This window comes from Vanellus vanellus (genome assembly GCF_965231255.1).
Source record: "Vanellus vanellus genome assembly, chromosome: 15".
Classification (NCBI taxonomy): Eukaryota; Metazoa; Chordata; class Aves; order Charadriiformes; family Charadriidae; genus Vanellus; species Vanellus vanellus.
In genome coordinates, this window is record NC_138920.1 from 12,529,886 (window position 1) to 12,668,458 (window position 138,573).

Below are 138,573 nucleotides of genomic sequence, written 5' to 3' on the forward strand. Positions count from 1 at the left end.
TGTTTTATCCAATCTCATTGTACTAAGCTCCCGGTTTTAACTTTTTGATCAGATAATTAATACAGTCCCTTTATGACCACATTCTAATTCTCAGCAATAAATAAAAATTATTCCTATAACTGTATTCTTTTGTAATGAGTTGTACATTCCATGGAAATACAAGAAATCACAAGATTGAGGAAAGTTCTTTTTCCTTCATTTAAAAAGTTTCTTACCTAAAAAACTAGAACATTTCCTCCATCGTTCATTTAATGTCTGTATTTTGTGACACCTGTGACTCTGCGAACGGGGAGGAAAAAAGCCTACAAAGGCTGGAAAGAGTAACATTTGGGGATCACGACAACAATATTTCTGTAGCCTGCGGGCATAGGCCTGTCACAGAGCAGACAACACATCTGCATATTCAAATCTGTAACTTAATTCCTACGTAACGCGACAGAGTCCCGAGCAGCTCGAAGCACAGGGAGAGTCTTGCATTAATACGGAAGTGCAGCGACACACGGTAACCAACACGTTCTGCCCACCAGCGCGAGGACACTGGAGGCCCAGAACACGTTTGTCTTCCACCCTTCCCGACGCGAGGCCTTCCCAGGCAGCCCCCGCTCCCACCTCCGTCCCGCCGTCTGCCTACGGGCGCCTCTTTTGTGGGTTCCCCATCCCAACGCCGTCAGGTACCCGCTCTCACCCGAAACGTGTTTTTAAGTAGCCTCAAGGATTCTCCATTACCACAGGCAACGCAGCCTCTCCCGGGACTGCCCCGAAAGCCGGTGACTGACGGGGCGCAGTAACCAGCCGGCCACGTTTCGGGAGTAGGCTGCGAGGCAGTAACGGTGTACAAACGGCTCTGCCAAGCCAGAAGATCTAGATTTGTCGTCCGACTTACAAAAACGTTTAAAGCAGGACTACTGAGGCCAAAATTCTGAACCACGGGGCTGTCGGGAGTTCAACGCGGACGTCTTTTGTCTGACAAGCGATAATATTTCATAGAATCAGAGTAGTTTGGGTTAGGAGTGACTTTAAAAGGTCATCTAGTCCATTTCAGACGCACCCAGACATGATCACAAATTCTTACTGGAAAAAATACACAAGAAACCATAACAAAACAATTTGGATCCCTTTTTTTGAAAATAAATTTAAGCTGCAGGTAGTTAATTTGCCTTTTTGGTTGCAGGCAATTTTGAGATTAATGTGGAAACAAAACAGAAAACAGCAACAGACAAAAAAAAAAAAAAACCCAAAAAAAAAAACCAACCATAACATAGAAGTGTAGAGCTGAGGAAAATGAGGGCTCTCCCATTACTCCCCAGTCACAGTCCATTGAGAGTTCAGAGAGTTCGTCGCGCGACCTCCTCTCGGGACAAATCGGCAGGGCGAGTTTCTAGACCAGTTGTGACACAGGACGAGGGAGGAGGGAGCGCGAGGGAGCTTCAGGAGCGGAGAAGAGGGTGTCTGTAATTAGCGCGGGCAGGGCTCGCACCAGCGGCACGGCTCTGCACCTTCCCCCGGGGCCCAGCGCAAGGTGCCGTGCCAAAGAGCTACGGAGAATCACGTGCCTGTGGTGCGAACGCCAAACTATACGCAAAAATGATCAAAAGCAGAGGCAACCTTAAACACTGCTCTGTGCTTCACAGAAATCCCTGATGCACGGCTGGCTGCGTAACGCTGCCCTCTCAGCGGGATGTGCTGCTGCTTACGTATGACGTGTATGTTATAGGTGATCACGTCAGGAACGGAGGATGAGAATGCCACAACTCTATGCTTCCAATAAAGAATGAATTGTATGCAGTTATGTGAAAGGTCTTCAGGCAGACCTGCCTTAAAAAAAAAAAAAAAAAAAAAAAAAAAAAAAAAAAAAAAAAGAGAAAGAAAGAAAGAAAAAAAAAGAGCGGCTTATACTATACAAAGTCATAATGTTACTGAGCAGCAGAAACACTAATATATTATAACTCTACTTAAATCACTCCATGTCCCGTACATCCATGTTTTACGATATGTATATTTGTCTAACTGCCCTCTGTACATACAGTCTCCAAAAACTTAAACTGACACAAACCAAACCATCCAAAATTAAGTTTCTTCTGTCTACTTAAGACTGTATTTCCTTCATTAGATCAAATTTGGGATGTTTGCCTCTCTTAGTAGTTAAGACACCAAGATAGTGTTTATCATCTTTCCTCAGCCACTCACCAGTTTTAAATAAGCATAATTAGAGTCAAGATTGTGCAATTAAAGCAGTCATAAGTAGATGCTTACGTAGGACACTACTACAAAAACAGTAACTAGCAACTACAGGTCACACCCAGCTCGTATAAACTCTAGTTTATGTAGTGAAGTCAAGAGTCCCAAGCCTTTCGTTACTCACGCTGGTGGAAGAGGATTCAGGATGTTCTTGCACACTTTTGCATCCATAACCTGAGCTACGCGCAAGTGTGGAAAAGAAGAAAGAAACCTTATGGCGGGTAAGTTAAAAATAGCCTGATCGCTCCAGACATCCCTCTTCCAATACAGAACAGTGACATTTGCTGAGGAAAGAGGATAAATTACATTTAGTTGTTGTCTTGGCAATTTAGCCCTTTTTAGGTTAAATGCATTTTTGGGTTATTCTACTAAAACTAATTTTAATTTTCCTTTTAATATCATGGGTCTTGAACATATTCTTTTGTCCTGTAACATAGAACAATAGAGTAAGAAAAGACTTTTCTATCCTATCCATTAACTACTCCACGCAGTGCTCTTGTGGCCACACTGCTGGCTGGTGACTCGGGCATCGAACTGCCGCATAGAAGTCCCGGGGTCTAATGTCAAATGTATGTTTGGCCTCAGACAGGTCACTTTGTGGCCTCTGGACTCCCACGTTCACCTCCCTACGAAATGGCTACGTTATCCCGCATGCTGCCTTGGTGAAGTGCAATCCCGGTATCTATGCATTATATTGCGCTTGCTCTCACTCTCATGCTGACTGGAAAGCTCTCTCGTTAGGAAGACGGGTCATATAACACACACACACATCCCCACGCACAGTCTATCTACAATTTAGCCTAAGGAATTTTTTCTGTTGTAGCTTCAGCTTTCTGTCAGAGGCGACAGCAAGAACCCTGCGCTATATAACAATCAGCATTTTTAGCAGCGACCATCGATCCTGCAGACTTGCTTATGAGCATGCTGCCAATGTCTACCCGTGACAGGACAAGCACACAAACGGCTTTTTAGAAGTCTGTCCAATTGCACACTGGAAGGATTATTGAAAATGTTTTTTTCCCCCAACAGAGAGATACTGAAAGCAGAAAAAGGAATTATAAGATCTAAATTGAAACTGTGAAGATCAAAAAGAGAAATTTGAAGTACACACGGACAAAAGACTGGTATTGGGCTTTGTGTTCTTGCCACACATATAAACTATTTTTTGCTGATCTCCAGCACACATTCACTAGTAACGCTCACGTAACCGAGGACTTTGCAAGGCAAACCAAGCTATTAATGCAGCAAATTCTTAGAGCTAACCAAAGCTAACCACTGCCTTCTTATCTTCCTACTTCTCCAGGTGTCCCCTCTTGCTCTGTTGTACATCTCGTCTTTGCCTGCGACATTCCACTCCGAAAGTCTCAGCAGCACTGTTTAAGTCCTTAAAGTCAGAGTCCCCCTACTATCGAATCCATGGCTCAGCTGCTATTAAATCCTATACGCGCTACATTTTCATTTGCAGACATGCAAAACGCTCTTAGTTATCTGCAGCATTGCGCAACTGCCGCTGCGCTGCCCGCCCCGCCGAGCCCGAGCGCTTCACTTGCCCGGTTCAGGATACGCAGCGGTGGGACATACACGGGCAGGGAGTTGCAAGGCTAACTTCTTTCCAGACTCTGAGCCCAACTGCCCTTCACAAATATGTTCTAATTCACTCTTAAATTAGAGGACTGGATGTTAAGAATGCTGTTTTCTGTAGGCCCTTTTCAGTTAAACGTGTTTAAGCCGGGAAAACAAAGCGATGATGCAAGCCAGAAACTTTCTAGACATTTTACACCGCCTGACTCAAACATCACACCCCTCTCAAGGGAATTTTTTTTCCTCCAGGTGACATATCTGAAACATGACCCTTCAATTAACTGAAAATAAACTTGTTTATGCCCACAGACTACAGGAAAGCAACTCGCTCCAGGCCCTTACTGCAGCCTCAGAACTGCACGTGCACATTCATGTTTCTTCCAAAAAGCTGAAAAATTAGTATAATTATGACCACACCAAGACTTCACAGAACAGAATTCTGTGCTGCAAACAGCAGAAAACTCAAATCACACCGTCTCTATTTCTAGAGTAGAACCCTATGGATTCCCTCAGGTACGAATCTCATTCCAAGTGATCCAAGGTGCTGCCAAAACCAAGTCCTGGAGCTTCGTTCAGTGAAAGGGTGGAAGTGTTGCTTACAGCACCATTAGTCTGCAAAGGGTTAACACGCTCTAGTCATGCCAGGAAATGTTCTTCAAGTGAAAGTCCTCTGGAACATCTGACTGGGGAAGGGCACTTCTCAAACACGTGTTCATAGAGGGATCTGTATTTTTTTCTACTTTGTTTTTGTTTGTTCTTTGGGGTTTTTTTAATTGGTCAGGGAACAAGAAGATTTGAAAGCTTTTGTAATCTGTGCTTCAGTGTCCCATTTTAAGCAGAGGGCAACCTACCGTGATACAACAGAGCCACCCGTAGCACTGCCTCAAGACACACCACTCCTAATCCTACCATCTGTCCTCTGCTGGTTATCTTTTTCCAACAGAGTGTGAACTAACATTCACCTTCAAGCAACAAGACTGTAAATTAACTGAGATACAAGTTACACAACAAGATAACGCGCAAGAGCGACAATGAAGACACTAGCCTTCTAGTCATCATCTGTCATACAGGGTTTCCAGGGTCAGGCGTGCACTTGCCCACGAGAGTTTTAATATTTCTTTCTGTACATCTGGAAAGCATTCTGGGAACTAGAGATCCCCACAGAAAAAGAGCAGAAACATGGTGGAACAGAACAGCCTCTTCAAACTTTAACAAAGCCTTATCTGAATACAATAGGGGCCTAAATACAACAGGGTTTTTATTTTAAAATCAAAGATGAATTCTCTGAATGTTTTTTTTTCAGTCTCTGAAAGATGCCTGCAGAAAAGATATTTTAGCTGTTCCTCTAAGTTGTTTACTTTGCAATTTTTAATAATGACAGTGCATTTTTCTGTTTTCCTAGAGCATACAATTCCAGCTATATACAAACATAATAAAATTAGTACATTAAACAAGCTGAAAAGATGTGCAAGGTTGAAGGAAAAATGTTTTCAATTAACTTGCCTTGTATCTTTCTAGCCCTGAAAATAGCAAACATCAACTGGCAATCCAAACGAAATAAAGCTGCACACCACACCTCTGATTACAGCAGCACAGAAATAATCTTGAGGAGAGGACAGGCCTTCAGCATCACTCTGAACCTCCAAACAGCAGCGCAACCTGAGGACAACTTGACCTTTATTGCAAGCACAGGTAATTGCCCCATGGTGCTCACCTCACATCCAAGTCACTCCAGCTCCAAAACGTTAGTGCCTTGCAGCTCTGCGTGGTCACAGAACGGTCAGGGCTGGAGATCATCTAGTCCAACCCCCTGCCAGAGCAGGGTCAACTACAGCAGTTGCACAGGACGGCGTCCAGGTGGGTTTTGAGTGTCTCCAGAGTCAGAGAGCCCACAGCCTCTCCGAGCAGCCTGTGCCAGTGCTCCGCCACCCTCACAGGAAAGAAGTCCCTCCTCATGTTCAGATGGAGCTTCCAATATTCAAGTTTTTGCCCATTACCACTTGTCCTTTCCCAAATCGTTAAGCTTTGTCCTCTGTCACTCAGGATTCGTTGTCCTTTTAGGCTTAGGAGCTCCCATTTTAAAGTTCAATCTGTACCTTAAGGCAATAGACAGTTAAGGTAATAATTAATAGAAAGATAGGTGCCATCCTAATTCTAAACACAAGCCTGTATCTCTGTTCCTAAGGACCTATCTTCAATACTGCAGGTCGTCTTCATTCTGTGGTCCCTGAACATTTTGCAGCTCTACCTCCCACAGACCACCATCCCCCATTCATCTCTTCTCCTGACTCTCTATTTCACCTGTTTAAACTCCCCGTGATTAACTTCATGTGTTCCCTATTACTAGGGCACTCCACAGGACCCCATTCATAAGGGTCCTATCTGCATCTTCCCAAAAGCCTTCTCCAAAAATTTCTCCAGGCAGCTGCTAACTCTTAAAGAAATATGTATCAAAATGCGTGGCTCGTCCTGCCTATGTATTTCTGAACTGTCGGGTTTTCAGGGCAACGGGCTTGTCTTCTCACTGGTCTAGAATGCTAATGCTAATGAGTGTACTCGCTTTTACTGGGTCGGGCACATAACACAGAGGGCTGCATGGTACGACCCCATGGGTTGGGGCACAGCTAGTTTACGCTGAATAAGCATTTGATCTGACAAGCCACAATCTTTCCATGTAGTCATTAAAAAAAAAAAAGAAAAAGGAATTGAGATCATCACTGACCCCAAGTTTGTCACCCACAGCTGTCACTCAGCATTGCTGTCCCTGTTTCCTCCGGCAGGACCATCTCCAGCAGAATCGCAGCAGACCAAGGCCATATTTAGCCTTTCTGAGGAGAGCGCCAGTGGCTGGAGCGCAGCCCAGGAGCCCAGCGAGCCCGGCTGCAGGGCCCTCACCATACTCAGCCCGGCCAACGCTGTCATTGGACGCTACAAACTCAGACTCCAGATGGGTTCTGGCAACAAGGTCTCTTCGACACTCCTCGGCCAGTTTGTGCTACTCTTCAATCCCTGGTGTCCAGGTATGTTTTGATGTATCCCGTCTTTCAAATAACTCGTTGTCTCAGTCAGGAGATCTGGGTGTCACGGCAAACGGTGTACCTGACAGTCACAGCTACAGGAAAATATTCGGGTTTTGCACACATCAAGGATCACGTTTTTGCCCCTTCTTCAGTGCTGTGGTGCATCAGAGATCCAGCCTCCTGCTTGTAGAATAAGAAATCAGAGATAGAAAATATTCCAACTATTTATTCTATATCTTTTTTCCCTCTGATACTTGTGTTCAGCTGTAAACCAAGCAATATCTACCAGTATGACACATACTGAGATTAGTGAAGGGACAGGAGCACAGTCAGTTCGCCTGAAAGGAACTTCATGCTTATTTTATTCATTCTTTAAATGAACACAGAGGAATAGAAGGGAGTTCTAAGCCTGAACGCACGGGCAGCCTGACCCGTCCCCTAGGACTCCCCTTGAAGTGAGATTTTTAGTTCCAGTGAAACAACATGTCTCATTCTGCTTCTAGATGATGACGTCTACATGGCTAATGAAAAGGAGCGACGGGAGTATGTCCTGAATGACAGTGGAATCATATTTCAGGGACTGGAAAAATATATTCAAGAAGAAGCTTGGAACTATGGACAGGTAAAGAGCATCACCTCTTCCAGAACTTTGAAAATAAGGACAGTGGGTAAATAGGCTCTTGAGGAGAGAGAATCATTATCTCATAGTATGAGTTCGGTATTCCTCTCTCACTTATTATTTTCTTGCAGATATGTGTCTCACTTATCAATACATTACAGCAGCAGCAGGAAAACAGGTGGGGAGTTTATCCTTGGGTTTATTTATGAAATTAGCCTTTAATATATTGCTTGTTTTGATTTCAGTTTGAAGAGGATATCCTTGATATCTCTCTGGCTATACTGGATCGAAGCCTGAACCACCGCGAAGATCCAGCTGTTGATGTCTCCAACCGAAACGATCCTATCTATGTGAGCAGGGTTATCAGCGCTATGGTAAAGTGATCAATTTGTTACAGCCGTACAATGCACCTACTAACAACCCCCCGATACTTTATTGTGAATGCCTCAATGTTTTACAGGAGTAGCTAACTTTTCTTCAAAAAATAGCTACAGAAGAGGTAAAGTGGAGATTTGTTCTGCAGGAAAAATATCCCCAAAGTTTAATTTACCTTCTTCCCAAAAGTTTGCTGATAACTGAAGGAAAGTTTCCAAGAATTTTGGGGGAACATTGAATCTCAGCCATAATTTCCTAGCAGATTTTCAGTCCACTAGATTGTTTCACTAATTTGAAAAGCCTGTGCCCATTCTGAAATCATTTGCCAAGTTTTTCAAACACCAAGAGAAGCGTGAAGTATTTTGGAAAACCGGTGTTGGTATGGCTGCATTTACTGTGTGTGTTTTGGAGTCTTCACTTAAGGGGGATTCGTTCAGTGAGGGCTGTATGCATTTCCTTCAACAGACAGTTACATCTTCTCAACACCCCCCCATCCTCACAAACATCAATGCACAACCAGGCAACTGAAGTTTTCCATTTTATAGATAGTCCACATTCCTTACCTGAGATTCCTCCCTTATAGCTGTGATCCTTTTCACCCTTTTAGACAGCACTCACTTTAGGCAATTTCAACTTCAATACGAAGTAAATAACTTTACTTAGATGTACAAAATTACTAAAAGTACGAATACTTAAGAAAAAAAAAATCATTAAAAAAGAGCTTACTGTTTTCTGTACAACCATACACAACACTTAAATAGGCCTCTAAATTGGATGTGCACAAATCCCCGCGAGCACTTCTAACACGTTCGAGCAAGCTGTATGTACTCTATGCACATTTGCGACAAAGGCACATTCAGAGAAAACACCTACTTCCTGTGGCTTCCATATAAATCGCTTGAGAACGCGAACCAGTACTGAATACACAGCGTAATAGGATAATGACATACAAGGAGGTGAAATTAATCCATGAAACAGAAAATTCAAATAGGCTGGCAGTCAGTACGTTAGGGAACATTAGTACTGAACAGCGAGGCAGTTTTGAATCATCTGACTCTGTAATCTGAGATGGGTTTGATCCATTTGTTGCGCTTGAGCAGACAAAATTCTATCTAAAATTCAAATACTCCGTCCCACCACTCAGCCAGTGGGAACAGTGCTACAAACGGGGTCATTTCTGCCTATTGCCCTCTCTCCCTTTTTCTGTAAATATTTTAATTGTCTCATGAGAAGGACTCTTTCAGGTTAACAGCAACGATGAAAAAGGAGTAGTGGAAGGGAAGTGGACGGGAAAGTACGGCTCGGGAACCAACCCCCTGCGGTGGAGTGGAAGTGTGACCATCCTTCGAAAGTGGTACAGGAGGAGATACAAACCCGTGCGGTACGGCCAGTGCTGGGTCTTTGCAGGAGTAATGTGCACAGGTACACACGAGGGGATGAAGAATGCTATCAGAAAGGACGCTTACTACAGTTTCTGTAGTTTTAACTTTGTGACATTATTGTTGAAGTTGTCGCAGCTTTGACAGAGAGAGTGAAGGACCTACATTCTCCGTGCACAAAGGGTTATTGTTATTTTCTTCTATTTTAAACAGCCTTAGTTGTAACACCGCACCCCGGTTTTGTGAGTCACCAAACAAAATGCAAAGCGGTTTGCCAGGCTGGGCTGGTGAAAAGAGCAAGGTTTCTTCTTTCAAAGTTAGGATTCAAAGAAAATCAGTGCTCTTTTAAGTCTGTCTCCTCACAATGCCAGTTTTCTCCTGTTGTGTCTTACCTACTGGTGACGCAAAACCAAATCACAGTTCTGAGGACCTGTAAAGGGAGCTGCAAGTGGGGAAAAGCATTTCACCCCAGCAGTTTCCATTCAGAGCTGCTCTGAGAGACAAGAGTCGCTTTGGGGAAAATACAAAGGAAAAAGAATGCAATCAAGAGGGATGTCTCAGGGAGGAAGGGGAAAAAGCAGCAGGTAACAGAGAAACAAACACAGGGAGAAAATGGGAGAGAGAACAGGATGAAGAATGAAAGACTAAGATAAACGGGTGAATCTAACTCTTCTTAAAAAGACCATGGCAGCTAAGAATGTCATGTGAGTGCAACTGTCTTCTAAGCAACTGTGCACAATGACTGTGCACATCATATCTGAGAGGGAAGTCTCTCAGGGTTTGTTTCCCCGCTGAAAACATATAGACTAGCCTGCTTTGCCAAGAAAAACAGAAAAATACTTTCTAAATGTCTGTAAAATAGGTTTACAGCACTTTTATGGTATCCTATATTGCAGTTCTGAGATGCTTGGGAATACCAACTCGTGTTATTACAAACTTCAATTCTGCCCATGACAAGAATATAAATCTGAGTATCGATAAGTACATTGACACTTCTGGGAAGACCCTGGACTTGACTGAAGACAGTGTATGGTAAATATAATTTTTTTCTTAATATTTCTTCTATTATATTCTCATCTAATTAAAAGCTCTAGAATCATGCTCCTGAACCCCCTCCAACCTCATGCTCTCAGTGATAAAAAACCCATCCCAAAGAATCAACCGAGCAGAGTGTTCAGAAATGCAGTATGCAGCTAGCTTCATCTTTCTGAAGAATTAACAGAGGAGGTACCTTGTACCATTGCTACTCAGCATATAATTTGAAAACATAATTGCTATTTTTGTCTCTACTGTATGAAAGTTCAAATTTAAAAAAAAAAAAGTTGAAGAGTGACTAACCTCTTACCCAAAAATGATATCAGCTTGTCCCTTGATTCCTAGAGCAGAGCGCTGTCAGAAGCCCCTAAGTTTTAGACCCAGCTCCTGTGCTACACGGGATTGATTGTCTCAGTCTTTCATGACTACCATTGTACATCTCTTGTGCAATACTGAGAGGTTACTAAAATAATAGTAATAGGTTTAATGCATCTGAGAAAAAAATCCATCCCATCCCTTAGGAAGAACATGCTGTTTCTTTCACCTCAGAGAAGCTGCTAAAAATGATGGTTTTGTACGGCATGCATCAGTGTTCCAGGCACCAAGCACCCTATGCCATGTGGACTGAATGGGACAAGGGTGACACAAAGTAGAAAGTAACAGTGAATTAAATACCAACAGATAGCAACGTGCGCAGGAGGCCTTTGGCTGTACAGCGTGTTGTTCTGGAATGTCCAGAATTGAATAATTGACTCTGCAAGGAATTATTTCCTTCTAACATTTTTTGTTTCATAACATCCCAACATTTCTTCTGATCTCAACACAAAGAGCTGGCAAAGAAGGGGAAAGAGGTACTCAGGAAGGGAGACAGTCGCTCTACAGAGGAGTTTTCATTCACTCAACTAGGGTTATTTCTTGCATTGCATGAGAAAAGTATAGCATCTTTCAATATAAAATGAATTGTATGAATCAGGGATTGCCTATTCTACCTCACTTACAGGAATTTCCATGTCTGGAATGAAAGCTGGTTCATTAGAAGAGATCTTGGTTCTTTTTATGATGGATGGCAGGTTCTGGATGCAACACCCCAGGAAAAAAGCAAAGGTAACACTGTTGTAAATATAAAAACCTGTAGATATTGTTACTCCTAAAGATTGCTACTGAAATTTCAGGACAGGCCTCTTCTATCCACTCGCTGTAGATGTAGCATTAATTTGGGTGCACAAGAAAAGCAATACCCACATCAGTCTCCAGTAGGTTGCTTTTCTGTCAGCCTCTGGATTGCCTAACAGCATGCAAACTCTTACCTTTTTTGATGCTCTGCCTCCACAAATGCCAGCACTTCTTAAGTTCACTTATCTCACCCTCGCTTGTCTTAGCTCCTAACGTTACACAGATTCCTAAAGTGACATAGAATAGCCAAGGCTGGGAGGGACCTTTAGAGTCTGTTTACTCCAACCCCCTGCTCAGCACAGGGTCAGTTAGAACAGGTTCCTCAGGACCGTGTCCAGTTGGGTGTGGAATATTTCATAGGATGGAGACTCCACAAGCTCTCTGGGCAAACTCCTGCAGAGTTTGACCACCCTCATAGAAGAAGGTTTTTTCTTATATTTAAATGGGATTTTCTGTGTTTCAATTTGTGCCCACTGTCACTTGTCCTTTCACTGGACATCACTGAGGAGAGTCTGATTCTGTCCTCTTTGCACCCTCTCATCAGGTATTTATCCACATCGATAAGATTCCCCTGAGCCTTCCCTTCTCCAGGTTGAACAGTTCCAGTTCTCACCCCTTAATCATTTTTGTGGCCATTTGCAGGACTTGCTCCCACACGTCCATATCTTGTAGAAGGAGCCCAGAACTGGACATAGCACTCCAGACATGGTCTCACCAGTGCTGAGTAGAAGGAAAAGATCATGTCCTTTGACCTGCTGGCAACGGTCTTCCTGATGCAGCCCTGGGTGTTGTTGGCCTTCCTGGCTGCAAGGGCACGTTGCTGGCATTGGACACATTTGCTGGCTTGCATTGGGCAGATTTAGCAGCAAAACAAATTAAAATCCCTTTCAGTAGGTTGCTAAGTAAAGATTTTAGAGCTTACAGTCACAGGGATGAACCAAAAAGTTTACAACAGAAAATAAAATACGCCGCATGACTCTGCCCATATTTTACAGGACACATGGGAACGGAATATAGGAATTAGGTGTCCCTGTGGCGTGCAACAACGTGGCATATATGTACAAAGCTCCATAAAAGAAGCCCCAAACTGTTCTCTGGTTCTGAAATCAAGTGACGTAGAATGGCTTTTGTTCACAGCACTGAACTCTCCCTCCCAGACCAAAATAACAGCACAGCCTGCTGGGAACAAACCCTGGTCTGTCCCATTGCCTGAATTCTTTGCAGTCACTGTCTGGAAGATTGCTTATTGACAAGGGGGAAAAAACCCTGCACTGAGTAGCTTGGCAGCAAGCAAACAGTGTGGATGACCAATGGCCAGCACTTGGGTTCACACTTTGGCTCTGGTTTTATTTACGAACACAGATGCAACTTCATTGATCTAGTTTGATGACCTCCATCAAAAGATTCGTTTATTTGGCCATTTAAATCCCATCAAATTCCAGATAAACTGCTTCTCATTCCCCACTATTAAGTTTACCAACTTTAGCTTCCTGGTTCCTCTCGATGCACACAGAGCATTGATGACTCACCTCTCGTAAGTCTGATGGTACTGCTGACTCGGCTCCCAGCCTCTCCTTCCTTTCACTGGACAGCTCAGCATACAGCCCGGCAAGCTTTGGCGGGTTGGACCATTTCACATAGCACACATCAGGAGAAGTATTAGCTCTCCCTACACCTTGTTACCCTCACAGCCTCCTCTGTGCTCCTACCTTTTGATAGAAAAGGCACATGGAATCTCTGGCCACGCTGTTACCATAATATACAGACATAGAAGCAATGCACTTTATCCAAAACTTGTCTTTGGAGCGACTACCTCTCCCTCTTGCTGTCAGCATGAGGATTTGTGTTCTTTCACAGTAGGCAGTCATTTGGGATGAGGCTGGACGGGGCTTGGAGCAACCTGGGCTGGTGGGAGGTGTCCCTGCCCATGGCAGGGGGGGTTGGAACGAGATGATCTTCAAGGTCCCTTCCAACCCAAACCATTCTATGATTTAACTTCTCCCTCTCTCTAATACAGGCATATACCAGTGTGGTCCTGCCTCCACGAAAGCCATTAAGGAAGGGGATGTGAACCTGGATTATGACAGCTCATTTGTGTTTGCAGCAGTGAACGCTGACTGCGTTACTTGGATTCACCACAGCAACAAAAGAAAAGAGAGAGTTTATTCTGATACTCGGAAGATTGGAAAATTTATCAGCACCAAAGCAGTGGGCACCAACTCCCGTGTGGATGTCACTGCTAATTACAAATATCCAGAAGGTAAATTCTTTATTACGGTTGTCTTGCCACTGACGGTCAGAAGTGAAAAGAATTTAGGCCTTGTTCGATCGAGCACTGACCTAATTTCTGTAATTCTTCTGGAGTGAAGTAATTGTGAATTTTCGAAGTCTTAGGGCTCACTGCCAGCTGATAGTGATTCGATATGGCCTTTGTGGCCGTTGATGAAATACTAATGTATAAAACACAAAGCCAAAGCTACTTCTGTAAAACATTCTGTCCCAGCTGTTCTGATCAGCTGGTGAGAATATTTCTGTTATGACATGCAGCAATAGCCATTCTGGAGAGTTGTTTGAGGAGAGGTTCTGCAAAAGGATTTTTTTTCTCCCGTCTTAATTTCAGAGGAGATGGCAATTGTCCCATCTTATGCACAACTGAGCTCTCCCAGGAGTGATCTTTCTACTGCTCAGTGCTTCTAAGAGGTGGCCACGATCAGCCAGCTAAAGCCGACAGGCATTCGTTTGCTTCTGTGTCAAAATTAGCAGTTAGATTAGACCTCACCTTCTCCTCCTGTGTATCTTTGCCTTCCTCAGCTTTCCTGAACTGTATTTGCTGAGAGCAATTATGGCTCCGTTGTACTATATCCAGAGTGCATGAGATCTCTGACCACGTTATCTTTCGAAGCAGGATCCTTGAAAGAAAGGCGGGTGTATAAAAAAGCACTGAAGCTGCTCGGTGTGAGAAGCACTGGAAGAAGAACCAAAATTACAAAACCTAGAAGACACTCTTCAGTAGCACGGAGACAGCCTGCACAAAAACCCAGTATCTCAGCGAAGCTCATCCTCGATGCGTCTCCTGTAATTGGCCAGGATATCCTCCTTACTTTGGCGCTCAGGAACTTGATGGAAGATTTCAAGACCATAAAGGTTAAACTGAGGGCTTCAGCCATTCTCTACACCAGAAAACCAAAAGCGGAGATTTTGCAGTTGTCTAGGTCTGTTAAACTTGGATCTGAAGAAGGTAATTTTAATTTTATTACAGCTTAGGACAAGATATAGCTTTGTTTTGTGGCCAAATCACATGGGAATAATGGATGGCTCAAGAAGTGCATGACCTGCAAACAGCTGGAGGTTAAGGCTATTCAGGGGAAGAGAAACATATGTATTTTCCGTGTCTTAAGCATTTGCTTTTGGGCACCGTCAGAAAGGATACTGAGCTGAGTGACCTTTTGTCTGACCCAGCACAGCCACTATCAGTTCTACATTATGACCTTTTTTGCTAAGAGAGAACAACTGAGACACACACCCGAGAGTAGTCAGCTCCCAGCTCCCAAAAGCAAAGTATGAAGACAGATCAAAGGGGGAAACATAAGCCTACGACTTTTGCAGCAGTAGGACAGCAGCTGCAGGCTGCAGTAAGAGTAATGCTGCCTGCAGATCATGGCCTTTGTCCCTTTTACAGGGACAGTGCTGAAAAACGAGATGTGGAGCTCAGATGAATATAACTACTCTCTCAAACTAATACACAACGCATTATAACCCCTTCCACCATCCCAGCAGTAGATGAAGATGTTTTCTCAAGGCACTGAGATCCATTACCTTCCTCGTGGGCATAGAGACTCCCACGGTGCACCCTCTTTGAGGCAGAGGCTGAAGAGCTGCATTACCAAGGGCGTTTCAACCAACCCATCTTTGCACTTCTGCCTTCTTTGCAAGGGAAGGAGCACCAAAAGCTCCTCAGATAAATGAAAAAGCCACCAGCAGGGGTTGCCACGTATATCCATCCTCAGAACGCTCCAGCTACCAAATTGTACCTGATCCTTTGGTGTTTGATGTGAACGTACGTAGAAGTTGCTTCTGAGCAACTGTCTATTGAGCATTCCTGTCTATGGCTGCCAACACCCACAGCCAGCCTGCCCCAGGGTGATGGCATCCTTGCTCCTTAAAACACAGATACGTTACGCATAGCTGGTACTTAGACACAAAAGAAGAAGAGGGGAAAATTCTGTTTCTATTTCCATTCCAGCAAAAGAGATTTCATTCAAGATCTCCTATTCCCAGTATAAAAACTCGCTGATGGACGACAGGAAGATCCTAGTGACTGCCATGTGTAAAAGCAAACGGGGAGCCTCGCTTCTGGTGGAGAAGGATATTGTACTTCAGGATCCTTTTCTCACCATCAAGGTAAAAGATGTGTCCCTAGAGAGACGTGTTGAGAAGCAGCAACTAGAATCCTTACTCCATCTGCTCCTCGTGGGAAGGAGTGTGGGAAGGGAAATCATGCCTGAGGGTGATTTGATCTTGCTGCTCTAGTAATATGCCGTACGACACAAGTGTAATGAAACACACCAAGGAAAAGCAACCCTTTCCAAGGCATAGCTGTGCTGTGGTATTCTTGGCAGTGCTTGTTGACATGCCATTGATAAAGTTCTCAGTGTTACGAGGTTACAAGGTAAGATTATCTCTAGAGAGAGACAGAGAGAGACAGAGAGATCTTGTCCCTATCTAGGCCTCCGCTTTTGTCAGGGAAGTCTGATCATTCTCTTCCAGTTTATTTAGAAAGCCTGATTTTCAGCAAAGACGTCTTCACGGACTAGCTGATAATGCCTGGGGCTGTGAGGCTGATTACTAACACTCAAGGAAGTTCTTTCACCTTATCAGGAAAAGTGGCACTTTTCACCTTCTGGAACATCTTCCCAAATGTTTAATAATTAGAACCGGAGGCTTTCTTTTCCACTTAAGAGTGACTTCTGACAAATGTTGTACAATGGGTAAACAGCAATTCTTAGCCTACAGGAGAGACCAGGCGCTGTGTCTGCCCCGGGACAGTCCTGGCTTTGCCTGGCCCATCACATCCACACAAACTCGCTTAACTCGTTTTGCGCAGGTCAGCACATCCACATGCTGTATCAGACCTGGGCTCAAGTGCTATCTGCCTGCTGTACTGTAAACAACACAGAGGGAGGATGATAATTCACGGAGTCTTTCAGAGCCTCCAGACTAGCTTAGCCATCCCAAACCACTCTGCCAGCAGCACACAGGAAAAGCAAAGTTACACACAGGAATAAAAAGTTTGGATTTTTGTAGGTCTGGCGGTTTCTGAATACCAAGTTCTAGAGAGACTTTGTAAAAAGCCTTCTGTGCTGTATCACGTAAATAACAGAGTCAGTTTATAGGGGGCAGGCACCCGGATTACATTACTTCAATTCAGTGACTGTTTCAAGAAAGGTTTATGTTTCTGTTGATTGAAACTTCTTTATAAACATACAGTCAATAACAGAGAAATGCACTTGGGGTGCTGGACTTCTCCATTATGTTAATTAATACTACATAATCTACTTTATCTACAAAGATAATCAGATATGCTAATTCCACTTTATCTCAGTCAAATAAGTATTGAATATGTTTATCTGCTACTTGGCTTTTTTTTTTTTTTTTGCCTGAGACGCCACTCAGGCATCCCTTCCCTCTGCCTCACACCTCCAGTGTTTTCTAATCCTAAACCTTTCATTTAGCCTAACTAAAGCTAATTCGACTTAAGCTGCCTACGGTAGTTAGCCATATACGCCAATAGTGGTATTCTCATTCTGTTCTCACTCTGATTAGTACCATATACTGTGTTACACATAACGCCATACACTGACCTAGTTAAAAAGTTAGGACTAAATGGTAGAGTCTACAGTAGTTTGTTCTTTCTCAGCAACACTGGATGGCTGATTCAAGCCTGAACTCTGATGCCCAAAAATATGTACATATGTTAATTCCTGGCTCCTTCCTGTCCAGGAGATCCTAAGAGGGTAAGTGGTTTGGAATGGGAATGAAAAGAGAAAACCATGAAGTGAGATTAATGCCGTGGCTGAGCAGAATGTTCTCTCTCTGTAGGTCCTTGGTCCAACAGTGGTACACAGGCCTGTTAACGTGGAGGTCACCTTTACCAACCCACTGTCCGAAGTGGTGACAGACTGCGTGCTGAGAGCAGAAGGTAGTGGGCTGCTCAAAGAGCAACTCAGAATCAGGTACGTACATGCTATCCGGCTAATAACTCATTCACTTTGGTGGGAAATCTGCAATAAAAGCAGAGTTTTTAAAAAGATTCTGTCAGCCTCATGACTTCTGTTTGTCAGTACCCTCCATATACTAGCTGGATTTTTTTGCACTGCCTTTGCCAAGCTTTGAATTACAGAATGCTCAGGGAGTGGAGTGTTGTCCTGCTTTCAACAGCGTGCAACTCAGGGTGCCATAATTAGTGACTGATATAAAGGGCAAAAATTTTAAAACTTTCTTCTTTTTGTGGTTTGCAAAAGGAAAACCAAACGAGCCTTGTGGGGGCTGTGAACACGGAAGGTTATGTCCACCTGTGCTAGGAGCATACAAGCACAGCAGCCACTTACTCTGGCTCTTCCTTCCCATACTGTCTTAGATTTGCGGACTCTGGAGAACACATAGCAAAAATTTTTTGGCTGCGTGAACTTACAAATGTATTCTCTCTTTTAGTGTGGCGAGAATGGCCCCCATGGAGAGCTCTACAGTCCAATTTGAAATCATCCCCTACAAGAGTGGCACCAGGCAGCTTCAGGTGGACTTGGTGTGCATCCATTTTTCAGACATTAAGGGATTTGTGATGCTCGATGTGGCTCCTGCTCAGTGATATGACCCGTACATCGGTTCAGTTTTGTCCCTGTTTATGAGACTGGTGCAGCGTTCATACATTATTATGACTGGGAGCAGAGAAATGCAGACTACTCAGCCAAAGTAAAGTGATGTAATATGAACGGAAATTAATAAAAAGGTACCATACACTATACTGTAAAGACAGTGTCATCTTTAATTTCATAACCTGTTTTATGGGCCTTCATTAATAGAATTACTACTGGAAATCATATAATTTAACTTGAAGGAGAGGATCAAGTGTGATGGTTTTCAGCATTACATCCTGTAGCAACGATAGCAGCTAGATTTCCAAGGAACACAATTTAAAATCACTGGTTTGAAAACTTCATTGAATATAATTTAATTATATTCACTAAATATAAGGTTTATTCAGTAATAGCCAAAGTACTATCCAAGTACCTGACATAATTCAATTCTAGAATTAAATGTATCATTTCATCTAATTACTAGAAGGAAAGAACAGCAGTAAGATATGGCAGTGTTACAACAGAACTCTCTTCTTATGACTGGAAAGATGAGAAGCTATTCGATAAGCAATACTCGTTCACAGTTTCCGTACTCAGATCATAATTTAATCATGTGATAAATTATAAATAATGAAATATTCAGCAAAGAAATGACTGGGAGTAACAGTACAAAAGCAGATAAAAGAAACACCCCCTTGACTAAGGAGTGGCAAACACTAGAGCATCTGATATAATAACAGGCTGGAATAGCTGTTCCTGGAAGCAGGAATGAAGCAGAACGTCATTAGACAGTAAAGAGGTGATTTGTCACCTGGACTAAGACACACTTATTTACACACGTGGCCCCTCACACATGCACCGCTGTCTCTAAATGCCCAGACTTCGTTCTGGGTGAAGTAAATGAATGAATGAAACTTCTCCAAAGATAAAAGCATAAAACATTACCACAGCCAACCTGACCGAGACCAAAACACATGACGTTTCTATCACTGATACACTACAGTTAAGCACTATCCAAGTTTTCATGCGTACACAACTCACAAATTCACCTCCTCATACAGCCTCAATTATCACTTTAGTTGGCTCTACCAGGAAAAAAAGAAAAGCATTTGGCTCCTGAAAGGGGGTGGGAGGGTATTTAACAAGGAAAATATACTAAGAGCCCCTGTACTATGGTTTCAACCCCAAATCTTGTTCAACTGACTACATCTGTACAATCACCCTCTCCCAAAGAAGCTTCTGGATAATAAATTTGGCATTTTAATGTAAAATTGTATTTGAATCAACTAACATTTTAACAGCAGCTTCCATGAAATTTCTTGTTGGATAACACAGCAGTCAGATATGACAAAACCACAGAGGCAGAAATACATGGAAATTTTCATGCAAGTCACAAAACATTTTGCGGAAATAGAGATGTCACAGCACGTGTACTCAGAGGCAGTGCAGATGCACAAATAAAATCTCCTCTCTTCCAGAAGCAGAACGTTTTATCCAAGGCTTAAACCTCCATTTGCTAAAGCCTCCTTCTTCTATCAATCACATATGCAAAAGTATCATCCCTGGTTTTATCTAAGACAATGTAATCTTTAGAGATACATTATTTATGCAGTTGCACAGATATACACAGAATTCTTAGAAAAGATGCAGTAAGAAAAAGTCTTTGCCTCAGTTTACTCTTTTTAATGAGCAATAAAAGGAAAAGATAAGTAACTCTTCTTTTTACAAAGGTGGTTAGGCCTTTAGGACACGAGAAATGTTAAGAATTCATAGGAAAAGAAAACATTGAACTCAAGAAATCATTCTGTTTTCATCTAAACAAAATGCATTCAGTTTCCAGAGAATATAACTGCAACTGGCGCTAGGCAGTGGTGGAGCCACAAATGCCGGAATAGCTACCGACACCTCAGAAAAAAAAAAAAAGAAAAAAAAAAAAAGAAGGGAAAAAAAGGCAATTTTAAAAAGAGTTTCCCCTTCTGTAGGAGGGGAAAAACTGATTCCTATTCCCATTAGGCAGCTGATGTAATGAATAGGTAAATTTCTCAATACTCTGCCTACTTAGGTTCTCGGTTTGCAAAGTAGCTCCAGAAACAGTTTCGCACAAAGCCAAAACTGATACCTATACTGTTTTGTGTGCAGAAATTACCTAAATACTTTCTAACTTAAGAACAGCTAAAAGCTTTCCGGACTTGTATCTAACTCTGAGGCTGACTGCCACGTTTCGTTGCATTTTAAATACAAGTGACGGACAGAACCAAAGTGCCCCTTTGGAAGATTTCTTGCAGGAAAAACTGACTGCACTATCATACTGGCCCAGAGCAAAGGATCCCAAACTGTATCCTCTTCGTAAGGAACTGCGGCAATTGCCTTGGAGTATTTACAAAGGCTTTGCTAAGCATAAACACGAGCAGTTTCCCCAGGAGAAAATGAACGTGTGTGGGGACCCACTGTCAATGCTCTCTGGCTTTGTAATCTCATCCCCTACTAGTCTGAATCTGCTCTAGGACTAGCAGGCAGTAGCAGCGATCAGACGCCGTAGCCAACACAGGCAATCAGTCAACGCGTCGGTCCTAATTATTTTGGCATTGTGCATTTTGATAAAACTGGAGTGGGGGCTGGGGGAAACGTTGGGTGTTTTTACTTTGCTCCAGGTCAGAAACTTCTCAAGGTTCTACCGGGACAACTGGCCAAACTTGCCTACGGGACCACTCGAGAAGAAGCAGCCTGCGATGTGTATTTTTGTTTTGTACCGGCACAACCTTCAAGGTTGTTACTTGCCCACGCCTGCTGCCACACACTGCACCCAGCCCTTTATCTCTATCTTACAAAACCACGGTATCTACCCTCCCAGTTTATGTCAGAGGAAGTTCCACCTGTTTCCTCTCATGCAGGTATCGTAAAGCAGACGGGAAAAAAAGACCGATTTTTCAGGTTGCAAAGGCAGATACTTTGCAATACTGCCAGAAGCGCTCAGAAAGCACAGGGTGGGAAGAAAAGGCTCGGGGCAATATAAATCAGAAGGATCTATGAAAATTCGTGATCAACAGTCACACATCCACACTCCACAAAGCTGCTTAAAGTAGATCATCATCCTCCATGAGGAAAGCTTTATGCCACCGATGTCTAAATCCAAGCACTGCGTCCATTTATTCCTTGCAGAGTTAAGAAGCCAAATTAGCAAAGATCTGAATGTTCCTAAGAGATAATCTGCCCTTTTCCTCCTGACAACACCTACTACTGTCCAGCAATGCAGTCCCAACTTCCCCCCGAAAGGATGTTCCATGGACACAAACTGACTCTGTGACACAGATTAAACTGAGGTCTCATTTAAATGTCTTTGATTTAAAGCCAACAAAACCTTCAAAACATGGAAACTCCTATTTTATTACATCAATTACTATATTTTGCCACCCACACATATAGCTCCAAGGGATGCGGAAGCTTGTCAAAACTAGTCAGCCCAGAGAGACTGGAATGAAGATTGAAAAGGGGACACACCACACACACACACACACACACACAGAGGAATTCAGATTTCTCCAGGACACGGCGAGGGGAATGGGTAGCTCTGCACCTAGCAATTAAGTCTTGCAGGATCTTGGAAAGTCAGGGTATGCAATCCTCCACCAGCCTCAGAAAAGGCCTTGAGGTAGCGACGGTATTTCACAAAATCTCATTAAACCTCGCAAGAATGCAGACTGTCATTACATCTCACACACAGCGCAACCAAGCCGTCCAAATCCCTTCGGTATTTCTTCTTAAATACAATGCAGGAAATTTCAGACAGTGTTTGTGGCACGAGCTTGGAATGACCTCATCCTAATTAACTCTTTGTAAAGGGAGCCTGCTGCTCAAAGGAAAATCAGCCCTAGCGCTTGCGCCAAGCTCCAGGCTGTGCGACACTCGGGGCTGGTGGCTTTTCAGGCTGTCAGCATTATTCACCGCCCCCAGCATCCCCACCCCGTTCACTTCCAGCCTTAAAATGCAGCTCTGGCCAGCGCCGTGTGCGAGAAATGCACATTCTTCCCGCGTTAGACATAAGACAACTGTTCAATTAAACTAATGGTTATTACACAGAAAAATGTGTAAGTGCCCAAGGAAGGATTTAAATAGCTTTTGTCAAACCCATAATCTTTACACAGCCCTTAGTCAGAAGTCAATGGGAGTTGTTGGAGTAAAATATGGCTAATTATCAGTATTTTTCTTTATAAATACGCAGTTTAAATCTGCGCATGCCCAAAGGCTGATCCGGCCCTCACTGCATTCTGAACACTCAAAAAAATCAAGCGAGCACTTGCTGACGCTACACATTCATAATCTGAATCGGCCTTGAAAGACATTAAAATCAGTCTCCCCACCATTCTGTTCTCCTCATCTGAGTTTCCAGAGCCTTGATTCAGGCAGCCAATTAAATTACTACCCTTTTACAGGTTCAAAACAAAACAAAACAAACAGAAATAGCCATAGTTGGTAGTTTCAAATCAGTTGATTATTTCGGCGGCCACCAGAGCTCCATGGCTTTACCACTCGGTATCTATCCTTCTTGTGCACCACACGTGGAGGGTACTGTTCACTATACAAGACGAAACAAAAGGCACAGTGTAAGCATTTCTTCTTGCTCTAAAGAAACAAGAAATTCCACCAAAAAGGAAAATTCACATCTGATTCATGGATGTGCCATGTAAGAGCTGGAAATGTAGACACAATAAAAGGGAAACTTAGATGTATGTAATTTTTGATCACTACATTCAGAAAGAGACCCTGTTATTATAGATGCTCACATAATATTTTATGCTTTTATTTTTATAGGTAAAAAAGATTATAAAGATTTTTACAGATTTATGTTTGGACCTGTAAAACAACGAGACTCCCCAAGCACAGTAAAGACAGTAACACAGTAATATCCAGGCAGGATGGATACTTTCAAGGATGCTGTGGGTCACCTTTCCTTTCGATTTCTATGAGCATGTCAGGGATGTAGTGGATACAGAACAGTGACAACACTTGCCGAGACCTGGATGAAGTTTTTCAGAAGAAGCAATGCAAGAAGTGAGTGCAAAAAGGATACTAAATCTGTTCAGGACATAAAGCAATTCAAATGATTGAGGACTAAAAAACTATGAAGAACTTCAGAGGGTCCAAAACAAGGCAAAATAGATGACAACATAACAGTCGGTGAAATTCAGCTTGGTAAATGCACAGTAGGAAAACAATTTTAGTCAGCCATCATGCAGAGTGTTACATCAGCCATATCAAGTGCAGAAGGAGACCTCAGCATAAACAGGCAGCTCAGCTGAGATTGCAGCACCTTGTGTTTCTATGATTCCCACTAATGACACGTTAGACTGCAAAGTAGACAGGTGGCGGCAACTACAAAGAATATTTATCATTAACAAGAACTCTCAGAGGGATATTAAATCTTGCATATTATGACATACTCAGTCTTGAAAATCATCAGCTAGGAGATGATGCCTCACTTGCTGAGGTGAAGTTCACACACAGCCTTCCGAGGCATCTGGTGTTGGGTACTGTCAGAGACCAGATTAAATGGGATGAACCTCCATCCTGATCCAGTCTAGCCAGTTGTACATGCTTATGCTTTTGTTGCATTTTAGAGACAAGTATAGGTTTGGACGTGGTTAACTGTGAGTGATTCTTACCGAATCCTTACAATGAAGAAGGGAATTCCCTTGGCTGGTTTCATGGATCTCGTGCACATGAGGTTACACATGCCAACACTGATGTTAACAGTATCGCAGCCTCAAGTTCAGAGGTTGAAATCAGCATAAGCAGAACGCTGTTCTATTACAACTGTAGTTTTACAAACAATGGTAGGCATCAGCAGCATGATTAACTTGTGTTAAATGAATGAGCAAATTATGTTCTCAGCTAGCAACTGTACAGGACAATGGAGAGGAATACATGTTATAATAAAGGACAGCCTGAGCTCACACACTGCGACTGCTTGAATAAAAGGAAGCCTGAAAAATAAACCAGGTATCAAGTTGATTTTGTGACTGGAGAGCTCAGTGAGAAGGACATAGAGGAGAGGTGGATTTTGCAGGGGAAAAACAAACCCAGTCTTTTCAAAAGAATGTCATAATGAATGCTGACACTGGAGCTCCAGCAAAGATAACTTGTTGGTGTTGAAAAGACTTTGTGTTCTTGGAGCCAGAAACGTGTAAGTAACAGCTTGTCCTGGTTTGAGCAACACAGGACTAATTTCTCTTCTAATGCTTGGGAAACTGCACTTCTAAGAGACTCTGGTGTCTGAATTTGTGAAAATATTTGCTTTACAGCCAGCTGTGGGATGGGGGTTTCAAGGTCTCAGTGTTTTGGAGCTCGCCAGGTGCGGGGATGAGGAGGAGCGAGACGCGGGCGCTTGACCCAAGCTGGGCCACAGGGTTATTTCATACCATGAACATCACATTCAATACAAATTAGAAAGTTTGCTGCAAAGTTCTCTCTTCCTTGATGGCTGTGATCCTGAGAACTTCTTGCCGGGAGCCGGACCCCTGAGGCCTCCTGTTCGTCCTGAAGCCGGAGCGCTCCTGGTGTCTGACATTTGCTGTCCCCTGCTGGGAGTGCACAGCTTCCTACTGGTGTGATTGCCTGAGTATAGTCCCTGTATATTTCATATTGGTGTTGGGATCAATACTCGTTCTCTAGTATTATTAATGTTCATTGTTTAGTCTTACATTCTATTAAATCTGTTTATATTTCAACCCTCGGGTTGCCTTGTTTTCTCCTGATTCCCCTTCCCAGGTAGGGAGGGGTCATCAGGTGATAGAATAATTGTCTAAACAACAATAAATTGTTGTGGGTTCTTCAAATCATAACACAGCTATATAGAAAGCATATGAAAGAATCACCCTTAAAACAAATCTGCAACACAAAGTAAGTCAACAGTTACTGAATTTGCCCTTTACAATTCGGACAGAAAAAATACTATTTTTTGGAAGTGTCTGATCTTCTTTGCTGGAGGATCTTAGGACAACACCTTTGGAGGATCCATATGGAAGAGCTACCTGTCCTTGTATCTGAAGGACTGTCCATTTGCCCACCTCCTGACGCAGAAGGTATCACTACCAACAGTGTTGTGCTGGTCAGGCAGCCAGTAAGAGAGGAGGACCTTTGTGCACAACTCCAAATACAGTTATGCCGAGTGCTGGAGGAAGTATGACTCCAAAGTGCTAGTGTAACCACCTTTTAACCACCAAAGCATAAGGAACACAAATACAGGTATGTACACTTTAGAAACACCTATTAACATGTCTAAAAGTTGAGCGTCCCTGCATAGAGACGAGCAGATAGCTGTCTGCGTACAGCAAAATAGCTGAACTAAGCCAAACAACTTTTTGACGGTGTAGCTACAATTGCAATATGCAGAAATGGCTGCACCATTTCAGTACCATCAGTAATGCAGCCGGAGGTTTGGGTTTGCCTTTGACAAACAATGGTATTTTATTTAGGATTGCAAATTCGCAGCAGATGGAACGGCAGTACAAGCACTTGAGCCCCGCATGTGGCAGTCTCAGTTGTGTGTTAACCTCTTCAATGGGCCTTTTTAGCCCATTTCAGAGTAATGAAAGATACAAAGGGACAATAAGTAGTTCTCTGTGCACAAAGTGCTCATCAGTGCATCCTACGTAGCAAATATTACTTGCAGTTCCCAATTTGACCAAGAGATGGTACTATCCGTATACACAGCCATCCCAGGGCAGTGGTGATGGGATAAACACCTGCTTGTCTCTAAACCACTCTCTGATTTAGATGTTCCTAAACACGTATACTGCAAAGATGCATTTAAAAACACTGATCATGCAAAGAAAGTCAGAGGTTTGAGCACAACCAATGGGCTTACAATTTGGATACACCTAAAGAGCACGAAAGAGCAGTCATTATATACTGCATTTAGCTCTATATAAAAACAGGTTCAAGACACATACTAAAATCACACATAATTGAGATTGAAAAATGTATGTTGAGAATAAACTCACAGATTTTTCTGGAAGACTTCTCCAATGTGCTTATATTTAGTGATTCCCAATTTATATAAATCCAGTGACCTCCATGCCTCCTAATAAAAGTCAAAGCAGTCAAAGCTCACACGAGGCAGCAATGTGCCCCTGCCGAAAAGAAGGGCAATGACATCCTGGGGTGCATCAGGGAAAGTATTGCCGGCAGGTCGAGGGAGCTGATCCTTCCCCTTTACTCAGCACTGCAGAGGCCACACCTGGAGTACCGTGTCCAGCACTGTCCATCAGTAGAGGAGACATGGACATACTGGAGAGAGTCCAGCAAAGGGCCGCAAAGATTGCAAAGGCACTGGAGCACCACCTGTACGAAAAAAGGCTGACAGAGCTGGGACTGTTCAGCCTGGAGAAGAGAAAGCTCAAGGGGGAACTTGTCCATGTATATAAATCCCTGAAGGGAGGGTGAAAAGAGGACAAAGCCAGGCTCTTTTCAGTGGTGCCCGGTGAAAGGACCAGAGGCCATAGGCACAGCCTGAAACACTGGAGGTTCCCTCTGAACACCAGGAAACACTTTTTCACTGTGAGGGTGACTGCGCATTGGCACAGGTTCCCCAGGGAGGCTGCAGAGTCTCCATCCTTGGAGATATTCAAAAGCCATCTGGACATGGTCCTGGGCAACCAGCTCTAGGTGGCCCTGCTTGTGCAGGGGGTTGGACAAGATGACCTCCAGAGGTCCCTTCCAACCTCAGCCATTCTGCAGTTCTGTGAAAGTGAATCTATACAATTAAGGCTATGCTGTAAACAACTAAAACTAAGAGAGTTTGTATTTAGCTTCAATGATGCATATAAGCAAGCAATTTTTAAAGTTTAATATGCAAATACTAGGAAAAACACCAAGCTCACTGGACCATATTGTGCAGCAGCTATCTAGTATAAATCCAAATCTCATTCTGAAATGGCTACAACTACCTCTGAATGCATCACTGCTTAGGTAAGATATGGGTCCCCTTTTGCTATTGTATACGCGCCTACGCTGATCTCTACTTGCTATTTTATGGCCTAGGCATTCAATATCTTCAGATTCCTTGACAACTTTTCCAAAGCTGCCTCCCTCATCTTTACAACTCAGAATAACTGAGCAAGCTTTGCCACCTCTTGTCTTTTCATCAGCTTCTCAAATTATTTATGTATCTGTGGAAGATCATAGATGTCTACAGAACTACCAGTGACTCACTCCACAGTGAACGCTGTTTATTTCTGCTGTCTTATTTCTTGTCTTTTGACCAATTATTTATCAATGCAGTGACCTTCCTTTTAAATTACGGCACCTTTAAGAATGCATTTAGTCCAAGTCTCCAGTGTGATATTTTTTAATAGTCTGCATTATGCTACAGAAATTCTACTTTTTTTTTAGTTGTTGCTTTTAACAAGTTTCCTCATTTTGAAGTGGTTTCACTTTTTTGAATTAGGCACAAGGGCAATGGATGTATTGACCTTTTCTTTTTTTTCACTTCTTGAAGGGTTTAGGATCTAAGTAGCTTAGGGTCAATGCTGGAGAGCAGCTCTTCAACACTTACATTTGAAGTGCATTCTGTGCATTGTTTAGAGCCAAGTGAAGATTTGCATTTCCTACTCTGCGGTCCCCTATGCACAGCTCTCTGAAGAAACTGCCACTGTCTGTCTTTAAAGGCTTCACATCCTGCTGTGGAACTTAACCTCATCTGTAGGTAGGAAAATACACCCCTTTCTGCTCTTCTGTGTGGTCTGAGAGATAAGAGAGTCCTCAACTTCAGCACATCAGGCCAGCAAGATAAGCTGAAGGAGAGGTGGCAACATCACGTCCCACCCTGCATAGAGAAATTGAACAAACAACTTTGCAAGTGGATAATTTTTAAAGAAGGCTGAAGGAAGGAGCCATTGCCTACCAGAGCAAGCAGGGGCTGAAGACTTTCACGGTACAGGGAACTAGACATGGGCCAAGGTAAGCAAAACTCACTTTGGTTAGTCCCAAGCATTTGCCAGTTGTCTGTCAGGAAAAACAGCTGTCCCTGCTCCAAGACGGTGTTCATGAGGCTCGCAGAAGAGGTGAGCTTACAGAGTGCTCTAAAGGCTCAGGGAGTTCAGTTTGCATGGAGGACTGCCCCAAAAGGGACAGCAAACAAAATCTGGCATCAATGCCTATCCGGAGTTTGAGAGAAGCAGTAAGAGGCAGCTAAGGCAGACGTGAGAGTTTGGAAGCAAAGGCAAGAGAGTTATCCTTAACGTAGGGGGGGAGGGGCAGGGGATGGAGGTAAGACAGACGACAAAACTCAAGCAGAGATGACCAAGTGTTTTAGCCACTTGAGCAAGGATTAGCCACTTGTCCGGGTTCCAAGCAATATCGAAGAAAGTGACAACAAGATCCATGAAATGTCACATGAAAGAGGGGGAGCTAGACTGCCTATGACTCACAGTCTACAAGATAGACAGAACAGACATCTTCATCACAGAGAAGAAAATATACCAGGTCAGAGCTGGCTCTGTAAAGCTTAAACTGCTGCAGGGCTATGAACTGGGACAGCCGTAAAGGGATCTGAAAACCAGACCAGAATCATTCACTGAAAACAATGCATGACAAAATTCATGTGGGAAATAAGAAACAAAGCACACAATCCAGTGGGACTCCCACAACAAACACAGAAGGGACAACAGCAATGGGAGACATTATCAATGCAGACGACAAGGCCAGTTAAACGTAAGCAGAGAGCAGACCAATGAAAACTGCAAAGAACAGTAGTTGTGGCTTTAGCACATGAGCAATGGCTTTAAATAGCAGGGAAATGCTCTGTGGATTTTTTTTTTTCTTCCAGATGGAACAAAGGGAGAAGCCTGGGTCAGCACGGGGAGGTAGGTGACAGGATGGGTCACATAAGGGGCAGCAGTTACAACACACAGGTTCAAGGATCTTAGCGATGAGTTGGGAGCTGAAGAGATAAGTGAGGTCAGGATGATCCCAAAACTGGGAAAAAACAAGATGTTATCTTCCTCTCAGCAAGAGGTCTGGCAAGATTAAGAACACCACCAAAACCAGAAGAAAAGCGCAAGTATATGATCTCACTACAGCCATTGAGCAAGCAATTGTGTGCTTGAAATTTGACCATTTTTTTCTCTCTTCTGGTGCTGAACAGAAGCATGTTCAGCAGAAGCTTCTGTTCAGCGTGTATGATGTGTAAAATGCACGTGCAGGAGACAGGAGGAAGAGGAGCTCTGCTGTCTCCTGCAACTCTGGGTGTGAGATTGTCAGCTCACGCGGTGCACAGAAGGAAGAACTGGTGCGATCCAGCATAGTTCCAGGACTACACAGCCACGTTGCATTCGAACCAGCAGTGAAGTTTGCACCAGTTTCTGGTCTTCAGTGCACATCAGACATATGTAGTGCAGTAACTGTTGGAAGAGCTTGCACCCACACTGCAAGCGGGGTGTAATAGCTTGTCTCCTGTGCACCATTTCAGCGATGTATCCACATGGAGAGATGCTGCTTCAAGTGCCATCGGTGCCCTTGAGTAAGCAGAGTGAGACTCCAAATGTAGTCCCAGCGCATACTCAGTGCTAAACACGACATCTGTATCACCTGAATGCTCAGGTCTGTTCCATGTCCCTTCCTGGGCAGGAAGGAGCTTTTGCATAATCACTTGGTTCACTTAATGATGCTATGGTATAAGCAAAGGCAGCTCATTAGCCACTTGACACAAGCTCAGAGTGAAGACCCTTACAGTTACCGGGCAGAACGTCTCAGAGGCAGGGGGGCACTGTCTGAGTGGAGAAACACCGGTCAGCAGTTTGTGTCTCGGGATGTGTGTGTCCCCAGGCCCGACTGCGGGCAGCTCACAGCCCCAAACCCATTCTATATGCTCTCTCACTACAGGTCTGAGCATCAAAAAATGTGATTTCAAGATCACAATGAACAACAGTAACCACCACACAGAAGAAATCAGCACTGAAAGGCTTATGGTGAGGCGGGGGCAGCCATTCACTATCACCCTGAGCTTCTCAGCTCCAATACACAACTACCTGCAGCAGCTGAAGAGGACCTTCCTCATAGTGCAGACAGGTACCATCACTACCATACCTATCAGAGCTCTGGTCCTCCACCCACCTGAAGAACAGAGCTGGTGGCAAAAGCCATCTCCCAGAGCTGGACAGAGGTGCCCACATTTAGAAGTAAGGCCAGTGAGGCATTCATCTAAGGCAGAGTAGAGTCTCCTGCTGCTGGGACTGCAGGGTCAAAACTAGATCTCTTTCCAGAAGAGACACTGCAGCACAATAACCCATGCAGGTTCACTACTCTGTTGGTTTAGGAATGTTCAAACTTAGCTAGGTTTACAGGTGTTTTCTGTTACAGAGTGCTTTCCAGTGAGACCCCTGGGAAGGGCAGCAGCATTCAGCCCCAGCTTGCTTTACCATAATCTCAGCATTTGGCTGTAACTTTCATTGCAAGACACTGAATCCCAGGAGCAGCAGGTCTGCACCGTTCTGGCTGCTCCTGATTTCTACAAATCTATGAAGTACACATCCCACTTTCAAGCATGGAGGCTTGAGTGCAGTACTAACCTTAGGAAGATCCACTAGGCATTAAGCTGCTAAGGGGTTAAGACTCTCTCAGAAGAAAGGAGAGCTGTGGTTCCAGATACAGACAAGGTCCCTGCAATCTGCATGGGGTGAGGATGCATGTCTGGAATAGACACAACCAGATCTCTTTGGCTGCAGGATCACATCCTTCCAAAGCAGATGGAACCCAGACTGAATTTCCCATCTCCAGCCTGGGAGACCAGAAGCAGTGGAGCGCAGCGCTGGAAGAACAGGACCCATGCTTCTGGACCATCTCTGTGAACACACCTGCCAATGCTCCCATCGGCCAGTACGCTCTGCTTCTACGTGCCTCCAAGTCTAACCGTCTCCTGGGCAACTTCACCCTTCTCTTTAATCCCTGGTGCCGAGGTATGTGGTCAGAAATGGAAAGGCAGGCTGGGATCAGTCACTTCACAAAACCAGCTCTGGAGCTCCTCCAGAGAGGTTGAGGATGACTCTCCTTGTGCTCCCCACCACTCCTGCCCTGCTCCTCACAGCACCGTAGGAAGGAGGTGGGGGCTACTAAAAGCTCAAAGCTGCCTGCACCAGCACTTCTGCCTCGTTCCTGGAGTACTTCACTGCCAGAGCCCTGTCCTCCTCCTAAGGGAAAAACGCTTGATAAAGTGTTTCCTATAATAAAGATTTTTAAAGATTATAATCAGTCTGATTAAGGCCACTGTATCTTTCTTAGGAACAGAGAAGTCAACAGCCAGGAGAGTAAAAGGGATAGCTAGTGCAATAGTCTAGGTCTGGAGGAACTTTTTGATTCAGAATCTGTGGTATTTTTCCAGGGCAGGATGTCAGGGACTGCTGAAGTCCCTGGAGTGCAGTGCAGTCTGCCGAAGTGAGAGAGATGCGAGTGCATCTGGGACCAGCAATGCGTTCTTCCTGATGCTTTTCTCCTCTAATCTAGATGATGAGGTGTTCTTGGCTAATGAGGCACAGCGGCAGGAATACATTTTAAACCAAGAGGGTGTCATCTACTGGGGAACTGAAAACGCAGTCCTAGCACAACCCTGGGACTTCAGTCAGGTAAGCAAGAGGTCCGATATGTCTGTGCTGTCTTACAGCCCCCAGCAGAGGAAGCATGCACATCTCCTGTGTGTACAGGACACTGTCGGTTTCCATATTGTGGCTTTGATGAAGAACTTGCTCTCTGCACTCACTGTCTTTGTCTAAGACTGTGCAGGAGAACAGGGACCCGTGTGTGAAGTCCCATAACCCAGTGTATGTAATTTTAGCCACCTACTCAAGCTGTCCTCTATGAAGAAATGCATTGATCTCTATCTGGGCTTTGTGTGCCTTCCTTTCATCAACAGATATAAAAGCATTTAACAGAGCTTAGAAATACTGTCTCTATTTGACAGGTAAAGTGAGCACAAGTAGATTTTCCAACTTGCCCAAGGCCATCTGATACAGCCAGTGATTAGAACAGGATTTTATTCCACTTTAGTGCCACTGGATCACAAAAGTACCACCGTGCCAACCCTGGCAGGGATGCCAGAGAACAAATATTCAGGCCAAATTTCCTGAAATGATTTGTTCTTGTTTCAGTTTGAGAAGGATATTGTTGACATTTGCTTCGCGCTGCTGGATGTCGGTGAACGCCACCAACGAGACAAGGATCACACCCAACGCAAGAACCCCGTTTACATCTGCCGCACAGTTGCTGCCATGGTAAGGAGAGCAGAGAGCAGCCCTGACCCGAGCAGGGAAGACCCAAACGCAGAGTGAAGGCTAGCGTCTTCTCAATCCCCGCTTATGGCAACCCACTGACCAAAGAGCAAGCCTGCCCAGGGCTGATCCAAAGAAACACCTCCTGCCCATCTCCAGCCCCTCCTGATATCCCTGCAGCAGACAAGGAGTGCTGCAGGAGTTTCTTAGCTGTGACAGTACGCGGCTGAAGAAATCTCAGAGGAGACCGTTGCACCAGTTCTGCTCAGCCAGGACCTTCAAGCTTTGCACAAAAAATCCTTTTGGTTTCATGTGCCTTGGGAGTAGCTTCATCAAACAGGATGAGGCGTACCTACCAAAGAGAGGCAATTCCTTAATCCATCTTTCCTCCTTCCCTGCAGCTGAACTGCGATGAGTTTAGAGGAATCCTGACAGAATGCGAGACCGGGCAATACTATAATGGGACACCGCCTTCCAAGTGGCTGGGAAGCAGCCCCATCCTCCAGCAGTGGGTTGCATCGCAGTGCAAGCCTGTCCGCTACGGGCAGTGCTGGGTGTTTGCTGCAGTCATGTGCTCAGGTACAGCGGTGGTCAAAGACTTCTGTGTTGAGCAAAGCTTTATTTGGTCTGCAGAACCTCTAGCATATGCCTAAATTCCTGGATTAACACAGATCCCAGTAATTTAACCTTTAATCTTTAGGTGAGAGGCAGATCCTCAGAGTTTCCTCAGCAATGTTCAGCATCACTAGCTTTGAGATAAAAGAGTGTCAGTACACACTCTTCACGCAACAGACCTATGACAGCTTATTTCCTGGGGGGGCAATCATAGAATGGTTTGGGTTGGAAAGGACCTTGAAGATCATTGAGTTCCAACCCCCTGTCATAGGTAGGGACACCTCCCACTAGACCAGGTTACCCAAGGCCACGTCCAGCCTGGCCTCGGACACCTCCAGGGATGGGGCCTCAACAACCTCTCTGGGCAACCTGTGCCAGTGTATTACCACCCTCAAAGTGAAAAACTTCTTCCTAATGTTTAATCTGAACCTGCCCTCTTCCAGTTTAAAGCCATTCCCCCTCGTTCTATCACTACATGCCCCAGTAAAAAGTCCTTCCCCCTGCAAAGTCCAAACAGCAGGCCTGGTGCTGTTCCGGATAGGCCTAGCACCAAAAAAGGCTCTCCGTCAATCAGCAGAGGCACCCTTAGGGCAGGACGCACAACTGATTCACAGCTCTTTCTTCTGCACAGTTCTGAGGTGCCTGGGAATTCCCACCAGGGTGGTCACAGGCTTTACGTGGGCTCACAACACTAACAGCAGCCTGAGTGTGGATGAGTATTACGATGAAGATGGGACGCTGCTTACACAAGACAAGAGCGCCCGTGTCTGGTAAGAAAACATGGCAGCACCCAAGCAAGAATTTGAGACAATAGCTGGATTTGGAAGTGATAGAGGGGAAGAAAGAGGTAAACAGCTGCAGGGAGGTGGATAGGAGACAGCTCAGCTGAGATCCTGTCTACATGACCTGTTCTTGAGAAATCACCACAATTGAAACTGAAGCATGCCCTATTACTAGAGCCCGCAAAGGAAGAATGATTCTCCAGTTCAGCTGGAGAAACATCAAAAAACATGGTCTCTGCTTTCCTCAACATGCACTGAGCACTTTCAACAGAGCATTAATTGGCTGTGGTTTGGCTAAAACTGTACTGTACCTCAGGGCTCAGTACCTTGGTATAAGCACCTGATGTTGTCTCTTGTAGGACCTTCCACGTTTGGAACGAATGCTGGATGGCTCGAGCGGACTTGCTACCAGAGTACAGCGGGTGGCAGGCACTGGATGCCACCTGCCAGGAAAAAAGCAAAGGTAAGATATCAAAGATGAGCTTGGTGGGGTGTGGGAAGGAGTGGAGCAGGGAGTAAATAAAGTAGTTTGATATTCCTCCCTTCCCCAACTTCTCAATGGAAGGATGCAAAAGGACAGGGACTCACCATGTTGACTTTAGGCACTAAATCATCATTCATCTGTTTGGTTTGTGCAGCTTGTGTAGCTCTAAGAGCTCTATCACCGTACTGCTCCCTAATGTCCTCCTAAACTACATGCTTCACCACTCCAAGCATAGATCTAAACTAGGCATGGGTCTAGTTGGTAAAGCATCTGACTCTTAACTGGGCCACATTTTCTCTCCAGGTCCATCCTTCTGTGGACCAGCCCCTGTTAGAGCCATCAAGGAAGGGGACACAGACATTGATTATGACGTCTGCAACTTCTTTGCTGCCATCAATGCCAAGTGCCAGGTCTGGATACAAAATGCAGATGACACCCTCAAGCCAACTCTCGGTAGCACAAAGTACACCGGCAACAACATCAGCACCAAGAGCGTGGGCAGTGAACGCTGTGAGGATATCACACACAACTACAAGTATCCTGAAGGTACGGGGCAGACAAGTGGCTGAGCACGCTCCCTGCCAGTGTTACATGTGAAGAGTAAAGGACTAGAGAGCAGACAGCACCAGAGCATCAGGGTCATCCACTTCTCCCTGCTTCCCTTCCTGAACGGCACAAGACCACCTTACTCTTGATGCGTACAGAAACAAAGCACAGGTCATACCCCAGATTTCATCCTGCTTAACCACATCAACCAGCTCTCTAGAAGGGCAGGCCTTTCTTCATACTCTCTGGAAAACCACCTTTCCTGATTTCTGTTACCTGTACACTGTACATTCACCTCCCATTACCCCTGTAATATATTTCAGACTCCATCTTTCTGAAAAGGACTGTCGTGCTCCCAGACATTGTCTAAATCCCTCCCTCAAAAAGCAGCTCCCCCTTCAGAATCTATTACTGAGTGCTGTTTCCCTGACCCAACTCTGCCATCTCAGCGTAGCCTATGGCATGTCATCTCCTCGGCTGCAGTCCATCACAGAACGTCGCACTGTGCCGTAGCTGCTACTATAATTAAAGAGGCAACTGCAGCTCTTACTCTGACAGATGTTAGCACCAAGATGCTTTAAAAACTATGACAAATCTTTCCAAGTAGAATCTTTCAGGTACAATGAATGTCCTGTCAGGTGGAATTCTTGAAGTGCTGCAAACAGAAGCACAACAGGAGCTCTCTCTATGCTCTGAGAAACAGTTATCTGCAGTACTGCCAGGACAATTCAGCGCCATCCTTCTGCCTTTACTGCTTCATGTGAGTAAACAGGAAAGAATACTAAAGTATGTGCTCCTTTTTTGTGACAGGTTCTCTTCAGGAAAAAGAAGTACTTGACAAAGCCTACAGAAAGATAAAGAAACTTAACACAACCAGCAGCAGCAGCGACACAGAGTTTAGCTCCATTCCTGCTGCCCTTGAAGAGCCAGTTAACCTTTTCATACACCTCCAGTCACAGAGTTCTCTGACACTGGGACAAGATGTTCCTCTTTCCATTGAAGTGTTTAACCACAGCGGTGGAGAAAAGGCGACTCACCTGGTAGTTGGGGCCCAGTCTCTACATTATAATGGTGTGCCCGTTACCCAACTTTGGAAGGAAGAGTTTCATTTTACCCTCAAAAGCAATGAAGGTAAGCACGCTACTGGGTGCATGGCTGCAAAAGTATATCTAGTCCTCTCACTTCAGGAAAAATGCACTTAGCCACAAGTTTACAAAAGATTGGCTGAATAGTTGATTGTAGGTGATTGAAATAAAGTATTTCGGCAACCTCACCTTAGAGATTTTGAATCTGCAAATCCATTTGGGATCGCTTAAACTTTTAAATGCTGCAGCTTTTAGTACAATGTTGGACACTAAACACTCCCAGCTGCCATACAGGCTAAGACCAGACTGTACTTATCACTCGCATTGTCATCTCTATTTCACCGCTCTGTATTGCAGCTAACAACCTGCAGGTCTTCGTGCCTTACTCACAGTACGGAAAAGAGTTGGGAGAGAACCACCTGCTTAGGCTGACCGCCATGCTGAGAGACGAGGACTCCTTCTACATATACTTCGCACAGGAAGAGATCAGCATTTGTGATCCCCCTCTCGCTATTGAGGTCAGATCGGTCTATCGTTCTGTTACTGCAGTAGTGAGAAAACAGCAGTAGTGAGAAAACAGCTTGCTTAGTCAAGGGCAGCAAAAAAATCCTGCAGGGTTGAGTGGCTCTCCTCATGCTATCTTCTTTCAAAGCACTGAGACATCAGTTTGGGAAAGGAGAGTTGTGCCACACTGTTGTATACAGTACTCCCATGTCGTTGTCTCTATGCGAGCATAAGGAAACCCCGATGACTCCTAACTCACACCAGTCTGGAAATCAGAGGCTGCAGAAGGGAACTGCAGCAGCATACTGTAGTTGAGAAGAAAGTAAGCTGCACTTTGTCTCTTCTGGCAGCTCAGGCAGAGACCTCTGGCACAAAATGAACATTTATCTCTCTTTAATTATAGAAGAATCTTTTTCCTTCTCAGTTTCAGCTCATTTCCTTCTTTCAACAGTTTCCAGGAAACATGGTACAGTATCAGCCAAGCACAGCAAAGATCAGCCTCCTGAACCCTCTCACTGAACCCTTGGAGAAATGTGTGATAGTGGTGGCAGGGCGAGGGCTCATTTACAGACAAAGGAAGTACAGGTAAGTGCAAACTGATTGATCTAAGAACGGCAAATGGAAAAAGGGACACAACACAAGCTAGAGAAACCCTTGCACAGGAAAGGCTCTCCCCAAAAATAAACAGCAAAACACAGCAGGAAGAAACTGCTACAGCATGAAAGCCCCAGGCACACCGTCCTTTATTTACAGATAATACACGAGATTTTCACACTGGAAAGGAGAAAACCCAGATAACGGAACTTTCAACAGATGTGCAATACATAAGTTGAAGCCAGCATGGCATTTGTGAAAGCTTCAACCCCAAAGGCCTAGACAGCAGAAGGAAAGCCCCCCGCCCACAAAAAGGGTAACAAGAGAAGTACCACAAGACTTACGCAGAAATACACATTAACTAAGACAACAGTCATAGGTTACTGAAATGAGCTATGAAACTTAGAAATTATTTGCTATTGAGAAATCAATTGCTTTTTAGCTGGCCACTTGGACATCCATAAGCGGGGTAAAACTATACTGTCTGTGACATAGCTTTCCACCCATTACCCACTGTCAGCAATAGACAGTCCCTGGGTACAATTTTAAGTATTGAAGAACCAGGCAAACCTGACTTAGCCGAGAGTCATCCAGAAAGGCATGCTTTCCTTCACGTGAAAAAAAAAAAACCAAAACACATTTCTCTCAAGAAGCTGCATTAGGACAAAACGACCTTAGATGCCTCCATGGGGAGTTCAACCCTCCAGTCGTATCTCCCTCCCAAACTGTCAGATCACAGTCCTGTTGTGGTAATTTAAGTAACTGCTAGCCTTCTCTATTTTTTTTTCTTTCCCTTTTTTGGCACTATACTCCTGTCTAGCAAATGCATCTCCTGGGCCCTGGAAACTAGAAACACAAAGAGGTGCGCTGCCTGTTTAATCCCTTCTTGCCTTTCAGGCTGGGCCCCGTGCAACCTAAAAGCAGTCAAGAGCTGCAAATCCCATTCACCCCCATCCAAGCGGGGCCCAGAAGACTCACTGCATGTCTTACCTGCCTTCAACTCCAGAACCTGAAGAGCTACAAAACTATAGACATTGCAGCTGCCTGATGTCCGACTTAGAACCGGTCCTGCTGTCCTGTTTAGAAAAGAGTGGTCACGATCTGTGCCCTGATCTTAGGCAAGCATAGATGTTAACAGTTTAATTAAAGTTATATTTAAAACCATGTCTGACTTTCGTTATTTGTACAAACTCAACACTCTCCCATCTGCCACTATGCCAACTCTCCAGTTTTATAAGTTGAACCTTTCTGTGACAAAGATGGGCTAAATGCTTGAAGAGATGCTGCATTTCTCACTGTGAGTATGCGCTGAACCCACCACTGCTTAGTCGTTTTTCCCTACCCGTGGCAAAAAAAGGATATCCTAGAACTTTTAAAGTTATGATAGGTGTAGCATTTCTCTAGAGGTGTACTCTTAACCCCCTACAGATCCTTGTCATTGGTAAAGCAGTAAATAGTATTTTCTACTCCCTTCTGAGGAAATAGAAAAGAGGAAGATAGTTCACTCTTCTCTAAGGTTAGACAGGAAATAGCAGCAGTGCTGCGTATTTTTTAATGGTTCATCAGTCTGCTTGCAAAAGAAGCAAGACCCTTTCCTTCTGTATATATCCTCTGCCACCTGAAAACAGATGAAGCCACTCATGCAAATCTAGCAATATTTTATTGTTCTTTGAACCCCATAGTAGTTGTAATGTCTGAAGAACGGGACACATTCACAGCATTAAGATGCAGCACTGCACCATCCCAGGAATCCAAGCAAAATGACACCTTCTGCAATGGCAAAGAGCAACTTCCTGGTAAAGTTTTACCAAGTAGCAGTAAAGTTCTCTCCTAAAAACATTGTTCTCATCATTCTCTCAGTAGCTGGAGAACAGCGAGATTCACTGGAAAAGCATATGCCAGAGCCAGTGGCAGCGATACACGTAGACATGGAAGAGCTAAAGTTGACCCTGTGTGAAGTTCTTGATTTTGTTCATGTTGTGATCTACTGCATCAGTTAGAAACTGCACCCAGCCTTCCTCTGATGATGGACATACATGGCTTGTCCTGCAAAAGTGGAGGAAATTCATTAGGAAAGCCTCCTGGGTGACTTACACCTATGCATCCAGACAACACGTGGGTATTGTGAACTGCTGAATTACCACAGCATTAAAACAGACCTATAGCCCCGGAGTGCATCGAGCAAGGAAGAACCCACATCCATGCCTCTAGTCCCAAAACTTAACGCGTGTGTGTCTTCAGTGGGAATCACTTTCATCCCTACCATCCTTTTCTTACTCTCATCCCTTTGTGACTAGATAACATCATAATTATTCCAAAATGCTGGCATTTACTGTCTAGAAACGAGTCATCTTTCACAGGAGACAGAAAGATATTAACCTTCATAGCAGGGAACACTTATAAAACTGTAACTCATACTCACTTTGTAATCTCCAAGACTTTCTTTAATACTGAGGCCAACTTAGCAGCCTAGAAAGAAACAAAAGGGAAATAAAGTGAGTCAATAATGGAAAGAAGGGGGCTCAGCAGTACTGGAAAAGAAAGGGGGGTGCAGGGATGCCCAACACAGCCAAGAATGAGTAAAACTGCCACAGATCCTGATGCAAAAGCTCTCTATCACTGACACACTCGGAGTGTTTCCCAGCCTACTGCTAGCTGGGACAAGCAAAAATAAAGACAGGCTATTTTTAAAGCATATGTTAAAATGCTTTTTTTCTTTAAAAAGATAAGCCTATTAGAAATTGGTAACTGATTTAAGGCATGAAGTTACAAGTGACTGACTGTAATGCAAATTGATATTAAGCAATACTTCTTTTTTTATTTTTTTTTTTTACCCCAAAAACTCAAGCCACTGGCAAGGCATGAAACCAGAATCAAGTATAAAAAAATCTCAGATATGAGAAGATACATACTTAATTTATGATTGAAGGGGCCCCTGGAACTCATCTCGTACAACCCCCTGCTCAACGCAAGGCCCACCTCAAAGTTCAGCCAGGTTGCTCAGAGCCTCGTTCAGTCAAATTTTGAGTACTGCCAAAGATGGAGATTCCACTGCTTCTCTAAGCAGCTTGTTTCAGCGCTTAACCACGCTCACCGTGAGAATTTTTAATTTGTATTTTTAATTTAGATAACTCTATTTGAGCAAGTCTACATTACCCAAGGAAGAAAGCAGACATGCAGTACATCCACAGCCTTAGACCTCACTTTCTTGAGGTCTCTATAGATTACAGTTCAGAGCCAAAGCTCAAGTGGTCATGCTCTTCCCTCAGGAAGTGAAGATGAGGAACACATTTCCATCTGAAGGAACCTACATGTGCAAGAACCAAAGGGGACTCTTCATCCCTAAGAACTTGTTACTGAGACAGTCACTAACACCTACCTCCCCCTGACAGTAACATAATCGCTCTAATTCGATTTTTTCCCCTTCTCTACAGCCAAGTGAGTAGACCTGCAAGCAGGCTGCAGATACTTACATTGAGTCGCACAGCCAACTCATTCACAGGCGGATACATGCTCAGTGCCAGCTCATCAACACTGGAATAGAAGAGAGGGGAGCAATGGAAGAAAAGTCCTGATAGCACAACTCATGGATCCTGGTCCAAGCCTACAACCACCCTGAATGTAAGTCAGGAACTGCAGAGCATGACACAGAGACAACGTCAGTCATACCCATGGGATGCTTCTCACTGCCTTCTCTAATATCTGTGTGCCACTCTCACCTTAGAGTGAGACATGGCCACAGCTCCACCCCAAGCTGCAACATATTTTCCTCTCCTAACTTGCACAACTCTCAACAGCCTATGTCATAATAGCTTTCCCACCACACCTGCTTCCACCACCTGCCAACAGTTTCAATATCATAAAGGTTTTCCTAATCCATTCTCTAAACCTCAAGAAAGACAGGGACTGCTCTGGAGCAAAAAGTGGCATGGGGAGAGACCTGCTTACCTCGGACTGATCTCATTAGCGATGTCTGCAAGATCATCCAGCTGAGCGATCTGCTCTGGAGAATCAGCTTTGCCATAAGCCTTCACTACACCCAAGACCTTCTTCAGGCAAGCTTTAGAAGCCTTCATTAACCCCATGCAGGAGCTAAGCAGCTTTCGGTCAGCTTCTGACCAATATGTATCTCTGTTGCCCCGAAAGCCCAGCTCCTCATCTTCCATGATGTCACTGTAGGGGTCTTGCCCTTCCACCAGAGCCTGAGAACACAGATGCACTGAAAACTCAGAGCCCAACATCAATTCCATCAATTTCCCAGGAAAGGGGAAACATAATCTAGAAATCATACAAATAATTTATGGAGGAATCTCTCTCCAACCAGCATGTCAGTTGCCAGGTTCTGTTAACCCTAGCTGGATTAAAAAAAACTAATCCTCCACTCCAATTCAATGCAGCAAACAGCAAGAGCCTGGCAAATAGTGCCATTCTTACATCAACCTAAACCGCCCCACCATCCCCCCAGACACCCCACCCCACCCCCAATTCAGGACATGGCTTTATGTAAACCTTATATAAAGTAAACCAGGCTTGAGTTTAAAAACTCATTAAGATCCAGGAATAATACAATAATCTAGCTCATACCAGCACACATTTAAATCAAAGCCTGTATATAAAAAAATCCCTGTGTTCCATCTCTGAACCATCACTGCAATCCACCACTGCAGGTTCCTCAAAGGCTTAGGGGCTTCCTTACATGTTCCATCTCCTCCAGAGCATCCTTGACCACACCTAGACATGCAGTCAGAGCCGATGCAACTGCTGCCTGGTTATCTGCAAAAGTAAAAGGATGAAAACTGTGGCGCTGCACTAATCCAAATTAGCTTGCAACAATGTTCACCTACGTTTGCGATTATTAGATCTTGAGATTATAGGATCAAACTTTTTGCAGAGCTCAGAGCTGCACTGTTGCAATGCAAAGAATCTGGCCTGGCTTCCAAGCTTATACATTTCAGAAACAGTCAGGTTTGGCACAATGAGTGAGCCTTCACTGTACTAGCTAGAACACCCCTTGCAAGGGCTACTGATGTTCCAAGACAACACATCCTAGTTTTGTTGTTCTGCATATACAATACTCACCTCGTGGCAGGCTGGACACTTGCTCACATGCCTCCCACACACCACCAGTTGATATAAGCTGTTCCTGAGACAAGCTGAAACAAAACAAAGTCCCCAGAGTTAGACTCAGTAACACCATTCTCCTGGACTGTGTTTTTATTTTCTGCACCAAAGATGATGCACACTATTAGAACCTCTGTTGGAAAGATGTCACCAACCAGCTTGTCACTAGTATCTCATGCCTGTGTAAAGCAAGAAGTGTTGGCTCCTACTGAGTTTAATTATCTGTTGGAACAAGAAGCAGGAGCCTCTTACAAAGGCCTCTCAAGGTGCTTAGGCATATTATTTAACTTTCAGAATCCATGCAAATCAAAAGTCTGTATTAGAGATTGATGACCTCTGCCTAAGGGCAGTGGCATGTAATCTGTAAAGAGAGAAAGTGGTCCACAGTGGTCCAATAATTAGCTTTATAAAGTTGTGCAATCATTGTATCTGACAGTTGAATCCAAGGGAAAAAAATGCCAAACAGTGCAAATGCTATCCAGCACCTTCATGGGAATCCTGCATCTTTCCTTGCCACAGACAGGACGAAAATCTATTCTCCACATAGGCAAATGTACCCGACTCAGTCACTGGGACAAGAGGGTATTGTCAGGGCCTTGAGCGTATTCCACCCTCCTAGGTGTTTAGTTGGCTCAGTTGAAGAGTTTAGTTGACTAAGTACAGGGCCAGCTCCTTTGCCGACCGGAGGCTTTGCAAAGAAAGCTAGAAGTGAGGGCCAGCCCCTCCATACCCTAAGAGGTGCTTTTACCCTGAGGCTCTTTCACTGGGCCCTGTTTGTTCTACATCATGGGCATGTGGCAGTTATGTCTGCACCCAGACTCCTACCCCCTTGACTCTGACATGGATCCTGAGCCACTGACTTGACCTTCTTGCCTTGACCTCAGACCCAACTCATCATAATGGATGTGCTGGGCAATCAGATGGTATCTGATGCTGGTTATTCTCTCTGGACCTGACACAGATCCTGACTTGCTGGCCTGACTTTCCAGCTTGACCTCATTGCTATGGGCTTGTCTGATGATCTGGACTCTCAACTGAACCTCACTATCCTCACCATCACTGCTCTGCTCACTTATATACTGGGGGACAGTGTCTTTGCTGATGAGGCCACTGCCTCTTCCTGCCTCATAACAATGCTCCGTTTCTGCCTCCCGCTTTGCCTTAGGAAGCAGTCTGCACTTGTTCCTAACAAGTACGCTTGTAATTTTTTTTTTCTTTTTTTTCTGGAAAATTACTACCTCTCCAATGGAGCACTGAGAATTGTTTCTGTGAGTTGGATCATTCCTTCTACTACTTCAGTGGTAGCGTCTCGTACCATCTTCCGAAGAGTAGTACCTGGTTGAGATCAGGAAAGAGCAAGGAAGTTGGCACAAAGTCAGCACCGACAGAAAGCAACTGCTGAAGATGAACACACAGACTGCTCTGTTTGCACAGATACACTGTGTAAATGAAGTTATAGGTATTTCGAAAGAAGCAACATGTTTTCCACTTCCAAAATTACTTTGGACAAGAATCTCCACACTTTATAAATGTGAATGCTCAATAAACTATAAAACTTCCTACATTATCACTCTTTCACAGATGGAAATCTGCAGGAGTAGAAAGAGGAGTGGTTCACACATAAACACGTTACAAATCTACAAAACAGCTGATAATAGGACTACCTGCTCATGATAACTTGCTTTCCTACAGATGCCAGATCTCATATATCTGAAATACTGAGTTTCTTTGTATAGAGCTGAAGTAACCACCACCCTATATAGTGGTGACTGTCCTGCTGTCACTATCTCACCTTGGCCCTTGGGGAGCCAGTAGTACACCGTGGCAACTGCAAGAATGGCATTTTGGACATCTTCACTCAGCTTCCGGCAATCCTGAAAATGGACAGGCAAAAGGATTCACCATGAGAGGTGCATGGCTACACTGCATTTAGAAAGTCTCACAAGCAATCACTTACATTCAGATTACTTTGAGCGAAGGGAACCACAGTAATGACGATCTTGCTTGAGAAACAAATACAGCACAACAAGAAGATGCAGTAAGGAAGCTGTATACATCATACATGACCGCATGATTTGGTAACAAAACACGCCCTGGTGCGGTGGTCATGCATCAGAGCAGAAGCTCCTGAAACCATTATACTGAACTGGAGGTCTTTTCTTCTCCTCCAAACACAGGTGTGATAATCTTCTCTCAATTAATAGCAAAAACTATTGCATATTCTTTGTTAGATCTAAGGTTTGTGTTGTCTAATATGCTGTCTCTTATCAGCAACCAGCCGCAGATGTTGAAGAGAAGAATGTAAGAATACTTCTATTTGGTATGCCTCCCTAACTTACAGAAATTGGTTCTCTGGGCAATTCTTGAATTGGATTAATACACTCTACAATGCATAGCCCATACCGACATCCCTTGTTTGTGCTGAATCAAATTACTTTGGTTTAGGCAAATGAATTAAGAGACAGCTCAAACTTGTCACACACACTGCAATGTCATAGTCTGAGGGGGCTTTTGCTCACCTCTGCAGAAGTCAGCGGAGGCCCTGAGAATGCCAGACTCAGCTTTGTAGCTTCCTGTGACGTTACTTTGAATGTCTGACCTAGAAAGGATTCAACAGGAGCAAAAGGATAGGAAGGAGCTTGGGTAAAAGACAAGAGAACAGAGCAGCTAAATAATCAACATCTCTGATGCTACCTTGCCCTACTGCTTGATTACTATTTCTTCCTTCCAAGCAATACGAAAACGTAAATTAAATCTCACTAGAAGAAGAAAAAATCCATGGTATATTTGTGCCATGTGTGTGTCCTATGTCTGCTTTTTTTCTAATTAGTAGTGATATCCACAAACACATTATGTGTCCTGCTCCGTGACATCTTCACCAGGATGTTCTGTGAGGCTTTAACAGAGACCGAAGGCTTTAAAAAATCGAGTAATGACAACTGTTCGATCCTGGCCGCTGCTCTGCCAACGCCACCACCCCGGAGCGGAGGGCGAGCGGCTGGAGACCCGCCGGGGATCTCGCTTGCAAGCCAGAGCCCTGCCGGGCACCGGCACAGCGGACATCCGCCACCGCCACCGCCCGGTCCGCCCCGCCCCAGCCCGGCACCGGCCCGCTCCCCCCCGCCCCGTACCTAGCGCGTCCCAGAAGCGCGGCAGCTCGAACGGCTCGCGGCCCTCGCCCGGTTCGCCCTCTGTAACGGCAGAGAGAGACCTCAGCCAGAGGAGAGTCGGCTGGGCCCGGCCCGGTCCCCGCCCGGCCCCGGCCCCCACCTCGGAGCCGCGCCAGCACCGCTCGCAGCGCGCCGCCCAGCTCCCGCAGCGGCTCCCGCGACTCCATGGCGGCGCCACCGGCGCCTACCGCTCCCTCACGGCTGCCCAGCCACCCGCCGCGCGTCACATCCGCTTCCGGGTAGCGCCGGAAACGAGGCTGCCCCGCCCCCTCCGCCCAGCCCGGCCCCCTCCGCCCAGCCCGGCCCCCTCCGCCCAGCCCGGCCCCCTCCGCCCAGCCCGGCCCCCTCCGCCCAGCCCGGCCCCCTCCGCCCAGCCCGGCCCCGCTCCCACAGACACGACTCCCGAAGGGTGCAGCCATTCACTTTATTAGCTACAGGGGTAAGAAAGGGGGCGGGCGGCCCGCTACAGCAGCCGGCGGAGCTCCTCGAAGTTGAGGAGGTTGTTGGCGGTGTCGGACCAGGCTGGGTGGGTGGCACCGTCCATCTCCGGGGCCAGGCGGTTGGTGCTGTCCAGCGCGTGGTTGGTGCCCCCAATCACCTCATGGCACTCGGGGCACTTACTCCTCTCCATCGCCCCCCCGCACTCTCCGATCACGTAGATATGCCCGTTTTGGCACTTGAACCAGTGGCCACGGGGACAGCCCACAGCACTGACAATCTGCACCCGCTCCGCTTCGGAGATGCCCAGCCCTGACACAGGCAAGGCCTTGCAGAGCCTCTCCCATTTAGCCTTCACTGCAGCCTCATCCTCCTCTGTGAATTTCTTTGTCCCTTCCAGGATCTGTCGCACACTGTCAATCTCTGCAGCAAGCGCTGGGGTGATTATCCCCCTGGCATCCTTGCACCGTGCCAAGAGGTTCAGCAAATAGGTCAGTCGCTGAAGCTCAGCCTGCAGATCAGAGAGCTCCTGTCCTGTAAAACTGAGCCTTGGCTTATCCAGCCACTCCTGGACTTCATCCAGACGCTTTCTCAGCCCTTTCCTCTCATTTGCATTGATTTTGCTCATAGAGTTAGTTAGGTCTGCTACACGTTCATATAAGTTCAGCTGGTTCTCAATTAATCCAATACTCTTTGTGGAGAGATCAGAAGCTTTTAGTTTATCTTCTAGCATGAGGTACTTAAGGGGTAGATTCCTCTGCAGAACAGCACTCCCCGTCAGTGCAGTCTGCAGTCTTTGTCTGCTAGACTCAATTTCCTGGGCTGGGCCTTGGATTTTCTCTTTCACCTTTTCTATCTCATCCAGCCGCCTTTTCACAATGGTGCCATACCTCAAATTCTTCCTGATAGGTGTCTGACACATAGGGCACACCTTCAGCTTGATGACACTATCATCTTCATCCATATAATGGTCAAGGCCTTGGGACTCAAAGAAATGTCCACAGTCTTCGAGCTGCACAAATCGAGCATCTGGGTCTTCCTCAAAACCAAAAAAGATCTGGGTGACTTCCTCATGGTCACAAACAAGGCACTTCTTTGGGCAGGGCTCTCCGCACAATCCAATACAAGGATGACCACAGCGCAGTAGCTTAGTACATGGTACATTGCAGCGAGGCCTATTGCATGGTTCAGAGCAAAGATTGGTACACTGGTAGTGCTGGCACCGCCACTCACATGGCTCAGCACATGGAAAACATCTCTCTCCACATTTCTTTTTACACCTACTATGGATACAGTGGTTCTGACATTCCAGCTGACAGGGAGGGCATTCTGTAGTACAAGGCTGCTGGCACTTGTGGGAGCAGACCAAGAAGCGCTTGCATGGGCTGTTACATGGCTTATGAAATCTTCCTTCAAAGCAGGTATGACAGGAACCTGAGCATACATGACCACATTGCAGCGTGGCAGAACACTTCATCTTACATTCCACAGGCTTCTCATGTTTCATCTCCTCAGTGATCCAGCATTTAACCTGCTGGTCATGGCCACATTTCAGCGTGACTGTAACCAGTTCAGGACACCACTTAGTGCATTCCTGCCCACAGAATTTGTTGCATGTGTGCCCACAGTTCAACTTTTTCTGACAAGGTTCTTGGCAAAGAAACTCGCTGTCTGGAGTTGAGCATGGCACCATCTGCAGGTGGCCACACTTAGAAATAGTTTTCTCTACTTTCACCATGCATGGTCCACAGGGCTCATAACATGACCGTGGACAGCGGTGCCCATCTGCACAAAGCACCTTTTGACAAGGCTTCAGACACTGATACTCTTTGTGCTCAGTGTCATATGGGTGACATGCCCTTGTGCAAACATGTCCACAACTCAACCTAAATTCACAGGGGCGACTACAGCCTCCTTCTGGTACTTTGCTGAAGTCTGCTGCTGTAGATACGAGTGTCTTAGTTTCAGGGTGGTTTTGACAGCAAAGCATCAGTGAGCGGCCAATGTGATCTTTCTCCCGAAGGGTGTGAATGATCTTGCTCCAGAGAGGAACCTTGCCAAGCATGCGCATATTTCCAATACAATACAGCCCTTTCTTAGCTCTGGATAATGCAACACATATGCGATTAGGGATCTGTAAGAACCCAGTTCTCTCCTCTTTGTTGCTCCGCACGAGTGACAGCAGAATAATATCATTCTCCTCCCCTTGGTACTTATCAACTACATGAACCTTCACACCTGCAAAAGTCTTGGCTGGCATGAGCTTACGCAGACAGAAGAGCTGTCCAGTGTAAGTAGTGAGAATGGTGATCTGAGAAGGTAGATAATCCTGACACAAGAAGTATTTGCACAGTTCCACTACAAACTGGGCCTCGTGTGGGTTCTGGTGGCTTTTCCCTTCCTGGATCTCTTGCTCAGGAAAGTCATGTTCCACAAAGAAGAGGTTAGATAAGACCCCCTGAAACAAGGGAAAGGAATGTTAGAAACTGAATTCTATCTTCCTTCATTGCAGCCTGTTTCCATGGCCCCAGTTACCCACTGACAGGAGGACTCTTAAGGAGAGGACTACAGCGTGCAGTTACTGCATACTTAGGCAATTTCCTCTTAGATTTCCATAGCGTATTCATCAGATAGGAATTGAAGCTTATTAATCACATTTCAGCTTATTAGTGACATTTCAGTATCCTTATATGAAGTCAGTTCTGTGCATGATTTTATTCCCTGTCTTTTCAGGGTTGTTTCTACTGTACCTTTTCAGATTATAGAAAAGATAAGATGCTAAGAACATTTCTCAAAGCATCGTACTTCCATTTCACGTTCATGGTGTGAACAATGTCTTGTTTTGGCCATATGGGAAAAAGATAGTAAGTTACCAGTGCACAGAGCTTAGCAGTTGCCTAAAACTATCTAGCAAAAAAACATGCCCTCTCTGTTACTACAGTAAAAACAAAGAAATGAGGACTGCTTTTCCACCAGGAAAACTAGGAACACTAGGGACTCCAGTAGTCATGCAACAGCTCAAGGGGTGTAGAGCCATCTGCTTACCTGTTCAAAAATTCCATTTGCCTGGAGTTATCAGGGACCTTTATATTTTGCCTCTTAACTGGAATTCTTCTACCCATAAGAAATTCTTGAGCTACGTGCCAAAACCCAGATTTTTTTTTTTTTTTAAATCAGCAAAAACAGATTTTGTAGATCAAACACAGACGTCTGGTTTCCCAAGGTGTCCATAGTGGCATAGTGTCCACTGCTGTACAATTTAATTCAGTGATCATCTATGTTGATTACTGTACTAGATGGGAAGATGCAGTTTAGGTGCCTTTTGGTATCTCAAGTTTGCTTTAAGGCCAGATGGAACCATAAGATTCTCCAGACTAGCTTCTCATAGAAGAAATGGGGTAAAATTTTGTGGTCTAAGTAGTTGTGTGTTTTGAGTGGGATTTTGTTTGGCTGGGTTTTCTTTGGATTTTTTTTTGTTTGCTTTTTCATTTATTTAACTAAACCATCTCCTACAAAATACTTGATCTGGATTTCAAAAAGAGGGCCTGCCACTTTCCCAGATAGCTTATTCTAGCAATAAAATCATCTTGAGTATTAATTTTGTCTTGTTTGGCTTCAGCATTCTGCTATAGTTTTCAGTATGCTTTCCTCATCCAGTTAAAGAGCTTTTAACTAATTAGTACTGTCTTTTTACGAAGAGAGATTTACATAGGCTAAGCTACTGTAATCCTCTTTCCGTAACTACCTCCAATTCTTTCTCCCAGGGTATTCAGCCTAGCTCTGATACGGCGCAGCAGCGTAACCTTGGCTCGGACTTCTGGGGAAACAGTTAAGCTGTGACAGAGAGCTGTGAGCAAGTCTGCAGAACAGGGCTATGCAAGGTACGAAAGATAAAATTAGACAGAGATAGGATTGTTAATAGTTCAAAGATGCAAGAAAAGCACCAACGTGGAGAGATATGAAATCCTACTTAGGGTGGCGAAATACAAATCAGGAAACGGGGAGTTAGTGTTAAGATAGAAACTCGGGAACATTAAGGAAGAAGCAAAGGCTGACACTTATTCTGACTAATACCTGCCTGACAACAGCAGAGACTCTTCAGTTGTCTCACGGTGTGGCAAGCATACTAATGCTTATAACTTATTAAATTCTAGCTGATTATTGTGTGTGTTAGCCAACAAGTGATTGCTTTATGTTTTTAAGCTGGATAGATCTTGTTTGCAGATGTCGTGTGTTGGTAAAATGCCCGAACTAAGAACCCAAGGAAGGAGGGTTCCAGTAATCAAGTCATCTATCTTACATGGGAGTTTCACATATTATGCTTTAAGCCTCTCATATAAGTTTTCTTCCTAGCTTTCAGGCTCCTACAGTTCTTTTGGTCCCTCTTCCATTTTCTGCTGTTCTTTTCAAGTCAATAGTACCGGATCTGCTTCCAGTGTCCACCATCGCTAATTACTTGCCTAATTCTATATCACACATTTCTGTGATTCACATACAAATTTCAATAACTGAACTTGATCTTGATTCTTGGTGAAGAATTTGAAATCCTTGAACATTACATTTTACAGAAACTCATTTTAGCCAGTAGCAGGGGACAAAAGCAATTGCTTAGATTGCTGAAAACTCACTTTTATGTTCTCATACTTCAGGACAGAGGGATGGTTCTCCAGCTCCTGGTATACATGAGGACTGAGAAGCCGGGCAATTTCAGGACGCATGCGGTGCTGAAACACAAAGCAGCTGTATCAGTCTTGAGGAAGGAGCCCCCTATTTCCCTGTCATTACTCTGCTGTTCCACTGTACAGACTGTGGCTGCATATAAGACAAGGATGACTTTCCAGTAAGAGTCAAAAAGGGAGCAGCTTCTAATCCCCATCCTCCCCGACCCCATCACTGCCACCACCAGCAATTACAGGGGGAGTAATAGCAGATTCAAGAAAATTTTTTGGAAAGGTGGTTGTAATAGGAATGCCGGTTTCAGTGCAAATCTAAGAACACTATTCTAGACAACAAAAGCCAACACCTCACCCTAACCACTACATGAGCTCTTCTAGGTAGTTTGAATACAGGACTGCTGGAAGTAAAATTAACTTCTCCCGGCACCAAAATAGATGATTAGAGCAATTTCACAGAAAACAGCCTGAGAAGACTTGTGCTGTCAATCTCCAGAGTTCTGGAAGCTTCAGATGCCACAACAAGCCATGTTCATTGCATTAAAACGTGGAAACCACAGTGCTGTGGACAACATCCCTGAATAATTGGAAATATACTGGTACACTGTTTGTGGCAGTTTGACAGCTCTTACCATTCCTCTTGGGAATTTATCATCATGTTCTTTTCGTTTAGGCTGCTCAGAGTAGAAATATAAACTTAAGTGTACTACAAACTTAAAACAACCTAAATGCAAATGCAATGGAGATTTTTTCTTTTTTTTATAGCTCTTCCTCACTTGATATTTCAGACGGACAAAGGGGAAGTCAACTTTCACCAGCCGTTCAAAGAGGGAGACTTCCAGATTGAAGTTCTTGGCCAGGTCATATACGTTTGCACTAGGCCGCAGCTGAAAGAAAAGGGAAAGGAGGTTTACATTATAGCACTTTTCCTATGTATTAGTATGATTTTTCACTCATCTCTTTTTCTGTCACTAGTCCCTGCATAGAAAGGCCAGAGACTGTATTCTTCCAGAAGTGCTAAATATCAAAGTTACATACAGTCAAAAAAGTGGATAAAAGTACACGTAAATTCGAATCAATTAAACTAAAAGCCAAGTCCCACAGGAGCTCTACTCCAAAACTACAGGAGACAGGACCTGTGCTATCTGTGGAAGCCGGGGAGCAGTAAGTCTTGGCAGCCTTTCACATATGGTGTTTGGTTAAAAGGTTCTAATTCATTTACACAACAGTTAGCGGCATTAGTCGTGGACATTACCTGCTGGTGATCTCCAATGAGGATGAGATGCTGACACGCTTTACTGAGAGTAGTAATGGTGTGAGCCTCAAGCACCTCTGCCGCCTCTTCTACAATGACAATTCGCGGCTCTACTTTTTGCAAGATCTGACGGTATTTGGCAGCACCTGAGCAAGGAGAGAAGATAAACCTTAGCAGAATATAATTACATGCAGGCAGTACGAGAGTTTTCAGGGAGGGGAGTAGGCTGTGTCCCAGAAGAGACTGGGGTTCTTCCCAAGATTCCTCATTTCAAGACTCAGCTTTTTGAACTTCAGAACAGCACCATACCAAGGGTGGCTTCTGTATGAAGAGTTATTAGGGAAGGCAGGTGGGGATTAGAATCTTATGCCGGCCTTGGCCCTTTCCCGACCCTTACTTCAGACATAAGACATCTACTCAATACATTGATCAACACACATAAATAAACCTAGAATTGTCTCTCCGAAGGGTCATATTACAATGACCTTTACACTACCATCACCAGAAGGTGATGTAGGGATAGCAGTGCAGATATTACCTGTGCTTCACTCAGGCGCAAGTGAAGCATTTCTAATAGAAGAATGCTGCTCAAGATGGAGGGAGTGCACAAGTGCACAGAAACTGCTCATGCAGTTACTTAACAACTCGCACAATAGCCACATTTGCAAAGGGAGTCAGAAATTAAGAAGGCTGTAGACCAACGCAGAGCCCGATCCAGACTGTCAAGCAGCACGATACTAATCTTTTGGCAACAAGGTTCTTTAACCATTACTGGATGCAGTGCAATACTGATTTGCTTCCCAACTGCTGTGCACCTGTAGTTGTCATCCCCACAACTTGAGCCTCCTTGAGAATGCAGAGATCTTCCTGCAGCCTCAGTTCTGTCAGCCTTTCTGCTGCTGCCCGATACTGCTGTTCATGCTGCAAAATCCTCTGCCGAATAAGCCCCTGATAGGTCTGCAGCCAAAGCCTGAGAAGAAAGTGCCATTATCACACACAGCAAGTTGAACAGGATAGTGATCTAGAAGTTCTGAGTGGATTCAGTTCAAAACTTCCTCTGTGTCTTTTGGGCAAGAGATTATTAGCACCTGTACTTAGTCCTGAACACAGTGGAAATGACAACACTGCCTGTGCAATACAGGGAAGGTAAGAATAAGCGTGTTCAAATAAGGAGCTGAACAGATATGGACACTGTGGCTTGAAAGAAAGAGTTTGCAAACTGGAATAGACCTAGAAAACATTTGCCTGAGAGACCCTGCAAAATTGCTTTGTCACCTGTAAAGCCTCCAGCGGGAGCTCAGGTCAAGTTGCCACAGATCCTGAATAGCCTTGGCCTCTGACTCTGTCATTGCACTCAGTTTACAGAGCTCAGCCTTCATCTTTTGTTTCATTTTCTTCCTCTGGGCAGCAGTTACCTGCAGAAAAAAAGTTCCCCAATAAGCGGTTACAGCACAAAGATTCTTCTTTATTAGCATCCCCATGTTACTCTTTACACAGCCAAGCAGAGCCAGAACATGCTAGTGCATGCGGTTACCTCCCACTGCATAGTCTTCTGTTGTGGTTGGGCTGTTCCTTGCTCCTGGTCCTCCAGCTTCATAGCCAACAGCATGCTGGCTAGTTCATCAACAGCTCTGTGCTCTTCCTCCTTCCTTCCCTGAGGCTTTGCTGCCTCTTCGTCCTCAATCACTCTGTCAGCTTGAATCAAGTCAGCCTCTTCTGGGATCTCCAAAAGCTCCTCTTCTGCTTCACCTTCCCACTCCTCCTCTCTCTCCTGCTGGCCACCTGTGAGAGTCACCAGTCACACGCAGTAAGCCACAGCCACTCCAGCAGAATCACAGTGCAGCAGTCAGATCATTATGTGGAAATTAAGGTTAATCTTATTTCCACTACCTTACAGTACCATGCATCTTTCAGTGTCTGTTAAGAAGCAGTGTCTCTTTTCTGGCACACATGCACTGCTTAGGCAAACACACTTGTAGAGGATGGGGGGGGAGAGTTGTGTTTGGGTTTTTTACCTGGATTCTCAGCCCCAATATTCTCTGCAGCATTCTGGGTGAAGACAGTTACACCAAGGCCCAGCCACTCCAGAATCATTGAGTGTTGTGAAGCACTGTAGTAAAACTCCTCATTATCCTAATACAAGGAAAGTGAAATCAGCCAGGCCTATTGCACTTCAGAGCCTTAGGATGACGCCAAAGCAGCACCTTGCAGCAGCAGACAACTACGACAAGCCCCCTGAGAGACCTCCAGAGCTAAAAAGCCTGAGCAGCCTCAGACCTTCAGAAAGAGCATCCCTCCTCCCCTTCAGTTTTTAAAAGGCTTTCATTTGGGCAGTTGTACTTTTATGCTGATAAAGATCACTTAAAATCTCTGCAGTTTAAAGAACCAAAATTTAAAGCCCTTGCCTGCCCTGCCCAGTCTAGACTACTGTCGCTTGCACAGCTTGCTGTTGGCTCCCACACTTTCCTGGTAGGCAAGTGATGCTAAAAAGAGGTGTGCTTGGGGAACCTCAGACTCATCACCAGAAAGGGCAGTAAGCATACCTTGGGACTGCTTGACTGAGAAGAAAGGGACCTCTCTTACCAGACCATTCATCAGACTGTCCCAGTGCTGGGGTGCAATGAATGCTTCCAAGTGGCGCTCATGCAGAACTCCATATGTTGTGCATTCTAAGAGCTTCGCTCCTTCGTGGAGCTCCTGCTCAGCCTGTTTCATCTCACTGGTTATCTACTCATAACAAAGAAAAGGGAGGCATCATCATACTCAGAGAAGCAGACTTCAGAAACAGCAGGACAAGAAACTGATAAAGTGAACAAGGACAGAAGAATTAAGAGGCTGATTTCAGTGTAAGAAGAGGTGAAAGAACAAGTGTGGAGGAAGTTTTGTTAGCTCCTCCAATGCACAGGCAACCCACTCCCACCATCTCCAGTGAACTCTGCACATACATTCACATAGGCTCTGCGTAGATGCATGGGCAAATTGTATCGGAATTCACACTTCTTCCTCAGCTCCCTCAAGGTGAATTGCTTCAGGACCTCACTGCTACTTCTGCCCCCAACACGCACCATCCCATGTTTCTGGAATGTGTATATTCCTGGGAATGAAAGAGAAATATTAGTACTAAAGAGGCCAGCTCTGTTTTCTGCAGGACAAGGGCAACTGCTACACTGGACTGGTCGGAGTGAAGTTTTCTTACTGTGTATCAACAGGGCTACAGTCACTAGAAAAAGCCAAAATGGCAGGTCATCACGCCACAAGATGGGCAGAGTAAGAGCTATGCTGTAATTTCTACCTGACCCTCCATCATACTTGCCAGGTACTCTTACCTTCTAAGAACTGATCCAGTGCATGGTTAGTGTAGCAGACTATAAGGATGGGAGACTTCTGGACAGTGCTTTGCCACGCATGCTTATTGGTCAAGAGAGCCTGAACAATCTTCAAACCCACATAAGTCTTCCCTGCAAAACAAGTTCAGAATTAGAAAAGGGTAATCCACCCTCTACAGAGTGCCTTGAAACACAGGAATCGTCAAAACCAGATACAAGACTTCCTTCTAGGCTGCAAATCTGGTCTGTGCCAAGAGAGGTGACCCCAGAGGCAACTAGTTTACAAAATGTAAATGAAGTGGCATGACACTGTCTTTCTGGCCTGTAGTCGAGCAAGGCCACACTGCAAGAATGTTGTCTTTTGGTTAATACCCTGGACCTGGACCCAGGGTTTCCTCTGCCACTGCACCCGCCAGTGCACTCTGATGCTGGCTTCAAACATGACATTTGGCTGCACACAAAACATAAGCATACTAGCAGAATTCAAGCAGTGGTGCTTGTTGAGTTCAGGTACCTTTTAAAACAATTACAGTTAATCTTGTAATGCTTTATTCACACAGAGGATCATGGCTGAACACTCAAAACATTCTAACATGCTACGAAGACAAACAGGACTGTTGCACAGCAAGAGGTACCATGTTATCAAGGATAGTTGAAACTTTTTTCACCTCAATACACAGCAGAGCCAAGAGTGCAGTTGGTGTCTACTTGCAACTAGGTCAGCAATGCGTAAGATCAGATATGTGTATCTGAGCATATTTTCACTTTCTCCACAACTCATGCTAACTGGTCTACTCAAGCATCAATCAGGCATGGGACTAAAGGTTTGGAAACCATACAGCTGGCTTTCTCTGAAGTTAATCTCCCTAAACAGGGGACTCAAAGAGAACTCAACGACATGAACTCAATGAACTTAAATGACAGAGACTTAAAGCAAATGGTTCTCACCAGTCCCGGGAGGTCCTTGGATAATAGCCAGCTCCTTGGTGAGTGCAAGATTCAAAGCCTGCATCTGAGACTCATCTAATTTCAAGGCTTCCATTGAAGGCCACTGCCTGGGATCTAGAACATGAACATTTTGCCTTCTCAAACCATCAGGGTTCACCTCTTCATCTGACAGGGGATCTTCCATCAAGGGTGCAAAGTTGTAGACAGTGTCTGTTTTCAGGTATGTTGGCTTCTCCACCTCTGTATCACATTCCACGATGTACTTCTGGAATGGGATATCTTCTTCCTGGACTTCCTGTAACCCTTCTAACACATGCCGATAGGCCTCAAAGTAGGCAGTTGTCTCTACCATGAGGAAGGAGTCTGAGGGCTGAACCTCTGCCAGCAGTGCCTGGCTCTGTGCATTAAAACATAACTGCACAATCCCGTGGGCAAGATCTGCATTATCACGATTAGAAACAGTGGCAAAAAGGCATGTTTCAAAGTGATCTTTGGACATGCAGATCAGGGATCCATATAGCAGCCGTTTGGAATTCTGCCATCGTACAAACTTCAATGGTTTTATGTCAAACCGGACCTTGTGAACAATACCAGTTGGGGAACAGAGAGGGGCAATAATCCGCGTGTCAAAGTAGATCCTGATATCATCAAATTTTTTTTTTCTCAAGCCTTTGTCCTCAAAGCTCTGCAAAAGCTCCAAGATACCTTCCCTTAAAGGCCTTACAAAGTCTTCTCTCAAAAGCCGGAAATGGGTGTCAAGATAAATGCTGGTGCTCTCATATCTTCCAGAAACAATATTGGGACGTAGAAAGGGTTTCTCATCACAATGTACCTCATTATATGTCGGATAAATGGTCATTGTACGATAGGTTTCTTCTTGACCGTCAGTCCGAGGCTGCATAAGAGTATAGTTATCAGCCCTTAGTGTGCCTTCACGTCTCTTTTCCTGCAGATGCTGCACGAGCATCTGGACTTTATTTAGATTTTTCTCTGTTTCTTCTGGGATATCCACACCAGAAGCTCTCAGGGCATTTATGGATGCTGGCAAGACTGTCAAGAGAATGGAGATTTTCTGCACGGAGCTGGCTGGGAAAATACTGATCAGGTCCTGAAGAAGTGAAATGATGTTGCTAATATGCACAGGGTACTGATGACATACAGCAGGAACTGCTTCTGTCATCATGTCAGACACATACTGTGGCAGACAGATCTTGAGAAAGTTGGACTCCTTCACCACTCCAAGAAGTTGTTGGACACTCTGCCTATCTATTCGGGAGCTGCATGCTTTTCGAAGCACCTGGCAAATGAGCTGAAGGAAATTGGGTTTCATAGCCGTTTGGGAAAGAAGTTCCTTCAAACCCAAACTGGAAGCAAGTGTGATGACAACTTCTGAAGGGTCTTTCTGAAGGAGACTTTCTAGGAATTTATAGCCAATCCTTTTGACTTGCTGAGGCTGCTCACTAAGCTGGGCACCACCTGGGGTAGGGTTCTGGTACAAATGAGGATTCTCCCGAGGTTGCATCCTCCTTCCCTTACCTTCATTTTCTTGCCCATTCCTCAGCCCTCTAGTTCCTTCCTGGGATTGTCCACCTTGATACCTCCTTCCCCTATCCTCATTTCCTTGCTCATTCCAGGGTCCTCTGGCCCTCTCGTGTGCTTGTCCACCTTGATACCTCCTTCCCCTACCCTCATCTTCTTGCTTGTTCCAGGGTCCTCTAGTCCTCTCGTGTGCTTGTCCACCTTGATACCTCCTTCCCCTACCCTCATCTTCTTGCTCGTTCCAGGGTCCTCTGGCCCTCTCATGTACTTGTCCGCCTTGATACTTCCTTCCTCTGCTTTCATTTTCTTGCTCATTCCAGGGTCCTCTGGCCCTCTCATGTGCTTGTCCACCTTGATGCCTCATTCTCCTTCCCTCATTCTCCTGTTCAGGCCAGTGTCCTGTGGCTCCACTGTTGGCCTGTCCACCTTGGTTTCTTGGTTTATTCTTGCTTGATTGAGGAACCCTCCAAGTCCAGCCACCAAATCTCTCCTCTCTTTGCCCAGGTAGAAGAGTGTAATTACTGGCTTGGGGGCTTTCCCCCAACTGAGCTGTCTGGCCTGGCACATTATTTATTCTGTTTCTGCCTCTTCGTATAAAGCCAGTATCCCAGTGATCTGCAGGACCTTAAAAAAAAAAAAAAAAGACACTACTTAATTATAAATCAACCACATTAACCTGCCTCTCAATACAAACACATGAGCATTTTAGCCCAATAGTCAGCATATTTCGGACATTTGGCATCAAGTAAGAAAACCACCATTATATTTGCACACAGACTTTCAAGTTGGGCTTTCCTTTGTACCCCTTTTTCTAATTGCTAAAAAGCATGGCATGCCTAGAGTTCACTTAGGCTGTTAAGACAGGAAGATGCTAAAAAAAAAAAAACCCTGAAACCCTTTTCCACAGAGCAGAAAGCAGAATTAAGAAAGGCTAAAGGTGAAGTTTCCTGCACGGGACAGGATTTCGTCAAGAGTTAGCCATCACGGAAATAGTGACAAAGACAGCAGCAGCTGACTTTGACTGTACGTAGCACAGTTCAAACACAGACCTTCTAGACCAAGTCAGAGCAGCAGGAAGCATAGACCGTATAGCCTTTGTCACACTCTCAACAGAATACTTAGTGAAGCACTGAATTCTGGCAGAAACAGTCAGCAAAGAGATAGCCGCAGCGCATCATCACCTCATGGCCTGGGCGGCAGATAAGGAAATGCTGGAATTGAGGCTTGAGAGAGAATTTCACTATTTGCAGACAGAGAGGGTGTGGATCCCCCCGCATCAGCGCCACCCCCCAGACCTTCCACAGCCTTCTGCCCTGCGTTCCGCGGGCGACCCTCACCTCTGCCTCCTCCGGCTCGGGGCTGCCGGCAGCACGGCTCCTGCCCGGCGCCCTCCATAGCTCGGCCCGGTGACTCGTCAGCGGGGTGTCACGGCTCTCCGGGGCGAGCTGCACCACTCCTGCACCCCGACACAGCCGCCGTCGTGCTCAGCTTCCCGCACGGCCCGGGACAGCCCCGCCACCGCCCACGAAAGTTTCGCTTTCCAGTTCCCCGCACGGCCCGCCCCTCTGCCCCGATCCCGGTACAGCCCTCCGCCGGTACCGGCCCACTCCCGGCGCCCCCCACCCGCCCCGGCTCCCGCCCCCGCCGCCCCCGCCCTCCCCCCAGTAGCGGCCCGCTCCCAGCCCCGCCGCCCCCCGCCTTCGCCCCGGTACCGGCCCGATCCCGGCTCCGCCGCCCCCCGCCTTCGCCCCGGTACCGGCCCGATCCCGGCTCCGCCGCCCCCCGCCCTCCCCGGCTCCCGGCCCCGCCGCCCCCGCCCTTCCCCGGTACCGGCCACTCTCTGTCCCGCCGCCCCCCCACTCTCGCCCCAGTACGGACCCCCTCCGTGCCCCATCCCCCCACCACCACCTTAGCCCAGTACCGGCCCCTCCCTGCCCCACCGCCCCCCACCCGCGCCTCGGTACCGACCCCCTCCCGCCCCCACCCCCCCTTCACCCAGTACCGGCCCGTTCCCGCCTCCGCTGCCCCTCGCCCTCGCCCTCGCCCTCGCCCTCGCCCCCGCCCCCGCCCCGGTACCGGTACCGGCCCACTCTCGGCTCCACCACCCTCAACCCGGTACCGGCCACCTCCCAGACCCAGCGGGTAGCGTCCCCCACCCTTCGACCCAGTACCCGCCCACTCCCGGCCCCGGCCCCAGCAGGGAGCACACCCCACTTTCCCCCAGTACCGCTCATCCCCGACGGGCAGCGACCCTGATACAGACCCTATACCCCGGTACCACCGCCCCCGCCCAGTGCCACTGCTTTCGGTTTCCTTTCCGCCCGACGGGGCGGGGCCAACCGTGGCCCCACCCATCTGCGCCGGCCTGGACCGGCTCCGCGCATGCGCAGTCGGCGGCCGAGGCGGTTCCGGGAGGGAGCAGCGGCCATGCTGCAGAGCCTGGGTCTGGTGGGCACCATCGCGGAGGGGGATGCCGGGCCTGAGGAACCTGAGTCTGGAGGCTCTGAGGATGAGGAGGTGAGGCCGGGCGGGATCTATTCTCTGGGTCGGACCGGACCGGACCGGACCGGACCGGGCCGACCGTCCCGCGGTCGTTGCTCATCGCTGTTACCACAGGAGCCGCGCCGGGCACTGGGCCCCCGACGGCGGGGCTCCACCGGGGGGGACTTCAGCTCCGCCTTCATCTTCGGTGAGGCGGAGGCCGGCGAGGAAGGAGCCTGGGCGGCGGCGCTGCGCCAGCTCCGCGGCAAGGTGAGGCCTGGGGCCGGGCCTGGGGCTGCAGGGCCTGGGGCCGCGGTGCCCCGCGCTCCGCCGGGCTCCTCACCGCTCCTCTTTCCTCATTCCCGCCCAGAGAGCAGCCACGACCCTGGATGAGAAGATTGAGACAGTGAGACAGAAAAGGAAGCTCCAGGTCAGAGCCTTTCTCTCTCGTTACTGGAAAGACTGGTGTGGGGTTGGCCTTCTGCTGCGCTCCCTCCAGAGGCACAGCTCCGAAAGCGTCCTGAGCCGCGGTGCTCAGGCCTCCAGCGGGCGTGCAGCCACACCTGCTGCCTTGCTGGACTGACGAGGGTGCAGAATTGTTAAGGCTATGCAAAAGCATGTATCTGTGAATGGGCTCGTTATAACAACAAACAGAAGCTCACAAAGGATTGAAACTTCTTCTTTTCATTTATTTTTAAAACTTTCTTTTTTTTTTTCCAAAACTTTTCCTAGGAAAGAGAAGCTAAGCAAGAAAAAGTGAGAGATGAAGATGCAGAAACTAAGGATAATCAAACTAAAAAGAGGGAGTGTGAGGATTTAAGTAGAGACGAAGAAGATGTGGAGTCTCAGTATTCGTTGGATGATGAAACTATCTTCACAAAAGCAGGTATTAACAGTACACAGAGAAATGGTGTCCTGGTGTCAGGTGGGATAGAGTTAATTGTCTTCCTGGTAGCTGCTATGTTTTGGATTTAGTATGAGAATAAAGTTGATAATATATCTTGTTTTAGTTGTTACTAAGTAATGCTTATAATAAGTCAAGGACTTTTTCAGTTTCCTGTTGAAGCTGAGAGGGAGCACAGACAGGACAAGCTGGCCAAAGAAATATTCCCTAGCATAGATGTCACGATCAGTATAGAAATGGAGGTTGGCCGGGGGATAGGAATCTGTGATCGCTGCTTAGGACAGGCTGGGCAATCAGTCACTGGGTGGTGAGCAATTGTATTGCATCACTCCTTTTGTACATTCTTTTACCATTATTATTATTATTATCTATTCTGTTACTGTTTTATTAAACTGTCTTTATCTCAAACCATGAGTTTTTTTTTTCCTTTTTCTCCCGATTCTACTTGGGGTGGGGGATTGAGTAAATGGCTGCATGGTCCTAGTTGCCAGCTAGCGTTAAACCACAACAGAAAGTCAGGAGCAAGAATCTGACAGACTGTTGGCTCACTGGAGAAAAGCCTGTAGTGAAGCCTTGCTGGGAGCGGGCGAGAACATCTTATTTTTTATTGTTTTCCTTCTGTGACATTCCTTCTGATTTTGCTCAAGCTTATTTTGAATGGTGGCCATAGTACTTTAATTGAACTTGTCCCAGAGAAAGGATATTTCCTTGGTATTTTATTCCATTGCATGCCTGTACTTTTTTCTGAGGCTTCTCCTTCAATAACTCGTTCAGAGCAAAAAGTATAAGATGAAGATAGTCATGATATCTTTTTATGTGTTTAGCTGTACTTGTTAATTCCTGTCACACTCCTCTTTCTCTGCAGATACAGTCAAAGTGAAGGAACGGAAGAGATCAAAAAAGGGAGAAGTGGTAAGTGACACTACATCGTTCTCCAGCATTTCTTCTGGAGGAGTTTGACTTTGGTTAACAAACTGTAGCTGAAAAAACAGCCCAGAGCCCTTTGATAACATGTTATGTTGCTGCCTGTGTTGTTCCAGTTTTGTTGTTGTTGCTGTTTCTAGGAAGCAGAGAGCTTTTTTGAAGATGCCTCTCAATATGATGATAACTTGTCATTCCAGGACATGAATCTTTCACGACCTTTGCTAAAGGTATTGACCTAGTTTAGTTATTAAGTATGATACTTTGAAGAATGTTGTACAGTGTCCCCTCCACCAATCAGAACTGGTAAATTCCTCTTTTCTTCGCAGCCTCTCTGAAAAGGAAATTATGTGGGAGCTAGTGTGGTAGTCCTTTAGGAGCTGTTATCCCAAATAATGAAAACCATTCACAGTATGTCAACAATATCTTGAGTAAGACTTGTCACAGAATCACAGAATGGCTGAGGTTGGAAGGGACCTCTGGAGGTCATCTTGTCCAACTCCCTGCACAAGCGGGGCCACCTAGAGCTGGTTGCCCAGGACCATGTCCAGATGGCTTTTGAGTATCTCCAAGGATGGAAACTCCGCAACCTCCCTGGGGAACCTGTGCCAATGCGCAGTCACCCTCACAGTGAAAAAGTGTTTCCTTGTGTTCAGAGGGAACCTCCAGTGTTTCAGGCTGTGCCTATTGCCTCTGGTCCTTTCACTGGGCACCACTGAAAAGAGCCTGGCTTTGTCCTCTTTTCACCCTCCCTTCAGGGATTTATATACATGGATAAGATCCTCTCCAAGTCTCCTCCAGGCTGAACAGTTCCAGTTCTGTCAGCCTTTTTTCATACAGGAGGTGCTCCAGTGCCTTCACAATCTTTGTGGCCCTTTGCTGGACTCTCTCCAGTATGTCCATGTCTCTCTTGTACCTGGGAGCCCAGAGCTGGACACAGTACTCCAGTTGTGGCCACACCAAAGACAGAGTTTAATTGCTCTATCTCCTTTGTAGGCAATCACAGCTCTTGGCTTCAAGCAACCAACTCCAATTCAGAAGGCTTGTATCCCGGTGGGTCTTCTGGGGAAGGATATTTGTGCCTGTGCTGCCACTGGGACAGGTAGGGATTGAGCAGGACACAGGAAACATGGAGAATTTGCTATTCACAATAATTGGTAATTCTTCTTGATTTTCTTCTTTAGGTAAAACAGCTGCCTTCATCTTGCCTGTCCTTGAGCGCCTAATTTACAAACCTCGTCAGGCTCCAATAACACGGGTATTGGTTCTAGTGCCAACACGAGAACTGGGTATTCAGGTGCACTCTGTCACAAAACAGCTGGCACAATTCAGCAGCGTCACAACGTGCATTGCTGTAGGTGAGTATTCAGTTTCTTACATGAACTGTACAGATTGCTGTGAACTGGTATACAGAACTGGGAATTCTGTGTTATAAAACTGGAGGCTGTATGGTTATCACAGGCATGCTTCTAGTAGGTGTGCTATGGCTTAAAATCTCACTTGCTAGTACCATGACGTACTTCTTGCTTGTTGTTTCTGAGAAAGAAAAGGTGGGTTCAGTTCTAATTGTGAATGTGGTATTAATCCGAGTTGTTTCCCATCCTCAGGCAATTTGGATCTGTGTACTGTGCTGCAGCCTGCTCAGGGGGTCAGCAGTCCACATTTGCTCTCTTTCAGGTGGCCTGGATGTGAAGACTCAGGAGGCAGCTCTGCGCTCTGGGCCAGACATTCTTATCGCCACTCCTGGCCGACTGATTGATCATCTCCACAACTGTCCTTCTTTCCACCTGAGCAGTGTCGAGGTGCTGATTTTGGATGAAGCTGACAGGTAGGCTAAACAGGACAGTGGTGAAAAATGAGATGGAAGTTTCCTGCTTCCTTTTTCCCAGGCTATAAGGTTGTCTTTGTTGATAAGGTAGTCTTTGTTGTCCTGCCTTAAGTAATGTTTCTTATCTAGAACCAGATTACGCTACCTTACCTTGCTGTTTTTCTGCTGTGTAGGATGCTGGATGAATACTTTGAGGAACAGATGAAAGAAATAATCAGGTTGTGCTCCCACCACCGTCAGACAATGCTTTTCTCTGCCACAATGACAGAAGAGGTAAGACAGGCTGCTGAGAAGCATATTGAGGCAGAAGGCTGAATAGAAGTTTGTCTAGTCTTTGACCAGAGATCATGTGGACTTTTTTTTTCTCAACCTGTTTTGATAGGTGAAAGACTTGGCTTCTGTTTCCCTGAAAAACCCCGTCCGAATTTTTGTGAACAGCAACACAGATGTGGCCCCTTTCCTGCGGCAGGAATTTATCCGGATCAGACCCAACCGAGAGGGGGACCGTGAGGCCATTGTATCAGGTTATTGCTGAGCAAAGAAAAGCTGGAATCGGTAGGTGACTATGAAGCAGGCTCCTGAGAGGGCTTTTTTTCCTTTCAGCTCTACTGACGCGAACCTTCCCTGATCATGTGATGCTTTTCACCCAGACCAAGAAGCAAGCTCACCGTATGCACATCCTACTGGGGCTAATGGGTCTGCGGGTTGGGGAGCTTCATGGCAACCTCTCTCAGGCACAGCGGCTGGAAGCACTCAGGTATTAGCAAGCTTAGTTAGCAATCATAGGCAAAAAAGAAGTTAGGAGCTGGAAATTTCAGAGCAGAAGTGGATTGCTGTGTTCATTGCTCATGCATTTGTTATCTCTGTTCAGGCGCTTTAAGGATGAGCAGATTGATATTCTGGTAGCTACAGATGTGGCTGCACGTGGACTTGATATTGAAGGTGTTAAAACAGTGAGTATTTGCAGTGCTGAGCTTTTTAATGAGTCCTTTAATATTGTTTCCCTACTAATGCTGTTTCTGATACAGGTAATCAATTTTACCATGCCCAACACCACCAAACACTATGTTCATCGGGTGGGTCGGACAGCAAGAGCAGGCAGGGCTGGTCGTTCAGTTTCACTTGTGGGTGAGGAAGAGCGCAAGATGCTGAAGGATATTGTGAAGACTGCCAAAACACCAGTGAAAGCCAGAATTCTCCCCCAAGGTACGCGCTTCACTGAGGTAAAAAGCAGGAGAGTAGTAGGCAGGGAATATCATGGTACAGAAGGACACTAAAAGAGGTGCTGAAAAACAAGATGGGCTTACATGAGCTGCTTCTGATGTTCATGCTATTATTTTCAGATGTCATACTAAAATTTCGAGAGAAAATTGAGAATCTAGAGAAAGATGTGTATGCAGTTCTATGCTTGGAGCGTGAGGAACGCGAGATGCAGCAGTCAGAGGCTCAGGTAAGGGTTTTTTTTAGGATTTTTTTTTTACCTTAGTTTTTTAGAATCCGGAGTAGATATAGTGCACAAGGAGGTCACCTTAATGTACTTGACCTGCCTACTTTTGAAAGGGAAGAGAGAGATTATTTTTCACCACCATGAGCTCACTTCTTGCCTGAATTATCTCAGATCAATAGGGCAAAGAAGCAGCTGGAGGGAGGAAAACAAAAGACTGCAGGTGAGGGTTTGGAGCGGACCTGGTTCCAGACCCGTGAGGAGAGGAAGAAAGAGAAATGTGAGTCGTGACACTGCTGCCATATTAAATTCCATAGCTGCAACTGGACTCTGGCCTGTACTTTAAGAGGTTCTTTATTCTGTGTTTTAATTTGTCTCTCCAGTGGCCAAAGCCCTGCAGGAGTTTGACCTAGCATTACGAGGCAAAAAGAAAAGGAAGAAATTTATGCAGGACAGCCAGAAAAAAGTCCAAATGACGGTGAGAACATTTATGGACAAGTGGGACCCTGGGTGGACTATTCTAGTTTTCCCTTAGCAAAATCTCACATCACTGTAAACTTGCATTTTAACACCTTTCAGCCAGAGGAGAGGTCACAGTTTGAAATCTTGAAATCTCAAATGTATGCTGAGCGGTTGGCAAAAAGGAATCGCCGAGCAAAGCGAGCCAGAGCCTTGCCAGAAGAGGAACCAGCAGCAGCACCAGCAGGTGGAGACTTTTGTTTTACAGCTGACTATGTCAGGAACTTTGTTACAAATAGATAAACTAAATTAATTTGTATAGAGGGAGGCACTGGTCTGGTCTTTGAAGGAATGGCCGCGGGTGCGTGTTTGCAGAGGAGTCATTACTTTCCCTGATGGTTAGGATAATTGTTGTGGTCAAGGCTACTGGGCTCTAGTAAACAAGATGATGCTGTGGCCTTCTTTTTACAGCCAGTGTTCTGACTATTGTCTCTGTGTTAGGTCCCAAGCGGAAGAAAAAACTGTCTGTGTTTGACGAAGAGCTTACCAACACAAGCAGGAAGGCTCTGAAGCAGTACCGTGCCGGGTAATGTCTTAGCAGTAGTACATTAGTCCAGACTTTAGTAGGTGGGATTTTGGTTTGGTTTTTTTTTTTTTTGCATCTCTGGACTTTCTCAGGGATACTTTGACTGATATTGGGGGGGGGGGGGGAGGGGGGGTGAGGAAGGTGGGCAGAACAGAGAAGGGATTCTTGCAAGAAGTACCTGTGGTATTGATGTACTTCAGTGGGTTTTGTCTTACCTTCCCCCCTCCCTTCTTTCAAAAAGCCCATCATTTGAAGATCGGAAACGCTTGGGTATGGCCCAACGTAGGAAAGGAGGAAACTTCAAATCCAAGTCCAGGTATAGCTTTCTTTACTTTCTTATTCAAGTTGGGTTGTTTTTTCTTTTTTTTCCCTGCTTTCTTTTTCCTCTTCTCATGATCATTTAAAGGCCCTTGCTAAAAGGTTTGTTGGTTGTGCAGTAGCTTACCCTCCTACGGCCGGTCTGATACTGGGGGCAATCAAGGGTACTGCCTTTAATAGCACCTTCCTAGGCTTCTACTTGGGAGAGCATTGCCTAGAAAATGCTCGGTGCTGTTCCTTATCTATCATTGAAAGCTGGGCTGGTGGAATCTAATTTCAAATATCTTCTCTTTCAGGTACAAGAGAAAGTAAGAACTGTTCACAATTACCAAATGGGTAATTTGGACAATGCAGACATTTCAGATGTGCTCTCTCCGGAGCCTGGATTTCTTTGTACTGCAAGGAGACAACTTCAGTAAAACTGAATAGTTTTTCTTCAAGTTCTGGAATAGCTTTGGGATGCTCAATACCTGGTTGAAGACCCTGTGTGAAAACATCTTCAGCGGTCCATGCAATAAAGGATTGATATTTTTTTTCTAAAAAGTTTGCTCTGTTTTATAAGATAAGCTGGAGCAACTGAGAGCTGGGATGTTACATCTTTCTATCAGATATTTAGTTCATTGTTTTTAGGGCAAAAACTGGAGAACTCTTACTGCTTTGTTCACACACTTCTGTGATCTCAATTTAATATGGCTGAAAAGGATTAGGTGGTTGAGAACCTATAACTAAAATGGGCAAAAAAAAAAAGTTTTTCAGACTGTCACAAAGATGGTTTCAGAGATAAGAGTCACAGGAATTAAAACAAATCTCCCAAGAGGCTACTATCTGAAGAAAGGATTATCTCCAAAGGTGGCAGAGGGGGTGGGCAGACAGCTTCCTCCTAACTGAAGAGCAAGCAGCTGCAAGCTGAGGCGAGAAGGGAAGACTACAACCAGAATGCAGGCTGGTTTACATTATTGCATGCAATTAATAAGTTTGCTCATCCTGGCTTCTTTTTTTTTGACTAGAAGCAGTGCAGCTGCACCTATAAAGATAAGCAGGCTTACTGCAGGCTAGTAAGCAGCAATTAATGCAAGAGCATCTTATTAGAGGCACCATTGTACTTATTCCACCTTTAATAAAGCAGGGAGAATTCTCTTAGTAAAAATTTAAAGAAAGAGCTTAGTTTCATTGAAATGCTATCTCCACCATCCCATTCTTTTCATCAGCCTTACTAAATTTCATTGATGTACTTTTAATTCCTGTAAGGAATAGACCTAAGCGGCCCAGACCAACTGTTAACCTCTGATCTGTCAAGATAAATTGAGATTTTTGCTTCACACTTGCTCTTCTGGGGTGACCCAAGTGCAGTAGTAAAAGGTAAGGGCTGTGCTCCTGAAATAGACCAGTACAACAGTGACTCAAAGTACAACTTTATTAAAAAGGGCAAACTTTACAAGCAGTAAACGTAAAATATACATAACAAAGTTTTGACAGGTGGTACTGCTGGGTATATCGCCTTGATCAGTCTTCTCACAGTTCAAAGGTACGTTATAGGATATCATGGCCTTGGTGGACGCATGCCAGGTGGAGGGGGTCCTGGGAATAAAGGGACTAAATGTTGAAGAGGAAAGAGGAAGCAAGGCTAAACCAGGACATTTTCACCATGCTCAAAGTAGCCTTAGGACCCCTTTATTTGGCACAGAGACATTTATTGACGACTAGTATAGCTAGAGAGACATTGAAAAGTATCACCCTTCAAATGTTTTATATTATGGCTTCTCATAGTTTCTAGGCATTTAAGATAACCTCCGCTCACCTCTCATTCCTGGGGGAGGTGGTCTCATGCCCGGTGGGGGCATTCCCATAGGAGCACCTCGGCCAGGTGGCATTCCCATCGGTGGGCCCATAGGCGGTCTCATGCCTGGAGGAGGTCCCATCATTCCTTACGCCAGAGAAAGAACAAGCACATAAATCCAGCTGAATATTCATGGCACTAGTTAGATGATATTAGAATAATCCTCCGTAATACCAGATGTTCATCAGACTCAGATAAATACCTCTTTATCACCAATTTTGCTACGTAACACAAGCTCCCTGCTGCCCCACTCTATCTATAGAGTAATTCTTACCTGGAGGAGGTGCTCCTCTGCTCATGGGTGGGGGAGGACCCCCACGCCCTGGTGTGTATTGAGTTGGTGCTCCTGCTATGCTAGCGGTGGCTGCTGCAGCAGCAGCTGCAACTGTGCCACGACCCTGAGGTGTCATCACCTGTAAACAAAATAAACGCATTCACAGGAACAACACAACAGCTGCTTTACATTAATAACTGAAAAATAAGCAAGATTTAAATTACTATCCCTTCAGAAAGGTACACCAGTCTCCCCTTAATGTATTAAACTGCTACAAACCTATAACACAATTCAATGGATACCACTGGAATTCTGTGCAAGAAGCTGCACTTTTTCAAGCCTCCTCTTCCATCACATAAGACGAGTTCCCAAGGGGGATCTAGTACCACAAAAGCCTCGCCAGGCTCAAACTCTCTGGTAAAAGAAACTAAGATTACAGTTCTTCCACTCCACCGATTTCTTGCATCACATTGGTACCAAGAATTAAAAGCCACCCCAGAATATACCAGACAACTCTTTTTTAATGGGTCGCGGCATCTCACCTGTTGGGATGGTCCTCCCACTCCTCTGACAGGGCCGGCTAATCCCGCTGGAGCCTGCGGCATGGGTGCACCAGCCGGCACTCCCCTCCCTGCTGCTCTCCCAACTCCAGGTCCTCCAGCAGCTCCAGCAAGAGGCACCCGAGCAATTCCAGTCTGAAAACAAACCCCCCCAAAAAGAAAGATTTACCAAAACAGAAGTCCTCAGATCCTAGGGATGCCCACAGCCCTCCTCTGTCCCATTAATGTCTGAGCCCACAAAGGGATTAGGACTGTCTGCAGTAAAATCTGTTGGACCTCGTCACAACAACAGGTGGAAGTGCAGGATGTACTGTAGTACTGTTCTCCTGCAAGGAAGCAAGTTTATAAGATGTCCCGTCCCTTCCCTTTCTCCTTAGCTCTGCGCTCATTGTCCTTACATCTTTTGGAGGTGGTCCTTCAACTGTCATGGACACCAGGTTTTCTCCTCGCAGCAACACAAGACCAAGGACTCGTTTCTCTTCCCGCTCTGGCTGTTTTGAATTTTTAGGTCTAGTGAAGAGAAAGAAAACATTGCAAGGCAGAGAAAAAAACAAAATCAATGCTACCCTGTGAATTTTCAATAGAACACACGATGAGGTTACTCCAGAGGGGAAAATCTACCATAAAAAAACCCCACATTTCTATGTGCCTCATGCTAATTACACAGAGAAGACTAAACACAAGATGCATATTGTCTCCATGTTTGGTTTTTTTTTCCCCCCGTGATGCTTAACTGTGACAGTGACTTACACTGGTGTCAGGTAAAAGTCTGTTTCAGTTATTAGGAAATAACGGACACAAAGTGTCCCCTGAACCGCGGCAGTTTGTGGATCTGACAAACGAGACTTAAACCCATGACTTATTCCAGCAGAAGCCGGTAGCAGACGTTGCACCGGCTCACGGCTCCGAGCGGGCAGGTGGCCTCGGGCCGGGCAGCGGGGCAGGGTAGAGGGGGCAGGACGAGGGGGAAGCCACGGCCCGGTGCTGCCGGTGCTCCCGCCGCCCGGAGCGGCCGCGCTGCTCACTTGATCTTGCGGAACTCGTCGCAGTCGCAGAGGATGAGGTTCATGTGCTTGTCGAAGGCCTTGAAAGTGCCGATGAAGACGCGGCCATCCTGCAGGATGCACCGCATGCGGTAGTCGATGTGCTGCAGCATCTTGCTGCTCTTCCCCACCGTCTGCAAGAGACCGCCGTTACCCCGGGCGCCGGGGTGGGCCCCCCTCGCCGCAGCGGGCCCGCCCCAGCCCCCGGGCCCCGGCTCACCATGGCTGCGGCTCTCCGTGCTACCTCCCGCCGCCGCCGTTACTCGCTCCCTCCCACAGCCCCCTCCACCGGAAGCTCCTACGCCCGGCAGCCGCCGCTTCCGCCCGCTCGCCAGCACGCGGCCGCCCCGCCAGACGCCGCGCCCCGCCCCTTCCGGCGCGCGAGTGACGTATTTCCGGTGGCGGGGGTGTACCCGGTGATTGCCGGGGAATAGGAGGGTGTTCGCTCGGCGCCGCGGCTGGGCAGGGTCGGCCGCCCGCGGTCTCCATGGCGACGCTCTGCGGGCGCGTGACGTGCGTGTGATGGCCAATGGGCGGCGGCAGGCGGTTGAGTGACAGCCGGCGGCACCAGTGACGGGCAGTGCCTTGGCGGGGCGGCGGCGGAGCTGCCGGGCGGCCGGAGCGCGGAGCGGCCGCGGCGGGGCTGGGTGAGCACAGGGCGGCAGGGCGGGCGGGCGGGGGGGGATGGCGGCGAGAGGCGGAGAAGCGGGCGGCTAGTCGCCGCTGGCCTCGGGTCTGGGGGCCCGGTGCTGCCTTCCCGGGCCCGCAGCGGCCCTTCCTTCCCTTCTTTTCGATGGCCCATGCTTTGGGCTCCGGCCTAGGCTCGCCTGCCGCGGGGCCGCTGGGCCGGTTCTGCACCCGTCCCGGTCTCCGGAGGTGCCGTTGTGCCGCGGCTGTAGGTTGGGCGCGGGGCCCGCCGCGTCGCCCCGGCTCCCGGGGGTGGGACCGGGGAAGGGACCGCCATCGGGCCGAGGAGGGCGCGATTCGCCGCTGCCCCGGGAGCCGAGCGGCCCCCGGGCACGAAGCGGACAGCGCTTGGTCAGAAGAAAACCAAATTGTTTAGCGCCTGAAATGGAGCTTTGGCCCGAGCTCGGGGAGTCGCTGGCGGCTCTCAGCTCCCCTGACTAATTAAAAACAATAAAAAAGCAGTTCGCTCCTTTTGCCTGTTGCTATCGGTTTCTGTCTTTGCCAAGAGGTGGTGTCTGCCCAACCGGGTTGGAACGCGCAAGATAAGAGTCCAGTTCGGTAGGGTTAGTGTTGTAGGGCCGAATTGCAGCCGTGGAAGGCCTTTGGAGGAACGTGGGATTCCTGAGATGGAGAATCTGAGCCGCCGGGTTGTGTGGTTTCTCTAGTGAAGTATGGTTCCCTTTGCTGCTTCTACGAGGTAACGCAGAAAACTGTACGTAGCCCTCAGGTCGGACTCTGCTGTCTGCTGCCCTCTTATGCTGCTGGGTCAGGGAAGCGTCTTCTCCGCACCCTTGTCCAGTCGGTCACTGTGCTAACAGCGCTTCCACCTCTTTGCCCTGTGGGTACCACCATCTGGGGACTGGCTGAGATCTGAGTGGGATGTTTTGTGGCATCTACAGGTTTCAGAAGCTGAAGCTATTTGCCTGTTGAGTGGGGGATTCTACCCGGCAGCTTTTCTTTTTCATGGAATGTTCTTTCATCCTCCTCATTTTCATTCTGTGCGCAGCACACTTTGTTCCCTATCTGTAATGAAAAGAAGATTGAGTTTGCGAATAGGGAAGTTCTGTTTAAAATACTCTAGTTGTTTTAGCTTGCAGCTTCTCACAAGTCTTTTGAATAGTGTATTAGTGGCTCTGCTGATTTCTCCTTGCCTTGCAGCTACCCCTGCACCACTGCTTTGTATGAAGAAACTTGCTCTGCAGAAGCAGAGTGAATTCGTCTTTGGTGGATTTCAGCTTGGCTGCTGTCTCCCTGTATAAAACTGTGAGAATTGCTTACATGCTGTTGTTGGGAAGAACGTGCTGTGAGAGACCTGTAAGTGACTGATAGTCGCAATTATGTGCTTCTTCCCAAGAGCGTCTGAACAGGCACTTTATCAGATATATCACTGCAAAATATCCATTGTAAAATTTAACATCTGTCACCTCTCTTGTCTGCAGACATACAGTGAAATCTTTTCAAAGAATGCTTTTGACAGACAACCTGGTGTTAAGAGGCTGCCCTGAAGTACCCTTTGTATTTGTAGTCCAGTCTTCATTGTCCTCTTCTGGAAAGCTGTTTCAGCTGAGCCAATGGTCTGTGTAGGTCCGTCAAAGGGTTTCCTATCTTTTTTATTTTTTAATTCCTGCTTATTTGTGTTCTGCTTAGCCAATTCATTTTGACGTTTGTATCTCTTCTTCAGTAGGCTCATGTAGTATCTGTTCCATGGTGCTGCTGTGCAGTGAAACAGTCCTTAAGCTCTATTTCTTTCACTGTGTATTTGCTGTGCCTTGAATACTGATTGGAATTGGTAACATGGTTTCCAGCTACGAGTGGGTGCTCATTTATGGAAGACATTTGGGGCAGAAATAGTCTAACGTATCGTGGTAAGTTACTTTCTGACTCTCTATGCTGCTGAAAAAGCTGAAAACTTTTTTTGAGGTGCAAAGGTAGTGTAATACAGCTTGGTTGGTTCCTGTTTTCAGTGGCGAGGATATCAAGGGAGCTGCAGGTAGAGTGCATTGCCTCTAGGAGCTGCAGGCCAACCTCTGCAGTACTTTTTTTACGAAATAGGAGACTTTATTTATATTTATATGGCACTTAGGGACACTGTTTAGTGGTGGACTTGGTAGTGTTAGGTTTATGGTTGGACTCTATTATCTTAAGGGTCTTTTCCAACCTAAATGATTCTATGATTTCTGCAGAATTTCCCATAATATCAATGTGCACTTTTAATGTGCACTTCCTCTCTCTGAATGATGTACGTTCTTTGCCAAGGAGAAGATAAGTTAGAAATTTGTAAAGGCTTCTACGTATAGTAAGCTGGGCATCTTTGTTACGGCATATAAAGTACCATATTTCCTTGTACTCTTCAGTAGCAATTTGCAATGTAAGTTGCAGTACAAGTAAAAGACTGTACTGCATGAGGCTGAAGGCAGAAGTGGTAATTAGATGCTAATTGCTCACGGGTATTAGTTAAAAGAATTGCAAATTCAGTTCTTAATACTCAAGAAAGTGATCTTTGAGCCTTGCCTCCTCACTGTGTATTTGCTGTGCCTTGAACACCAAATGGATTTAGATGGTTTCTGTTCGTTAGTTGGTTCACTCGTGGGAGAAGTAATTATCTATTCAGTTATTGCAAGCCAGTCTGATTATTGGAGGTGACGTGTGCTTATGCCATATGACTAAGATTTCTCAGGCTGTCAGGTTTAGGCCATCATAGGCTTTAGTTGCTGAATGGAGAACAGCGAGTGGAAGAAATTACATACCATGTGAGAACTGCCTGTCTGTTTCTAGACTTAATGGATGGAAACCTTTATATCCTGCAGATCTGGGGGCGCAAATTGGGCGCTTTTTCTGGGGGCATGTACAGAGCCGTGCTACTGCTTGTATACTAGTAATTGCCATAGTGTACTTAAAGATTTAGTTGGTGAGTTATCCCTGTTTTGAGCTATTGCTGCAAAAGCCATTTGAAAGTCTAAATTATTTTTTATTTATTTATTTTAATGTATGTGTGTGGAATTCAGGAAAAGGAAGTGAGGAAGACTGATTCGTAGTTTTACTAGGTTCATCTATCTCTTTGCGAGACAGACAGGTAAGCTTTGATTCTTAAGGCTGATGCTAAAGACTACGTTGGTTCAGGAGGCTGTCTTGGTTCTGCCTTGTCTCCGTATTACACTGTACTTGGATGTTAGAGAGAGTCAGAGTTTTAGGCTCAGGAGGGACTCTTCTGACTTGCAGTGTGGCACGCTTGGCAGACTTTTCCTATCCTTAGAAATTTCAGGTATTGGACATTGACTTGTGAACAGGCTGAGGACAAGTGGTTTAGGTAGGTGTGCTATGGATACTAACCCCAAAGGTAAGTGCCGTACAGGGGGCTGCAGTCTTCTAAATCTGTCTGGGTTCAGAGCATTCCTGGCTGTATGCAGATTCCTAAGTGCTTTGCTCTGCTTATGCAATGAGGCAAGGTGCCATTCTGGTCCTGGGTTCCATATGCTTTACTGCCTGAATTCCTAGTTTACTTTGGACAAAAGAAGACCAGCTGCTTCAGGATGAGTGTAGAAGAACGGATTAGAGTCCAATTTACTGATTGCAATGGGTATGAAAATAGCACTAGCAGCTGTGTATGCATTTAGGGTTAGAGGCCTCTTGAGAACGTATTTGCTTCAAGTTAACATGTCTTAGCAAAGAGTAAATTGTATGTTTCTGTCTTGGAGTGGAGAATAGAACACTGATAATCAAAATTTCAGAAGAAAGAGGAATATGTTAACACATGCCGGTGGGATTTGGAGACAGCGTTCCCATCAGATGGCATACACTCAGTGCTTTCTGTTTGTGGATTAGCCTAGCTCTGCGGGCTGCGAAGGCTCCCTTGAAACACTAATTTAAGTGAGCTCTCCTATGAGCAGTCATCCTTTGCATGACCTCACCTTGTCCCAGCTGGAGATTTTTACCTGATGCACCTTCTCTGAGGGACAGGCTTTCCTGTTTGTTGTCAAGATGAGAGTGGTAATATTTTTATCCAGAGTGGATCTTGGAGCAGGAGATGGCTTGGTTGTCTGCCGTCCAGGATTAGGAAGTAAAGCATCAGGTGATGATTGTGTATCTGCTTGACTTTAACTTGCAATGTGGTATGATAGGAATCATATAAATGCTTTTCTGTCGTCGCTCCTGAGACCTGCTCAACCCGACTGGTGCAGAGTCCGTTGCCTTTGCGAGGCCAGCGCGCTCTTGATGTGGTCATCTGAGCTAACGCTGTGCTGCTTATCTGAAAGGTTGGAGATGTTATTTTAAGAAACTGGCAAAGCTGAACCTAACTTGACTGGCACTTTTCTGCATGAGATGTGTTTAGTCTTACAGTCATTTTATAGGTTTTAAGAAAACATAAGCCGCTCTTGGGATTGATGCTAAAAAGGAAAGAGAAGGCCAGAAGGAGTACTGACTGTAATCATCTGTGAGTTGGGGTAAACTGCACGTTTTCAGAATATCATGAAATTCTGAATCTGCCTTGCCAGGTACTTTCCAAGGGGTGGGATGGGAAAGTGGACAAAGTCTGGCTGTCGTTGGAGTGGAGGAGGATGGTGTTCCTGTGCACGTGCAATACCAGTCCCCCTTTTGGGTTGGCTGAACCCCAGATAGCTTTGGAGTTCAGGCTTCCTGGATTCCTGCAGGAACTGCAAAGACCATACACATGTTGGGAACAGAGCAAATAGACCAAGGCAGCTTCAGAAGGGCTTCTTATGGTAAACAATGCTTGTTTTAATAGAGGAATGGCCGGTTTCTCTCTCCAACAGGTGCCTTCATTGTAAAGCAACTGTCTCTGATTTGGTGGACACTTGAGGGTGAGGCTAGCTGCAATGATAACACTGAGCATTTACAGAAAGGGCTATGAAAGAAATGCTAAACTTGCACCCTTCATCCTGAATTCCAGCAGGCAGGAGGGATGATAATGTTGTGACTATCTCAGAAGGTGAGGAAGCTGCCTCAACTGGAATGAGAAGATAGTCACATGGGGCTGAAGAAGGGGTTTGTGTGTGTACAAATGCAGAGAAACATTAGCGCACCTGAGTGTTTATATCTCTCCATGCAGTGATACCAGTCTCTGCAAGGGAAGGAAGAGGCATATGAGCTTCATTAATTGAGATCATCAGTGGATCTCTAGGTCAACATCTTATACGGGCCAGGTGTACACACCTTTTGTGGTAGACTCAGCTAATTTCATAGAAGTTCCCTTTTCCAGGACAATCACATAGACCAATTTCCTGCATCAGGTATCTCTGCAGCTGCTTGGTCTTTGCTGATCCATGGAAAGTTCTCTCTTCTTTACTTGCCTTGCATCAGGAAAGCCCAAAGGCTGCTGGTTTCCCTTCAAGTCTTAGCCTGTCATAGCATCTCTTTCCCAGTTGATCAAGGAAGTCGGGCAAGTGTGTTAACCATGAAACAATGTCCCCGCTCAGCACCGTCTCATCTCTGTTCTGGGACAAGGGGATTGGGTTGCCCTAATAGGAGAAATAGGAGTTTACATAGGAGCTGGGCAATTTTTCTTCGGATTCTTACCATCTCATCCAGGATATGCTGGAAAATGAGTCTCAGGACGAGTCCTTAAGGACAGGACTACCTCTGTGTCTGGTGAGATCTTGTTTTTGGCAGCTGGAAGCTTTTGTTCCTGAGAACCGCTGATGGGGAGGGTTGTCTCACTCCCATGTGACTTTCTCCCTATGGTTCTGTGGGAGAGGGCAGGGCTATGCCCTCCACCCAGGAGAGGATTGAAAAGGAACTGAACAAGTACGTTTCTTTACAGCCTCTTACTACCAGATGAAGCACAAACCAGCATGTCCGACAACTGTCTGGGACCAAACCCTCAGCACAAGCTTATGCTCTAAGGCAGATAAAGGAGTGAAAGGTAGACCTCCGGAGTAAATGCTGAGTTAACTTTTCTTCTGTGATGGATATTCATGTTTTGGATTTGTGATGTTATAGGAAGGGAATGGGATAAAGCTAGCTGCCGCTACTCGGCCTAGGAGCCTGTCTGGGTATCCTGAGTGGATCAAGGTATCTGAGAAATATGAACGGGGCATCAGTAAACACCAGCCCATGGGAGGGACACTGCCTGGGCAGTGTGTTCCCACCCTCACGTGCAGGCAGTAGCTGAGCCTACAGAGCTATTGCTTTACTCTCCTGTAAGCTGACCTGGCGGTACAGTCGGTGGGTGGCAGATGGGGCTTTGCTGATCAGAGTGACTCTCCTTCTTGCGTGAGTACCCCGACAAGCTCTCAGAAATATTCCTCAGGGGATAAGGTTGGGCATGCAATTTCAAATGTGCTGGTTTAGTATGAGGCCTCAGTCTCTGGTGTGCTGGATGCTTTGTCCCTAGCAGGCCCAGCAAACCATAGGGCTGGTCTTATATAGTGTTTTGAAGCTTGGCGTTCGATGCAATGTAACAATTGAAATAGTTTTTAGACAGCTGCTCACTGTCCTTTCTCTTAACAGGCGTGGGGGTGTATGCTGTTGTAAAGGCACCCGGAGGAGTCTGGAGCAATGCCACCGCCTTCGGACATTGTGAAAGTAGCTGTTGAGTGGCCGGGTGCCAATGCCCAGCTGCTGGAAATAGATCAGGTGAGACCTGGTAACCAGATGGGAAGGAAATGCACACAACCTTGATACTGGAATGTGGGAAGGATGGAAATGGGCAGTATTCCTTTCTGGTTGAGTGGAACATGGCTGCTGAAGACTCTCTCTTTCTGTTCTAGAAAAGGCCTCTTGCATCCATCATCAAGGAGGTCTGTGATGGGTGAGTAGTTCTCTGGAAACCCTTGTGGACAAAGTCTGTCCCCCAACAAATCTTGCTGGGGTACTGTGGAAAGTCTCTGCTGCTTGTCAATGTGCTGCTAGCACGATCCATGCTGCCTGCTGCCAGTTTTGGCCACAGAATGGGCCAGGGTTTAAATCAGGAAGAAAAGGATCTCTTGCAAAAAAAGGGGCTTTGCATTTTTATTCCAGTTCTGAGTGTGTGCACATGTAAGCCCCTAAGGTCAGTGTCTCTGAAGACTGGCTCATCTTGCTGTTCCTGAAGTGGTGGCCTCTTCAGACATTCCACAGAGTTTGATTTAGATTAAGCCGAGAGACCTAATTTCCCATGATAAAAATTTGCTTGAAAGTTCTTTTCCACCCTCGGGTGATCGAGCTGCTGTTCCTAATTAAGAGCCAGAAAAAAGAGGAGGAAGAAACTTATGTGTCCTTCTTCTTCCTCTGCCAGGTGGTCATTGCCAAACCCTGAGTACTACACCTTGCGGTATGCTGATGGTCCTCAGCTGTACATCACAGAGCAGGTCAGTGTGAGAGGTAGCAATTTGCTGATGTCCCGGGCAACAGCACAGAATGCCTTGGACTAGTGTCATGGAACAACACTGTCACTAATCCTTGAGGGGCAGCATCTCTGCTATCAAAAACACTCAGACTTGAATGGTGTCATGCCCATAGGTGCGAGGACCCAGTGACACAATTCAACACCCTCAGTAGGGTTGTGTGGTATAGGAACCCCTTTACTTCTGCATACAAATGTGCACTGTAGATCTAGTTGCATTCTTTCCACCCCACTTTTCTGCAGTTTAAAGTTTATGTTTTCTTTCAGACTCGCTGTGACATCAAGAATGGAACTATCCTACAGCTGGCAGTCTCCCCGGTAAATGCTTCCTCGCATCTCTTTTTCTCAGTAGCTATCCTCCTATGACAGGCTGTTTCTTGCCTCCCAGCTTTTCTTTTTCCTTCTCCCTAATTTGCAGGGGGCTTAGCTTTGTGGGCCATTCCGCACAATGAGACACATTCTTATTTTCCTTCCTGGTTGCAGTGTGTATCTTTCCTTTGGATGCTCTACCCTTTTATAGGACTTTCTGTAAATAAATCCAGTCTATGTTTTTATTGCATCTCCTAAATTAGCATGTTGTAAAGCACCTGACAGACACATTCTCGGTATGAGTGCAGTCAGTGTTATTAGTCAGAAAGCATCAGTACTGGTGATTTACTGCAGAAATTAAAATAAGAGACAAATTGGATGCAGAGGGGATTGTTCCTAGTGAATCCTTGCTATTGTGACCTCACAGTTGTCTTTTGCAGACTTGTTGCAGCTTCCTTTTTATTGAAATTCTTAAACCTTTTTTGTGCAAGTGTCATGGCTTCTAGCTGAGAGCGAATAGAACAGGAAGAAGTTATTTGGGCAAGATGTGATTGAGAGGATATCATTGATTTATGGCTGAGAAATCTTTCAGAATGTGGTGTGGATACACAAAATGAGCTTGTGCTTATCTCTGAATCTATGAGACATTTTTTTTTTAATATGATCTTTAATGGTCTCACTCCATAGTTCTATATCCACCTCCACTCACCTCACCAAGAAGAAAACCAAGAATTTACTCTAACACGTAAAATAGCATTTTACTTGCCTCCTGCTTGGCTGTAACTGTTGCTGAGTGCAGCCGGTTTAGTCTATCTTAGACTTGCTGACTGTGGCTACTTATCCTGTTGCTGCTGGTATCTCTCTACCCTTGCTGTGCTCTCTGCCCATCCGTGGAATTCTGACAGAACGCTGATGCTGGCAGAACTTCGTTTGCAGGTGTCTAGTCTGTAACTGGCATCATCCCTCTTTCCTCCCAGTCTAGGGCAGCTCGCCAGCTGATGGAGAGGATCCAGTCGCACAGTATGGAAGCCCGACTGGATGCCATGAAGGAACTGGCTAAACTTTCAGCAGATGTGACTTTTGCCACAGAGTTCATCAACATGGAAGGAATTACAGTGCTGACACGGCTTGTGGAAAGCGGGACCAAGCTTCTCTCCCAGTAAGTTTCCTGTATTCCAGGACTCTGGAACAGGGCCTCAAATAAAGGGCTAATTTTGCTTGATGAAGTGGCATTAAGTAACTAACCTCATAACTAATGCTGATCTATTAATTGAGACAGTCTTTCGAGTTGTTTGCTAAACCCCATGAGGCAAAAGAGAAGACATTTATGATGTGTGAAATTTGCATTGAAGGGTCACTTCGATAATTTAAATGACTTCTATTACCTTTCTATGGTCATAATCTCCTCAAGCAGTTATTCATCTGTGGTCTAAGGGAGAATGTATCCTATGAAAAACCCACATGCAGTTGCACACAAGAACGTTCCTGCAGAACTGGTGGCATGTATGTGCCAGTCAGCAGCAAGCATGTTGCTGGCTCTTGTATATGTGGTCAGTACTTTTTGACCTGCCTCATAAGAAGAGTTGCTATGAAGGCCAAAAGTCTGTTTATCTTAGCGAATGGAAAGGACTAAAGAACATATAGCGGAGAAAGTATCAGTCTTCAGTCTCCAACAGTTTTCAACTTTTGGGTTTCCTGAACAGAAATTATATCTCTTTGTTTTAAGAACCTTTGGGTGTTTCTTCCATAGATCTTTTTCTTCTTCATTTTTTTTGATCAATTTGTCCTTTTGACATCTAAAGCACTGTGTGGAAATGAAGTTCCACAGTTATTTGTCATATAAATAAAAACACTTCCTGTGTTTTAAACATGTCACCTAATATTCATTTTGTTCCCTCTACGTATTTTTTTATGAGAAATTGTAAATTCCTCTGTACCTTCTCCTTACCGTTCATAACCATATAGCTCGCTCTCACACCAACCCTCAGTCGTGCCTTTTCTAAGCTGCAGTCTTAGTCCAGTAACGCTGTAACTATGGCAGCCATTCCAGAGTGCTAATCATTCTTTCCGTGCTTCCCCTGGCTCTTGGCTCTTTCCAGTACTACTGTACTGTTGTGGGGAAATTTGTAACTTTTCATCAGGTTGAAACCTGAACATTTAATTTCTACCCATTTGTTTTTTGTCTTTCAGTCAGTTATTAATGCAAGAAAGAACTTTTGTTTTTACCCTTTAGCAGCTGAATGTTTTGGGCGTTGTAAGACACTTTAGTGAAGCACCTTATAAAAATCTTCTTCAAAGTCCAGGAGTTGTACTTAACTGTTCTCTTTCTGACTTACTGACTTGTTCAGAGACCTTCAGTGTTGTGGTGGGTTCACTTCAGCTGGCTGCCAGCTGCCCACCAAGCCACTCTCTCACTCCCTCTCCTCAACAGGACAGGGGAAGAAAACAAGATGAAAAAGCTCACGGGTTGCGCAAAACAGACTCGACTTGGAGAAAATGAATTATTTTTTTTTGCCAATTAAAAATAGAGGAGGAAGATGAGGAACAAAGACAAAAGTAAAACCACTTTCCCTCCACCACCTTCTTTCTGGGCTCAACCTTACTCCTTCGCTCGCCACTGTTCTGCCTCCTCCCCCATCGGGCTGCGGTAGGAACAGGGAACAGGGGTTTTGGTCAGTCCGTAACACTTCATCTCTGCCGCTTCTTCCTCATCATGCTTTTCCCCTGGTCCAGTGTGGGGTCCCTTCCACAGGATACAGTCCTTCACAAACTGCTTCAGCGTGGGTCCCCCACAAGACGCAGTCCGTTGGGAACAGACTGCTCCAGTGTGGGTCCCCTGAGGGCCGTAGTTCCTGCCAGAAAACATGCTCCTGCATGGATTCTTCTCAACAGGCTGCAGCTCTTGCAGCATGGGGCCCCCAGCGGTGCAGTTTCCTCAGGGCATCTGCACCTGCTGCAGCATGGGGTCTTCCACAGGCTGCAGTGGGAATATCTGCTCCATCATGGTGGTCCATGGGCAGCAGGGGACAACCTGGTTCACTGGTCTCTCCACAGGCTGCAGGGGAATCTCTGCTCCAGCACCTGGAGCATCTTCTCCCCCTTCTCCTTCACTGACCTTGATGTCTGCAGGGTTGTTTCTCTTGCATGTTTTTTCACTCCTCTCTCTCAGCACTTTTTACCGTTTCTTAAATATGCTTACACAGAAGTGCTGCCAGTTTGGCTGAGGGGCTCAGCTTTGGCCAGCGGTGGGTTCATCACAGAGCCACCTGGGACCAGCTGGCCTGGGGCAGCCCCAGCACCTCCTCACAGAGGCCGCCCTGCAGCCCCCAGCTACCAAACCCCTGCCACATAAACCCAATGCACATACAGATGTGAAACATCACTTCCCTCTACAAAAGCCGTAGCAATTCTTCCCTGTTAATTTTTCTTTCTTCTAGTGGTATTATTCTTTTATTATAGATTCCGCCTGTCTTCCTGGTTAAAAATACCTAAATGTCTCGTACGCCCTTCAGATTCCTGCCTGAGTCCTCTCTAAAAATTGGCATTAAATTTGCCACTTTCTGCAGAGCACAATAAGCAATTTGGCAATGTTTCATTTTACCATGGTTCCTTTGGAATTCTTCAGTGAATATCTGGTCCTGGGGATCTGTTTTTCATATGAATGGCTTGTTCCAGAATGTCTTCTAGTGATGTTCAAATGACAGATTTGAAGACTCTTTTTTTTCTCTCTTCAAAACAAACAAAAAACCAAACTCTGATCTGGAAGTTTCCCCAAGCACATTCATGGTGAACTCTGGTGCAAATAACTCACTTGGCTTTTCCACTGTAGCTGTTCTCTTTCATTGAAAGCATTTCTAAAGTCTTGATAACTTATTGTCATAACACTTATAGGTCTTCTAATTTCTTATATATTAGCAAGTAATATGTTTTCAGCATGTTTTGCAATCTTTCCCTCAGTCTTCTTTACTTTTTTGTCTTGTGGTTATGTATTAAATTTTCCACAGTTCATGCTGTGCTTTCGTTTTGTTTCAAGCCAGGTCCCAGTATTTACCGGATGACAATTAATTTTTTTCTTTGTTTTCCTCTGATGTTAAGACATGTTTGCTCAGGGTTTTTTTGTGTGTGCAGGGCTTATAATTTCCAAATATTTTTTGCATGTTTTGTGATACAGATTTACTCTGGAACTCAAATCTGACAACTGTTGAAAAACCTAATGTTTGCAGATGGTTTAAATCTTCAGTTGATCAGCTTAAAAAATTCTCCCCTTTCAAGTTGGTCTTTTTTTTAACTGATGGTCCTTGCACTGAATATTCTGGGTTTTAGTTGCATTTGGTTTTTTCCCCTCACATGAAAGTGTTGAATTTTAGCAGTGATACTTTGCACTGCTTAGGAATAAATACTGGATTTGCTGCTTCTCCCATTATTCCTTTGACTAGCCAGGTACGGATCCAGGTGGTTGTGAGTCTCTGGTTGCAGGACTAGGGATTTATTGTTGCTACTTTTAACTTGTGCTTGTAATGAGGAAAACTTAAATACTATTCCACAAACCAACAAAATTATTTTCACAAATGCGAATACTTTATTGCTCTCCGAGCTGCCAAACTGTAGCCTATTTTATTAGGAGAAGGTGGTGACATTTTTCTCTTCTGCGGCTTATTCAGCTTGGACAGGCTTTGTCATTGTTGCCAGGTCTCTCGTAACCGCATTCTTCATTTTCTCAGTTACAGTGAAATGTTGGCTTTCACCCTGACTGCCTTCTTGGAGCTCATGGACCATGGTATTGTCTCCTGGGACATGGTCTCTATAACCTTCATCAAACAGGTGAGTTTGGGTAAAGGGGGTGAGTGGATGCTCTTTCTTTCTGTGCTTTAATGCAGCTTCCAGGAAAGCAAGGTGACTCTGGGGAGCTGAGTACTCACTGAGAGCACAGTGCACCCAGCTTTCTGGGCCCTGTCTCCCTTAGCTTGTCTCACTCACCGCAAGGTTTTCTGGATGGGCATCTGTTGACCTGCTGGTTCCTCTGTTTTTAGATTGCAGGTTATGTGAGTCAGCCTATGGTAGATGTCTCCATCCTCCAACGATCCCTAGCCATTCTAGAAAGCATGGTGCTAAACAGTCAGACTCTGTATCAGAAGATAGCAGAAGAGATCACCGTGGGGCAGCTCATTTCTCATCTGCAAGTGTGAGTGTCCACCCAACAATGGTGTGATTTAAATCAATTTTATGAAATCTGTTAATTTGAAAATGTATCCTTTTACGTTTAAATCACTTAAAGATGCTATTTTTAAAGTATTACTGATATGACATCTTGAACTTAAGGATTTCTAACAGATTAAAAAAAAAGTAAGATCCTGGAAAAATATGGTTTGTGTTCTAGAAGCACTTAAGCAGATGAACGTATGTCTTGAACAAAAATATTTTGCTTAAACAACTGCACAAATGTGTTCAGTGTTAGGACCAAACCTGCATTTTACTAAAACAATCTTCCAAAGCTTCTGCATCCAGTCATCTGTCTCCTTCATCCCTCTTTAAATTGTCTCCACTAGAATCTAAGAGCTCATCATCTGATTTTTTTGTCCTGCATGTTAAGGAAGAAAACAATAGCTTTTTTTGTGCTTTTTTTCACACCTCCCCTTCTTCTCTTTCCAAAGGAATTGATAAATTAATATCTGGCTTTTAAGGCTGTTTATCTAGGTCAGTTCTACTCTTCCATTAAAAAAGGAAATATGCATTTGTTAGAGCTTTAAGTAGTTGTTTGGTCTCTTTTTTTCCTCAAGCCTTTTAATTCTGAAAATGTGGAAAAGCACCATTTGTGAATATGACTAATATTCCTTAATCATTGAACAGTAGTTTAAAAAAATATAGTGCAAACAATGTATTGCATCAATGTCACCGTGTGCTTAGAGTGTTTAGACATTTGAACTGGCTGACAGAAAAGCTAAACAAGTTCTCATGAACACTGCAGCAACTTGGTTCTGCAGAGAGTGTATGTTCTTTCAGCTCTATAATTTCTGCTTTAGTAAAACGCAGGTCTGGTCCTAACACTGAACACACTTGTGCGGTTGTTTAAGCAAAATATCTTTGTTCAAGACATATACTCATCTGCTTTAGTGCTTCCAGAACACAGAATGTTGCAGAAGAAAGTATCTATGCAGGGAATACCGTAGAAAGCGAAGCTGCAGAGTGAGTCAGAATTTGCCAATGTTTGTTTGGCAAGACTATCAGGAGGGAACAATCTTGAACAGAGGGTAGGTTCTGGAAGAACATGACCATGGAAACAAGTCTGAAAGAGACAAGTTAGAAGAGGGGAAATTAATTTAAAAATTGTTTTTCTGTACCAAAAAGCAAGCAGTGTAGTGAAAAGAGCAGCAAACCCCCAAAAGGAGGGTAGAGGCGGTGAAGTGACAGACTTTAGAGACCTGCGAAGCTTGGAGGCCTAAGGAAAACCTAGGATGATGCGTGAACATTTGCGTGTTTGAAGTATGGCAGTTGACCAAAACGAAGAAGATTTGGAAGGGAGCAATAGAAGAGAGAATATGGTTGTTATCCACAGATGTGCTAGGGATAAATGCTAAAGTGGGGAAAATAGCTATTTAAGCTAAAAGATGTTTTAGCTTTAGGTGTTTTATAAAAGTTTCATTTTATTTATTATATTAATATATATAAAAACATATCTTTTTTAAAGTATACAGACAAAAATTCATTTAGGTGCTGCACTGGAATTCTGTTAATCAGAAGAGCTTAAAATTCTGCAGAAGTCTCCCAGGAGGAGTAGTATAGCAAGAAACAAAACTGGATTTGATAGAGCATCGAGATGGAAGTGGAAAAGAGTGTGATCATCATTTGGAAGCTTATTCAAAACATCACAAGTGAAACCACACGGTGTGCATGATCTAGGAAGGAACTGAGCACCCTTTACCTGTAGAAGCTTTTCAGTGAAAATAAAAAAAACGCGTGGGTTGGGCCAAACTGTTGAGGTTGGAAGGCAACGCCATAAAGAGAGGCATGCTTCCCCCGTAGTTCCATTTGCGTTTGGTGGCTCCCATTGATATAAGGGAGAAAAATGACTCGCTCCATATAAGTTTCTAATGGTATCCGTATACCAGACTGCAGTATTACTAGGCTTTACAGAGATGGGTTCAGCGTTGGAAACAAACTATGGGGGTGCTGAACTCTGAGCTCTGCTAGGCTGCAATCTGCACTATCTTCTGAATAATGGAGCTATCAGTCAGCAACTTCTGTCAGCTTTTTGCAGGCCTTATGACGAGATGAATGGATTGAAAGTAGATTACCTGAATCCTGCTTGTCCATTGTAATGCAAGACAGCTGTAGTAAATGTACTTACAGTGCAGGCAAAGCAGCTAGCTGTAATGTTTTATACTGTCTGTTCTCTTATGATCCTCCCATTTTTGTTTCTGCAGCTCAAACCAAGAGATTCAGACATACGCAATTGCCCTGATCAATGCTCTCTTCCTGAAGGCACCTGAGGACAAGAGACAGGTTTGTTCTTGCATTTTGACTTTAAACCTGAATAATGGTTACTGGCTGGCTGTTTACTTTATGCCTCAGAAATTATATTGTCTGGGCAAGGCAGACCTCGGACCTTGCCAAGAACTTCTGTTGCTGTTTCAGTGTGGCAACAAAGGAGAAAAAGTACCATCCCATTAATAATGTGTTCTGGAGCAGCACATCTATGTGTAGGAGATGCTCAGAAAGGCATCTGAAGGTCCTTGAGAGGCAGAAAGTAATCCTCTATACAGCATGGAAATTTTTTTTGAAGAAAGTTAATTCAGCATGGGAGAGGTAGGCTGGGTAGAGTCCTTGGGGTTGTATATACTTACTAAGCAAACACCCCACCTCCTTCTCCCCCAAAAAGGAACCTTTCTTAGGTCCTAGGGGGATATTCCCGCTGGCAAATGTGAGAAACGAAACACCTGTCATGCTCTGAGGAAAACCCCAAAATCTCAGCTACGTGCAAGATGTGCATATGTCTGTATTGTGGAGCTTTGCTGTGTTAAGCCTTTCTTCTGTAGTGCCCCGTTTGTGCCTTATTTCCGGACTCTGAGCTAAATCCTGTCTGCTTCTCTTTGTGCCTTTTTTTGCTTTCTGCCAGCAGGACAAGCTGCTTAACCCACTAGACCTGCCCATCACTGTAAGTAACTCAAGCTGGGGGCTGGTCATGCGGAACTGTAGGCACGTTAGCTTTTCTCCAGTTATGCCTCCTTGTGTCTCAGAAATGATGCATAGAGGCTTCAGACAGCGGGTGAGCCTAGGGAGAAGGGCGGGAGGACTTCTGGGGATGTACTCAGATTGTGAAGGGAAGAATCAGTAGCAGGAGAAATCTTGAATGACTTATCGCACACACAAGACAATAATGGTGATCATAAAAGGAAACTCGATACTACAAAACTGACCAGGTGAACCAATTTTAAAACTGGAACCAGTTCTTTAGCAGTCTGGGTCTCCTTAAACTTACTACAGCCTGAGTTTATACCCCAAATCTCGCTTGCATTAATGACAGTTTCATATCCAGCTGCACCCTTCTAAAGGTAGAGCTGGCTGTCTGTGAAAAGCAGTCACAAAACTTAGTGCTGATTGGGGGCTAGAGCACACATTCTGCCTCATTTGTGACTTCTCCCTTTGGGAATTGTACTTTAAGAATGCTTTTTTTGCCCTGTGCTAGCTCCACAGGAGTCACTACTCTTGTTAATAGGTTGATTTGGAACCTTCAGTGCCTTGAGATTGTGGTACATTTTTTAGATTTTATAGGTGGCACGGAGAGTGCTCCACTTCTGCCACAGATGCAGTGCTTTCGGAGGGTCTCAAGAATTTCTAAAATTAATGGATATGCTTAACACATGAAAATAAAGAAAAACATACCCATCTGTTGGGAATTTGGCCAAGATACTAAACTTCGTAGCAAACAAAATTCCAAGGGATCTTTCACTTTTTTTTTTTTTCCCTCTTCCCCTCTCCCTCTGCCCTTGAACGCAATCCACATGACCACAAAGGGCCATGGAGATGATTAAGGGACTGGAATAACTTTCATATGAATAGAGGCTGAGAGAAGTGGGATTGCTCAACCTCAAGAAGAGAAGGCCCAGGGGGGTCTTATGAATCTGACGGAAGGGAATATAGAAGAGGGAGCCCGACTCTTCTCAGTAGTGCCTGCTGACAGGACAAGAGGCAATGGGCACAGCTTAAAACCCTGGAAGTTCCCCCTGAACACACACACACACACACACAATTAATACGAGGGTGGTCAAACACTGGAACAGGTTACCCAGACAGATTGTGAAGTCTCCATCGGTGGAGATGTTAAAAACCTGACTGGACACAGTGCTGTGCAGGCTGCTCTGTCTGATGTTGCTTAAACCAGGGGAGTTGGACTAGATGATCTCAAGATATCTCTTCCCAGATAAGTGATTCTGTGATTCTATGACCCCGTCAAGCAGCAAAGTGGGCATTGTTGGACTCTCAGCAGAACACAGATCCTGTAGCAGTGGTTAGGCTGTGTGCGTGCTCATGCTTCTTACTACGCTATTTAGAATTGTTGAATTGTCTTTGTCCTTCCCACTGTTTATCTGCTTCAGTCACCTGTTACTTTGTCCCATGTACAAACTAATTCCTTCAGAGTAAGGATTCTTTGTGTGGTGTGCATGAAGAAATCCTGAGAGCTGGCCTTGTTCTATTCTCAGTACTACATCTCACGAGTTATAGTAAAAAATAGTGACTCAGAGGGCAGTGTGTTACCTCTGAAACCACTTCCTACTTCATCTAGATGCTTCTTAGATATCTTCCACTGACTTGTTTTGGTTGTAACAAGAGCGCTGCTGAATTTGCAGCCATTATGGCTTGGCTATCAGCCAGCATATCACTTTCTTGTTTTAGGAGGTTTCTGTCTGGAGCAAAAATGATAATAGGGACTTGGAATGAGGCTAATATATGCATTTTACCAGACTCCTTATAAAGCCTGTCAAAAGCAGGGTTGATATGAGCAGTTGGAGCAGCCTTGGATTGCTCAGAATGTACAGCTGATTGAATGCAATTGTCTAAGACTGCACATCTGCTTCCAGTTCTCAATCTGCACTGCATAGGAATGTGAAGAGAGCAGCAGTTCTTTTGGACTTCTTCCAGATGATGTGTTGCCCAACAGATTTTTCTGACCCAAAGATTTTGTTTATAACAGCAAACTTCTGATAATATTCCGTCTTGACGTTAGCACAGTGCCACTCTCCTAGCGGCTGTAATGAGATCGCTCATATTGTAAAAAGTGTGTATTCAAAATTTACAAGGAAAGCACAGGTTAGATTTTTGCAGGTGCATGTGTGATTGGTCCCTGAATTGGAGGCTTGCAGCAGATACTTGCGTCTGCTGTGACTGTTTGTCATCATGACTTGATAGTTGGGAGACCCTCCTCATCTGGGGAAGGAAGCCATGCAGTAAAGAGAGAAACTGGAAGCTTTCCTTTAAGGATGAAAATTATTTACCCTTTATTTTTGTAAACTGAAGTGCTTCTGCAAATTGTCCTTAAACTTGGCTTCTAAATATCTCTTAAAGAACTGAGACAAAGGCAATGTAAATTTCAGAAAGAGAGGTTTTGAGAGGGAGGAGACCTGAAAACTACATTCTCTAGCCCTTGTTTTCTTGGGTGTATACCTACGTATAGAAAGTTGTAAAATACTAATTGAAGGAACCTCTTGTAAATGACAGATTTTTCTGGGCAACCCACAGAATGCTCCCTGCTGCCATATCTCCTGATGTTGAAGTATCATTAGATGTCCAATGTTAAGCTTAATTTTCTTCTGTTCTTTGACTACCCTAGTGCCTTTCTCCACATTAATGATGTTTTGTAGGGGAGCCATCCATGAGTTGTGCCCAGTAAAGATGACCCTTGCATCCCAACTTGATGCTTGCTTTGTGGTGAGATGCCATGCTAAATTGACAGTCTGTAGTAATAGCACTTTGTTGTGTGCCAGTGCTATCTGCAATTCATAGGCTTCCTTCTTTCTCTCCTTTCTGCACAATGTGGTCTTTTTGTTTATATTTCACTGATGTTTTTTCATCTCTCAATTCCACAACAGGAAATGGCTAATGCATTTGCCCAGAAGCACCTGAGGTCTATAATCCTGAATGTAAGTATGTCTCGAATGACAGAGTGCTTCCTAATGTTCGCTCAATAAAGGTTTCACTTGTGCAGAGTGTAAATTCTGCTGCCTTTGGGGCATTTCCAAAAAAGTGACTCTTTCAGAGGTGAAATTGGAGCCACTTGTTCAAAAGGGGGTTATCGGGATGCTTCTTTCTGCTGTTACAGAGCATTATCATTATGCTTTTGATGGAATATGGAGGTTAAACAGCTGAATCCTCATATACAGAGATGCACATGCAGCCTGGCATATGCCTACAGCTAATACCTCAGTTGTTATTTGTGTTCTCTTCATTTCTACCCTATCTTTTATTTTTGCAGCATGTGATCAGAGGAAACCGCCCTATTAAAACAGAAATGGCACATCAGCTGTACGTGCTGCAGGTCCTGACCTTTAATCTCCTGGAAGAGAGAATGATGACCAAGATGGATCCCAATGATCAGGTCACTATTAGAGCTGAATAAGATCTGATAGAATAGGACGTACAAGGGGCCTTATTCATGAGCTCCTTAGCTCCACAGAATTTGCAGTAGGTGGTGCATGAAGTTTCAAAAACATCCCTCACATTGTAGTCCTTGAGATTAGGGTATGCTCATGACTATCCTGCTGTATGCTATAGGACTTCTGGAGATTTAAGTGGTCGCTGAAAGCCATATATTCCTTTCTTGACCAGTGTGATGCCAGCTGTCAAACTGATTACTCCACCTCTATGGAGGGCATATCCTTTTATCTGTTTCCTTGCAGTATACAAGGAAGCTGGGCATTTTTAAGGTGTTTGTTACTCAGTTCTTAGATGTTGTGAGAAATGCCTTAGCATTTTCTGAATGCCTAGAAATTGCTGTTATCTAAACGGGGCAGTTAAAGGAAAATGCAAACAAATATTTTGCTTTACCCAATATACTGACACTTGCCATTTTGAAACGGACTGCCTCTTCTTACGTAACATTAATGACCTTTGGCATCTCTCTGTATTCACTATGTGAGCTCTGGAGAGAGAGGTGGGACTGTGCATTATGTGAAAATACTGCCCTAATGATTGATCACATTACCGTTTCCCTGCTTTCTGTCCTTCAGGCACAGAGAGACATCATATTTGAGTTGAGAAGAATTGCGTTTGATGCAGAGTCTGACAGCAACACCGTCCCTGGCAGTGGAACAGAAAAACGCAAAGCCATGTACACCAAGGACTACAAGATGCTGGGATTCACTGTATGCATCTAGAGAGAGTGCTGACTGTAAAGCACGTAAAGGCAATCTAAGCGATCTCCATCAGAGTTGTGGGGAGATAAGGAATAGAAATAGCTGTTTGCTTTACCATATCTAAGTTTTAGAATTTCAGCTGCACTCAGACTCCCAGGGAATATCGTTATGAACTTGCTGATCTTTAAAATGCCAGGGGTCATTAGGCACAGTCTCTGGAGATATTTACTTACCACATGCACCTATTCTTTGAAGAACTTGGAAATCAGCTTCACTTCTAGAAAGTTTGGATAGTGTTGTCAGGAGGTGTCCAAGGTTACCTCTTGGATAGATGTGAGGGAGTACTTGATGGACAGGCGGTTATAAAATTGATTCAGAAAAGGTTCTCGCAGAATTTCTTTGAGCTTATTTGTTTGGGTTCTTTCTACACACTCTTTTCACAGAATCACATCAATCCAGCCATGGATTTTACTCAAACTCCTCCAGGGATGCTGGCATTGGACAACATGCTCTACTTGGCCAAATTTCATCAGGACACCTATATCAGGGTAAGCGAAGCTGCTGGTTTTTGCAGATAGCAACACCTCAGCAGCTCTTCTGAGCGTGTGTTGCATCCTCTTCTTGTAGATTGTTCTGGAGAACAGCAGTCGAGAAGATAAGCATGAATGTCCCTTTGGGCGCAGTGCCATTGAGCTTACCAGGATGCTTTGTGAGATTCTGCAAGTTGGGGAACTCCGTAAGTACCATTTATTACCCCAGCTTGCCAAGTTGCTGGGCTGAAGCTTACAGGCTGACCAATATTCACAAGCATTTGTACCTCAGTCTCACTTCTGCTATGTAAGGACAGGGGGAGCTTGGAGTTGCACTGCCAGTGTCCCCATGCTAATACCAGTATTGAAGTTAAGTAGGAAATTTTGTGCGCGCTCTGGTTCTCCTGAAAAACTGACACAAGCAGAAGTCTTCAACCTCCTGAAGCTTCAGCATGGTGGTGTATAAAAAATCACTCTGGAAACCATCATGAACTTGAGAAAAGTTTAGTAGCTCTGACAGTCTCAAAACAGCATTCTGAGACAATTAACCACTATAAGAAATTCTACCAGAGGAGAGTGGGAAACAACTGCAAGCAGTCATTTGGGGGGACTAATATGAAGAGGGCACGTGAGTCACAGAGGCTTGCACGGGGAAGCCTGGGGATAGTTGCCGTTCCCAATATAGACTGTCTATGGGGAGATGAAGCACTGAATTGTCTTAATCTCTTTGAGTTAGTACTGTTCTACGCTGTCAGGTTTCTGTCATTGTAGTGGATTTCAGTTACTCTTAGTGGCTCTTGTGCAATATGCTCACATGGTTGTGGTTTCTGTTTCTTCCTGAAGCCAATGAAGGCCGGAATGACTATCACCCCATGTTTTTCACCCATGACCGTGCATTTGAGGAGCTATTTGCCATCTGCATCCAGCTCTTGAACAAGACCTGGAAAGAAATGAGGGCGACGGCAGAAGATTTTAATAAGGTCAGAGTGGAGAAAAGAGGTATTTTTGTTGAATCTTTTGCAGAACAGCACACGTTCACTCGACCTGTACACTTGGTTAAAGTGTAGGGTGCAGAAGGTGTGACAGGGCATTGATGTGGGATGTAAGGGAAGATGGTCCAATTTGTGTTTGGCATGACCTGAGGTCCTTCTTTGTTCATCTGGATCATCAAAGTTACTAGTATGTTGACACTCTTGGCCCCAGTTATTCTATATCAATTCTTTGCTGCTGCTGAGCTGTGCCCTGGTTCTCTGCTGCCATTAAACAGCAAGAATATGACTTGCTTTTCTCCCTGCCCCAACCTGTTTAGGTTATGCAGGTTGTGAGGGAACAGATCACACGGGCTCTCCCCTCTAAACCAAACTCCTTGGACCAGTTCAAGAGCAAACTGCGCAGCCTGAGCTATTCTGAGATTCTGCGACTACGCCAGTCCGAAAGAATGAGCCAAGATGACTTCCAGTCACCACCTATTGTGTAAGTGCCTAAAAAAACAGTTGCCTTCTGCGCTTGCTGCTATCTCCGTTTGCTGCTTACTCTTCCATATTTGATTGGCAGGGAGCTGAGAGAGAAAATCCAACCTGAGATTTTGGAGCTGATAAAGCAACAGCGCCTGAACAGGCTTTGTGAGGGAAGTAGCTTTCGAAAAATTGGAAATCGCAGAAGACAAGGTAAGGTGACAGTGTCTACTGCATTTTTTCATGTGAAGAACTGTGGGCAAATAATAACTAATGGATTAATCTGTCAGCAGGCGTGTTGTCAGAAAGGAAAGCTGGTTACCTGGACTGTCCATACCAGCCAGTAGTTTGGGATGGGACAGATGTGCATTTCTGAGAATACAGCTGTCCCCTCATGAACAGGAAGCAGTGCTGAGGGACTGGGTGGGGTGACTATGATTTAGTGGCTGTAAGACCTTATGTGAATGGTCTTGCTCAGCTTACTCTGCTTGTGTGTTCCAGAAAGATTTTGGTATTGTCGCCTGGCTCTGAATCACAAGGTGTTACACTACGGAGATCTGGAAGATAATGCCCAGGGGGAAGTGACCTTTGAATCTCTACAGGAAAAAAGTAAGTCCTGTTTACTGCTCTGAGCACACTGTGCCGTTGTTCTGTGCTCTGCAGGCTAGAGGCTGTTCCGTGTGCTATCCTAGAGATGAGAGAAAAAGAGCTGTGGCTGAAGCCCTTACTGAGATGAGATCAACTTTTGGTCCTTGCCCAAATCCTTTGAGTCTTGGAATTGCTTGGTATTTCTTATAATAGCCAACTGTAGGGATGTGTTACTGGTAATGTGTTTTGGAAAACCACAGTAATGAGCGACAAGACCAGGAACAATGCTCAGTTGCAATGACAAAACAAGGTTCTGTCTTTTCATGGTTAGGACTTCTTCTTTGTGAGTTTTATTTTTTCACTGTTAGTTCCAGTTGCAGACATCAAAGCCATTGTCACAGGGAAGGATTGTCCACACATGAAGGAGAAAAGTGCACTGAAACAGAACAAGGTAAATGCTCCCTTTTTGCCTGTAATTAATATCTAATGCTGTAAAGTTGAAGACTGTGAAAGCAAGCAACAGGAGCAGGTGGTCTTCCATACTGCAGGTGTGGTGTTTACAAAACCCATCTCCTATCTGGGCCTTTTCCTAGTACTCTTTTGTGATTGTGGGGTGCTGTGGGTGTGGTCCAGTTTTGCTATAGGCCATTCAGAGTTGCTCGGAGTACTGATATGGGAAATGCACTGAGCTGCAGCAAGGCAGCTTCTCTGGCTGGGTTAGCAGGCAGAAGGTGCTGTGATGCTTTGTTCAGCCAATGAGTGAAGGATTCTTTTCCATTCAGGAAGTGTTAGAATTGGCCTTCTCGATATTATATGATCCCGACGAGACCTTGAACTTCATCGCACCTAATAAATATGAGGTAAGAAACATATCAATTAAGCAGTAGAATATCAAGCAATTAACTTCAGAGGTTAAGATGGATCAGTTGCTTCTCGCTAAAGTCTTGAGCACAGTGTCTCCCACCAAGGCTCATTCTTAGAAAATGGTGCCAATGCTTAGCGTGAATTTATTTTTTTTTCTCCCAGTTTTTTTTTTTTAATTATCCTACAGTCATTTCCCTTAGTCTAGACTGTTAATTTCTTTTCTCCTATGCAGTCAGGTGTTCCCTTTTCCCCATACTGTAAGATTCTAATGCCTAAAATAGCTTTACTTTTTTTGTTACGCCAGAGTAGAAACTCACAGCCCCCTCCTAGAGCTATGGGGTCGTGCTTGCCTCTAGACTTCTAACTTCCATTGGAAACCTCTGTGAGCACTGTCTCAGCGTTGGGGTTTTTCCCCATAGGTTAACTTCCTCCCATGTTTCCTATTTTGGAGCTGTAGAGGAGTATCTCTGATTGTGGCACAGATGGAAAGATTCAACACAGCCTGGAATTGCAAATTATCCTCTTTTTTTTCCGCAGTACTGTATCTGGATTGACGGGCTTAACGCTCTCTTGGGGAAGGACATGTCCAGCGAGCTGACGAAAAGCGACCTGGACACGTTGCTGAGCATGGAGATGAAGCTGAGGCTCCTGGACTTGGAGAACATCCAGATCCCGGAGGCGCCGCCGCCCATCCCCAAGGAGCCCAGCAGCTACGACTTCGTCTACCACTACGGCTGACGGGGACCGAGCTGCAGGGGCGGGGGTGGGGTGGGGGGGAGTGGGGGGGGCCGCTCCAGGCAGCCCCGGCCCCGCGGCGAGGGAGGTTACTGTCCCGGAGCCCTCGCTGGGCTCCGCCGTCCGAGCGCGCTGCGCCGCCGGGGCGGGGCGGGACGGGGCGGGGCCGGGAGGGGCGTGGCCACCGCTTCGGGGCGGAGCGGCGCAGCCGTCTGGGCGCCGCACGGCTTTTGTACGTGTCACAATAATAACCAATCGCTTTCCTCCGTCTGCCGCCGCCTCCGCCTCTTTCCAAGCAGGGCCTGCCCTGCGCAGAGACGTCACCGCTGCGGGCCCCGCCCACCGCAGACATCCTCCCTCACACTCTCACCTTCCCCCTCACAGCCCCCTCCCCCGCCCGCCCCGCCCCGCCGCGGCCCCTCAGGGACAGCCGCCTCCCCGGGGCGGCCGGGCCGCATGGCGGCGGGCGGCGCGGCGCTGACGGCGCCGCTGGTGCTGCTCTACTACAGCTTCTCCATCGGCATCACCTTCTATAACAAGTGGCTGATGAAGGTGCGGGGCGGCGGGAGGGAGGGAGGGAGAGAGAGAGGGAAGGAGGGCGGCGGGGAGGCAGCATCAGTGACGGCGGCTGTCGGTCCCGCAGAGCTTCCCCTTCCCGCTGCTCGTCACCCTGCTGCACCTCCTCCTCATCTTCGGCCTCTCGGCCATCGCCCGCGCCCTGGCGCGCTGCCGTTCCGGCCGGCCGCGGGCCGCGCTCTCCTGGGCCGACTGCCTCCGCCGGGCGGCCCCCGCAGGTACGGCCGGGGCGCAGGGGAGGGCGGCGGGGCCGGGGGAGGTGCGGCGGGGCCGGGGGAGGTACGGCGGGGCGCTGGCGGGGCGCTAGCGGGGGCGGGGGGGGGGGACGGGGCCCGCGCCGCTATGGCCGTCGTGGCGGCCGCGTCCGAGCGCGGCTCTCGGGGTGGGCTTCGGGGCCGGAGAAGCGGGAGGCCTGCCGGGGCGGCGGGGGGGACGCGGCCCGAGCGGTTCCTCAGCAGCGGCGGGTGCTGGCGACGGCTGTGGCTTTAGACCGCGATGTCTTTACCGGCCGTGACAAAAAGTAGTTAGAACGGGGAGAGGCCGCGCTGAGTGCGTTTTTCTAAAGGAGCCACTGGCACACGCGAACATACAGCGAGAATCTTGCACGGTACCTCTGTCAGTTGTCTCTGCAAGTTGTTTTTTCTGTTTGACGTTGGTATGAAGCCATGCATTTATGTTATTCGGGGGCTTTCTCCGGTTGGAGCTTTGTCGTTATGATAGAGAAATTCATCGTACATGACATGCAAAACTGCTGTGGCTGAGGCCGGGGGGTGAAGCTCCTACTCGGAGCACAGAGCTCCGGAGCTACTTCAGAAGTTCTTCGGTTGTATCTTATGCTGTTTCGGTCATGGCCATGCTGCCTGCCACAGAGCAGCACCTGGGCGAAGATCTGCAGTGCCTTTGCCTAACATGCCACATAGTTTCTCGAAAAATGCTCTCTCCACACCTGTAGCAGTGCTGTTGTTCAGCGCAGCACCCACTGGATCAGTGAAACTGTTTCCTCTGGTAGGAAGTTTATATACAAGGGAGAATGGACTTTAGCAAGAGTTGCACCAGCCTTAAGGATTGTTGCCAGACTTGCTGCTTCAGGCTTCTTGCAGTGCCCCTCATACTTATCAGTTATCATGCTCAGATACATTCCAGCAAGACTTTGTGCAAACATGTGGTGGCTTTCAGTCACGGGGAGGGCAAGGGTTATTTCTGCGCTTTTGCATAGTGTGTGTTTAACGAGGGCTGTGCTGAGCCCAACTTCAAGCACAGGGAACAGGACAGAAATGTAAAGAGCTGAAGATATCTGAACTACGTCGGCACTGAAGAGTTAACCTGAGGAAAACATGTTTTATTTTTTTTCTGGGTCTCCTCTGCTCCCTGTGCTTGTGGTTGAGTAGCAGGGGTTGGGTTTTGTTTTGTTTTGTTTAATGTAGTGGATGAGAGTTAACGTCAGGATTTTTTCTTTGATTCTTTAGCTCTGTCAACTTCCCTGGATATTGGGCTGAGTAACTGGAGCTTCCTATACGTCACTGTCTCCCTGTGAGTACAAACACCATCTTCCCTGGGAACCCTCTGGTGGGGTTTACAAAGTGCTTTCTTGGGGTCCGTTTCTTGAATGGGTGCACGGTGTGGTGGGGCTGGCATGCAGGGTCTGTCACAGCTTGCTGTACGAGTGGGTGATCTGGTTCCTAATGCTACTTTTCTGGGAAGAACTACATTGGAGGAGACTGACAGTGTATTTTGGCCCTTACAGCTACACGATGACCAAATCATCTGCCATTATCTTCATCCTGCTTTTTTCACTGCTCTTCAAGCTGGAGGAAGTGGTAAGGGTCCCACGCAACGCTTTAGGGAGGGAGAAGTCCAGGCCCAGGGAAACAGGCAGTACGTGTACAAGAAACATATAAGCAGAGGAAGAATGCAACTATGTGGCTGAATCTGAAAGAGAGGAGGTGTCTGTCTCTCTTCAACTCCAGGGGTCTGTGGTGACTTTGTGTTTGCTCTCATCCAGAGGGTGGCATTGCTGCTGGTGGTTCTGCTCATCGCTGGGGGCCTCTTCATGTTCACCTACAAGTCCACACAGTTCAACGCACAGGGCTTTGTGCTGGTGCTGTGTGCTTCTTTCCTTGGGGGTATTCGCTGGACTCTCACACAGATCCTTATGCAGAAGGCTGAACTGGGTATGTAGGGTGTTAGGGAGTGGGGGGTGGTGCTGGGAAGGGGAAAGGGAACAAGGAGGTGGTAGACCTTGCTGCAGAAACAAAACATCTTGTGTGAGGGAGTGTTTGAAACCTGGGGCAGGGGTTGTCTGTTGATGGGTAATGAAGGTGGCTTGGTCTCTGCAGCAGCACAGGTGTGGGCATTACAAATAAGATGTGTGTCTAGGAATGGTACTAATAAAAGCTGTAGGAGCTATGTTATTCCCTGGCTTGTTGCTACCTGGTCTGTTATTGATTCTCCTCTTTCAGGGCTCCAGAACCCCATTGATATCATGTTTCACCTGCAGCCGCTCATGTTCCTGGGGCTCTTACCACTCTTTGCGGTGTTTGAGGGTGCGTGAGTTAATTAGAGAAAGCAGGGACAGCTTTATAGAGTGGTTGGGGAGATTGCTTAGCAGTTTGTTGTTTGCAATGATTCATTTAGATAAGTGACCAGCTATGAATTTGTATTACAAAGTAGTTAGAGACCTGGAATTATAAGGACCCAGCTATACCTTGTGCTGGTAGAACATTAAAGACTGCTTGCCACACTTGTGGAAGTAAGGGCCATGAAGAACTGGCTCCACATCCTCTTGGTGTTGGAATGTGAGCAGCCCACCCCCATCTTGTTGTGAGGAGTCCTGGGCATTGGGAAAGGTACTCTGCTACTCACTGTCTTGTTCCTAGGCCTGCCTTTGTCCGTATCAGAGAAGCTCTTCCGTTTCCATGAAGCAGGAATGCTGTTCTCTCTGGTAGGGAAGCTGTTCTTGGGTGGAATTCTTGCCTTTGGTCTAGGCTTTTCTGAGTTCCTCTTGGTTTCCAGAACATCTAGCCTCACCCTTTCCATTGCTGGCATTTTTAAGGTAAGGCATGGTTCCTGTGCTAATACTAGAAGGCAAGTACTGAGTTGTCCCTAATGGTCCTCATGTGGTGGGAACTTCCTTACAGCCTTAGAAATCATCTCCTGTTATTTTCGTTCTCCTTGCACAGGAGCTTGATGCTTTGCCTTGCACTCTCTGCAATGAAGTCCCTTGGTCCCTGACGGCAAGGGGCAGAGAGTAGTGGCTGTTTTGTAAAAAATACCGTTAAGGTCCAAAGTTTGGTGGGATCTGGAACTAAAACATGTGGGCCTTGTGAGGAGGGGTAAGAAGGGCATGCTCTTGCATCTGACCTGGATATGAACAAACAACTGGTTTTTGAGCTACCTTTAACCTAGTTTAGCACATTCTCCCCTCCTTTGAGGAATCCAGCACACCTGCTTTTGTAGCTGAATGGTGGCGTGAAATTTATCTGGTCCACAAGTCCCAGGATTCCCATGTAGCCAAGCTGTGCAGTCAGAGGACTTGAAATCCCACATCCCAGTTTAACAGGTCGTTCTGTTTCTAAAAACTGTAGAACCCTCTGCACACAGGAGAATGTGCTGATGGAAATTAGCAGCCTGCCATCTTGATCTAGGCTTGAGATATAGAATGTCTCATGCATATCTCCTCAGGTCCTGCCCTGCCACTTGTCATGTTTTTTGTTTCCACAGGAAATCTGCATTTTATTCCTCGCCACACGTTTGCTGGGAGACCGCCTCAGTCTCCTGAACTGGCTGGGCTTTGCTGTCTGTCTGTCAGGAATCTCCCTTCATGTCATTCTCAAAGCCATGAATTCCAAAGGTGATTCTGTTTTAAATCCCTTCCTCTGTCTCTGTAGGCATTCTCATAGCATCACTAGGAGCTGTGTCTAGTTCCAGCTCCTGGCCAGTGCCAGATTTGATGGGTACTAGCCAGTTTGTCACTAAATGGGCTGTCTGCATGCAGGTGAAAAAGCACTGAAGCTGCACAAAGAGGCCAGCTCAGACCCTGACCTGGAGCTGCTGCTGCGCCACACTGAACATGGTGCGGAGGAGGAAGAGGATGTTGAAACCCCACAACACCACTGACTGAACATGAAGCACAAAGGCCCCTGCTCTGTTCTTACCAAACCTGCCCGACAGCTATCTAGGAGGAAGGTCCAAGAGTCTCTTGTCTGTGACCACCCAAAGGAAAGCCAGGACCTGGTGGGAGAGTCCTGCTGTTCTGCTACAGCGTGGAGCTGTAGATGCTGCACAAGATGGCAATATCCCTTTCACAGAGAGCAAACTTGGAAGATGAGCCCCAGTTCAGTGGAAGTAGAATGGCATGGTGAGACTGGGAAATGCTATAGAAAGCTTATTAGGGAACCCTGAAGGCTGTACATTTAGAGTGTAGACCGTGAGCTGTAGAATGAGCGTGGACATGTCTGGACTGCAGGCAAAGTGGTTCAGGGATGATTGTAGTGTTTTTTAGGCTATGGCTTCAAAAGAGAAGGTAGATATACCTTCCTATACTTTGTCGTTCTGCTAAGTAGGAACTCCCATCTTGGTGGGAGCAGATGACTGTATGTATAAATCCATAGACTTGTCCCAGTGAGAAGGAGCCTTTGTGCCTGGTGACGTCTCATGTTCTGTGTGCGTAGTAAGGAGCGAATCAAATGCTGGTATTTGGGACCAATTGAACATAACCAAATGATGTTGGTTAGAGGAAGGACAGGGGTGCATGAGTACTTCTGGCTCTACAGGCCAAGGAGAGAGAGAGCAGTATCACAGGAGATCTAGCTTGAGCAATAAGCTTATCAGAAATATGTGGGTATTTGAGGGGGGGATATTTTGTTTTTTAAATAAACTGTTTTTCTGATTTCCTTTTGTCTGCATATTATGCACCTATGCTTCATCAAGCAGAGGTTATTTGTCTTCTGAACTCCTTTCCTTTTAGACCTGCGCTGACCTTGCTACTGCATGCCCGATTATTTTTGAGGCCTGGCACACAAAATACTTGCCCATGAACAGGATCCTTGATCTCTAAGACTAGGGGGATATTGCTGTAACCTGTCATATTTGTGCCAGCCAAGAAAACACACTGACTTGTCTTAGGATATGGTGTCTTGTTCATGCATGAAGGCAGACAACTTTTAGGATTGTGGTTTTCTGTAGGAACCTTATCTCTTTGCCTCATCGGATTGTATCAGTTAGTGCTGCAGCCTTGTCCAGGAAAGGGGAATGGTGCAGGATTTAAGAGGTGTCTTTTTCCTTTCTGCTAAGCCACAAGTGGCGTTGGGCAGGTGGCTGGTTTTTTGCATGGCAAAAAAGTTTTGTTCGATGCTAGCTTTGGAAGTTTTGGGAGTGGGAATAACTTGAGAGCACTTCCCAAAGGCATAACAGTGCAATCTTTCTCTTGAGAGGAGCTGGGTATTAAAGTCAACTTCGCATATTCTGTTTGAGAACATGAACCATTTTGACTAGACTCCGTTGATCCGGCTTCATAGTTTTCAGATAGAAAGTCTTTCTTGATGACTTTAATCAAGATCATGTCCTACAGAAACATTGGTTCTGAAGAATAAAACTTTCGTTAATAATGATCATCTTTAATAATGTTCTAATAGACACTGGTAACTTGCTTCAGAGCAGACAGCAGGTGGTGCAGCTACCTCGCATCAAGCTACCGAACCAGCAGTTCCAGGCCAGGCTGGCACACCAAGGGATCTTGTGCATCAAGTGGGATGCCTGGAGCTGAGAACGGTTTGGTCAGACCCTAGCTAGATTTACCAATAGCCGGGACTCGTGATGCTTGCAGCAGGAATCACCCTGTTTACCCTACCGATAGGCGTAAGCCCCGAGCACTAAATACTCTGTACTTGATGTGGGGCTGTGATGCTTTCTGCAAGTCATCTGTGTTTAGCAATACCACAGCTGCTCTTGGCATGTCACTTTCCAACCTCCTAGAAGTGAACCTTAGGCATCCTTCTACAGTGTAATTCTCAGGCTGGGATTTTGGGTCTGTGTTAATCCAAGGTAAAGGCAACTTTCTTCACAGGCCAGGATTTGCACCACATACGGTGATTGAAGATGAAATTTGATTGTGCTTGTGAACTGTAGAGCTCTGTAGCCTGTTGCTTCCAGTCTCGTTTCCTCTTTAAGATAGAGGGGATGCCCTAGAACCTAGTGTCCACACTTAGCATTTCCGATCTAGACACAACTTTTTGGCAATGAATATGACACTGTCATTCACTCCAGTGAAGTATGCTCAGAACAGTTTTTGGGTCAAGCAGTTGGTTCTGCACCCTTCCCTGGAGGGTTGCCAGCTGCTTGCTTCCAGTGAGGCTAGGTAGATGTCGGTTTCCTTGTTCAGTAAAATTTTGTTCTTTTCAGAGATTAAGATAAGAGGAACCTGGAAATAAGAATGTAAAAGTGACTACTGCTTCATGATTTTGCCACAGGTAGTCAGTCCACTTTGCTTGTGAGACTGACTGGGCATGGCATCATTCATTCGTCTTGGAAAGAATCCTATTCTAGTTCCTTCTAGTATCCAGATAGGAATGTCAGAGGATCTCTGTTGTATTCCTGCCCATGAATTTAAAAAGCCCTTATGCAGAGCTTGGTGATAATTAATACTTAATTTCTCCTTGAGATTCAGTGGAGGAAGAAGTTTTCCCCCAGCTTGATAAATCCAGGTAGAGATTTTGTGCAAGGAGGTTCATGGTATGGCACTTCTGTCACCAGCACACAGCAAGGAGGCCCCTAATCCAGCTCACGCTGAAGTAATTCTGCTGCTTCTCTGGGTCTGCAGTGCTAGGGTGGAAAGGTTTTTCACTCGGTGGCAGTTTGGGACTTGCTGAAGGTGCAAGGATTCCTGCCTGTGCCTCTAATCCACGAGGTCCTCTGCTTCTGGGAAAGCATTGCTGTTTTGCAGTCTTAATGTGACTATTCCTTGTGCAGTTCTCTGCAGGAACCTCACTGGGATAGCGTTGACTATGCTATGACTGCTTGTGTGCAGAACAGGCAGGACCCATACTTTTGCCACTCTTCTTTCCCTTCATCCCTCCAACACTTTACTTTCTATGTCCCAGCTTCTTTCAGGAGTAGTGCAGGAAGGAAGTTGCTTCTTAGCTCCCAGTAAGCACCCAGTAGCTGCTGTGGGGACCTCTTTACAATGTCTTGTCTGGCAGGACTACTGGCAGCAGCAGTGCTGTTACCAATATGAAGGCTTTATCTGGGACTCTGCTTTTATCCCCCAAATTCAATCAGAAGGTCGGGACTAGAGAAAATAGTGTCAAACAAATCAAATGTTAATTAGACTCCATGAAAATGTAGGGGGTTTTGACCAAGCACCTACTGTGTCCTGGACCCAAGAAATGGCATGGCTGAACAGTTAGCCGTGTCCCTAGTATCCCTCTTACTCCTGCTTCAGTGTATATAAAATGAAGGTGCTGCACCACCCCAGCAGATACGAATAGTCATGTTTAATACTTCTGCTCAGCATGGGAGATGCTTCTGCACAGGTTTATGGAGCAGAAGTGACAGGACTTGGGAATCCCTGGGGAGAGAATGCTTGAAGGGTTTCCAAAAACTGCAGTGATGCTTCCCGTCCTCTTAATTCCACCTTGTACTTTATCTTTTCATTCTACCCTGGGGATGGAGCTTAAGAGCTTGCAGGGGCAGGGACTTTGGGTCGTTGCCTTTGCACTTAGAGTCGGGATTTTAAATTATGATGTGCTTTTAAAATTAAAATGTAATTTTTTTTTCCTAAGGATTAATTTCTGCATTCTTTTCATAAAAAGAAAAGAGAGAGAATATACACTGACAATCTGATCTCCCTATTCTAGATGATTTAAGGAAAAAAAAATAGCAACTAGATCTCTGTATATATGTATGGTTTAGCTTTTTTGAGGTATGTTTGTCAATTAATGGTGTTGGGTACCAGATTAATTGCTAGGTACAGGTGATGAGTTCAATAGCAGATGTTCAGGAAGAAGAATGTAGAAAGGATAGTAGTCGCATCAAACATCTCATGATAAATTTCTCAGGTTGTAAGGGATAGCGTATGAGGAACTAGCAGCGAAGAGCTGTCCCTGAGAAACTGGCTGAGATATAGAACTTAGAATCAGCATATCCAAAGGATGTTTAGATGCTAAATAACTGTTCTGTTTGGAAAATCTGGGAACAGATATCCTGACAGGGAAGCTGAAGAAATTACACTTTCCTGTGTACCTGTGGGAGAGTAACTTAATATATACATGGCTTTTCTACAGTTTTGAAAGTCCTTTTTTGTCTGTTTTATGCTAGAACTACTCCTACCATTCAGATGAAATGGCATGTTGATTTAATAACATAATTTGGGATAGCCTCTTCCCCACTGGCTAAAGCTCCAGAGTGTTAGAATCACAAGGTCTAGATTCTGTCAGGCTTGCTAGAATAAGGTGGGAAGGGGCAGCTGTTTCACAGCATCTTCAGGACTCATTTGAGGCATGGGAGAAATTTGCATGATAACTCATAAGAGAGAGAAGGCACAAGCCCCTGGGTGGGCGTAATTGGAAAATGCAATTTATTCTTGACACCTGATAGCTTTGGGAGTCTTCTGGTGCTAGAGTCTTCAAGTCACCTTGCATATGATTTAGCCACTGAATCTCTGTTCCTTTAGCTTCTACTTGAACAGCTAGATCAAGGATTGTATGACAAGCGGAGGTTCATCTGCATACTGTCCTCAAGTCAGGTCTCTGTGAGGTGAAGGCTCATGGACTGGCCCAAACATGCCACAAAGAGGTAAGAATAGGCACTGTTCACCCTTCAGCACCTCATTCCATAAGTGACCAAAGCAGGAATGCTAATAAAACCATGTGCCCAGCAGGAGTGCTAAACACATGTACCCAGCTATACATTAAAGACACGGCCCTTTGGTTGAAGAGAGGATCTTCTTGGAGTTCTATGGGGAACGATGTAGCTTGACCAGCTTTGAAGGTCCACTGAAGCCTCTCTGTTGCAGCTGGGCGTTTTTTTAGCATCTGTGCATCAGCGTATTTGTCTGAGAAACAGTCCTGGATCTAAATTGCTTTCTCTAGCCTGGAACGTTCCTGCTGAGCTCTGTGTGCACCTACCTTCGTGGTGCTGTCACGCGCTCCCAGCCATGTGTGCAGGGGTAGCTGTAGATCTCTAATTTAAGAACAGAAATGCACCTCCTTCACTGGAGTTTCAGAGCTCCAGCATAGAAGTTTGCATTTAAAATCAGTGTAGCGTTGGGTATAAATGTCATTGCTGCAGGTGCCTGACTGAGGTTACCAAACAATAAGCAGCGAGCAGCTCTGCTTAAGTCTCTTCATCTTCCTGCCATTAACTGACCAAACAGAGGGGTCTTTTGCACTCTAAACTGTTGTTGAGTGCTTGGTGTTGCCTGGGAAACATAGAAGCAAAATGAAAGGATCCTATTGTTTGTGGGTTTATCTGGTGAGAGCCTTAACTTTGCAAGGGAGGGAACACAGTGTGTATGTTCCCCACTCCCCCTGTGCCAGTGTTGCTGTTCTTGGTCCAAGATCTGTTTGCTCTGCTTTTGTTCACCCGCATCTACTGTGTCGGTCTGCTCCACGTCACTCCTTCAGCGCTGGCAGGAGCACCGTGATGGAGCATGGGCAAATCCTGCAATTTGTGGTGAGCAGAACTCCCCACTCTTGGTGGCCTGAGACCAATTCTCCCTCACAAATTTCAAGGCTCTGATTAAAGGGGATGCAGAGGTGAGGCACAGAGATGACAAAATGGGGAAGCAGTATTGGTACTTTGGGGAAATGGTCAAAGATTGTCTTCAAAGCAGTGAGGCACAGCCATCCTGTTGGTGAGAGCTATCTTTCTCAGCTCTGTTCCCCTACCCATTGCACATCTGAACCTTCCAGAAGCACTTCTATTCCCTGCATTTGGAAAAGCAACAAGTTAGGGATAGAGTGTCTGTGATGAATGCTTTCCTATCACTTTCTGACCTTCCCTGCTGCTTGTTCCACTCTGCTTTTACTTCCACTCACTGCTGTGTCTGCAAGGCTCCTCTGTGCTCCAGAGCTTTACCCAGGCCTCTGCTATGTTGGCTCCGAGGCTTAGCTGGTGAGGACTTCTGGTGGAGAGTGTCATATGGTGCAGAGCAGAGCACTCTGTTCTTGGCTGCTTTAATACTCACTGTCAGCAAGAAATGTTTTAGAAACAAAGTGGAACCATTGGCTGTATGGAGAGCTGCAGGAGAGCCCATCTGAATCCACCATGAAGGTGCTAGGGATGGTCTTCCGAGGCCTGATGCTCTCATGTGTGTCCCCTTACTGGGACTCTGACTCCCTGAGAGCCTGAGGAGTCTCGGCACTCCAGCTCTGGCTTGGAGCTCTCAAAGCAAATCTTGATTGCTTGCAGATAGGTGTACCTGGTTGTGCAGGCTCAGCTGGTGCAAGCAGCGAGTTTAGTGTAGGAGATCAGTGAGCAAAGTAAAAAGGCTTTGGCAGGGGTCCGTGGGGGAACTGACAAGAAGGAAGGGGTAAGAGCTTTGTGATTTTGGGGGGAAAATGGCAGTGTTCCTCCCTAGGCAGCTCCACTGGGGCATGGTGTGGGGCTCCTTTCCTTCCGCATGTTCCCCAGCTCCCCTCCCCAGAAGCCTCAGGGGTTGGGGCGATGGGTCCTACCTGAGAGATCACTATCTACCTCCTAGGGTCAATTCCTGGAATAGGTCTGTAGAGGAAGTTTGTGGGCCTCATCCTCATTTTTGCTGAAATTGTAGTCCTGCCTTCAAGCTGCGTCACCCTGCACCTCGATGTGGTCTCGCTCAGGAGCAGGACTAAGGTGTTGGGTGGCTTTTGGGGAATATGGCAGAGTTGTGGGCAAGCTCAGGAGGGGTGAGGTGGGACTGTATGCTGGTGCAGGTTAGCGCAGCAGAGTGTTAAAGCAGCAGCACAGCTTGTCTGTTGAACGCTGTCTGTCTCACTTGAATGGGCGCTAACATTTAATGAAAGGAAGAAAGAACCCCTGCCCACCCTCTTTCGTATAAGGAAAAAACCCTACTGTGCACTGAAAATGCCAGAAACGGGAAAAGAGGCAAGGATGAAGGACTTAAAGGAGGAGACAGGAGTGCTGCAGAAATGGCACAAAGAAAATGAGGAAGCACAGTCTTGTAGCGATAGCAGTGAAGTGCAGACTGTAGGCATGAAGAGGCAGGGTTGGAGTCGACTGAGGAGACAGGGTGGAAGTAGGGAGGGGATGGTAGTGGGGAGAGGGAGCTGGGAGTACCAGTAGGATCCTGGTTGCCTGTGGAAATAACGCTGGGTGGCTGTGCAGCTCTTTGGCCTCGTACAGAGGTGGTCAAGGTCTTTTGTCGTCACTGAAGCTGTTTCAGACTTGGATCGATGCAGTGGGCTTCGGACTGGAAACACTGGGTAGACCTAGCCCTGCGCACAGGCACAGGGCTGTGAGGTCTCCTGCCTTTAAGAGGTCCCTTTGTCTGTGCCACAGTGTGGTCTCTGCGGTCTCCTGAGAGGAGTGATGAAGCTCCATTGGTTGTGCAGACTGTTTTCTGATGAGCCCCGAGTCAGGGGCTGCTTTAGGGGATGGGAGAAGTAGTTCTCTGTACAGTCAATCATTGTGAGGCTCAGTTTGGTTCTGCCCCTCTTCCTCAAAGGAAGAGCGTGAAGGCTGAACGTGCTGGAGCCGCTCTTGAGCACTGCAGCGCTGGGGAGACCTGCATGCGTGTGCAGCGGTGCTCCCTTTGCTGGGCAGAGCACACACGCGTGTGTTCACACCGTTCAGGCCTTCCTCCGCCTGTGCGGGCCCACACACACACAGCCACACACAGGAAACAGGGCTGTCATTGAATATTGATAGTGTTTGAAATAATTAACCAGCAGAAGCAAAGCTGGATGAATCTCAGAGGTGCTGCGCTCCTTCTGCAAACTCCACTCTTGCCTGTAAGACCAGGTGTTTACACGTGTGCTGATTTTGCCCCCCTACCCATTCCCCCGGGAGACCTCTTTATTTGCAGAACAGATGCTTGGCTTCCTGCTGAAATTTCAATACAGTTAACATCCTGAGGGCAAGGAGAAAGTGTCCCTGCAAACCCCTCTGCGCTCCCCTGGTCCTCTGCCCAGCAAACGAGGTATCATCGCCGAGCCTACTGTGGGAAAGCCACCCGGGCTCCAAAACACACAGGAGCAGCAAGGCAGGGTGGCGACACGGGGCCTGGTGCCCAGCTGTAGGGCTACCTCAAGCTGCGATTCATTTCTTGTTCCAGCTGAATATCTCTGTGGGTTTTTTACGTGGTTTGTGGTTGGTGCTTAGTGAGGTGGGAAAAGGCGAGCTCGGGGTGCAGAGGGCTGGCAGGCTGATTACCACCTGGCCTGGGGCTGTAAAGGGCTCGTGTTCATCTGCGCTCTTTGCAGTGACAAATAACTGCGCCTAACTCCATACCCCTACTTCTGCACTGACACACTTTTTTTTTCATCATTGGGCTATGCATGTTTTGATGTTCACAGCCTCGGGTGTCTGCAGTCCAAGGAAGTTGAAAGAACCTTTGCTCCCGGTCTGTACCCTGTACTTGGAAATGGCTCGCTTTTCTGGAGTCATGCTAACCCGAGAGGTTCTGTGTCCTGCAGTTGCTTAGGGAGTCATATTTTGGGGGGTGAACTGTTTGTCTTGCTTTGCGTTAGGAGAGGTGATGCGGCCAAGACTGAGCTGTGTCTGGGACTTAGAAGAGCGGTGGTGTTTGTGGTGGTGTTCCCTGCTGAGGGACCAGCCACGCTGAGTGCAGTTAAGCCTCCTGCGAGGAGTGTGCTCTTCCAACAGGACAGGTAGCTGTGCCACTTACCCCTCTTCTCCCAAACGGTGATCTTGTTGCCAGGAGCCAGGACATGTGAATGCCTGTCTGGGCCTTTGTTGCCAGCCTGGCTTCCCAGGGGAGCGGTCTGTACCTGCCCTTCCTCTGGACCTTGCCAGCAGCAGAGGTTGCTGCCAGCTTCTGGCTGCTGGCCCAGTGAAAAGTAGCAGAATTGACCATGCGATTGTTAACGAAAATCACAAGCAGGCAGATATAGCCAAGCACTGTAATTGCACTAATTGGAACCATCGTCATGAACGTGCTAAGAGCCACTCTCCTGGTCTCAGCCTAGTAATTCTTCTAACCTCATGTTTCAGCACCTCCACCACCCTGCACAAGGCAGATCCACCTGCCGTGTAGACATAATTCACTGTATAAAGGGAGCTGGAAGGTGTTATGTCGCTTATCCTGTGGAGCTGCTGCTCTGTTTCTAGATGTTGAAGGTCTTCAGTGGAACTCCCCAGGAAGAATGAGGTGGAGCTGGTGCCAGGTGTTGGAGACTACGTGCTGCACAGCACTTTGCTTGCAGCCTTGAATTCTCCCTCTGTGTCAGAAGATGAGATGGATCAGCCTTGGCCAAGCAGGAGCTTCCTGGACTCTGAAAGTATGAGAGAAGGGAAGTGAGTGTTCAGCTGTCCTGAATTTCAGGGTCTGGGAGGACAGCAAAGTGTGTGTTGGGAGTGGACCATGTAGCTGATCGGACAGCTGACATTTTGCCTCATCTTGCCCTGTGAGTTTGGAGCTAAGAGGCTGTTTCTGCTCCTATGTTGAGTTAGTTCCCTCTGTAACTCCAAGTAAGAAATACCATTGCTCTGTTTTGCCTGTAATGAACCCAGTGTCTCTCAGCTGATGTATCTTCCATGACAGGGTGGAGGATGTGAGGAGGCAGAGCAGATGGCATTTCTCAGGTAGCATGGCCCAGTGCTGTGTTTCCTATTTACGCTTTGCTTCACTACAGGATTCAGCCTCCTTTATTAACAAAGAGTTCTTTCACACCAGGTATTTTTTTCTCTGTGAAGTGCTTATAATCAAATCACCTCTCAGGCTCCCTTTTTGGTGAGATAACAGACTGAACTCTTTCATTCTGTCCCTGGAAAGTGTTTTCTCCAGCTTCCAAATCACATTTGCAATTATTCTGTATGTCCTCCATTTTTTTCAAAATCCTTTTAGAGACGTGGGCACCATATCTGACTTGCAGTGCCATGCTGGGGGAAACCTTGCCATCTTGCTGCCCATCCACGTCTCTGAGCTTGCTACTAGCATATCCCTCCTGAGGATGTACAGGAGGCAAAGGGTGCTCTATGTAGAGCAAAAAGGACTCTGATGTAATCTGATAAAAGATTAATTTCCTCTCTACTTGATGTTGGCCCAGGCAGGTCACCCCTCTTCTCATCACTCACTGAGGTCCTCCCAAGGAACTGTCCTTCCAGGTCAGCAGTTACTGGAGGATAAAAGACAAAGGGGCAGCGGGTTTTTGCTGAGAATTGCACCTACTGTTGTCCTCTTCCCTGTGATCACAACACTACCCCTGGATCAGCCATCTTCCTTGCTGCCACATCACTCCAGAAAGGCAAACAAAGCAGGACTTTGAGCAGAGAAGAGGGGGGGAAGTTAGCTGGCCACGAAGGGTGGAGAAACTGGGCACAGAAAACAAGGAATGTGGATAGTCAGAGATTACAATCACAGAATGGCTGAGGTTGGAAGGGACCTCTGGAAGTCATCTTGTCCAACCCCCTGCACAAGCAGGGCCACCTAGAGCTAGTTGCCCAGGACCATGTCCAGATGGCTTTTGAATATCTCCAAGGATGGAGACTCTGCAGCCTCCCTGGGGAACCTGTGCCAATGCGCAGTCACCCTCACAGTGAAAAAGTGTTTTCTGGTGTTCAGAGGGAACCTCCAGTGTTTCAGGCTGTGCCTATTGCCTCTGGTCCTTTCACCAGGCACCACTGAAAAGAGCCTGGCTTTGTCCTCTTTTCACCCTCCCTTCAGGGATTTATGTACATGGACAAGTTTCCCCCTGAGCCTTCTCCAGGCTGAACAGTCCCAGCTCTGTCAGCCTTTCCTCAGACAGGTGGTGCTCCAGTGCCTTTGCAATCTTTGTGGCCCTTTGCTGGACTCTACAGGAGACATGGATGTACTGGACTGATGGACAGTGCTGGACATGGTACTCTAGGTGTGGCCTCTGCAGTGCTGAGTAAAGGGGAAGGATCAGCTCCCTCGACCTGCCGGCAATACTTTCCCTGATGCACCCCAGGATGTCATTGCCCTTCTTTTCGGCAGGGGCACATTGCTGCCTCGTGTGAAGATGCAGGGGGTGTGCAGCCAGAGGGCATGAGTGCAAAAACTTGCACTCTCTAGTGCGGCAAGAGGGTTTGCTGGGGCGCAGAGCTGTCCTGCGAGACCCACAGTAGCAGAAGTAGCCCTATCATCTCGCCCTGTGCTTTCCAGCCTAGCAGACCTGGGTAATTGCTTTATCTATCAGAGCTCCTTGCATTAACAGGCAGTAATTGGCACCTGTGTTAAAGAGCCTGGTTTCAATTACTGTTGAATGCAGCTCGAACTCCAGAGCTGAGAGATTACATGGGGGAGGAGCGGTAATGCTCATGTTTACTCTCTGTCTTTCCACCAGGTGCTCCTCTTCCCCCAGGGATGAAGCACTTTTTGCATTTCTTGCTTGTGCCTTGAATCTGCAAAACCACCAGCAAGGGCTGCATGGGAAGCGTAACGGTGTGCCTCTGAGGAGCACAGGCGTAGCTGGCACAGTGCTCAACTCTGTTCTTCCTCATGTGGATGTTTCTTACAGAAGCCTCTACTACAAATCCTACATTGAGTGGTAGGGTAGCAAGGTGTGGGAGAAAATTGGTCTTTGTAGATGGTGGTGTTCCCCCAGCCCCATGCGACAACGATCCTGGGGGCTTTCCCAGACTCTGCCTTCAGCTATACATCTCTCTGGCTTCCACTGCATCAGCGCTCCCCTGTGCGCTGGGCCCAGCCCCCTTCTGCTGCCATTCATCATTTCTGATCCAATAAATTACAGCACCGCTAAAATGCACAGGGAATTGTTTTCTGTGTTTTAGAGCTATGAGCCCTTAAATTTCCATTTGCTTAGTGGGTGATGAATGGACAGTTGTGGTTGGTGCTGGGGCCATGCAGAGGGGTGGGAGAGCTCTGATTACAGAGCGACTAAATGCTCCCTCCCGCAAGCCAAACTCCCTGGTTCGGTTCATAACAGGGGATCAAGGGCGGGGTTTGAAGTCAGAACATTTGGGCTTTATTCCTGCATTGTGGGGAGAATTTTATGTCTGGGAAGAGGGAGGGAGCTGCTGTGTGCGTTCCCAAGGCAATCGGTTGTGCTACAGGAGGCAGGGCTGGGAGTCTTGGGCCCTTCAGCTGCCTGAAGGACTGATTCAGATAGCGGGTAGGAGCCCTAACATCAGGAAACGGGGATAAATGGAGATCTTCAGCACAGAGGGCAGTGGAACGAGGAAGAGGGCTGGCATGGGTGGCAGAAGTGCAGAAGGCTGGCTACAGGCATTTCGGGAAAGGCTGTGCTGGGGAATGCTGCAGCTTAGTGGCTTCCCAGTGGTGGGAGGAGTCCTGCTTGATGCTGTAAGTTAGGTGGCTCTTGTAAGATAGCCATTGCTAATAGTGAGGTCCAGGATTGCAGGGAACGGGGACCAACCGTCCTCAGGGAGGCTGAGCAACCCCAGCATACAGTGATGGGGGAAGGCACAGCATGTTCGAGCTGGCAGCTGTTGCCCAGTGCGGAGAATGGCCCTCCTGAAGACAGTGAGGTTATTTACCACTGGTCTGTATGTGTTTCTGTGCCAGTCAGTCCCTCTTCAGCCAACGCACTCTTTGCTGCAGCAGTGTTGCTTTTGCCTTTCTTCTCCCCAGTAACCTGGAGGCGAAGGCTGCACCTGCACCACAGTGCTTAAACTGGGGAGATGTGGGGCATGGCCGTCACTGCACAGTTGGCTTCTTTCTCTTGCAAACACAGTTTTAAGTCAGTCTTGCAGCACTTTGGACCTGTCTAATGGTTTTAATGCCGGATGTAAGCTTTGCTGCATTACTTTTGTCCCACGGTTGAGTCTCAGAGTCCTGCCTTCACCAATAATAAATTCCTGATCTAAGATGCTCTGTCTCCACTGCTGATGTGCTTCAGTTTTTCCCCTCTTCCCTGTCTCTTCAGCTGCAGGCCACTGGGAAAAGCCTGTGAGAGGCTCCCAGCTCTGTTCTCCTGCCCCAGGGCACAGTGCAGCAGCCATTCTGTTGTCCTGTGCCTCCAGCGCTTGCATAAGTGGCAGGAGTAGGCACAGCAGGAGTTAAACAGTGCTGGGAAAATTGGTATTTAATCCATTGCTGTTCCTTCTAGCAAACCTAGATGGGAAAATGCCTCCCTGTTGGAAATAGCGCCTCTCAGAAATGGAAATGCAGGATGGCCGGGGATTAGGGTGCCTATCACTGGAAATGGGTTTCTTATCGTCTTTCTCAGCTGAATCGGTGGGACGGCCTCTGAAAATTGAATTGCCTTCCCTGTTTCTGTCTGTGCCATTGCATTCCTCCTGTGCTCTGGCTTTGCACCCACCTTCCCAGCCTCTGGCCTCCCTTGTCCCCATCCTCAGCAGAGCAGGAGCTGTCTCCGAGAGGGCGTGTGTCTGTGGGGAGGGACTGTCCCAGCTGGAAGGTGGGCAGGACTGGTTACATCTGGGAAGATTCATCCTTTGGATTCTCAAGGCCAGGAGGATGTAGTCACTCTTTTCAAGCTTCCCTCTGACCTTGTGTGGACAGTGGTAGCCTGGCAGAGCCTGGTTTAGGACAACGTGAGCAAAGGTGTGAAAAGATCAGAAGATGTCAGGCACAACTGGGAATGAGAGCTGGTGGTGACGAGCTGGGGGGTGGCACAGGGGGGAGGCAAAGGTGAAGATTAGAGTAGCTGGAACAGATCAAGGAGAGACCAGGTTGAACACATCAAAGCAGAAATGAGAATGACTTTCTGCGAGACCAGGAGCAGCCTGAACCCTGGGTCTTCGCTGTGCCAGGTGGAGGCATCTCTCCCATCAGCTCAGGCTCTGTCCTGGGATGGCCGAGATGGCTCTTTCAGTTCCTCCTCACAGTCTCTGTGGTTTGAAACATTCCACACCACCAGCACCACCTGGCCTGTACCTGTTGGCCCCAGGTGTCACCACAGAGCCTGGGCAGTTCACCGCTCCCCAGGCCCAGCGCAGGTTAGGCTGAACACAGATTGAACGGTTTCTCACTGTGTGGACTGTAGACCATGGCCAGGGCTGTGGGTGTCCAGCCATAGTGCCAAGCATTTCTTTTAAGGCTTTTGTTTCCAGGTTTTGGGTTGGGGATAATTCTGTTTTACTGAGCTGTATTTTACCATAGGTTGCCAGTGCCTCATTTCATCCTTGTCTCTGTCACAGTATGTTTTTTTGGAGGAAATTCCCATCTCTGTTAGAGTTATGTGATAAGCACAAGAGATGCTGAGTGTATACCTGTCAATGGTGGGGAGTTTTTTTGCTGCTCTTGAAGAGCTACCATCCATGGTTAATGGAATCTGAAGCAGAACTCTCAGAATAGCCCCTCTGCACTGAGCCGGAACACATAAAGTAATTGCTGGCCATTAGGACAAAGCCTTAGCCAAGGGCCCGGTTCCTCTTGCAAGAGCAGGCTGTGCTCAGATTGCAGAGACTTGCTGTCTGCTCTGCAAAAGAGTAGAAGTCCTCCCTTTGTACTAGGGTGGGGAGCCTTTGTCTCTGCAGCAAAGGAAATTATAGACAAAGGAGTTATGTTATGTGAGGACCCATTAAGGACCTGATTCCTGGAGTGGGTGCACATTCGCTCATTGATCCCTAGCAGCATCCACACCTGCATGGGAGGACACAGCGGTTTGTTACACGTGACACAGGCTCAACCTGAAGTGGTGGCCTGGAAAGCAGGGACAGGGATGGGGGCAGACTAGGGGCAGTCACGGAGCAATCCTTAATGCAATTTCACAAAGTTCCCGTGTTTCCAGCCCCGCATGCTTCTGCACAGCCTCAGACCTGGTCCACGGCCCTGTGCCTGGGGAATGGAGCCATGGTGTTATCCCAGGAGTATTTTGCGAGGGGGTTGTTTCCCCAGCTCTTCATCCATGGCCCAGTTCCTTAGTGCCCAGGTCCCCCTGCACTCTGGCACAGGAGCGGTCTTGGTGAGGGCCAGCACAGCGCTGCCCCTGCGTCACCTGCAGGTGTGAAGGGCCACAGCGGTGCCTGGCCTGGGTGTGCCCAGGATGTGCCCCCTATGGGGCCATCACAGCCCCCTGGGTGTCATCGTGTGTTTAACAGTTTATCCAAAGCAACTTCTATTTCATTTTGGGCTAAAACTGATAAATCAAGGTGACTTTGGGGAGAGAAATAATTCCTTTCCCAGGATTTGCATAATCCTGGCTGGTGATATGATAATGGTGTTTGTTAAAGACAGAACACAATGAATTAATACTGTTAAGTTGCTGCTGCAAAATGCAAAGCAGGTAATTTACTGTGGGTGCAAGGAAGAGTGTGAGTACAGCAGCGCGGCTGCGGCAGCATCAGGCGCAGGAGACCTGTTGCCACAGGCACAGCCAGGGCGTTGCACAGCCAGCAACAGTTCCCCCTTGCACTCTGCATGGCCGTGGCTAGAGGCTGTGTTGAGCTTGTCCAGGGCAGGATAACCTGTTCCAGTCGCTTTCCCCATTGTCTCTGTGGGGTTGGGACCTGCTTTGTCTCCCAGATCATTCTGCAGAGCCAGCGGTGCAGGGCCAGTCCCTGCTGGTGAAGGGACAAGGGAGCTGAGGGTGACATGCGTTATGCTGGTGCTGAAGGTACCTGCGGGCACAGAGATGTCCTGGGGCAACTGCACTTCATGCCAGTCGCAGTGGTGAGGAGACGGGCCCTGGCACTGCGCTTCATGCCACCTTGGCCACCCCCACCAGCCAAGAGACTTCAATGCCATCCAGCCCCTAAGAGCTTTTCGTCCCCCCGCGAAGAGCGAAGGCCCTGTGGTAGGTAAGCCAGCCTGGAGACACGCTTCCACCTCGCACAGCCGGGCTCAGCTGCGGGAATGGTGCCGCAGGGCGAGCAAGGAGGATGAGTTGGTGGTGGAGAGAGAGAGGCCTGGGGAAGGCGCACTGGTGCACCACTGGTTCCCTGGGCTGGTGCTGCAGCTCCAAAGCCATCCTCGCCTGCCAGACCCCACCGGAATCCTAATGCACCGTTTATCTCTGCAGCTCCGCAGCTCTATCAGAGGGAGATGCTGTGCGGGAGCCAGAGCAGGATTTCAAGCTAATTGGATTCTGTGTCTCCGTGGTTTCCCGTGTAGGCAGGCGACAGGGATTAGTGCAGTGTTTCTGAGGAATAGAGGAGAGCGAGGATGACCTGCATAGGGATTCCCTCCTGCGCAGCCCCTGCTGCTAGCTTCAGCAAAGGCCTTTTTTGGACAGGCTGTCAAGGTGGAAGGGCCCAAATCAGCGTGTCCCCGCTCTGTGACAGCATCGCTGTCTGTATCGCTTGTTCTTTTTCTAAATCTTTGAGCCAGGTGCAGTCCCCTTCCCAAGCAAGGAAACAGCTCAAACACTTCCTGAGCCTGAGCAAGCCTGACAATGGTCTGGTCTCTCCTGCCAACCCAATGTGGTGGGAACCAGACAGGGAAATCAAAGAGCTGGTGGCTTCTGTGTGCAACCAGCCACCTGCCTGAGTTTGCTCCCCTTTCCCTCCCCCCATCCTCTCCCAGACCTGGCTGCTGGCTGGGAGCAGCACGCATTTGAACCTTCTCCCTTCCCCCAAGTTCCTAGCCTTTTTTTAGAGCCTGTCAGGGCGGGAGCAGGATTCACCTCATTAACGCAGATTTATTCCTGTATAAACATTTCATTCCTTTAATTGCGAAGCAGTCATACTGCAGGCAGCGCAGTGGTAATGGCTCCATTTGCACTGGGTGGTGAGACGGTGCGCCAGGTGTGTGAGCCTGCAGCACAGGACACGTGGCACGTGGCCGAGAGCATGCACTGTTAGGACATGCCATGGTGTCTATGTGGAGATGTGTGCTGTGCAATGCAGGATCAGCCAGTCTGGGTAAGCGTGTGACCCTAGGCACCATGCTGTCCCAGCAGGTCTGTGGTGTCCCTAGTTATATGGTAGAGCTGGAGCCTGTTTGGTGAGGTAGACATGCTGGAGGGGAGGGATGCCATCCAGAGGGACCTGGACAGGCTGGAGAGGTGGGCCCAAGCCAAACTCATGCAGTTCAAGAAAGCCAAGTGCAAGGTCCTACATCTGGGTCGGGGCAATCCCAAGCACAAATACAGGTTCGGCAGGGAATGGCTGGAGAGCAGCCCTGAGGAGAAGGACCTGGGGGTGCTGATTGACGAGAAGCTCAACATGAGCCAGCAGTGTGCGATCGCAGCCCAGAAGGCCAACCGTATCCTGGGCTGCATGAAAAGAAGTGTGGCCAGCAGGTCAAAGGAGGTGATTCTGCCCCTCTACTCCACTCTTGTGAAACCACACCTGGAGTACTGCATCCAGCTCTGGAGTCCCCAACATAAGAAGGACATGGACCTGCTGGAGTGTGTCCAGAGGAGAGCCACGAGGATGATCTGAGGGCTGGAGCACCTCTCCTATGAGGAGAGGCTGAAAGAGTTGGGGCTGTTCAGCCTGGAGAAGAGAAGGCTCCGGGGAGATCTTATTGCGCCCTTCCAGTACCTAAAGGGGGGCCTACCGAAGATCTGGGGAAGGGCTTTTTACTGGGGTATGTAGTGATAGGATGAGGGGAAATGGCTTTAAATGTCACTGTGACGTGCACACAGACGTACTCACCTTGCTGTGCACCCTGAAAGGTGCCGGGGTGCTGGGTGTCCAGTATCTCTGCTGTGCTGAGGGGCAGCCCTCGGCCACCTGCATGGTGGGATGGAGCAAGAGAGAGGTAAGGTCTTCTCAGGGCCTCTTGGCCTCTCTAGGACAATGGGGTGTGCCTGGAGTCACTGTTTCATGGCTCCTGGCAGGACAGTACATATCTTGGGCTCCCTGATCTGTGGAAAAGCGTGTTCCCCAGGTCCCGTGGCCTTGCCAGATTCAGTGCGTGCTGAGACAGCACAGACTGAGCCATGCAGAAACCTGAGGGTGGAGAGAAGGTCTGAGCTTCCCGGTGTGGTCTGAGCCAAACCGAGGGGAGATGCTTCCACCACTAGGGCCAGGGAGGGATCCTCCGAGGAGATCTGGGATGTGGCCAGTTCCTGCCCTTGTCACTTACTCCCCACAGCACTACCAAAAATGCCACCATCTCCCAAAAACTCCCTGGCAGCCCTGTCCTGGCAAAAGAGTGGCGCCGGAGCCACGCTCAGCCAGGCATCGATGCAAGAGGATGCACCCAGTCAACAACATCTGCTGGGCTCTAAATGCAGGGGCGGCAGGTACCTGCCAACCTGCTGCTGCAGTTTGTGGTCTCTGTTCTCCCACATACTCATCCAAATGTTAATTTTATGGACGCCTTTATAAATCTTGCAGCTTTCCCCTGTCCACGGGCTACATAGATTTCATCTTGTTGAGAGGTGACACTTCTGGCCTTTGGTACCAGGCTATCAATTTAATACTCTGAGAGTAATAAAAAACATGGGACCATATTAACTCGTGATTACTGTGCTGCTCCTTCCTGTAACTCTTTCTGTGCTATCTGGAATCCTGGGATGCTGAATAAGTGCCTCAGCTGCTGGCAGAGCCACAGCCAGAGCCAGCCTCCCAGCTGGAACAACCACACGGCTTCCAAATTGTCAGCTGCTCTTCTCCTGCGTGCCAAGAAAATGGAGGTTTGCGCCCACCTCTCTGTTAGACCTGGCAATCTGGAGAAATGCTCGTATCCCACCGCTGGGGACCCTTCCGTGTGTTCTGAGCAGGGGACACCTGCGAGTCTGCCAGGCACACAGCATATTGATTTGCCAGGCTGAAGGGAAAGGCATTTCTCTGCTCGCTGTGAGACAGCCCTGCTGCCGACGAGCCTGGAAGAACATGTTTAGGTCATTCCATCAATGTAAAGGTTAAATGTTTAGCTGCAGCTATTGAAAACAAAGCAACAGCAGCAGCAACAACAACAGCAGCAGAAGAATGGGATGCCTTATCAATGCCTGGATTTAAGATCTGCAACTAAGTACCTCCCGGGTATAGCGCACCGAGGTCCTCGCTGGCCAGTGCCCTGTGTCGAGAGCGCTCCCTCTCAGCACTTTGTGGCTGGTGGGCGCCTATGCAACAGCTCAGCCCCACTTCACCCCAGTTGACGGCTTTGCGAAATGGATTTTTTGACTCGCATCTTTGCCTGGGGATTTTAGAGAAGCGCCTGATGTTTTAAAGTATGTCCGTATAATTTCTGCGCTCTCTGCTGATTAAGAGGGCCTCTTTATGCTATAGCCTTACTGCCAGCCACTCAACCTCTCTGAGAATGCCACTGACCTACTCTTAAGAGTTATTTAAATATAGGTCTTTTGTTGAGTAAATACGGATGTGGAAGAGTCATTTTTTTCTACCCTGCACATCTCCTGTTTCAGTAAATCAGTAGATTTCTCATACAGTTAACTTGTGGTGTTTTGCAAAAACCATTTTCTAAGTTTGTGCGTTAGCATCTTAAAGCAGGTTGTCTTTTGGGCAGCACGGCTCGCAGCTTTCATCACTTCATAACAACTCGCATATTATTAAAAGAAAAAACTGAAACCTCATTATGGTGTGGTATGTTTAACAGTCTCGTAATGCCTGAATTCCCTCCTCCTGTCGCATCTGTGGGCATGTCACAGCAGCCACCCTGCTGCCAGGCCCTTGTCTCTGGAGCCCGGGATCACCCTTTGCGGTCCCGTGCCTGGCAGACCTGCAGGCTCCAGGGCGAACACCAGGAGACACTCCTTTCAAGACCCGGGCGGAGGTCCTGCTCCGCGTGTGTTCCTCCCTGCGCTCTGTCTGCGTGCCTTCTCTCGGCACCCTGTCTCCCCAGGGCTGGAGCTCTTCCAAGCTCTTGCTGGTGTGGTCTGCCTGTGGGCTGCGGTGGCCTCTGCCTGCTCGGGAAGGGTTCTTCAGTTTCTAGTCCTGTCTGCAGCATCCGGAGACGCGCCAGATGCTCAGAGCCTCCATACCCAAGGCCAACTCCGTGCTCCATGCGGGAGGCAGCGGCTCGTGGCAGCACCTGCGTGAGAGCCGGCGAGGGGCCGTGCCGCACAGGTCGAGGTGCCACGGCGCCGTCACTCTGGTGCGAGGCGTTGGCATTGGCTGCTGGTCTGTGCAAACTGCTCTCTGCACCCTGTCACCCTGTTTCTGTTGGTCTCTGGCTGTTGCTGCCCCTGTTGGATGACTGTATGATCCGCTACAACCCACAACCAGCTGGCCCCAGTGATGAGAGCAGCACGGCAGAGCGGTCCATTGTGAGGATTTCATCAAAGGGCTCAGTGAGGAGCAGCCGTGTGACTCTGCGGCTCATAAACTGGGCTCCAGCGTGACGGATGCCCCGGCCCCACACGCTGCTGTGGGTCAGCCCAGCCACCGGGTGCAGCCCAGTGAGGTGGCCCCGGGGCGCAGGCACCCAGCGAGCACCCAGGTCCCAGCTGAGCTGTCACCTGAGTAGCAGCAGCAGATGGATGTGGAAAGCCTTTAAATCCAGCACATGATCAATACTAAACTGATCTCCTGGAGTCTCTTATAAAATTACCCCAGCCTCATGCATCTAATTGTAAAAAAATCACTCAGCACGTTAGGGAGGTGTGAGGAACGCTGTAAACCCCATTTAGGATGCACAGAGCGAGAGTAAGTGACTTCACAATTGTTTCTTGCAGTAAATAATTCATCCACTTTACGTTTGGTTTTATTGCTACCCCCATGCCCCTGCCTCAGCTCCCTTCTACCCGTTTCCCTCTCTTGTTCTGAAATTCCCGTGCTGGGTAGTTTCTGTCATCGTGATTCCCTACCACACACACGTGTGTGCTGCTACACGGACACGGGCACAAATCTGTCCCAGTCCAACTTTTACCAGTTGCTGTACCAGGGAGAGTAGTGCTGGGGTAGAGACGATGCCGTTTCACAGCTCAGCGTCAGCAGAACGGAGCTGGGCTCAGTCCGGTCCCTGGCCTGGCTTTGCCACCTCGGTCTCTGCCCCAGCGCTGCTTTCACGTGGTGCCAACACACAGAACTGTTCGGAATGCATTAACGATGCTAATAGTATTTCTATACTAATTAGTAATGCCATTTGAACAAACTCTCTCTTTATGACACAAATTATCAGCCCGCCAGGTGCAGAGTGGGGGCTGCAGCTGGCACGCGGAGAGCGGCAGTGATGGGGTAGGAAGCTGCTCAGGCGCGGGACCAGGCTGTGGCAGGAGCTCCTCACCTAGCGCCCGTCCGGGCGCCCTGGGCTTCCCCGCGCAGTCAGAGCCGGGAGGGACAAGGCAGCAGCCGGATGGAACCCGGTATGTGGGGTGTGCCGCATCTGGGCTCAGGTGTCTGGTGGGCTCTGTCCTGATCACACACTCTTACCGGCGTGGGCTCTGGTGGGCTTGCTGAGCCACACGGCTCGTGTGTCAATGCAGGCTGCTACGGCTTCTCCAAACGGGTTGGTGGGAGTCCCTGCCGTGGGATGAAGCTCGTCCGGCCCTCTCAGCTGAGGCAAGGCTCTGATGTGCATCTCTGGATCCCTGGGGGGCACCCTGCTCCTGGGGCACCCTGCTCCTGGGCAGTGTTGTGGAAAAGACGGAGTACAAGTGGGCACGGGTCTCTTGGAGCTGAGAATTGTTAGAGTCAGGGAGAGTGTCAGGAAGAGCATCACAGCTGCTTGCCCTGTCCCTGTTCTGCTCCAGGCAGTTGCTCCTGGCTGTTCTGGAGACACGACATGGGCCAGAAGGACTCTTGGGCCAGACTTTTGCTGCTTCCTGTGGAAACCATTTTGACCACGTCTGGAGCCCTGGGAGTCCACTCATTTGCACAGGTGGGTGCTGTGAGGCTCTGGTCCAACCTCTGGTTCTGTCCACTTCTGATCGCAGTGAAGGGCAGGAGAGTTGCGATCATGGTGGCTGTGGTCTGACGCAAACCTCAGCTTCAGGAGTAGATCCTCCTTTTCAGGTGTTGCCAAGCCATCTGCACTGGGTCTTTTAACACCCCTTCCAGGAGGCAGCAGGTGACCTTTTGGAGAGATATCTCAGTATCAATATGGTATTTTGCATGCTGTCCCCTTGGGCTCTATAAGCATGGGCCAAATCAGGGTTATTCTAAGCCTCTGCTTTGTGAGGTGCCGGCAAGGTCCCACCATTTGGGAGGCATTGGCGACTCTGGGTGGTTTGGCTCCAGACCAGAATCCCCGAAATGCCTCAGGGGCATTTCTTGAGGTGCCCCTCAGGGGCATCTACTGGGCTCTGGGCACAGTAGCACAAGCTGCTCTGCCGGTTTCTGACCACTGCTGCTGCTCCGTCCACAGGAATCTGTCTGCGAGTGGGTTGCCCCTGCGGGAGATGTGAGTGCAAAGCCCCCAGTGCTTCGGGCGCGCAGAGCATGACACCCCCAGCAGCTCCAGGTAGGCACCTGCACATCATGGGCAGTGTCCCCAGGGGTGACCTCTAAGCCATGCAAAGGGACTCTCCACCTGACCGTGGCCTGAGGTTGCCTGTTATGTCACATCAGCCAAGCCTGGTCCCTAACCTGGGATCCGAAGCAGGGTGGGGAGGGTAAGGAGGTGCATGTAGAGCCCTGCTGGCCTCCCACCACCGGCGGGTGAAGGGGGGTGGAGGAGCACAGCGCAGGCACCCGGCATCTCTGCTGTCTCTGGGGCCCGTCCCTGGAGCAGAGCACTACGGTCACCCCTGCCGGTGACAGCCAGTGGCACTCAGCACCTCTGGAGCCATCCTCAAGGCTCTGAGTTTGCTCTCCATTCAAGGAGTGTGTCTCAGCTCGACCCCACACGCTTCCCGTGGGTTTGGGCATGCAGTGCCCATGGGGCCGGCTGCCGAGGGTCCCCCCGTGCCACCGGGCAGCAGCCGGTGGGTCTGGGGCTGCACGCGGCCGCATCGGGCTGCGCTGACAGCCCTGGTGTGAAATAAGATGAATGGGCTGAAGTTGGTGAAAATGATTCTAATTTATAATCTGCTGCTTTGTGGAGCTCCTCAATTAATTCTCTCCAGATACATAAGTAGGCCACATGTTTGCTTTGCTTCAAATGTAATAAACATTACACTCTGTCCCCCGCTTTTGGTGCTGGTTCCTGTCAGAGCATTAGTCCCTATAGCTAATTCCTCACACCTGTCTCCCAGGCTCCTGGGACCGGGGCTGAGCGTGGGGCGGAAACGCCAGGCTCCGGGAAACTGGTGGCACGGAGAGATAAATTGCTGATCAAAGGGCTACCGCACAGTGCCTCTGGGTCTCCAGTCGCAGGCGAGGCAGCCCCAGCCCACTTGGGAAAGGGCTTTGTTCCTGACGAGATGTTTGCCTGGCTCCGCTCCGCGGCGGCAAGCAGCCGGGGTGGGATGGGACGCCGGGATCTGCGCACCCTCAGGCCATGAGGAACTGGCACAAGGTGGGGTGCAACACCAGTGGGATGCGACACCAGCGGGGAGGCTGTTCTTTGCAGCTCTGCTGGGGTCTGGATGTCAGCACGGGGCCGCCGCAGAACCGAGTCACTGGCCCTGTGCAGGAAGAAAGTCTCTCCAAGTAGAGCAGAAGTGGCACCTGCAGCCATCTTCAGGGGAAGGGTGCTGCCGGCCTCAGCGTCGCGCGTTGCCTGCTGCTGCTCTGCTCTGCCCTGGTGCTGTGGGGCAGGAGTTGAGCCTGTGCCCAGATCTCCTGGAAAAGCCAGGAAGAGGTGGAGAGGGTCCCAGCAGGTAAGGGGGGAGCCTGCCTGGGACATTCATGGCCCTAAAATGTCAAGATGCCAAAAGAAAAGACTGTACTGCCTCTACAGCCAAGGACAATACCTCCCAAGAGTTTGGGCACTGCTGGCCCAGGAAGTGCTAGTACCTTTGTCGGGTGGAAACAGAGGTGATGGGCAATTCCTTCTTCCTTCAAAGTCCTCTTATGCATGTAAAAATAGAACCAATTTTGCAATGCCTTGCTGATCCCTCTCACCTCCTTCCTCACCTGCGGGGGTGGAGGTTGGTTCCAGGTTTGCTGATAACAAGGGTTTGCACAAAAAAAAGCCAAGTGCTGGACCTTGGAATTTAGTTTTTGGCTTTATTTGTTTTGTGACTGATCACAATCTTCACTCTCCCTGACTTGTTTTCTATCTCCTTCCCCAGTACAATCATTGTGGTCTCTTCACCTGCCTAACAAGTCAAGGCCATCTCACAGGCAGTGAGTATGAAAATGGGTTGAAAAGCCCAGGTTTTGTCCTTGCCATCGTATCTATCCTCTGTCTAAATTGCAAGATTGCCAGGACTGAGGCAGCAAGTTCTGATGCGGAGGCATGCATAAACTTTTGCTGAACTAGTGACCCTCCTGGTTGTCCTTCTGCCTGTAGCTTCCATGCTCCCCAGGCATTAGGAGACCTTCTCCAGGGCTTTCTCTCCTTTCTACACCCAGGAAACATCCTCCATCCTTGCTTATTTGCCCCAACCTGCTCAGCACCCTGGCCTTGCCCTGGTGCTGCATTGGTTCAGCAGGTGAAGAAATGTAGAGCTGCTCTACTTGTTGAGATGCCTTTGGTGGAGGGTGAATGAATAGGAAGCGGTGTGTTCTGGGTGAAGGTGCCCACTTCCATCTGGTTTGATGCAATGACAGATTATTGACTGCTGTGCAGAAAAGTGGGGGCAGCTTACTTGGCACTGTGTTTTCACCATCTCCAGAGGAAAGAGAACTTTAAAAGTCAGTTTAGAGTGGTTTAATAGTGAATTTCAGCACTTCTGCCACTTACAGCCAGGCTTCTCTTCTCTTCTCTTCTCTTCTCTTCTCTTCTCTTCTCTTCTCTTCTCTTCTCTTCTCTTCTCTTCTCTTCTCTTCTCTTCTCTTCTCTTCTCTTCTCTTCTCTTCTCTTCTCTTCTCTTCTCTTCTCTTCTCTTCTCTTCTCTTCTCTTCTCTTCTCTTCTCTTCTCTTCTCTTCTCTTCTCTTCTCTTCTCTTCTCTCCTCTCCTCTCCTCTCCTCTCCTCTCCTCTCCTCTCCTCTCCTCTCCTCTCCTCTCCTCTCCCCTCCCCTCCCCTTCCAGTGCCTCACCACCCTCAAAGTGAAAAATTTCTTCCTGATACCTATTCTAAATCTTCCCTCTTCCAGTTTGAAGCCATTACCCCTCATCCTATCACTACACGCCCTTGTAGAAAGTCCCTCTCCAGCTTTCCAGTTCCTTGAGCCCTGGTGGGGAAGACGTGGTGGCTCCTCACTGTGCCACAGCAGCCAGTCCTGTGCTTGCCATAGGCGTGAGGAGCCTGGCTCAGCATCCGCCGAGTGTCTGACCGCACCGAGGGTGCGCGCTTCCCACCGACCCTTACGCCGTGGGGGTGAGTGTTCACCCTACGCTCCCTGGGGAGGTTCTAGCAGGAGGAGTGGTGCTGGGGGCTCTCGAGGACAGAGATGCCAGCCTGGCTTGGGGGCACGTTGCCCCCCCCTCTTTTCCTGGAGCCCCCGACACCGGTGCGCCCCATGCAGGCCTGCCAGGGAGAGGAGCCAAGCAGCGGCTGTTATCAGGCTCACACAGACCTTCCCATCTGGCTGCTCTTCTGAGGAGTGATCCATGCTCCCTGCAGGTGCCCGGCAGCCTTCTCCGGGAGGAGCAGCCAAGGTGGGAGGTGCAGCTGCTCTTTCCGCGGAGTCTTGGTGAGGAACAGTCTCATCCTGCCCGCTCCGAGCCAGGCTGGTGCAACCCCGGCAGTGCCTGCAGCCCCTTTTCTCATCTCAGATATGCAGATGGGAGCTGATACGGAGCCCTGGGATTTGCATCGGCTCAGGCAGTTGAGCTGTGTTGCAAGAGGCTGGAAACACAAAGCTCAGCCTGTGTCTGGGTCCACAGCACTGGGGATGGAGAGCCGGTGGGCTGCAACAAGAGGAAAGAGGATGCACAAAGCCCTTGAGACTGTAAAGCCACCGCTTCTCCCACCTGCTGTGAGGCGCAGTCCTCTCCGGGTCCTCCCCGAGTCCTCCCCTCTGCCCTGCAGAGGTCTGCCAGGGCACAGCACACCCGGGATCAGGGATCTGCTGGCAGACATGGTCAGTGTCTGCATTGCTGCTCTCTGTCTGTCCTCCCCACAGCCATTCCCAACGTGCCAGTGGAGCGGGTGAAGGTGAAGGGAGAGCTGCCCACCTGTCTGGACGGAGCTCAGAGTGAAGACCTTCCCTGTGGTGGTGTCAAGCTCTGGGACTGCAGACCCACCGAGAGCGAGCCAGGACATTGCCATCTCTCCTCTGTCTCCTGCAGCTATCCCCAGAGCTCCTGGGAAGGGCTGAGCTAGTGGATGCCCACCACCCTGTCGTCAGACCCCCTTGCTTTTGCGTCACCTGGCCTGAGGCAGCGGTGTGGGGCTTGGGCTTGCTGTGCTGTGGAGGTTGAGGTGGGCCACTGGCTGCACATGCTTCTGCTTGGCACGGGGCAAAGCAGCCGTACCCGCAGGCACCTGCTGCTTGCTCTGTCCCGGGCTGATGGGGAGGGATGCTGGCTCCTGGGGAGCTCTGTCAGGACGTGTTTCCAGGCCTGAGATGGGAGCGTTTCTCCCTGATCGATGCAGTTTGTTTCAGAGGGGGTGGAAGACTCACTGCAGGAGCAGACCGGAGCTGGTGGGCACAGGGGCAGCCAGGCTGGTGGAGCGAGACATTTTAAATGCTTTTCATTCCAGCTCTCTGCAGCCCGTGCTTTGCCAGGAGCTGCTCTGTTTTCAGTCAGCTTTGCAACCGCGTTAGATCCCAGTAAACAAGGGCTTTCCAAGTGTGTTGCAGGAGCCGGGGCAGCTCTGGGCATCTCGGTCGTGTCCCTGGGGACAGGGCTGCTGGGTGCTGCTGGCACCGTGGCACAGCTGCTTCACACCTTGGCTTTGGGGATCCCCAACACCTTCTCTGGGGACACTGAGCCAGGGGGTCCAGCTGTGGAGGGGGAGAGGGCAGTCCCTGGGTGCCATCTTGGAGACGACTCTGCTCTCAGCCTGGGCTGGACGCTCTTCGCTCAGCTCTGCCCCGTCTGCCTGTGTTTCCTGCTCTTTCCTCACCCCATCTACACCACAGAGAGAGGACAAAGGATTATGATGGGTTAGGAAAGGTAACAGAGCTGAGCACCAGGACCACCAAGCCCCACCAGCCTTCTCAGCCTCAGGTTCCCTCATCTTTGGTGGCGTTCCCCTCATGCTCAGAGAGCTGCCAGTGTCAGACCCTGCTTGCACCCAGCTTTCCCATCCTGGCCTGGCTCCTGTCCTAAATATATTTTTACATTTTATGACTCTCAGAGGTTTTTAAATTTAATGGGTTCTTTTTTTTTCTTTCTTCCTTCTTATCACCTGAGCTGGATCCTCTCTGAGCTGCTGCCAGCTCCAGGGATTACAAGTGAATAATTTAGGTCTGATGGTGTGTTTGAAGTTTAAGAGAAGGAAGTGGCGTGTGTAGCCTGCTCCTCATCCCTGCCCCAGGGCCATGGTGCAGGCTGCTGCTGTTTCTCCAAAGGCAATTTCAAAGATTCCCTAAGAAGCCACATTCTGAACATTGCACAGCCCTACTCGGGCATGGCCTTCTAGATCCTGGCAGCCTGGAGGTCACAGCTTCTGGTCCACCACAGGGGCAATGGGCTTGTTTTCACCCAGCTGCCCTTAGAGGCTGCTGCTCTGCGAGGAGACAGCTGCCCAGCACCAGCGCTGGAGGATGGCTGTGTGCACGATGGACCGACCCACAGCACCGTGCCTGTGTGAGGGACTCAGAGCTTTGCTTGCCAGCCCAGGGCCAGGAGCGGTTAAATGCCGAGCCCATGTGTGTGTCTTGGCAGCTCCAAAGCACAGTGAAGAAGGCACTGGGCAAACATGACCTGCTGGAGAGCTGACTTATGGGCTAGCTGCTGCTGGGCAAAAGGAGGTGTCTCTAGGGTCACCGGCCTGTTGTCTCCAGGTACTAGTGGAGGAAGGAGGGACTTAGAATCATAGAATGGTTTAGGTTGGAAGGAACCTCAAAGATCATCTCGTTCCAACCCCCCTGCCATAGACAGGGACACCTCCCCCCAGCCCAGGTTGCTCCAAGCCCCATCCAGCCTGGCCTTGAACACCTCCAGGGATGGAGCAGCCACAGCTTCTCTAGGCAACCTGTTCCAATGCCTCAACACCCTCAAAGTGAAAAATTTCTTCCTAATATCTAATCTAAATCTACCTTCTTCCAGTTTGAAGCCATTCCCCCTCATCCTGTCACTACATGCCCTAGTAAAAAGTCCTTCCCCAGCTCTCCTGTAGGCCCCCTTTAGGGACTGGAAGACCGCAATAAGGTGTCCCTGGAGCCTTCTCTTCTCCAGACTGAACAGCCTGAACTCTCTCAGCCTGTCCGCACAGCAGAGGGGCTCCAGCCCTCTGAGCATCTTCATGGCCTCCACACTTGCAGTGTGCTGAGCAATGGCAGTGCAGAGCTTTTGGCTGGCCTGCTCATCTTTGCTGAGTGCAGAGCACACCGCTGCTTGACTCTGCCAAGGAACATCGAACTCCACAGGGTCCTGCAGCAGATGACACTCCGCTCCCCATGTCCTGGGGGGGGGTGAGCGGCCATCAGTGGTCTCTGTGGTCTGTGCTTGCACAGTGTCAAGTGTTGCTAGATCTTAGGACAGAGGGCACAGAAATATACTCTGAGAAATTATTTTTAACCCCCTGCGATTCGCTGTTCAGAAAGCAAAGTCACTTTTGTGAGGGTTGGTTCGGTAGCAGCCCCAATGGAGGCAATCTTTTCCTCACACATCTCGTTCTCTTTGCAAGGTGACACAGGCAAAATTTAAGTATGAACTTTAGTGGTTTCCAGGAGCTCTTGGAAGAACTAACAAGCATATCACAGGGTCCAGCATTAAATCCTTCCCTGCTGGGATGCAGCACAGAACGGAAACTGTCAGGCAGTTTTAGATCCACTTAACAGCAATTAGTGCAGATGAAAGAAGAAAGCCCCAGTCTCTGTGCCTCCAGTGGGAGGAGGAAAGGAATGTGTAAGAGAAAATGTAAACATGACAAAATGTGGCTGTGTATCCCACAAAACAATGAATCATTTTAACATTTCCAATCCTTTTCATGCGAGCAGAAACAGTCGATCAATATGTGACAGAATTAAAGACCCGCAGTAAAACCTTGGAGCTGAGGATCTGTGAGAACTGTGAACACAGAGTAATCTGTGGAATTCTGCAAACAGCATGAAAGGAAAGGCAAGTGTATGTACAAAAGCCAGAAGCTGCAACAGCAGAAATCTGCTGGGCAAGAGGACTCTGCCCACCCAAAGGAACACCCACTGGAGAGAAGAAACCATCCCTGGCAACGGATATGGAGCACCTGCAGAAAGTAGGAGTATTTCCCAAAAAACTCCAGGTTACAACAAATGTGGCCCTAAAGCTTGTAAAAGCCTGCAAAATAGGATTCCGTATGTGCATTCATAAAAGCTGCAGCCATAGCCGTGGCTCTGGAGGACTTTCAGGCAGCAAGAACATCTCATAGACTTTGTCCTGTGAAGTGGTGAAAACAGTCAAGAGATGCCATTCTATGATTCTATGCCACAGCTAACTTCAAGAAAAAGACAATTTCAAGGTAGGTTAGTAGGACGATATCCCTGGAAAAAGGGAAAGGCGGGCGTACAACAGCTAAACAGGCCAATACTTAGTTATGCATACAAAGGGCGTGATGGACTATGTTTGTATGTTTGAATCTATTCTAAAAATATCTGTACTGGGCCATTTGAAAAGTAATAGGGAAGACACAATTGCACAGTTTGGAAATACTAACATTTTTGGAATGTTAGGACCGTTCTCTAGATGGTGGCAATTGAGTGAGCAGAGGAGCTCAACGTGATGCACTCGCAACATGTCTTTTGGAAGGTTCAGGTTCCTCCAGTTGCACTTTGGAAAAGCTGTAGAAGCTTATCATATACGCAGAGAAGCCGGTTACTGGCAACAGCAGGACAAGAGATGGCACAAGGAAAACATAACTTTCAAGACAACTCCGTACAACAGGGGCTGCCAGGGGGACGAAGGAAGCCGGGGCGCTGACTGGATACACGCAGACACTGTCTGTGAAAAGCAGTGGATCTATTTGTGGTGGTGGCCGAGCAGGATTTGAGTCAGAGGGGACTGGGCATGATGAAAGATAAGCAGAGCCGGGTCTGATGCTGCACCTTCCAGATGTAGGCACAGGATAGAGCTTCCTTTATTTTTGGTGTAGGAGGGCTTTGCTGGGCCCTCCCAACCACGTTATGGTGGTCTTCCCAATGCAGAGCGCGTATCCTTCAGAGTGCTGGGCTCAGCACTAGTGCGCTCCAGAGGTGGTCAGGTCATTCGGCCTTTCTGGGATGCGAGTCCAAAGACCATCCTAGTGCCAGAAATAAACAACTGTTTTCCAGCTTACACCCTCTCCACAGCCCTTTGCAGCCAGATTGTGGCTTTCACCGCACCACAGTTCTCCTGCTGTTGTTACGGGAAGATTACGATCGCTCTGAGCCCTGTTTCTCTCTGCTCTTGGCTGCTGTCAGAGCCACAGAAGGGTGTGTGTGAGTGTGTGTGGGGGGAGAGTGAGTGTGTGTGCATGTATGTTTACTAGGGAGAGAATGACAAAAGGAGGCTGTATCGTGCTCCTCCTGCCCCTTAGCCCTGTCCTAAGCTTTCCATCTAGCTGGGACCCTTGGATGCAGCCCAGACCTGATAGCCCAAACCTCTGCCTTTCCTCCATTGTCTTTGCCCTGGTTTGTGATATTGCGTATAGAGCATAGCCTCAGTTATCTTGCAGCGCCTAGATGGTGAGCCGTGCATCTAGCTGTAGGTCTTGGAAGCAAACAACTGGGAATGAATGCCTGTGTCACTGAGAGAAGGGCGTTGCGCGAACACGTCCCGCAGCAGGGGGTCATTCTCCCCAGCTGTCCTCTCGGCCACGCTGTCTGCCTGCCCGCTGGCAGGGCCAAGCACTTGCCATTGGGCTTTCTTCAGGACACAGTCTGGGACTGGACCAGCAAGGCAAACGCTGAGTGACTGCTACAAATAACTGCCCCAACCATTATTTTTTACAGGCTGAGTGGCAGCATTTCATGCTGGGCACAACCAGCAGTGGAGATGAAAGCTCGAAGCCAAATAGACATCACAGAGCCAGTACAAATGCTATTTATTAAAGAAATGCCTGGATTGCAGAGGAAGCAGAAAGGTGCGTCTTGAAAGGAACCTTTAATGCCTGTGAGTGAAAAGCAACAAGGGCTGGGAAGCAAGGGGAGCTGCCAGAGGCAACAGCTAATGGACCTGGTCCTGGGGTGAGCTGGCAGCGGGGAGCGTGTGGCTGGGAGCCAGAGGGTAAGTTGTGCTGCTTCTTCTGTAGCCGTAAAAGCAAGAGCTGAGCGAAGGGGCTGCCCAAGCTGAGCTGAGAGGTGAGAAAGTGCTGCTGGGGAAGGGGATATCCCCAGGCTGCCACGGGGAGCTGCTGTTCTTTGCTACGGTCTGCCCAGAGAAACTAACAACCGTGCGCTCCTGCCAGCGGGGTTCGTTGCGTTCCTGCACCCTTCGGCGCTGGAGCAGGACTCCAGCTCCCGACCTCGTGGTCCAGATGCAGTGCCTCAGCTGCTGAGCTCACCCGAGCAGTCCATCCCCTTCCCAGTGTCGGCACAGCCACTGCAGGCTGGGCTGCAGGCCCTCCTTCCCCCACCGCTGCAAGGAGGACTGCCCCATGCGAGGACAAGTTTCCCCCCTTCAAACAGCGAACCAGTCCCTTTCTTCCAGCTGTACGGATCTGGCTAGGCTTAGGGTACTTTTGGGGGTGAGCGCCACAGAGGCCACTGTTGCCTCCCACAAGCCCCCCCTGCCCTCAAACCTTGCATTTTCCCTTGCCAGCCCCCCGACTGCACAGCAGCCCGTCCGGTCGCCAGCCGCTCAGCAGGGGCACCGCGTGCGCACGCCTGTCCCCTGCCCCGGAGTCACTCCGAGCAGCAGAATCTGCTGCATTAGGTCGATTTCAAGAGCCCCTCCAGGTCAGTTAGCAATTACCTGCACCAGATACGTGCTTGGAAAGGAGCTTCTGATCTCTTCAATGCACTCGTTTTCCTCTTTCAATTTCAAATTCGCCTCGCTGGAAATAGGCACTTCAGCCTCTTTTACAGACCATGGTAAATTAGGATTTCGTCCAGTTCTGTTGGTTTTGCTGATATAGATGTTTTTCCCTACAGAGGCGATGCCATGGCCAATCTGAGGTGTGTCCAGACCCCCTCCATTCAAACTCTTCCAGCTGAGCCTGCAGGTGATGTCATGGTACACAGAGTATTCCTGCACAGACCGCTGGCCCTGGCGTGTGCTGAGGAGCCTCTCCCGGGACGGACACCCTGGTGCCAAAGCTCTTGTTATTAATTCAGACTGGTGCCCCGTGTTGTTGGGACATGGCCAGCGAGCAAAGGCATTCCCTCCTTTAAAGAGTCGGCTGCAGTGCGAGTTTCCCATCTGCACACTCCAGTTTTGTCCCAGAAGGACAAGGACTGGAAAGAAGGAAAGCCGGTGTCTTTGCACCGGTCCTTATCCTTGTGTTGAAACTTGACCGCCAACAACGTCTGACAAAGATGTTTTCCACAGTAACATACTTCACGCTGGGCTCTTCCATCACAGCGCTGGTCACCCCGTGGGAATGCTCCGGCTGGTTCGTTCTGCTGCTCAGCTGAGGAAGACACGTTCTCCTGCCGGTGCCCGAGGACACGCTCCCTCGGGAAGGGAGCTGCCCTGCAGTCTCGCAGCCGGTGCCTCTGCGGCAGTCTCTGGGGCCAGTGCAGAACCATCCCCTAGCGCTCCCCTCCACGGGCTCGGCCAGGGCCGGCCGTCTGCCCGCGGGCTGCTGGGGAGGGGGTCTCACGGTTTGCTGCCGGCATCTCCACGGGGCTCCTGGGGCCTGATGTGGTCGCATGACACCCTATCCCGAACCAGTGGTTCAGCGCTCAGAGGCAGAAGCAATTTTACATAAAGTTCAATTAAATATTTGCTTTATAATTGCGCAACAAATTATTCATAAAGGCATTGGAATCTAATCACAAGGCTGACACCGTGGAGTCTGCAAATGACACAGTACTTGGGGAGAATAAAGATGGGGGGAGCTGCCAGGCTCTGGTGACAGGCACTGCCTAAATGTGTGGGACAGCGGGAACGCTCCCAGGAAAAGACTGGAAGCAGCACCGAAGAGCCTCAGCAAGGCAGGGCTGCTTGGCTGGCAGGAGTAAGCGGCGTGGCATGTGAGAAATGGCTCTGGGCAATCAATCAGGCGTTTTGGCCCATGTGTGCCCAGCAAACTTAGGGAAGCGCTGGGCTGTGCCCCCCCCCAACCGTGTTATGACCGCTCCGTTCCCATGTGGGCACACTCTGTGGCACCAACTCCGTAGGACCTGTGTGAGCACAGAATTGCTGCCTTCAGCTCTTGCCCCTGTCTCCAGCAGGAATCACAGAGCCCGGCCTTTTAGGGGGTGCAGAGGCCTCTCCCTAGCCATGGGGTATGAATCATAGAATGGTTTAGATTGGAGGCGACCTCAAAGATCATCGAGTTCCAACCCCCCTGCCATGGGCAGGGACACCTCCCACCAACTCAGGTTGCTCCAAGCCCAATCCAACCTGGCTTGAAGACCTCCAGGGATGGAGCAGCCACGGCTTCCATGGGCAACCTGGAACAGTGTCTCACCACCCTCACAGTAAAGAATTTCTTCCTAATATCTAATCTAAATCTCCCCTCGTTAAGTTTAAAAGCATTATCCCTCGTCCTATCACTACACTCCTTGATCAAGAGTCCCTCCCCAGCTCTCCTGTAGCCCCTTTAGGTAGTGGAAAGGGCTCTAAGGTCTGCCTGAAGCCTTCTCTTCTCCAGGCTGAACAACCCCAACTCTCTCAGCCTGACCTCACAGGAGAGGTGCTCCAGCCCTCAGAGCATCTTTGTGACCTCCTCTGGACCCACTCCAACAGGTCCATGTCCTTCTGATGTTGAGGGCCCCAGAGCTGGACGCAGTACTCCAGCTGGGGTCTCACCAGAGTGGAGCAGAGGGGCAGAATCCCCTCCCTCACCCTGCTGGCCATGCTTCTTCTGATGCAGCCCAGGGTGCGGGTGGCTTTCTGGGCTGTGAGCACGTGTTGCCGGTTCATGTTGAGCTGCTCATCCACCAACACCCCCAAGTCCCTCTCCTCAGGGCTGCTGTCAATCCATTCTCCACCCAGCCTATGAAGAAAGTCTTGCAGTGCAACCAGCCTGCAGGGTCCATCATTCTAGACCTGTGCCAGAGCAGCATCCAGGAAAAGGCGGGAGGCAGTCTGGGCATGTAATGGGGCCTCCCACATTGCAGCCCCCAGGGGACAGCCAGCGTGAGGCAAGGACATGCTGCTTGCAAGAGGTGGCTGCTAAGCACAGCAGGAGCAAATGTGACCACGCAGGGACCCTCTGCAGGGAGTCTGGCAGGGGGACTTGCTTCCATGCATCCTTCACGGAATCCTGAGCTGCAGCTCTGGGAGCAAAGCCCTCTCTGCCAGTCCCAACACCCAGCGCTCAGCTCCTTTCGGGGTGAGCTTGGAGGGCAGCAGACTGAATCCCACACCCTGTGAAGAGAGCAACTGGTGAGACTGAGCTGTGTGAATCTCTGTCTGTTCTGCGGAGATGAGGCGGGGTGAGATTGGAGAATGAAAACAGGTCTGCTGGGCGGTTGCCACTGCAGCCAGACACTGCTTTGCCTAACGAGCACCCATCCATCCCAGATTCTGTCCCCTGCTGTCATCCTGGGCAGTGGGCTGCAGGCTGCCCCTGTCCCACCAGGGAGAAGCCCTGCAGGGCACCCTGCGTTAGGTATGCTCTGACTGACAGGGGAGCTGGATCCTGGACAGGGAGCTGGACCGGAGATGGATTGCCTGCCAGCCAAATGTGGACATTAGACAGGGAGTTAGATTAATGGGAGCTGGCTCTGCCAAGAGAGAGGTGAGTCACAGAGCTTGTCCTGTGCTGAATCTGTTTCTCCAATAGGGAAGAAGTAGGAGGATTTAGCAAGATTAATCTCTCATAGAGTTGTGAGAACAGCCAGGATTCATGGGGTTCCCAGCAACAGATTTCCAAGTAAGCAGAGAGCACTTCGAGTTGTTCCATGCGACACAGCACAGATCTGTACTGGTAACTCTGGAATTCACTGCCGCCAGTCACAGGTAAGATGGACCATATTTCTGTGCTCACACACAAACCCTGCAAAGCACAGGCTGCACAGAAGCACCAAGAAAGCGGTGGCTCAAAAGCACGTCTTCCCTGAATTTTCCTGAAGTCATCACCTGCAGCTGCTGTACCCCAAACAATGCTGGACCGTGCACAGAATACATGAGAGAGTGGTAAGAAGGAACTCCTTTTGGCAGCTGAGAGGGGTTGGTGACACGTCACCTGGGAGAGCTTGCCAGGTCTCTGCCATCTTTGCATGAAGAAGGAGCAGGGAGCGGGACTGGACAAGAGCCAGAGCATCTTTCCTGGTGTGATCAACCCTTCCCTCTGGCTAGCAGTTCGTGATACGGCAGGAATGACAAACCTGGAGGGAGTTGCTCGTGAGAGGGGAGGGAGAGCAAGTAGCTCATGGCTACTTTTTGGCAGGAGGTGATGGGGAGCTCTTGGGCACTCCTGTGTCTGCCCCTCCCAGCACCCGACTCACCAGGGAGGAGGCTGAGGCCAGGGAGAGGAAATCTTGGTAAACAGTTTTTATGTTGTGTTTACAGGAACTGTGGAGAGAGAACCTCAGTGCTAGTGAACCAGGGAGACTTTCTTGGAGAAGGGAAATTTCCATCCCATGTTGGGAGTCCTGTTTCTTTCTGATATTTCTTCAGTTGTTCATGTCATGTCTCTTCAGTCTGAGCAGTTTTACAAATGTGTTGTGGAGATGAAAGCACCAGGGAAAGCTGCTCAGGATCAAGTTGGAAAAGCTTTTAACTTTCAACTCCTTACAGACAAAGGCACACAGAGGGGGGGGGGGGGGGGGGAGTGCAAAGACTGGGAAAAGGAAAAGGAAGGAGCAAAAAGAGATAAGGAGAATAGATGAGTGAAAGGGACAAAGCACAACAAGAAAAGGAACAAGTCACTAGCAGAAAGAGAGGGAGAGATAGGGAGAGAACAAAGCAAAGGGGCCTGGAGCTCAATGAGATGGGGAAAGTATATCAGAATAAGGGAAGAATGCTGCAGGTAAAGGAGAGCTAAGAAATACAAAAGAGCTATTTGAATGCTGGGATAAAGCAGTGATGGGAATAAGAGGAAAGGAGAAGCCAGATGAGGACTGAATTCCCATGGAGATAAAGAGGATGGCAGCAAAGTCAAAGGATAACCCATCCATCCTTCTGTCACCGAGAATACAAGACATGACATGAAAGCGACATGTTGACTTTTGAGAGAGGTTGTGGGAGCTGTGGAGGCTGCGTTCGGTGTTGGTGGGTGTGGGGAGCCACGCTCACAAAGGGAGTGATCATGTCACGGGTGGTCCTTGTTCCCCTGCTTTGCATCCTCCGTCATCCCCTCCCCACAGTGCATGGGGCGGCTCCTGACCTGTGCTGCTCTGTGACCCGGGCGTACTCTGAAGCATTGCTGATGTCAGGTCTCACGGAAGGACTAGCACCGTGTGCCTTGTTACAGTGCTCTCTGGGGCTCGTTTGGGAGCCGGGCTGGGGCAGGCCTGGTTGGCCTTATCAGCACCCTGCAGGGCAGCAGCAAGAGGGCACAGAACCATAGAATGGTTTGGGTTGGAAGGGACCTTTAAAGGTCATCGAGTCCAACCCCCCTGCAATGAGCAGGGACATCTTCAACTCAATCAGGCATGGAGCAGCTGTGAGGCAGGGGAGGGGGTGATGGCAGGAGAGACAAACCTTCCCTGGCTCCAGGGTAAGGGAGTCTTAGCAAAAACAGAATGGAAAAGGGCACCACAACTACAGACAAGAGCTGGAACCATCTTCACCCAGTATCACACCAGCTTATTGGATGCTTTCTGCCAGGTGGGCTCAGCTCCATCTGGGCTGCCGCTGCTCTGTGAGAGGCAGCCTCTTGGCTGTCCCAGGGAAAGGATCTGGGTGTTCCCAGTGCCTGTGTCAATGTTGGCACAAGAGCCCAGCAGCTGTCCTAGGGCTAGACTGGCATTGAGCAAGGTCTCTGTTTGCAGACAGCGTTAGCGGTGGAGCAGCTGTGCTCCAGGCTTTGCTCCTTTCCCTACAAGAGCATCAGGCACGAGTGGGATCTACTTTGGCAGCAGTGCTTGCTTGCAGCTGGGAGGCTTCTCACTCTCACACTGGGACTGAGGACATTTCTAGATGTTTCCACATCTGAAGGGGCTGGTTACGGAGCATTTACGAGGTCTTCTTCAGGGCCCCGCTGGCCTTTGAGGGTGGGAGTCATGCAGCAGTATGAGGATGGGAAGCCTTGTGGCAGCCAGCGCAGGGGTGGGGAGGAGAGCTGCCCGAGCCTACTGCTGGATCTGTGCCCTGCTCATCTCTTGGTCCTGGAAAGGAGGAGTCACTCCTGATTTCACACTGTGATTGTAAACCACTCTCTTTTGCTTTCCATCCACCTGACCTGCAGGCCACCTGCCTGCGCTGGAAGCACCAGACCCAGGTGGTTTGTGGATAACCTGCTCCTGGGTTACCACTGTTTCTTGGCCCAAGCAGAGGATTTGTTTGCCTTGTGCAAGGTGCTGAACACATAGAGAAACGGGGCATTCCCTTCTTTGGTGTTCCCTTGTGTTCCTTCCCAGACCAAACTCCAAGGGGCAATCCCAGAGGTTGCTGTGGAAGCAGGGGAGCATTTTCTGCAGGTAAGATGTGAGACCCTCTACAGTGGAGCCTGGAAAATGTCCCACTGGGGGCTGTTTGCCTGAGTTGTGGCTAAACCCTGACTGGCATGATCAGATTTATCTGTTCCAAAATGATATCGCAGCCTCACTAGCCTTGAGCTTCTTCCCTGCTGCCACCTTCCACCATGTCCTGATCATGCCCGGAGTGGTCTGTAAACCTGGCACTCTGCTGTGGGTCCTGCTGGCGTGTGACTCTGCTGCAGGCAGCAAGCTGTGCAGCCGTGCCTGCCCCTGCGTCCCCAGAGTGCTGCTGAGCCCGCGTGGTGCCCGCCACGGTTCAAGCAGGGCTCTGGAGGAGGCACCTGAGACCTGAGGTGGGTGCTGAGGATGATGCCAGCTGCCATGGCCACCCATGTGCACATCGGGATGAGGGTCTGCCAGCCCCGGCCCCTGCGGTGCCCAGAGGCCCTACCAGAGCTCCTGCCAAGCTGCCACTGGGCCACCGGGATCTGGCCCCATTCAAGGGCTGGGGAAGGGTGGGCTGGTGTCTCCCTGACCTGCTGGATGCCCTGGCACCCCGGCCCAGCGCTGCGCTCCCATGCACTGAGTTTGTGCGTTCTCAGCCCCGCCGGGCCTGAGCCGGGGGGAGGCACGGTCTGCCCCCGCCCCCCTCCGCACGGCGGATCGCCCCCCGCCTCCAGGCGGGTCCCCGGGCAGGCACGGTACCGGGGGCAGCGGAGGCGACGCGGGGGTAGCGCAGGGCGGGGGCGAGGGGTAGGCCCCGCAGCCGGTCCCCGCGGCGGGGGTCCCCAGGGTCGGTCCCCGCGGCGGGGTGCCCAGGGGAGGTCCCCAGGGCCGTCTGCGCGGGGCCGGTGCCGGGCGGGGGGACCCGGCGCTGCATTCTCAGAGTCTCCAGCAGAGGCTGGGCTGGGCTGGGCTGGGCTGGGCTGGGCTGGGCTGGCGGGGAAGGAGGGAAGGAAGGGAGCGAAGGAAGCGAGGGGGAGGAAGGCGGCTCTGGCCGCACATGCATCCCCAGCCGCACACCCCGCCGCCCGCGCCCCGCCTCGCACCGCGCTCGCCCGGAGCCCGCAGCCCGCTCCGCTCCGCTCCGCTCCCCGCCGCCGCCGGTCGGGGCGCCGCGCCGCC

The 138,573-nt window shown here is 47.8% G+C and overlaps 8 protein-coding genes across 13 annotated transcripts; 5 read left to right on the top strand and 3 right to left on the bottom strand.

Moving 5' to 3' along the window:
• Window positions 1-2,452: 2,452 nt before the first annotated feature.
• Window positions 2,453-18,285, top strand: LOC309677963 (protein-glutamine gamma-glutamyltransferase 6-like; the record flags this gene model as incomplete). The annotated part of the gene is made up of 13 exons (XM_082490871.1): window positions 2,453-2,459; window positions 5,338-5,511; window positions 6,600-6,839; window positions 7,343-7,461; window positions 7,704-7,832; window positions 9,078-9,255; window positions 10,109-10,244; window positions 11,248-11,351; window positions 13,438-13,680; window positions 14,326-14,658; window positions 15,664-15,821; window positions 17,520-17,653; window positions 18,132-18,285. The coding sequence occupies 13 exons, from the start codon at window positions 2,453-2,455 to the stop codon at window positions 18,283-18,285; spliced, it is 2,109 nt and encodes a 702-aa protein (XP_082346997.1).
• A 9,806-nt stretch (window positions 18,286-28,091) lies between these two features.
• EPB42 (erythrocyte membrane protein band 4.2) lies at window positions 28,092-38,465 on the top strand. 2 transcript variants are annotated; one of them, XM_082491151.1, is made up of 14 exons: window positions 28,111-28,231; window positions 29,100-29,136; window positions 30,155-30,340; window positions 30,997-31,227; window positions 31,772-31,890; window positions 32,413-32,535; window positions 32,934-33,111; window positions 33,779-33,917; window positions 34,289-34,392; window positions 34,717-34,959; window positions 35,770-36,090; window positions 36,402-36,562; window positions 37,000-37,133; window positions 38,040-38,465. In XM_082491151.1, the coding sequence occupies exons 2-14, from the start codon at window positions 29,100-29,102 to the stop codon at window positions 38,188-38,190; spliced, it is 2,127 nt and encodes a 708-aa protein (XP_082347277.1). In that variant the 5' UTR covers window positions 28,111-28,231; the 3' UTR covers window positions 38,191-38,465. The 2 variants fall into 2 exon arrangements, with proteins under 2 accessions (XP_082347278.1, XP_082347277.1); XM_082491152.1 differs by lacking the exon at window positions 29,100-29,136 and having other exon boundaries at window positions 28,092-28,231.
• A 324-nt stretch (window positions 38,466-38,789) lies between these two features.
• Window positions 38,790-45,643, bottom strand: CCNDBP1 (cyclin D1 binding protein 1). 2 transcript variants are annotated; one of them, XM_082491274.1, is made up of 11 exons: window positions 45,534-45,643; window positions 45,395-45,454; window positions 44,783-44,862; window positions 44,056-44,137; window positions 43,502-43,598; window positions 42,222-42,295; window positions 41,839-41,915; window positions 41,091-41,344; window positions 40,616-40,676; window positions 39,565-39,611; window positions 38,790-39,188 (listed from the first exon to the last, which is right to left on the bottom strand). In XM_082491274.1, exons 1-11 carry the CDS (start codon window positions 45,598-45,600, stop codon window positions 39,080-39,082), a joined length of 1,008 nt encoding a protein of 335 aa, XP_082347400.1. In that variant the 5' UTR covers window positions 45,601-45,643; the 3' UTR covers window positions 38,790-39,079. The 2 variants fall into 2 exon arrangements, with proteins under 2 accessions (XP_082347400.1, XP_082347401.1); XM_082491275.1 differs by lacking the exon at window positions 45,395-45,454 and having other exon boundaries at window positions 45,534-45,638.
• Window positions 45,644-45,843: 200 nt separating this feature from the next.
• Window positions 45,844-59,146, bottom strand: ZNFX1 (zinc finger NFX1-type containing 1). The gene is made up of 13 exons (XM_082491090.1): window positions 58,950-59,146; window positions 56,074-58,236; window positions 55,126-55,257; window positions 54,745-54,893; window positions 54,383-54,526; window positions 53,815-53,932; window positions 53,334-53,581; window positions 53,075-53,214; window positions 52,615-52,769; window positions 51,800-51,945; window positions 51,321-51,431; window positions 50,500-50,595; window positions 45,844-48,329 (listed from the first exon to the last, which is right to left on the bottom strand). The coding sequence occupies exons 1-13, from the start codon at window positions 59,005-59,007 to the stop codon at window positions 45,897-45,899; spliced, it is 6,093 nt and encodes a 2,030-aa protein (XP_082347216.1). The 5' UTR covers window positions 59,008-59,146; the 3' UTR covers window positions 45,844-45,896.
• Window positions 59,147-60,019: 873 nt separating this feature from the next.
• Window positions 60,020-67,090, top strand: DDX27 (DEAD-box helicase 27; the record flags this gene model as incomplete). 3 transcript variants are annotated; one of them, XM_082491055.1, is made up of 21 exons in its annotated part: window positions 60,020-60,129; window positions 60,229-60,363; window positions 60,464-60,523; window positions 60,826-60,979; window positions 61,863-61,909; window positions 62,062-62,148; window positions 62,915-63,020; window positions 63,103-63,276; window positions 63,596-63,746; window positions 63,920-64,019; window positions 64,129-64,270; window positions 64,350-64,503; window positions 64,618-64,699; window positions 64,775-64,952; window positions 65,090-65,196; window positions 65,365-65,470; window positions 65,574-65,668; window positions 65,770-65,896; window positions 66,151-66,235; window positions 66,477-66,551; window positions 66,850-67,090. In XM_082491055.1, 21 exons carry the CDS (start codon window positions 60,040-60,042, stop codon window positions 66,863-66,865), a joined length of 2,271 nt encoding a protein of 756 aa, XP_082347181.1. In that variant the 3' UTR covers window positions 66,866-67,090. The 3 variants fall into 3 exon arrangements, with proteins under 3 accessions (XP_082347181.1, XP_082347180.1, XP_082347179.1); XM_082491054.1 differs by having other exon boundaries at window positions 64,618-64,952; XM_082491053.1 differs by having other exon boundaries at window positions 60,040-60,363.
• Window positions 67,091-67,948: 858 nt separating this feature from the next.
• SNRPB (small nuclear ribonucleoprotein polypeptides B and B1) lies at window positions 67,949-70,622 on the bottom strand. Its single transcript, XM_082491130.1, has 7 exons — window positions 70,488-70,622; window positions 70,250-70,401; window positions 69,623-69,734; window positions 69,207-69,359; window positions 68,665-68,803; window positions 68,352-68,477; window positions 67,949-68,131 (listed from the first exon to the last, which is right to left on the bottom strand). The coding sequence occupies exons 1-7, from the start codon at window positions 70,488-70,490 to the stop codon at window positions 68,094-68,096; spliced, it is 723 nt and encodes a 240-aa protein (XP_082347256.1). The 5' UTR covers window positions 70,491-70,622; the 3' UTR covers window positions 67,949-68,093.
• Window positions 70,623-76,752: 6,130 nt separating this feature from the next.
• Window positions 76,753-95,129, top strand: ELMO2 (engulfment and cell motility 2). Of its 2 annotated transcripts, XM_082491246.1 has the most exons (21): window positions 76,753-76,835; window positions 77,423-77,548; window positions 77,683-77,723; window positions 78,189-78,261; window positions 78,564-78,614; window positions 79,583-79,764; window positions 83,327-83,426; window positions 83,636-83,787; window positions 86,027-86,105; window positions 89,690-89,740; window positions 90,073-90,195; window positions 90,827-90,961; window positions 91,396-91,500; window positions 91,580-91,688; window positions 92,326-92,462; window positions 92,792-92,955; window positions 93,037-93,149; window positions 93,438-93,545; window positions 93,893-93,975; window positions 94,307-94,384; window positions 94,926-95,129. In XM_082491246.1, the coding sequence occupies exons 2-21, from the start codon at window positions 77,471-77,473 to the stop codon at window positions 95,124-95,126; spliced, it is 2,163 nt and encodes a 720-aa protein (XP_082347372.1). In that variant the 5' UTR covers window positions 76,753-76,835; window positions 77,423-77,470; the 3' UTR covers window positions 95,127-95,129. The 2 variants fall into 2 exon arrangements, with proteins under 2 accessions (XP_082347372.1, XP_082347373.1); XM_082491247.1 differs by lacking the exon at window positions 76,753-76,835 and having other exon boundaries at window positions 77,454-77,548; window positions 79,588-79,764.
• A 450-nt stretch (window positions 95,130-95,579) lies between these two features.
• Window positions 95,580-100,547, top strand: SLC35H1 (solute carrier family 35 member H1; the record flags this gene model as incomplete). Its single annotated transcript, XM_082490872.1, has 9 exons — window positions 95,580-95,675; window positions 95,767-95,917; window positions 97,166-97,229; window positions 97,444-97,516; window positions 97,702-97,870; window positions 98,159-98,242; window positions 98,576-98,751; window positions 99,420-99,549; window positions 99,694-100,547. The coding sequence occupies 9 exons, from the start codon at window positions 95,580-95,582 to the stop codon at window positions 99,813-99,815; spliced, it is 1,065 nt and encodes a 354-aa protein (XP_082346998.1). The 3' UTR covers window positions 99,816-100,547.
• Between the last annotated feature and the right edge of the window lie 38,026 nt (window positions 100,548-138,573).

What these genes read in the sequence shown, in the direction of transcription:
- ZNFX1 (XM_082491090.1), bottom strand. Translation starts at nt 59,007, where the DNA reads ATGGAGGGCGCCGGGCAGGAGCCGTGCTGCCGGCAGCCCCGAGCCGGA. An exon ending in CCGAGCCGGAGGAGGCAGAG is followed by an intron (nt 58,237 to 58,949) that starts GTGAGGGTCGCC and finishes TTTTTTTTTAAG; the next exon opens with GTCCTGCAGATCACTGGGAT. An exon ending in AGAAGACTATGCAGTGGGAG is followed by an intron (nt 53,215 to 53,333) that starts GTAACCGCATGC and finishes TTTTTTCTGCAG; the next exon opens with GTAACTGCTGCCCAGAGGAA.
- CCNDBP1 (XM_082491274.1), bottom strand. Translation starts at nt 45,600, where the DNA reads ATGGAGTCGCGGGAGCCGCTGCGGGAGCTGGGCGGCGCGCTGCGAGCG. An exon ending in AGTGTCCAGCCTGCCACGAG is followed by an intron (nt 41,916 to 42,221) that starts GTGAGTATTGTA and finishes TTACTTTTGCAG; the next exon opens with ATAACCAGGCAGCAGTTGCA. An exon ending in GCTAATGAGATCAGTCCGAG is followed by an intron (nt 40,677 to 41,090) that starts GTAAGCAGGTCT and finishes CTTCTATTCCAG; the next exon opens with TGTTGATGAGCTGGCACTGA.
- ELMO2 (XM_082491246.1), top strand. Translation starts at nt 77,471, where the DNA reads ATGCCACCGCCTTCGGACATTGTGAAAGTAGCTGTTGAGTGGCCGGGT. An exon ending in GGGACCAAGCTTCTCTCCCA is followed by an intron (nt 79,765 to 83,326) that starts GTAAGTTTCCTG and finishes TCATTTTCTCAG; the next exon opens with TTACAGTGAAATGTTGGCTT. An exon ending in CTATAACCTTCATCAAACAG is followed by an intron (nt 83,427 to 83,635) that starts GTGAGTTTGGGT and finishes CTCTGTTTTTAG; the next exon opens with ATTGCAGGTTATGTGAGTCA.
- EPB42 (XM_082491151.1), top strand. Translation starts at nt 29,100, where the DNA reads ATGGAACAAAGGGAGAAGCCTGGGTCAGCACGGGGAG. An exon ending in TACCCTCAAAAGCAATGAAG is followed by an intron (nt 36,091 to 36,401) that starts GTAAGCACGCTA and finishes TCTGTATTGCAG; the next exon opens with CTAACAACCTGCAGGTCTTC. An exon ending in ATCCCCCTCTCGCTATTGAG is followed by an intron (nt 36,563 to 36,999) that starts GTCAGATCGGTC and finishes TTCTTTCAACAG; the next exon opens with TTTCCAGGAAACATGGTACA.
- SNRPB (XM_082491130.1), bottom strand. An exon ending in AAGGACCACCTCCAAAAGAT is followed by an intron (nt 69,360 to 69,622) that starts GTAAGGACAATG and finishes GTTTGTTTTCAG; the next exon opens with ACTGGAATTGCTCGGGTGCC. An exon ending in ACCTCCCCCAGGAATGAGAG is followed by an intron (nt 68,132 to 68,351) that starts GTGAGCGGAGGT and finishes CTTTATTCCCAG; the next exon opens with GACCCCCTCCACCTGGCATG.